Below are 144,179 nucleotides of genomic sequence, written 5' to 3'. Positions count from 1 at the left end.
CCGTGGTTAGCGAGAGGAGCTGCGGAATCAGAGGTCCTTGGTTCAAGTCTTCCCTCAACTGAAAAGTTTAATTTTTTATTTTCAGACAATTATTATCTGTCCGTCCGTCCGATGCGAGGTAACTGCACCGTAGTATGGGGGCGTTGTATGAAAACATTAAAAACATATGTATTGACAGAGCACAGGGAAAACCGTGTGACTATGAAATTGTTGCATTCATTTGTTGCAGTTTATGTGGCAAACTCTTATGTTTTCATCACTTTTTTGGGAGTGATCATCACATCCACAAGAAAACCCAAATCGGACAAGGTAGAAGAATCTTTTTACCCATTCGCCAAGTATACAAGTTAGGTGAGTTGACAACATATTCCTGTCTTTATGTTCCCATTGGAGAGGCACGTCCTTTCGTCGACTAATCGCGGTGCGGTCGCAAAACACAGATACAAAACGTATTACAGTGAACAGAGACGTCAATGAACGGACGGACAGATCATAACTTTGCGAAAATAAAGAAACTAAAATTTTCACTCGACAGAAGGTTTGAACCGAGGACCTCTCTATCCGCAGCTCCTCACGCTAACCACGGGATCACGGCACTCGTGATCTCACATACACCTTAATGTTGCCTATGTAGCGCGTCGACTACTCTGTTTGTATATTTTGCTTATATTTTCAAAGTTCCACACAACTTCCTGTTTTCTCGACTGATCTGTGTTCAGTTTTTCAAGGCCTATCCACTGTGCCAACTTATAACTAAATCTGAGGGGGTGCGATGGGGAGGTTCCCTTGTAAGGAATACGAGTCTAGCAACTGCTTTTCCTACAACCAGGTTTATGTGGTGTTCCATATTAGGCCAGTCTTGATGATTTATAAGATATTTACGGTTTTTAGAATATGAGTGATCTATTGCCAATATTTTAATTGAATAAATAATCGTTTAACATATTTAACACAATTTATGTTGGGGAACTGGTGGTCTCTATTATCAAGTGTCTTGTCACCAGCAGATATACCTTAGTTTAGCACTGTCTTTTTAGTTTTCTGCACAATATTACAGACTGTCCATGAACAGCTTTCTGAGCTTACATTGGTAAGCCACTACATTACAACCATCTGCATGACACATATGGAAGGCAATGATGCAACTCTGTAGGGACAGAGTCGACAAGTTCTTCAAAGGATTCCAGTAGTACGTGGCATCAGATGTCTGCACATAAGAAACACTTCTTCCGTAAATTACTGGCAGGTGGTTATTGGAAACAGAACTAGCTCCCAATTAACGTCCCAGATATGCTCCAAATGGATCAGGTTAGGCGAATTTGGTGGCAAAGACATAAACATTCTTGTGACACTGACAGCTATCCTGCTGCAAGATACCATTGCTGTCATGGAAGACATCATGCACAAAGGGATGCAGGTGGTCCACAATAATATTCACTCAGTCCACAGCTGTTATGGTACCTTAGACTATAAACGAAGGTTCTACAGAAACCCAGGTGAGTGTCCCGCAGCGAATAAAGCCATATCCACAATGGACGCGCACTAACACGGCACAGAACAGAGCAGCATGGATCTAGTCTGCGCACTTGCTTGTCTTCAGTGAGCAACTCATGGCTGCAAAGTCTAAAGACATATATGGAAATAATATCTGACGTGATTTACATATCTGTACGATATCAACAATAAGAATTGCTAATGATGATGCTATCCTCTGAAAGCAAAGACGATTTACAGGACATACTATTGACCACAGAATATGAACTGAGGGCAAATCAAAGAAAGACAACAGTAGTAAGGGGTAGCAGAAATGAGATCAGTGGGAACATAGTATAAAAATTGGGAACCACAACAAAGTGAAAAAATTATGATATTTTGGAAGTAAAATAACATGAACAAGGCAAGGATTGCATGAAAAGCAGACCAGCATAGACAAAGAGGGCAGTCCTGGCCAAAATACGCCTATTAGTATCAAACATGAGCCTTAATTTTGGGAAGAAATTTCTGTGAATATACAGTTGTTGAGCACAGCATTGTAAGGCAGTGAGTCATGGACGGTTGGAAAAGTAGGTGAACTGATAAGAAATGAGGAGGTTCCCTACACAATTGGCTAGGAGAGAGGAAGTGTCGAAAACATTGGCAAGAAGAGACAGGGCGATAGTTTGTGTTAAGACAATAGGGAATCTTCCACAGTACTAGAGGGAGCTGCACTGCTTAACAACTGTAGAGAAAACAGATAATGGAATTTATCCAACAAACAACTGAGGACATTGCAAGCAAGTGTTGCTCAGATTATGAGGTTGGCACAAAAGGTATTTGTGGTGGGCCAGATCAAACTCGTTAGAAGTCAAAAGACTATCAAAAAAAGTGATTAAAAGCTTGAACCTGTTATCACTTGTCATAAGGCTTTCAGCACCTGGTCAAGTTGAATGAACCAACAATAAAGAAACAAGACAATAATTATGGAAATGTAGTAGTAACATTGCCTTTTTTGGTTCTGTTCACAAGTTTGAAGTATCTGTTCAAAGTAGCCAAGCAAAGCATCTCAATGACCGTCCCTGAAGTGCACAGAACCATTAATGATCCACTGGGGGGGGAACCCTCTTTATTTCAAATCTGTGATCAGTACAATTTAGGAGATAAAATTCTTAACAAATTACAGCAAAGAGCCATAATACTGATAGGGAAGGGCATGGTGTCCTCCTTGAAAGAGGCAAAAGGGCTACCTGATGTGGAGAATGTAGAGGTGACTGGCGTTATGAGGATTCAGTATCATACTGAACAGAACTTTGCATAGGAATGCGCTCAGCATTATGTTTTGTTTTGTGTGTTAATCCTAATTTTGTCAGCACAATTCAGATCTATTAGTTTTCTCTTTACTGACTCTACTCTAAACTCATTCTGCACTGAACATCTTTTCATTGTTGGTGGGGACGTTGCTTGATACTGATATCACAAGTTTTTGTTTATGGCGTGCATGATGTTTCGAGTAGCCATGCTCTTGGATGACTGTGCATCAAGACACAGTGTTTGATCTGGTGTAGTAAGCAACTGCTATACATTTACATTGTACCATGATTCAATTCGATGATCCCACGCCCACTGCAATTTTAACTGCCACTGTCATGTGATCAGCATCAGAACACACAGGAGACATCTGCCGGAGCCCCATGTTCAACAATCTACAATTAACAGTGTTTCTTTCACACATGCTGCCTATCTTGCTTTATAGAGCTGGAACCCTCCAACCATTCTGTAATGGTGGGGTCTGGACGACCAACAACAGTGTGTTGAACCCATACACAACCGACCCTTTTTATTTCGAGATCTATCTTTGCAAAGAGATAGCTGGAAGAACACTTTGGGAACCTAGAGCATAACGAAATGAAATACTCGTTCTAGATTTTTTGTATGGCACAGCAAACAACACATGTTGATATATACCAATACTGATACAAATCGCAGTTCAAAAACTACATTCAGTACAGAAAACTTCAAATACAGAAACATAAATCACACGAGTAACTAACACTATTATTTTTTTATATCACTTCCTTAGTAACAGTGAAGGCCTCTTTCTGATCCCTGATCACAGCAGGGCTGTGGCCACAGTGACAACATCGGAGGATTCCAATGATAAAAATGAAATGATCATATGGCATTTATTGGCCGGGATACCCCCTTCGGGGATTGGCTGCCACATTGCAATTCTTTTTAGTTGACGCCATTTCGGTGACTTAAGCGTCTATTATGATGGACACAGAACACCCAATGCCCTGCCGGGAATCGAATCCAGGCCCCCTTGCGTTTTAGGCAGTAACACTACCGCTGTACTACGAATTTTTGAAATTGATACACTAAAATGTATGTAGTCTTTGTGCAATGTAACTCTATGCCCGAACATACATACTTTGGATGACAATCAGCAAAATCCAAATAAATGTGTTTCTAGAGAGAGAGAAAAAAGTCTTACGTTTACTACAAGAAGTGAGTGTGTGTCATCCTGTGGATGTAGGAAACAACAGGGATATGCCTTAGATTCAAAGGTCTGAAATCATGTCTTTAGAAACCACAAATTTAGAACTTAAAAATTTAATAATATTAACTGTGTGTGTGTTCTGTGGCTGTCTAGTTATTTCACCCTAAAGTCTACATTTAATGCAGCATTTCATCTGCAACACAGCCACAACCTGTATTGGAAATTTTAAAGCTACACTATAACCTCAAAAATATATGATCGAAGGTGAAAGTTGGCACAAGCCAATTTTGATGCTTGAAGTTATTGTAGAGCACCTGACTAGTAGGAGGGTAGCTGTCTAATGGTGTTTCCACACCACAAGTGTGGCGATTTTGTTATATGAGTTGGTTTGCAAATGTGTAGTACATGTTTTCACTTTTCAGTGTTCGGAGTATATCTAATTCTAAAATTTGTAACACTTACTGAATGTCAGCCATTACAGTTTAATTGATGTATGTCTGTTTTGCTGAATTTATCTGAAGATCTGCAGAGAATTTTTGTAATACAGTGTTTCTTTCTTCATCTCATATATTAGTGTAAAACTTGTCTGTTTAGCAAGGACATAATGTACGGTACCCATGACATTCTTTTTTGAGATTTATAACTGATTCACACTCAATGGAATAGTTTAAATAGCAGAATGCGCAAAGCTGCCGTGGCACCCATCACGCCAAAAGCTGGGTACGGAGATCGGATGCACTGGGGCCACGTTATTGGCCGATGTCATCGTGTTCCCTTTGGCGACGGCATCTGGCAATCGATGTGCCACTGTGACAGCACCAGAAGACCATAATTGGGATTCCGCTGCAATATGGGACATGGTTTGTTTCGTAACAGCATATGGACATGCTTATGCAAGTATCTCTCAGCATCAGTTGAACGAATCAACGCATCTGCCAAAGTCTGATCTTACTCTGCTGAAAGTGGTCGGTTATTTTTCAGTGTCTGCCCAAGATTTCTACCACACTTTGTTGATAGCATGTCGGCACAACAAAATAACAGCTTATCGAGAAACACTTTCACTTACAAGCAGACACGGTGATTACATGCAAATCAACACCTGAAATGCTAAAAAAAAAAACCGCAAAAAGACCTCTTCAGAAGTAGCTGTCTAAATTATATGGCAAACGAGTTAAATGGACAAACTTTTCTTTGTATCAATAAACAGTAGAGCAAAGCATCTTAATAAATTACATTAACTGCTCTATGAATCAGCAATTAAATATGGCAAAGCAGATTCCAAATAGTAATAGACGAAAAAAAAATTTTGGTCTATAATACTGAACTCCCCTTACGCAAATTAGAAAAACAAATTAGGATGGTTGGGCGGGAAAAGAAACCGAATGAAGTCCAGTGCATTTATCACTGCACAAACTAACGCATACCATTAGGCTCGCGTCGCGCAATTTTTTCGTATGGTTTGGACACCAAACCTGTGGCAGCAAAATTTTAACTTCCGGATTTCGACAAAATGAAACACTGAATTTATAATGACCGAGCAACGTGGTGCAGTTTAAGATATATAGATAAATCTTATTCGACAGGACGACAGCTCATATCCCCGGTTCGCCCATCGAAATTTCTGTTTTCCTTGGTTTTCTTAAATCGCTTAAGGGAAAACCCAGAGAAGTTCGTTTGCGACAGTAAGACCTATTTCCCTCTCCAATCCGAGCCCGTGCTCCGTATCTAATGACCTCGTAGTCGACGGAAAATAAGCCCTAAATTTCTTTCCTTTCCAAATTAATGAAGGTCATGACGATCCACAACTGTTCAGATGCGCCGTAACTAGCCACGAAACAGGATTGTAGGGGAATCTAATTTAAACTATGGGTAATTAAGCTAATGGTGGAATTCCAAACCGAGACCAGGAAATCTAGCCCTTAGATTTAACCCGATGGCGTTGTGCAACACATGTTCTTGCGATAAATTTGTACAGTCCATAAATACTGTACACGGAAGTACTACGCTACGCCTTTAACACGACGTGTACGTCAGGATTTGTGGAACAACAAAAAGAATGCCCAAGTTTTTGCATTCGTCAGACATACTGCGCCCAGTAACTTTATATTCCCGACGCTAAAATAACGTTCTTTTGCGACCATCAACGAGAAAAAAGTACAGACAGGCTACAGCGCTACATCGCAAATTGCAATCCAGAAGCGCTCCGAAGCATGGTGAATGTCCTGGCATAAATGTCTAACATTCCTTGACCAGCACTTGAAGAAATGAAGAAACTTTACGATTTACTACTTTCACCTCACCTCACTTCTTTCTCGTGAAAAATGCGAAGTCGCATCGTAGTTCGGAAGCCTAGCCCTGCAACTGGCTAAGTAACTCAGTTCTCAGGTTGGAAGCAGCAACGCATACCGCCATTACGTGGATAAAGTCTACTAAAACGATTTGTTCAAATCAGCCTTATGACAGATTTACTTTTACTGAATGTTGTTATTACTATGGAACGCGAGCTCTTTCTCCTGGAAGTGCTTCTTACTGTATTCACTGTTTAACTCTTCCTGTCCACTTGAATCTCGTCGCAATTAGTTTTTAATAGCTTTAACAGTATTATTACGTAAATCCTAAGTGCACAAGTGGGCGGAAATGAATTACTGAAACAGGTGTGAAACTAAACTCTTGGCTATTTCACTGTACTCCTGACTTTAGCAAACCGCAGACACTAGATTTTTGTAACTAGCGTATATATCCGTCAGCTGGGTCCAATTACATTTAACAATTACTTATAAGAATTTTGTGCCGAATTCCTTACAACACTTCCGTAAAATAAGCATGAGCAAGTCAGCAGCAAAGTTAACAAGCTCCACTTGATGTAGAGACCATGACGAGCCTCAAGTATCCGCTTCCTCTTTTACACCAATCAACAAAGTTTCTAGGCATGTAGTTATCTGTAAAGAACGAAGGAAGCGAATGAATCTGCTTATACGGTCACGTCACGAATAATTTAAATTTTCGTTATGAGTGCGTCATTAACAAACAATCTTTCTCCAGTCAAACTAGGCAACGTGCCACATACAAACCGCGAAACCTGCTTTTTACAGACATTTAGCTATCCAAATGATGCCTCATACAAAGTGCCAAGCTGTGGACACGGTAAGAGAGCAGGCGTACAAGCATATCATGCTATCCTTGTGCTTCCTTTCGAGGTCCCTGTGATGGCTGCATGACCTACTTCAGTTTTCAAGGATAACTGTCAAACTTCACGATCGATCACGTCGGCGTCATATTCGTACAAAAATACATTACAAGCGTTATCCTCTTATTTCTTTTCACGACGAATGTGCTCACTTAGAGAGAGACAGAGAGAGAGAGAGAGAGAGAGAGAGAGAGAGAGAGAGAGAGTGACTGACTCTTGTCTTTTTCACTAAGACTCTTGTCTTTTTCACTAACATGGGGTCACAAGGCACTAAGTTTAATTCGGGATAGCACTATAAGAAGGCGTGGAAGGCCCAAATGGCGAGAGGAGTTGAAGTGATAGCATCTAACACAAGGAGCAATTTCACTCCCAATATTCTCTAGTAAAGCATAGAAAACATTTATTTTAGTGAGCATTCTCTTCATTTTCTGATAATAGGAGCTGTTGTAGAACAAAAATCCAAACCCTTTTTGCTTGTAAGAGAAAAAACAGAAAAATTTATACACCTGCAAGCTGCCTCCACGAGCAGTGTATGAAACGTTCACAACCGCTGTTAAATAGGATGGTTATTAAAAGATTTAATCTTCACAAAAAAGACCCTCTACAGCTAACGTCGACTTCCAAATTTTATACACCTTGTATGCTTATGGAAACCCTTCACAATCATTTAAAAGAATATCATACTGAACAGCAATCTATGTTAAATTACATCACGGTCTTTTTACATATACACTTTCTCCCGTACAGCTGTACGTCAAATAAAAATAATATCAGCTGAAGGTGTCACGAAATTTGTTAAATATTTCTCACGTGTCTTTTCCCCCCAAAGTAGCACACACAGTTTTTTTTCATATTTCTTCAGCGGAGTTCCTTAAATGTACTAGCTTTTATGAGATTGTGACCTTAACATTGCAATATCGAGACCTTTCACGGATTTTTCATAGCAAATGTTACGCAAGTCATTCGTGCTCTTCAAGATGCTGAATTGTAGTAAAGGTAAGAGCTAGGCTTTAACCACTCAGTGCTCAAAAATATAATAGTCTACTTGGGTAAAAAACGAAAAAAAGTCGGTAACTTTTCTCTGCGAACACTTCTGTGAAATACCACAAACGAGTCCTGAATTGTTACTAAGAAATTGTAAATGGTTTACTGGTCTGTGTGTACCTACACAAGATCGTCAGAATATACACAGCTGATTGCTAGGAATAAGCGGATTGTCATGAAAGACAAAATAACGAGTTAACAGACGGTCGGTAAAAAGTAGGCAGCAATTAGAACTCCTTAACAAACAGACTCATGTAGGCATAAAATTACAAATGCTCATTATCTGTTGGTTTTAGTACTTCACACGTTATTAAAAATCTACAGCAAAACTTTTACACAGTGAGAGTTGCTAAACTAACTAAAAATTAAAAACTACACTAATCTTATTTCACTTATTGTACCACTATTTTCTTGTGCACTCTTCACCGAAACCACAACATATCTTGCAGTTTGTAAGCTGAAGATACCTTAGGATTTAATTTTTTTTTTTTTTATTACGGAACAGAAGCTGCGAGGGAGATGTTATACTGGGACACTGCAAGAACTATACGTAATTCCTTTGTCTTCAAAAATGACGGAGGACGTTATTTTCTCTGTCAGTTACCCAAATCAATAGACGACATTTGTCTCTCACTTAGGTGTGTCAGTTCCATGTAGTCATGTCACGGCTAACTATGTAACCATAGATCGTGCTGATCGTTTATCACCTTCAGCTAGACGACTGAACAAACTACAGCTTGGCACGCTTCCTGCAGACGCACGGAAAGTGCACTCTTTGTTCTACCTCTGTGGCTGCGTGCCGGCTCTGGCCGGCATGGCGCCGTCTGGCTGGCGTCGCTGCAGCTGTCGCTGTGGAGCTCTCGTGTGTGCCGCTCCCTGCTGCTGTGCATGCGAGTCGACTGACCCGGGAGTGGCCTGGAGCCAGACTGTCCCGGCCGACGCGGCCCCGCTCCAGTCAGTTCCCCCGCCACTCGGTGCCTTTACTGTACTACCATTTTAAACTACATGCCTCGCACGTGTGTATGTAGCGTTGTACTAAATCGATAAAAATGATAAAAAAATAATTCAGGCACTCCGACAGTGATAGTTACGCCATTTCTAAATATTATTACATACCACCCACCCATCTTACCGTTCTGATTATCGAAATTAGCTTCAAACTTCGGGGTGCCTATTTAATTTTGTGAAACTTGTTTTCACACAATTCTCACATTACCAAGTACAGTACAACCCATGAAGGGTACCTCATAATTTACGAATATCTTAAAATGCTGATGCAGCAACTCCATCCCATCCAGAAATAATAGTGTGCTGCTACTCTATGATGATAAGCTATTTATTAGTGCACTGATATCACAACCTATGTAGGCAATTTTTGGATGAAAGAAAGTTGTGGACTTCAATGGTGTCTCACAAAAGCACTAATTTTGTAATAACCACTTTTCACACCTTATCTATGCAGTGGATCACAAAGTTCTCTTACTTTCAAGACTGTGTTACTAAACTGCTTATTATGGAGAGGTTTTCTTCTTCACCGCAAATTAGCATTTATTGCAGCAAGTGCATGTATTCATAGGTTTGAAATTTAACTTTTGAGCTCCTCAGGAACTTTACACCGTTCTCACCCCCATGCTGGTGGTAATCAATTACTTGAATTTATACGACGGAGAGATTTCTAAGAGCTACATTTGTTACAGAAACTGAAGCTTGCTATTCTGAATTGTAGGTGGCTTTACAATATGTAATTTTCAATCTCAACTGTAGTGAATTTTCTTGATCATTGGAGTGGTGGGATATTATGAGGCACATGAACTTACCTGAAGCAAAAATTAAGGGACTCCAGTATCTACAACTGTGACAATAACTAATTACCATGTCTGGAATCCAAAAAACACAACTCCTTTTATGATTTATACGTCTTGAATATTTGTCAACAATTTGAAAGCAGTGAACATGGGCTCCTTCTCCATTTATATTTACAACCAACACAGTCTATAAATTAAACAGTACTAACAGTCTACAAGTATAGATAATATAAATAAATTTGGTTTGTCAGCAACATTATTGTAGCATTGTGTTAAATATAGTACCAGACCATGAATTCTCAACTAGAATCCAGTCATTAAGTTTTTCATATGTCTGTTGATCCTCCCATGACCAACAGAAGAAACATGTGTCTTTCATATGGTGCTGCCTTCTGCCACTAGTTTTAGTAACTACTTGAAGCCATGAAGCCAATTTGTGTTGGAAATAGATGATATTTTTTTCCTGAAAAAAGTTGATGAGTCCACTTTTCCTTGATTTCTTATAATTTAAAAAAAGAATGGAATGAAGAGGGAACATTATAACACTGTACACTCGATGAATCAAGAGGTAGTAATACAGCATTATATCATTAGTGCAGTATTTGCCCTAATACTAGCCTGGAAGACAGTGACTGAAGCAATTGGGATGGAAGATGCAGTAAGTCTAAACGCAACTGGGCCTATTGATGACAATATGCTTTGATGGACTAAAATGCTAACATATTTCTCCATTTTACTCCTTATGATAAATTAGTCTATTTTCTTGTCCTTTTGTGATGAACCGAATGTCTATGGAATACAAGAAAGATACAATGGAGATAAGGCATTCAAAATGAGGAGTTTTAACTGGACAATGACACTCAGAGGAAAAGAGGGCACCTACTGCTGCTCACATAGTCTTCACGGTTAAGACAAGCTTTACCCGAGATGACGTCACTGGCCCAGCAGCCCACATCTCCAAGTCACCGCTCTATCAGATCTCATGATGAAGGCAAGTTCAAGAAACTTGCCAAGAATTTGACTGCACTGACAATGTGAAGCTTGCTCTTAGAAGTACAGTTAATACTGACCGTATTTGTAAACTAAGACACACAATAGATGAGTTCATTGCTCATTTGAAGCAATTTTATTTTTCACAAAATGTTACAGATGTTGCTGTGAGCATGGTACCCTAAATAGACCAATCACCCACCAGAAAATTTATGCCTATGAAATTGGAAAAGAATGGCTACTAAAGTTTGTTGTTCAGGTGCTTAATGCTTTGCTTTACATTTGAAGTTCATATAGAAAAAAACTACAGAACAAGAATATTTCAATTTCTCTCTTGGAGGAGAAACTGTATTGAGAATTTTCAAAATTTGAATGAAGTCTCGTAGGCTCACTGGTCTTTATACAGTGGGTACAGTCAGACAAAAATGGGAAAGGACTGTGACATTGTGAAGAGGAAAGACCAATTACAAGAGGCCTTAACTTTCTACATCCTGGGTGAGTGCCTGCCATTCGGACAGTTCTCTTAACTGCTCACAACTTCAAAAACGCCAATCTTAAAAGGAAAATGAGTGATGAAACATTATCTATACCTGGTCTGCATCAGAAACAGAGTACATTCCTGTAATGAAAGCATGGACATGTTCAACCAATGAATAGGAAATTATACCATTCATAGGCACTAAAATTGCTTTAGAGTGAACAGTTACCATCATGAGGCACTGTAATAATGGCAGCCAATGTGACCAACCCTCTTTTAGCCACTGTCTTTTTATGGCCACTAAGTTGAACAAATGATGATTTCTCAACATCTCTCAACAGGAATAAGTGGAGTTTCTGTAAAGTGCAGCTACAAAAGAAACCTTGAAAGTATTTTCGCCCATGAACACATACAAACAAAAATAAAAACTAGTATTACAGGTTGCTATTGAAGTATCATTATGTAGCCACCATTGCTTTGAAAACCTTCATACATCTCGAATTCTAAAGGATTATTCAAACAGGGAACAGGCAGCACTCACAGTCTATGTTGCACTCTATGGCACTGTCCCAGTCGACAGAGTAAAAATGCTCATACTAGACCACACTTGCTGATGGCGAGAGCAGCTGGTCAGCTGAAATTTTCTACAGAGACCTGGAGAGGGATTGCAAGAAATGTCAGAGGGAACCAAAAGATTAATTTATTTGGTGCCGGCAAAATTATTTTGGGGTGATACATACCATACAAAGATATGTCAAAAAAGATGGCAACATGGAGAGATAGGTACAATTCTGAATAAAACAGCTATTGACTGATTCTACATGTTTCTAAATAAATGTGAACTTGTATAATATAAATGACCGAAGGAGTGTTTTGGAAATTATAGTTAAATTGATACAACAATATGCTTGCATGGCCAACAATTCTTATTATTCCTATGCAGGGCTATGCCTGTACACAATGCTGGGAAATCATTTAATGAAATTCTCTGCAGTTTACATGTCCACTTATGTTTTTCTGACTGGATGATTAACAATGGAAGCTACAATTACATGAACTTTCTGATTCAATGAGCTTGTGTAATATTTTGAAATTTTCAAGGGACTTACGAAACAACTGAAGAAATTGTCAAGACCGTAGTTCCTTCGTAACCCTGAAATTCATTGAAGTCTTGTTCACTATCGATATTGTATAACTGCTTTCTTAATTTCCTCAGACAGAGAGAATAAAATCAATAGCTGATTGCCACTGGAATTACAACTAATGTTTACTGCACAGCAACAGGATCACACTCAATGAGCACTATTCAAAAACCAGACTGTTTGACCGTGGATGGAAGTGAGAGGAAACAGCATGTTCTGTGTATTTGAGCCTTAATTAAATGGCAATAATTCCAGTTTCTTTTTTCAGCTCTCACTCCCTTTCTTCATAAAATGGTGTCTTAATGTTTTCTGCCCGTGTTATGTACCACATGAAAAGTTAAAAACTTTAAATAGTAGGGGAAGTTACGAGTATCAGCAGACTCAGGCAGAAACAAGCCAGTCAAATGACAGCAATACAGGATTTTTTTTAAAAGTATTCAGACAGGAAATGGTTGAAACACCCACAGCTCTATCTTTGACACTCTCATTACAAGTATTCTTAAGGCACTCAGGCTCTCAGTTCACCCTCATAGCCATGTGCTTCACATACAAGTAATGGTCCATCAATTGGATGACAGCTTTTGAAAGAAAATGAGAGCGCACACACATTCATACAATCACTCTGACAACTCATGCACACGACAGCCCTCTCCAGCCACTGCTTCTACTGTCTCTAAGAACCAGACGCAAACAAACCACTCCTCGTGCCTCCCTGACCCTAGCGACAAGAATTGGTGGCAGCACTGACTGCAAACTAAGGGGAGTGGTAGAAAGAGTACCGTATCTACTCGAATCTGAGCCGCACGTTTTTTCCTGTTTTTGTAATCCAAAAAACCACCTGCGGCTTAGAATCGAGTGCAAAGTAAGCACAAGTTCTGAAAAATGTTGGTAGGTGCCGCCACAACTACCTTCTGCCGTCTAAATGTCTGCTGGTCAAAACTAATCACAAAATGTCAAATGAGCTGACTAATAAGTTGACAAATGATTCCGAGTCATCTGATGAAGATCCACGTACGAGCTTCTATGAAACCCTAAGCCCTTTCTTTTCCTTTTCTGGTGCTACATAATTTTAAATGAAGAAAGTCAGCATACGAAATGCAGGATGTTAAGTGTTAAGTGAATTACGAACAGAACTTTGTAACTACTAAACTAGTACATGCAAGTGGTTTTCATTCCAATGTAACACAGCAATGTTCAATTAAACCAAAGTAATAAAACTACTGACTACACAGGCTTCCTGTGCAAACTTAAAATTGTGTATATCAGATCACTACGAAATTTGTACTGGCATCCAACTAGTCCATGTGACTGCTGTGGAGTTCATTATTTCCATAATAATTATGAAACCAAAGAATTGAAAAATGAGGTTAATAATTTGGCTACACAGTGGAAAAAATGCACAAATGAGCTTGCCTGAGCCTGCATACATGCGAGTGCCTAGTATTTTTAGGATGATTACTTCAATACATTTTCCTCAAATGAAACACTGTGGCTCTTATGAGGTAAGAATTCAAAACAAATGTGACTAAGCCTTTTGAAGATGTTCATTGTTTATCAGGGTGAGTTAGACCCCAGAAATTTACTTATCAGAATCATTTGACCTCAGATACAATTGGTCTGAGCTTGTAGGGTCATGCAGAATGCACTTCATGAGTGTTTATGCCATTTATCATTACGCCAGTGCCGTAACTCAAAATAATTTGGAACCTATTAGACCCAACAACATGCAGCAGAACATTACGAGACTGTGTGTTTCATCAGTGGAACAATTGTCATGGGGGGGAAAAAAAAAAAAGGTCTCAAGAGTCATAACTTTCTGATCTGTACATGTTGACCCAGTAGAACATGTTTACTAGTCGGCGAGTGCAAACAACTGAGAACAAACTGCCTGTTTAAGATTTTGAACTGGAGTTACCCATAAAAATTTGATTCAATTCACTATTTCATTTGAAGAACAAACACAGTGCCTTAAAACTGTTAAATGGAATCCTGAATTTTGGTGAAGCTCAAATAGATTCAGCAGAAAATTATTTTTTATTCAAGATTCCATGCAACTTTTTCACACTGAAAGCAGTCAAGTTACTGTGCATCCCTTGGTGATTTATACTGTTGACAAAATATGGCACAAAGGCATCTGCGTTGTCAGTAACTACACGAGGCATGTTTTGTGGTAGAACTAGCCAACTTCTTAAAATACTAACTGAACTGCAGGAAATGTAATTTAGTGATGGATCTGCCATTCAGCACAACATTTTTGTACACTTTATCCCTTTGTGCCACACTCACCAAGATTTTGGTAGAATAGCGGCCAAAAGCACTGCACATATGTGAGTTTCTCGGCACACTTTCGACACAACCAAGCCACCATGTGTGAGATGCGTCAAGGAACCGCAAATGCACCGCATTAGATGTCAATGCAGCTGTCCGTGAGATATGAACAGCTTGCGTGTAACTTGGTTTTATATTATGGTACGTTAGGAAACTCAAAAATTTAAAAATGTTGTGATAAAATGATGGTACAAGAGAACACCTCTGCAGAACAATTAAAAGATATGTCTGCAACTGGATTACTCCAGCAATATTGTGCACAACACAGTGCTCTCTGTAAAATTCTGACAGCACTGAAGCTAAGATGTACAAAGAGAGGAAGAAACAAAGTTTCTCTAAAGCAAGGCATTAGGGATGAAATACAAGTTTAGAATCTAATTTTGTCTAAACCTGTTCTACTAACATGGCAATGGCTACATTCCTCAAAAAACCTGATAAAAGTTATGGCTAGCACAGACAGTGAGAACATGTAGCGACTTAAAAGTTCTGCAGATTTTCGTCACTCAGGTTGCCACTTAATTGTTATTCACTTTCGCAATAACACTTGTACGATAACTGAAAATTTGATACATTTTTACAACATTATTATTGACACATGGAAACTTCCAGAGGAAATCTTACAGTACTGACAGTTTTGATGGTAAAGACTGTCTCTTTTAAACGGAAATTACACTGCAGACCAATTGGTTGTCTCTGGAATCAGTTAGATTTAAATGGATAGTGTTATTTGTCAGATGTCCCTTTCACAGTGTGATTTTTTTCCCCAAATGCTTCCACTTTCCCCATCAAATCAAACGCACGCACACACACAAAGAAGCCCAGATCTCCTCACTTTTCCTCAGGTGAAAATACACTTTTCCCATGATAAGCGACAGTGTACTTTCCCTCGGAGCTGTAAAAATGTCAATCCTTTGAATAGGAAAGGTTTTATACACTGGCGAGAACTAAATGAAATTTGGGGCGGTGGGGTTGGGGAGTGGGTGTGTGGAAAGGGAAACGCATTTTGGACGGATCTTTGATGTGCAGCAACATGTATGCTGCATATTTTCATATTATGATATGCTGCATATATGAGAATAAATTCGAATTCCACCAAACACAGCACATTAGTTTCCGAAGCATTGAAACAGATTGCAATGCACTATCTTAAGCCAATCATAGCTCATGTCACTTGATCTCGTCAGCCAATCACAGCAAATATTCAGTGCACAGGACATGTTTATTCGGCCAATAGCAACATCACTTAAATAATGTGACCGCACAAATAGGGAAGTTAATGGTTTAAATTAATGTACATAGTAGAGCTACAAGAACAGCTAAGCTTTCACATTTATGCTGGACTTGACGACTAATAAGCTACAAGAGAAGTGAAGCTTTCACGTGTAACATCGGTCTTTTTAGCATATGTTACACTTTAAGAACATCACACAAATATGCCAGTAAAATTTTAAACAATGGCATTCACACCTGAAATCAAAATTATTGTAAGTGGCTGGTCCTGAAAGTTTTAAGTTTTAAATGCGAGTCAAACACTATGCGATTTCAGAAATTCATTGCACATTCTCACATACATCATTGTACTTATAGTGTAAAAGAAAATTTCCTTTGAAAATAACGCTTTTCAAAGAACCACTCATAATATTTTACCGTAACCTCTTAAGACATGGTTTCATTTCAGCAGCTGCCAGACAGCACAGGAAAACAGGCGTTACTGTGCGTGATACTCCAAGAGCATAGGAATTTTGTAAACCACACTGAAATGCATAATTCAGCTTAAAGGACACATTCTTATGTCCAGATTCAGAATGAAGTAGGCCCCAACCTGATATTAAGCTTTTCAGTGTGCTTTTTGGGCTGCAAATTTTCTTTGAGTACCAGTGCAGTATTGTCTCATGTTTGATTCTTTATTAACAGACAGTGTTCAAGTCTGACGTCGAAGCCAGAGGTCAAATCAAATTGAACAAAATCATTCCAGGCATGCTCCTCAACATAATACACACATTTTATAGTAATACAAAATGTTGCCATAATCTTCATGTAGCTCTATAAAAAGCTGTTTAAACTGATGGTGTAATAATTTATGAAACGTCAGAAAATTTGCCCACTAGTATCATCATGTGCTCCAGACCTGCAAATTTAGCACAAAGTGCAACTTCATATATTAAACATTAATCCCAGTTTGCTCTTACTGACCATTAAATGTTAAACTCTGAACACTGTTCTACAGCAAATACGCTGTGCCACGCAATTATGCGACTGTGTAATTGACATCGGAAACTCTTGACCTTTCGAAAGGAGCTCCATTTATTTTTGAAGGCTTGTGATCATAGGCCATTCAACTGCCTCTTTTTAGGTATATATTCCACTGCCAGTCATGGCAGTTTTCGACTTCCTGTATATCATTACGGAGGGATAAACAGTGCTGACGATATGATTCTACCAAAATAATAATAAATCCTGTAGAAAAAAACATTACACACTAAATGCTGGAATAAAAACTGTCATATCACACTAGTAAATGAAATGTCGCACTGTTTCAAATAATTCCGAGATGGGCCAAGTATTGGCGCAAAGGGTCAACTTCTGACCACACGTATGCAGCATTGTATTCACATGTCTAGTTTTGTCTTCTTTGACTAACCATGGGCTGGAGGATCTGTCAAATGATTGACTACAAGGGCTAGCTTTTAGCATTGCTAGAATACCACACTGTAATGCCATTTGACTCAAACGTTGACTGACTTGCAAAGGATTCAGTGAAATGAGCTTCTGGACACAAAAGTGATGGTCAACTGTTAATAAAATTTTGATTCTGCAGAGAATCAGCCAGAACTCAAAGTTTCAACTTTGCAACCAGATAGGTACATGGTCTGCATCTAAAAGCTGATGGGTTTGTGTCATTTGTGAGTGTGATATCCCCTCAGATACGTAATTCAGCTGACACACACTGTTGCCTTAAAATAGGCAGAAAGACTTAAGAAGTATCATTTCCTTAGAATCACTAGACCAATCACTGGAATTTATGCAATATAGTCTCAAGCCAGAGACATGAAATGCAGTTTGTTATCATGTTTCACACTCCTGCTGCTTTCGATCTGAAGAAATGAAGAACACTAAGTGTGATTTACAGCTAACTTTTTTTATTGGAAATTAATAAATGAATGACCTGCAACTTGTGCCACATAAAACAAACTTGACAAGTCTATTATTTAATGAAGTTGAGAGAGAGAGAGAGAGAGAGAGAGAGAGAGAGAGAGAGAGGATAAAACCATCTACTCACCAAGTGGTCTCCCATTGGGTCTGAAACCTTCGACATTTCCTGAACATATAAACAGGTTTTGTCCTGCCACCAGGTGGCGAGTAGATGTTTTATCTATCCAGTTACATCACATTTTCAAAAAAATATTATTTTCATTGATACAGCAAAGCACGGTACACCGAGGGATGCACAGGAGTAATCAAAAGCGAAATGTTTGGCTGGAAATGTTACATGTACAGAAATGGAAGTCTATAATAACACAGTACTAGGAAAGAATAATGCTTTCCAATATGAATGCAGTGAAAAAATTTTACTTCAATTGTGTTTCTAACATATTATGTAAATTATTACATGTTTTTCCACAAATGTAGTGTATATTGGTAACTGAAATGCTTCACTTCAAATGACCAATTTCTGCTTACTTTTTGATGCATTTTCATAACTGCATGTAACACACACACACACACACACACACACACACACACACACACAAACAAACACAAACACACACACGATATGCAACACTGTTTTACACTTTCAGCTTTTCTTTCTAGGGCACAGTTCGTAACGTCCAACACTGGGCTCGCATCTTCACCTAACAATAATTCCTTAATTGCTGTTCTCGTGTTTGTGGGTATTCCATTCAGCTTCTGCATTCTTTGCTTCATGAAAGGCTTTTTCAGATCATGTCCTAAATCCAACAATAAAAGTCTCCTGTTGTGTGCAAGATCCTCCCAGTGATGCTTTTCTGTCTTCCAAATAACATATGTATTTCTGTTTACATCTATGTCAGAAAGAACAGACACCTTTAATGATCCACAGCCATACAAAGTGATCATCCTTATTTTTTCACGGTGCAATTATTGTTCCACATCTTCAGAGCGAGTTAAGGTGACTGACACTCCAGCACTTGCTCCGTCCTTTTACACCTGCAGACTGTGCCACTGTGCATGTGGTCACAGATACCAAAGGCACCAGAGACATTGATTGGCAGCAAAGAAGTACAACATATGCATGAAATTACACCTATTGTTGCATAGTCGATCCACACGGTGATATGGGTGTATCACTGCGAGCTGCACCATTGCGACGTCTTTGCGAGTTAATTACTGAAAGTGCCAGATTCCAGCACCATTTCCTCAAAGGCATCCAAGGTGGTCAACTTCTTTATGGAGCACATTGGGGGAAACGCATTGGATTCTGCTAGCTTGAAGCTCACAGTATTTTGGAGGTATGTTGAAATTTGTAGTGTGGCCCCATGGTGCAGATAAATTAAAAGAATATTGTAAATCATCTGATCTCCACCCACTGACAAATTCAGTTCACAACAAATAAAAAACGATGGATGCCTTCCATTTTTGGATGTATGACACATAGATGACACTTAGGGACATGCAGTATATTGGAAACCGAACCATACAGATTTATATTTACATGCAAAAAGCTGTCACCATCCTTCGCAGACAACTTTTTTTCTCAGTACTCTGATACAGTGTCACTGCTAACGAAAGCAGTGTGGAGGACTGGCTCCTACACTTAGAAGAGTTTTTGAAGGCAATGGGTATTCTGAACAGCAGATACTATGAATGAAACCCATAGTGGGCACCAGGAATGCTGAAGACACAAAGTTTTAAAACAATGTCTTTTCTGCCATACGTGGGAAGCCCATTGTCAAACAGGCCAGATTCTCAGTAAACACAAAGTGAAAGTGATTTTTCGCCTTCCACCAAAGACAGCAGCACTTCTGGGTTCCGTTAAATATGATTTTCTGCTTAAGAAGCCTGTGGTCTAAAAGATCCCCTGTGAGTGCGGCTGTTCACATACTGGACAGACAATATGTACAGTCCATGAGATATGAACAGAGCACTGCAAGTACATCCAGTTCTTACTACCTAATAAATCAGTGGTGGTATAGCATAGTATTGACTAGGCACTATGTTGTACAATAACTTCAAAATTTTAGTCTGACTTCATCTTTCTGGAATTCAGCAGTGGAAGAAGCAATTTAAATTCGGTTGCAACAAATTTAATTAATACAGATAGCGGCCTCAGCTTGGACAAATCATGGAATCTGGCTCTTTCTGTAATAAACTCACAAAGCTGTCTCAACAATGCCGCTCGCAGTGATACACCAACATCACTGTATGGGTCGACCTTGCAGCCATAGGTTAATTCCACGCATACATTGTACCTCTTCGCCACCGATCAAACATCTCTGGTGCAGCGCCTTCTGTACTTATGACCACATGCACAGTGGCACAGTTTGCAGGTTTAAAAAAGACGGAGCAAGTGCTGGAGTGTCAGTCAGCTCAGCCCACTCTGAAGACAGCTGGACAGTATAAGCCAAAACATAAGAAGTGAAATTTATGTGGCTGCACACCCAAAATTTTATGAAAATAATTAAACAGCATGACATGGATGTCTGGGTCAGTCAAAGGTGCATGCATGAAGAGCCAAAGTGGTTATTGTGACCACTTGCGATAAGCAGAAAATACAGGTTCAAGTCCTGGTCTAGCATAAATCTTCATATGGCACTAATGGATAGCAGATAATATATATTACAGTCAAAGTTAAGGAATTCACGGCCATTTAATTAATTCTGAAGTATGAATTTTTACGGTCAAGAATAGCACAAATGGCAATCGCATGGTAATCCTATTGCATGAACACTCAATTATCATGTCTATTGTATCAACAGAAGCTTTGGTTTTAATGTAGTGTAGAATAACTACTCCATTTCTATGTGGCAATTATCACGATTTCCAGAAATCTGAAGGATTACGATCTTGTTCTTTTCAGACATTTCTGATACTAGGGTTAGATTATTATTGAACGTGACCATGGATGAAAACTGTGCCTTCAATTGCACTATAAATTTAGAAGGGGTACCTGGCTTGCTTTTTTGAAGGAAACCAGTCTAAGTTAGCCCCTCCCCCTTTTTTTCTCCCCCCTCCAAGAGTTCCTGTGTAAGTGGAACACTTGTGGGTCCATGGATCTTAACAAAGAAAGTGGGTGTCTCTCAGTTTTTAGTGCTCCCATTGTTACAATAACACACTACAAAACCAAACATTTCTGTTTTACTTGTTGGGATCAAGTGAAGTTTCTTAGAAGGACGAGTCGCATTCCATAAATTATAAACTGTCTCTGCTTTTTGGTTTTGTGTACTTTACAATTTTGTCTCCTATTTTAGGTGTAATGAAAAACATGGGAATGTCTAATGTAAGACAGTACTTTATGTCACCGTAGGAACACTTTATTTAACAAAATATCTTTTTCTGACGCTTGCTTTGTTGTTTGTACATAGATCATCGTATCATTCCATTTTTTGCTGGTATATGTAGGTTTCTCTGGCATTTGAATCTCTTCAATCACTTCATTGTCCCTTCCTACAATAAAGCCTTCAAATGTGTATTTCTTCCACAGTGCCTTCTATTTCTCAACATACTGACTCCACATCACTGCTTCCTCATTCAATTATTTGAAATACTACTTCTAAATGGTATCCACTGCATACAACATATTTCTTCCAGAACATTAGCTACAAATAAAATAGTTATGCTGGGGTCCTGCAGTACCCTGCTTGGTATGAAGAAGTTTAAGCAAGTCACATTTTTGTATCTTAATCCCTCAGATTTTGGTTGTGGGAATGTGTGGAATCTTTCACATAAGCAAGCCCTATTACAAACACCACACGAATACTTCGTCAATGGCTGCCAGCACATCCATGACCAACCTGGAGTTCTTTTTAGAGAGTGAGAGATTCCCAAAGCTGTACGACAGATGCATGTTTTACTATGAATAGGCACCATACTGAGCAGCACTTAGTTTTGGCTCTAAAGTGCAGGTTGCATGTAACAGCAAGCAGATTATATTAGTAGCTCTACTGTTTCACAGCGATGGAATAATGTGTCCACATTTATTAACTGCGATCTGTAGGTTGTGTGTTAATAGCTAAAAGCTAGCAGTAGAAGAGATGTGTTTCACAGCATCAAGGATACCCAAGTGCTCATAGTTCTAAAGATAAGCATTTTAGAAGCCAAGTTTAGTGGACTGGCTGTTTTTGGTCCATACTACCACCTCTTAAAAATACACAAAACTTTCATGCTCCTGTGTTTCTGATGTTGCACTATGTAAAAACAAAGTCATCTTAGGAATGTCAACTTACCTTCTTGTTAAAATATTACAACTTATGGGTTCCAAAAGAGTCAATGATTTATGACAGGCAAAGAAAGCTCTCCAGAACCAAGTGTTTTAAACAAATGACAATGAATGAATGACCTTCGAAAAAGTAAGAAAATTTAGTGCCGTTCAGGAAGCACTTCAGATTAGAGTTGCAGTAACTTCTGCTCACAGATCTGTGCACATATTTTGTACTGTGGGTTGCTGTACAGAGTCATGTGTCCACATCTTCAAAGTAAGTTGCACTACACAAATCAGAACATAATGTCCCACAAAATCGCCTCAGTGTGTTTGGTATGTGCGCAACTAATTTAATGTTATTAGAAATGAAAGCAGTACACACAAAGGTTACCAGACAAGAACTATTTTTGGGAGGCATTACTACTGCTATGAATCTTCTGCAAAAATTAGAACAAGACGGCATGGATTTCAGAAATTTTTATGTGCTCTCCCAATTTTGAAACTTTTCTGCAGATTGTTGGAGGAAATATTTTGAAAGATTATACTGTATTTATGGGAACCATTCCTGCCGCTGCCAGGCTAGCTTTCACCCTCATGGTTTCTTGCTAGTAGTGAAACTCACCAACTTTACACATACATTTGTAGTTTCAAAACATGTTATATTTTACTTCAATAATGATTTAACACACACACACACACACACACACACACACACACACACACACACACACACACACACACCATTTTATGAGATACATATGAGATACATTTATGTTTATTTTTTAAATTTGTCTAACATTATTTTTACAGTCTGATTATAGGTAATATCTTAACTGGTGGTATTATCTACCCCAAGTAGTGTGGTACTGTGCGCATTTGAATTCGTCATCCTTCCTTGATCCCATGTCTAATTTTAGGAAGACGTCAATTTTTTCACTCAGCTAGCGAAATTGTGATGCAGGTTCTTCCACTGTTTGATTTATTTGCTACTTGCAGTCCGTAACCTGTGAATTCATCTCTACTACAAACCGCTTCTGGAAACTTCCATGCAGTTTTACAATGCAGACAATTACGGCTGTTAGCTGCCGGCATCACTAAATTACTTACAAATACTCCAGCCTACGACTTCAAAAGTTTCAGTTTTGTTGCAAACAAACTTTTTGCCTCATCAAGCCATGCAACATCTTGCTTTGCTCAGTATGCTGCCTCCCTGCTAGAAGCTTTACTTCCCTGCTAGAAGCTTTACTTCTTTCACATAAGTGCCATATGCTTTGATGTTACATTATTGTACGGAGAGAAGGCATCCAATACTATTAAGGCAGACAGGAAACATCCATACAGCTTTTGACACTTTCACAACTGTATCGGCAGCCACTGCTGTTTACTGTCAGTCCTTGGTAGTCTTAAAACTAAAGAAAACATGTTACTTGGAAGTTAACTTGCAAGTTTATTTCTTAATGTGAATAACTTCAGCATATATTGACAAAACAGCAGATGTTGGCTTCTTGAGTACCAAAGAGCATGAATAATTAAGATTGGAGACAAAGGCTCAACATTTCCTTGGCAACTGCAAAAGGTAATGGCTATGGAACTCCAGCTGTCATTTATTTTACTGAAAAGGAACCCACTGAGTGTGAGGTCACAAAAAGTCAATGATGTTTACAGCATTCGGCACCCCACTTATTGTCGACCATGCAACCATAATATTGGCTGCTAATGGCAACAATGGGATGGACTGGAGGTATCCAAAGGCAAACACAGCATAGGGCTACAGAGTGTAGTTGAACTGCTTAGTCGTGAGCAACTCACAACAGTGCTACAGTGCCAGTGATGCTGATACAAAGCAGAGCAATGGCAATAATAAATAAAGCAAACATTTTATTTTATCTACAACAGCAGCTGTCATAGTTAACAGTTAATCAGAAACGAACACAAGTAATTCCACAGAGTGAAAAAGAAGTGGCAGATTAAATATTACCATTTCTGCAAGATGAGTCAGTGGAATGAGTGCTATCATTTACTTTATTCCTTGTCTACAAACAAAAATCTTGCTCCTTTAGAGCCCACTATCCCTCCTGAATAAGTGTGCGACACTGCAGTTCATACTACCTGGAACCGCTGGACAAATTCAACCTCTGGATGTCTGTAAGTAAAACATATTTTCCCGCTATCTGCAAATATGTTTTTGACGTTACCCAGTTTCATGACAGGCTGTTTCAAGTTTCAAGTTCAGTTGCATACCATTACATTCCATCGGTTCTCGTCACCCTGAGATTGTTCTACAGTGAAACACCTATTTTACGTTTTCGCGCAGACCAGACATTAAAAAACAAAACAAAAAGCTGAATTGAAGAACATGTTAACCCCCCCCCCCCCCCCAAATATGAACAAAAATATGTGTGATAGGCATATATGATTAAAATCACAATCCTCTCCAATGCTTTGTACAAATTCTATCTAAGTAAAGGAAATTAAATGTACAATACAAAACAGCAAGTAATAGTTCACCAAGAATTAGAAATTTTTATCTGGGTACAAGGTAATCTACCCATTTCCAGACATGCTATGACCATAAATTATACATTCAAAACACGAGTTTCTCAGAGGTGCTCTCCTCACCCCAATAAAAAGCAAAAATGTTGAATTGAATCAAAAACATTAAACAGCCAAGTGGTTAAACCACAAGCATTATTGCAGACATCTCCTTAATGACATACTTCATCACCATTGCCGTTAATGTTTAATGTTTTTCCTACAAGCCACTAATGTTTTTCCTACAAGCCACAACACTCAACGTTAAAAAAATGAGTTTTCTTCACCAATTGACATTACAAGTTTATTAGAAGTCACCTCAGTGAATTTCTGTGCTCTGTAAAATTTAAATTTGAACGAAAGCTCACTTGCTACAGTTCACTTCATGCCCTCTATAACTGCTGCCAATCTTTGCAATCTACAGTGTGTTGCGTGTGCGGTGCAAAGTATATACATGAGTAGTGTATGTAGTTGTTCCAACTGCATCATGTCAGTTTTGAAAACTAAAATATTTGAAATGTGCTATCGCAAAATCCTTGTTCTGTTTCCATGTGACAGCTCTGTTAGAGCACATCATCTGTACGAAAAGTATATTTTCAGCACTTCACAAAATGCTTTCAGCCCTACCTGCACTCCTGTCACTGAAGGGTCACTCCCCCTCTTCACACATCCAATAGGCGATCTCATTTTGCACGTGTTACTAAGATCAGGATTTACCTTATGGTTTTTTCCACAGGGCCAACGAATTTATGGTGTAGAATAGCAAAAAATGTAAAATTGGAAAATGTAAAATCGAAGTTCCACTGTATATGCATTTTTAAGAGTGGATACCTAGCTGAACGTCCTGTACGACTTCACTCAAGGAATTTGCCCTCGATCTTTATGGTGCGTACCTTTGCGATCACTGTGGCATGCCATTCATTCAGTGCTCACAGTGCAAGTTAGTAGTTTGTACTGATCCTTTCTTAGATGTTGACGATGCCCACTTTGAGCACTGTAATACATATCCCACTGAGTTGATTTATGCACCCACTGGACACACATTTTCTGTCACCCTCCTGATGCGCAGGGAGAATCATTAGCAGCTAATATTTTTCGTGTCATAATTGCTAACCTAACACTTTCAAATAACCCTTACTAGATATTGAAGTTGTGATCTCACACTTAAGGTATTCCTTGTGAGTTGCCAACTACTTATCCTGCATTGGATGACTGCCAGATCAACTGACAAATGATACAGTCAACATTTACAATATAAGTGCAATCTTGGCATGTTTCTAGACAGATAGCACGTCTTTTGTACGTAGCAAATATGAGGGCACCAATTTACGCACTGCATTTGATTATGTGTATAAAATCTAATTGCCTTAATGTGCTTAAAGCGAATAGGAAGGAAGCGGTTTCCTAGAACATTGTTATTATGTTCTCTACATGAAAGGATTACTGCTACCACATAAATATAGCACATTTGCTTAAAATTAGCCTGTGACAACTTTTAGAGAAACTGTGTGACCACGAAGTTTCTTGTAGTGGAAACACTATGCTGTTTAACTAGTCTTAGTGTTAGCTACCCCCACAGATCCCTTAATTATGCTGGATTGGAAACTGTCCCCTGTTTCTTATTTGACAGGAAACATTCTTAATGCCTTCTCACATTCAACCATTCTTGACTAATTTTGAACTTGAATACTGTGTGGTGTTGGTGATATTCACCAGCAATACATACATTGCACACCACGACCTTCTGCCTCACATGTACACCCAAGAATGTAGACAAAAAGGCAAATTTGTGTATATATCTGACCCATTCAGTGGGGACTGCCTCTGAATGGAAAGCTGAAACATCTTCCCAATTAATATTGCAGCATCAAGCATCTGAATTTTACACTGTAGTTTAAAATAATACCTCTTTTGTATGTACATCTCACAAAACAGTTGGCTCAACTGCATACCTTAAGATCACAATCAATTACTATATTCTTGCGAGTTTCTGTAGTGCACCATCAATACTGATCAAATGATAGAGATTTCTTAAGTGACATCTTAAGTCATGTCTCGGCACTGCCAGGACACACAACTGAAAGAGTTCCGTGAATTTTCTATCAAGCTCATTATATGCTGTGATGACACATCATAAAATTTGGCATATTTTTTATCTTTTGGAAAATGCATGGTCTTAACTTATGGGATTCGACGTTAATACAATGTCAAAGTGGGCAATTTTTATTGTACTGACTTCGGAAAGTAGTAAGAGTAAAATGCTTATTCACTTTTTTAATTGTTGTAACACACTGTTACCAAGCTCAAGCATGGTTAAGGTCACAACTTTGTGTTAAAGGTAACACTACATCCTAATATACGTAAGGTTGTGATTTGCTCGATGCACGGGCCATGTATTTTCAAAAACTGGAATCATTACGTATGAGAACAATGTATGCACATCTCGCTACCTGTCCCTTGACTGATGCTGGTTTCTGTTGTCAATTTCTAGAATTATTTCTAAAGAAACATTGGAAAACATAACTGGTGTCACAAATGGCTGGGCCAATAGGATTACACCGACTTAATTTTGTCTGTCTACTTGTTAGGTTTCACATTTTGCTGTATTTTTCGAAAGAGCAAGAAATTTTGGAATCTCAATGGGTGGTATCTAAAGAGGAAGAAATTGCTCAATAATTCACCTTTTTTTTTGAAGGTTAATAATATGAGAATAAATCTTTAATTTTGATTTTTTTTAAAATGTGTTACTCCTTAACATACATACCTTACATTTGTGCCAGTAACGCTTTATATAACTGGCATAAATGTCCAGTTTTCTAGGCCAGATATTTTCCTACACAGCTTGTCTCAAACTGTTAATGCACTGTTTAATTCAACCTTAACCCTGTGGTGCATAGCACAACTATTGTGGGCTGCAGTTAACTGCCACTTCTTTGGAATTTTTAATTGGTCTCGAGGCTGCAAATGCACACAGTACACTGCAATGACCACACCCTCTTGGTGTAGTGCCCTGTATACATTTGCAGCCTTGTGACTGCCTGTAAATGCCAGGGAATTTACCATTAACACTGTCCACTGCAGTGAAAACCATGCACCACAAGATTAATAAATTATTTTGAAAGCAACGTATGCAAAATATGTCCCGAGATTGAGTACCTGGTGCAATATAGTCATCGTTGTTCTCAGCCTGAAGACTATTCATGCAGCTCTCTGCGTTAGTCCACGCGCAAATTTCTTCGCCTCAGCACAACTAATGCTACTCCTATCAATGTATCCCTTCATTGAGTCAAGTTGTGCTGAGAAGCTCTTTTCATCCCAGTTTAATGTAGTATCTCCTCAATCTATCTAATCATTAACCTCCAGATTTCACCTGTATCACTTTATTTCAAGGTCTTCTGCTCTCCTTGCTAGCACTATTCGTCATCCACACACCATTTCCATCCAAGGCTACTATCCAGAAAAATACTTTCCCAACAGTGAAATGAAGGATATCAGACAGTAGTTATTAGGAGCAGCAGGATCGCTCATCCAGCAACCCTTCACACTGCCATTCAATGAAAAGTTTATAACAACAAAACAACTGGTAAATCTATGAAACAATGCCTACAAAATACCCATTTAAACACTGTTGTTATACTTGTGCTTTGAAAGTTGTAAAGCTGGCTTATTTAGTTTAAGTTGCTACAAAATAGGTACAATCATTTCTAACAAACATCACACAGATGTACTAGAGGAATGGGGACAAGAGGGAGATGTCTGTGTACACCAAAAAGGTGGTTGGTACAATGAGAAACTGATGATGCCCATCTTAGCACCTCTCTCAGTACCAAAATTCGTAGCAAGTTCATCTCAATGACACACCCTGAAAGCTTCACTTTCGGCAACAATTTAATGTACGATAAACTGGAGTTTATAATATGTATTTAACTATAACATTTACTGAAATGTTCCTTGTTTGAAGTCTCTGTCTGGCACGCAAGTTTCCCAGAACACACGCACACACCACTGCAGAATGAAAATTTAATTCTGGTACACTATTTTTTAAGGTTAAAAACTGCATTATGCAGTACATAGCTGCATGAGTACATTTCATTAGAGACTGTTCATTTTGGTTTATGATCAGACCATCATCGGGTATACTTTGACGCCATTGGATTAAGTTATCAGATGTATATTGTTCCATCACTACAATTACTTGTAACTGTTATACCAATTATTTAAATAAATAGCTGAGATGTTTTTTGGACCCAATGATGGCCTGATCCTCAACCAAGATAGAATGTCTCACTATTATGAACAGGAAAGTCGCTACTCACCATATAGCAGAGACACTGAGTCGCAGATAGGGGAGGGGGAGGGGGGAAGACTGACAAAGAAGGCTTTCAGTCACACACACACACACACACACACACACACACACACACACACAACTCCGGTCTCAGTTAAATGAATCCACACAGTATAGAATGTCTAATAAAAAGTACTGATACAGCTGTATATTGCATAATGGAGGTTTTGACCTTCATTGAAGCTGTACACCATCTCCTGAAAACAATTTAATAATTCTAAAGCCATTCTACTATCTTAATGTGCCCAGATAATTTATGAACCTATCCTAGGAGATAATTATGCAATAGTCAACAAGTTATCTCTTTACTCAGCCAATCACTACAGACACTTCAATCTGAAAACGAGATGTGTGCCCGAAGGCCTGTTCAACAGTACAGTTTTCAAGAAAAATGTTATGAACTCTAATTTTGCAAAAAACACACACACACACACACACACACACACACACACACACACACACACACACACACAGAGAGAGAGAGAGAGAGAGAGAGAGAGAGAGAGAGAGAGAGAGAGAGAGAGAGAATTCACCAATCTTTAGCATAACCCTTCATGACCTGTTAGAGCTCTGTGCTGGCAGCATAAGTACCTTTCCTGTCACAACTTGCTGATTGATCTCTGGAATATATTTCTGTGGCCTTCACACTCAAGGTGCACTATCAAGGCGCACACAGATTTTTGCATACTGTCTTTGAGTAGTATTTTAATGAAACCACTGTGATATGCTCAGTGATTTTGAATTTGTTTGGCTGCATCAATACATGCACTATGAAGTAAGACATTTCTGCAAAGTCATTATTTTTACACAACTACAGAAAACAGCAACACATTTCTCTCCAGTAAATGGCTTGCAGGCAGCAGGTAACTGATTAGATACTTGAGCATGTGATTCACGATGTTGCAATGAAACAAATGCTATTTAATGTGTTTTTGACAGTAGACCACAATATAGAAATTTTTGTTGGCTGCAGTTTGTTATGTTTTGGAGGACACTAACTTCATTGTCTGGTGTCACAAAGCACAGTTAACTCATCTTGACACACAATGCCAAAAGTTACCTATTAGAGAATTAGCTGTAATAATTCACACCCTAAGCATTTTAGGTGCACATAACTAATTTTTGTATGAATGCTGCATCACTGTTCCAGCAAATACCGGGTGATCAAAAAGCCAGTATAAATTAGAAAACTTAATAAACCATGGAATTATGTAGATAGAGAGGTAAAAATTGACACACATGCTTGGAATGACATGGGGTTTTATTAGAACAAACAAAACAACAAACTATTGCTAGACGCGTGAAATATCTCTTGCGCGCGTCGTTTAGTGATGATCGTGTGCTCAGCCGCCACTCATCATGCTTGGCCTCCCAGGTCCGCACACATCAGTCCGTGAGATTATTGGCTTTGGGGTTACCTGAATTCGCAAGTGTATTGTGATCGACCGACATCTCTAGGGATGCTGAAAGACAACATCCGACGCCAATGCCTCACCATAACTCCGAACATGCTTTACAGTGATTGTCACAACATTATTCCTCGACTACAGCTATTGTTGAATTATGGTGGACATATTGAGCATTTCCTGTAAAGAACATCATCTTTGCTTTGTCTTACTTTGTTATGCTAATTATGGCTATTCTGATCAGATGACGCACCATCTGTCTGACATTTTTTGAACGTTTGTATTTTATTGGTTCTAATACAACCCCATGTCATTCCAAGCATGTGTGTCAATTTGTACCTCTCTATCTACATTATTCCGTGATTTATTCAGTTTTCAAATTTATACTGACTTTTTGATCACCCAGTACTATTACACACACACACACACACACACACTATCCAACCAGGGGACAATATGTATAATAAAGCAAAACTGTCATCAATCTGAAGAGTGTTTTGAACATCATAATCGTTTACTTGGCATCATCCTGTTTATGGTACACCACTGCCTCCACTAATCTTTGAACCAACTTACCCAGCCAGTCACAAGTGGGCCTACAGTTTAATGTGGATTCCAAATCATGGTGTAACTCGGCCCTTTTCCGTATCAACTTATGAAGTGATAAGCAACATTAAAATGCTACGATTGACAGGGGATCAAACTGGATATCTCTGGATCTGTATTCTACCACTTTACTACTGATCCACTTGAGCTTTATATGTATATAAGCTTGCGAAGATGTGTGTCTGTATACTGACTAATAAGAAAGCCAAATTCAAAAACAATTGAAGACCACAGGGTCCATAAGATTAACTGTAAGCTATAACTGCACTTTTGCCATCAGCTGCGCAAATTTTTCTACCAGTTTTGCTCATAGCAACCATCGTCACACAAAGAAGAAAACCTGTAGATTAAATGGCTATGTAATCAATTTTCCATTGGATAAACTGAAAACCACAAGTCAGAAACCAGATTTAATAAGCCAAGATATCAATGACAGCACAAAATTGACAGAACTATGAACCCACCAAATTCGTAAACAATGTGGCAACAGTTCACATGGAGGAAAAGTTGAGCTCTATATAAATCAAGTGAACAGCTTTGTTTTCTCCTATAAAGATCATCACTACAATCAAAACCACCAGAAAATAAATAACTTGTTCAGCTGAGAGCAGACAGTTCTTCAAATTTGTGATGCCTATTCACCTCATTAAACTTAACTATAACACACTCTACACATACGTACTATACAAATAATTGCCATAAAAATTTAAACACCTCTGTACATGGTTGAATTAATGCTAGAAGCATTTTTCAGACTCTGGATGTTTACTTCATACACATGCTTTTGGAAAACTTTAAAGGTGCCTTGAGGTGATTGAAATTGCAGTCCAAATATTTCCTTGTTGAAATAATGGAATAAATAAAATAAATGCACACAATGAGAAGTTTATCAACATTTTTCTCTGTCAATTGTTTGGTGTGATGTGAGACAGCTGATATTTTTATGATAATGAATGCTGTTATATTTCCAGTTTTCCTTGATTTCATCAATAATGTGGACAACTTTGTTCATCATTCACCATAAACTGTTAAACTGTTTTTGGATTCTCTAAAGCAGTGACTGTGGCTTGTCCAGTGAAAGCAAACAAATGAGCAATCATTTTCTTCAAATGTTTCACAACCACATTTGTTAGCCGAGTACTAAAACAGTTGGTTGCAATTTAGTTCTTGTACTGCTTTGAGCATTGGTTACATGAACTTTAAGAACAAAACGGTCTTAACACATCTCTGTCAACAGCAAGAGTTCCCTGAAGGCTGCTTTAAGGCTGCCACAGGCTGAAGACACTCTATACTGTATGTAGGAGAACAATTACCTCAATTCCACACCAATGATGAGGATACTTTCAGTCTGAGCACTCAATGATTATGTCAACAAACTTATCACCAAAACTGGTGGTTTAAAAAAATTCCACTGCTTTATTGCAAGCAAAAAGCTGTAGTTATTTTCTAAAGCCTGACAAGAGGAGACATTAGTTCAAGCACTGGAGATGGGGCTTAGTTTGCAAGCCACCTGTAGACTAGCCTTATACTGTAAACATCCTTTACAGTTGTATGAAATCTCTGTAAAATGGCAGCCCAAGTTGTTAGAGATAGCAATAGTGTCCACAATGACATCACCTGCTACTGTCAGGCCGTAAATTGGGGAATAGATCTTGGTCCCTGAGAGCCACCGGAGGTTGGACCACACTACAGAAGAGAGTGAAACTGTTAAAAAGAACTAGTGAATGAAACGCAGCTAGCTTTTTTGCCATCCTTAAGATCGTGACGACACTGTGCACGCATCAGTTTATAATGAATGCAGTTTGCCATCATAGGACGACTGTTAAAAAACGCAGAGCACGTCTCTGACCGCAAATTGCGTCGCAGCAGGCCTCAGTCCACCGAGGGAGCAGGACATGGGGTGGTGAAGAGGAAGTGTGAGGAATGGAACGTTCTGTGGCAATAAATATAATGTTTGTAACATATTCCACCTGGTCATCAAAATGGGGAAATGTTGTTCGTCGAAGGTCACCAGGGAGGAGTACAGCTCCCAGTTGGCCTTAATAAGCTACCATCTGTATGTGCATGTAGGTGGGGTAGGAGTCGGCAAATGGTTGCTTGAGTACGTCTCTGAGTGAATGGGCCACTTGAGACGATGGGCAAGCTGGTCAGTGCTGAAGGATAGGTCCAAATGGGAATAGGCATGCGTGGAGTCTGAAAGGAATATGGGTGGCTCCTGTGTTAAGGCAGAAGAGGTTAAGTTGATTACGGTAAGCCAAGGACAGGGTCTGGGAGCACCCTATAGGGGATGGTACACATTAAAGTCATTGAGCAGCAGAAAATGGTGATTTAGCTGCCCAGTAAGCTGAAGGAAGTCCGCTCTCGTTACATCTAATGACAGAGGGATGTAAACAGTAGAAGGCCAAAATGGACTGGAAAGAACTGCAAGAGCTCAACGTGATCGTGAAGACGCAATTTTCTTTTCTGAAGACAGAAGAAGTGGATGCTGCGATTCTAAGAGCAGTCGTAACTCCTCTTTGCTGGATCGAAGACTGCAATTGTTCCTTTGGAGGATAGTCATGACGAGGAAAACACGAAGGGGTGTCACCTTGGCAGCTGTTGAATGCCGGCCTATGAAGACTCACTGCTACAGGGCAGATGCAGTAGGATCCTGCTTCATGTTGACAGAAGTGTGTGAATTTTTCTGCTGTCAGCCTGCAGAGTCCAGGGCAAAAAAATGGTTGGTGGTGTGCACTGGCAACATGGAGGTCGGCCAGGCGAGGATGTCACATGGTGACACCATGAAAGAGTATCTTTGAGTCAGCGAAGGAGAAGACCGTTTGCCTTTCTTCGACTTTGAGCCTTTCCGGTTAGCAGAGGACAACTCATATGTGGATTGGTTGGGGGGGGGGGGGGGGGGGGGGCGGGGGGGGATGTATGAAGTCTCCATGGGAGTATTCCTTCTGTCCCTTCCAACCTGCCAGTTGTGTACCTGGCAACTTTGCCCCATGAGGCAAAAGTTCGGTGGCATGTTGCACATGCTGGAGGAGGAGACGGGACACTATCATGATGCTGGGCAGTTTCACAACCGCTGTGGTAAATCTGAGATCGCATGTCTGTGTGGCCAATGTCCTTTGTGGAGTGAAATGAAGCAAGAACAGACGGTAGAAAGCAGGGTTTCTAACTAGTCAACAACTTGCAAGCTACCAGGTAAGGCACTTTTTCCTTCATCCAGATCTCCTGGACAGCCTGCTCATCAAAATACACAGGACAATAGCAGGAGGAGGCGGTGGCGGCAGCATGGCCACCACTGCAGTTTATGCAGTGGGGAGAAGACGAAAAATTGCCCTCGTGAACAACCCTACCACAGGTTACACATTCACCTGGGTGTCAACAAGAGTCTCTAGTGTGGTTGTAATGATGACACTGGTAGTCTGACATAACTTCATAACCAGCTTTGATCTGGTGAAAGAACCACTATCAAAAGTGAGAAAGAGTGTCTGTGGGCAGTGAGGAGGGATCTACTTTTTTCCATCACCTGAAGGGACGGCAATGACAACCTGATCAGAGAGGTACGTTTGGATTTCCGTCTTGGTCAGGCTGTCGAGGAGGTCCAGTGTTAAGTAACACTACGGGAAGAATTCAGAGTTCGATGGACATCGACATGAACATGATAGCCATGGAGGAGCGAAGCTGCAAGCAATAGTTGTGCTTGAGAATCTGAAGTAGTCTCCAAAAGCAAAGGGCATTGTATAAACAAGAACAGAATTTCAGAGGTCCAGCAATTGCATCAATACCTTTCTGAACAATAAACTGATTTACTGCAGCGAAGGACTGACTGTCTTCAGTACATGAAACCACAATGAACCTTGGAGCGGCTGGGATGGTCTTTGAATCTTTTGCCGCATTCCATTTACATTTTGTAGCCACTGCCTGTGAAGATGATTGGCTGATTGCAAGGAAACTCCCATAATTACCAGTGTGTCTGATGGCGCACTCCTCCCAACTGGGGCCCTTTCAGAAAAGGGGCGCACCCATCTTAGGTGACTGTTCATACTTCACTCACATCACACTTGACGAAGGGACCAACTGGCAAGTTGGGAAGGTAGCAGCTCAGGCAATCACTCCTCCCTGGGCCTCGCCCGTACAACGGGGTACGTGCAAACCCTACTTGTCAAACCGGAGCGCTGGGAGTTACGCGTTACCCAGTCAGCTGTTATGTGTCAGACATGTGAGCCAGTCTTCAGGAGTGCACAGGGAGGAATAAGAGGAGAAGGACCGTCAAACACCGAATGGAGGAATTTTAGCCTTTGCAGCATAGTTTCCTTCTTTGCTGCATGTCTATCCTCTCGCTGTTCTATTTCCCCTCCCTTGGAGAACATTTCTGGGTTGTTTTGAGAAATATATTCTGCATTTTCAGTAGTCAGTATCGGAATACTCTCCACAGCTTTTCGTTTATATATGTATCTCAGATGATGTGACTTACCAAACGAAAGCACTGGCAGGTCGACAGACACACGAACATACACACATAATTCAAGCTTTCGCAACCAACAGTTGCTTCATCAGGAAAGAGGGAAGAAGAGGGAAAGACGAAAGGATGTGGGTTTTAAGGGAGAGGGTAAGGAGTCATTGCAATCCCGGGAGCGGAGACTTACCTTAGGGGGAAAAAAGGACGGGTATACACTCGCGCGCGCGCGCACACACACACACACACACACACACACACACACACACACACACACACACACACATCCATCCACACATATACAGACACATTTAAAGACAAAGAGTTTGGGCAGAGATGTCAGTCGAGGCGGAAGTGCAGAGGCAAAGATGTTGTTGAACGACAGGTGAGGTATGAGTGGCAGCAACTTGAAATTAGCGGAGATTGAGGCCTGGTGGGTAACGGGAAGAGAGGATATATTGAAGAGCAAGTTCCCATCTCCGGAGTTCGGATAGGTTGGTGTTGGTGGGAAGTATCCAGATAACCCGGACGGTGTAACACTGTGCCAAGATGTGCTGGCCGTGCACCAAGGCATGTTTAGCCACAGGGTGATCCTCATTACCAACAAACACTGTCTGCCTGTGTCCATTCATGCGAATGGACAGTTTGTTGCTGGTCATTCCCACATAGAAAGCTTCACAGTGTAGGCAGGTCAGTTGGTAAATCACGTGGGTGCTTTCACACGTGGCTCTGCCTTTGATTGTGTACACCTTCCTGGTTACAGGACTGGAGTAGGTGGTGACGGGAGGGTGCATGGGACAGGTTTTACACCGGGGGCAGTTACAAGGGTAGGAGCCAGAGGGTAGGGAGGTTGGTTTGGGGATTTCATGGGGATGAACTAAGAGGTTACGAAGGTTAGGTGGACGGTGGAAAGACACTCTTGGTGGAGTAGGGAGGATTTCATGAAGGATGGATCTCATTTCAGGGCAGGATTGAGGAAGTCGTATCCTTGCTGGAGAGCCACATTCAGAGTCTGATCCAGTCCCGGAAAGTATCCGGTCACAAGTGGGGCACTGTTGGGGTTCTTCTGTGGGAGGTTCTGGGTTTGAGGGATGAGGAAGTGGCTCTGGTTATTTGCTTCTGTACCAGGTCGGGAGGGTAGTTGCGGGATGTGATAGCTGTTTTGAGGTTGTTGGTGTAATGGTTCAGGGATTCCGGACTGGAGCAGATTCGTTTGCCACAAAGACCTAGGCTGTAGGGAAGGGACCGTTTGATGTGGAATGGGTGGCAGCTGTCATAATGGAGGTACTGTTGCTTGTTGGTGGGTTTGATGTGGACGGATGTGTGAAGCTGGCCATTGGACAGATGGAGGTCAAGGTCAAGGAAAGTGGCATGGGATTTGGAGTAAGACCAGGTGAATCTGATGGAACCAAAGGAGTTGAGGTTGGAGAGGAAATTCTGGAGTCTGTGGTAGCCAAGCACAAACCCATCAAGAGCAGTGAACAACCTGGGGGACTGCTATCATATTGTAAGCTTGTGTTATGACACCTTCACAATTCAGAAATAATCTTCGCTCATCACTGGAACAGTCCTCTGCTGTCTAGTCTACTTATGCCTGTTTGATTCTACACCATGACTCTGAAGTATTTAAACATCTGTGTTGCCTAAGACTTTTTCTTCATGAAAATACGTTCTTTTCTTCAAAAATCAACAAGCTTATGAAAATAATTATCTCCACCAATAGATGCTGTCTCCAATGGTCCACACAAACCAAAATGTGCTAAGTTGAAGGTGTTTGTAGAATAACTTTCACTACTTTCAAATGGACTATGTGACTGTTTTCCCATGATGCGCAACTGACAGTGATATTTGACCATAGTATCATTCTTCAAACCCGTTGAATCCTTTGCCAACTTCACCACACTTTAGAAATTCTTATATCCCAGCTTCTTAAACCATAGGAATCTACTACCTTTTGTTAGTAGCAGTGTTTCATTTCACTTACTCAAATAATTAGGGTGTATAACAGGAACAAGGAAGAAAATGTCTGGATATCCAGGTCAAAAAATGCCATTTTTCTTGCGTGAAAAAACCCTTTTTCAGTGTTGGGTTGACAGTATTCTCTCCCACGGGAATCCAAAACTTATCAATCCTTTAAAAGGTTAATGTTTTATACACTGGCATTGATCTTCCCGTCACCACTTTAGAAAACGAAACTCAGAAAAAAAAAACTGCTGGGAAGATCTCCAATGTGCAGCAACATGTACACTGCATATTTTCGTATTACAATATGCTGCATATTTTTGTAACTACGGAAGTATAACTTCGAACTCCACCAAAAACAGCACATTAGTTTCCACAGCATCGAAATCAAGAGTGTGATGCCCTTTTGTAAGCCAATCACAGCCCATGTCACATGATCTCGCCAGCCAATGACAGCAGATACTCTGTGCACAGGGCACGTAATGTCAGCCAATAGTGACATCACTGTTAAGTGGGATGAACACACAAATAGGAAAAGTTAACGTTTTAAATTAATATAAATAGTGTAGCTACAAGAAAAGTTATGCTTTCACATCTGATACTGATCTCTAAGATTAATAAGTTACATGAGAAGCTAAGCTTTCACATGTAATATCAGTTCCTTTTGCGTGTCTTACACATGTACAAGTAAAATTTAAAGTAATTACAAAAATTTCTATGGTCTTCTGGGCTCAAAATTCTTGTAAGTGGCCGGTCGGTCCTCGAAGTGTTAAGTTTTAAATGAGAGTCAAACTCTCTATGTCAGAAATTCATTGCACATTCTCACACGCAACGTAATTCATCTTGCGTTAAAAGGATATTTACTTTGAAAGTAACTATTTCCAAATCAACATTTGGAATATTTTCCCCCGAGACATGTAAGAAACAGGTTCATTTAAGTAGTTGGCAGAGAGTGCCAGAGAACAGACATTACTGCACATGTGCAGCTAGTATTGCGCAGGAAGCCTGTTACGTTTGTACATATAAAGCATTAAGATATCTTACATTACGTCATGAAAGAAACAGGACTTCAGAGTATGGTCCCAGAGCATCGGAATTTCGTAAACTGTACTAAAATGTGCAATTTAGCTCTAAGTTTATGTTTGTATGTCCATATTCACAATAAAGTAGGCCCCAAACTGATATTAAGCTTTCCAGGTGGTTTTAGGGGTGTAAATTTCTTAGTGTACCAGAAGTCTTACTATCTCACATTTGGTTCTTTATTATGGCAAAATGCTGTATGTGTTAAAATTAAAACATGCACTTGAAATTCAGTGACTAGCCTATATTGTGGAATGAAATGTTTTGTTTTAAATACGTTGCCTGCTTCAGCGGACAATATTAATGAAAGCCAAATTTCTTTAGCAAACCGACAAAAATAGCTTCCAAAATTTGGAAATAAAATAAAATCAGAAAACTGAAACTAATAATATATTCAGCCTTCTGTTATGTGAATGTATTTTAATTTGCTTGATAGCTACCAGCCACAGAAATCCTTTTTGATTTCATTTGACGTGGGAGCTGTAAACTAAGAGGAAACAGCAAAATTGCTAAATGTAAAACATGAGATCACATAACCCTTCCCCATTAAACTGAGACCGCTCTACATATGGCCGAATCTGCAGCTTGGCCATGCCAGTAATATTTTTCCGGCTACCATCTGGCTTCAAGTAACCACAAGTCGGAGAAGGTACTGCTCAGATGCGACTAAACTGTGCATGCAGCATGCACATGAACCCTCTGGCAACTGCTCAAACAAACATAATGTAAACAGTTGTAACTTCACACTCAATGTAAGCAGTTTGTTGTTACTAAGTATTGCACAGTCTTCGTCCCTAGGCCATTGATGCATTTTGCCGTTGGCAGACTGCTTGTGGGTGCACGGTGTTCAGTTGTTGGAACGGGCACATTTCCTTTGCATCTAAAGTTTTATTAATTTTTTCTTTCGTCTTATGTTTCATTGCTGCAGTATTATTTTGCATAAATGGGATACAGTAATATTCTTTGTTAGAGTATCAGTTTTCACCAGTCAAAATTAACTGAAATCTGAAAGCTTCCTGAAATTCCGAAAAATTCAAGAGTTTCTCAGTTTTTCTCCTGGATGAAAAAATTCCCAGGCTTTTCCCAGACTTCCGGTCGTCCTGTGGTGTGTACACCCTGAATAACAGAAACCATTCTTAAATTATGATATGGCTATTAGTTCACCTTCTGCACTGTAAGCAAATCCAAATTTTTTTACCGAACTTTATGCCCTTTGCTTACAACTTTACTGAGAGCAAATTCACGGCCGAGTTTGCAATGTGAATGATGCTTGACACTACTACTTCTGTTGCTTTATTGCCAGTAGAGGTGGTCAGATCAATTCTTCCAGATCTCTTTTCTACTTATCACACCTGCATTGACCACTCTACTATTATGTGGCTTGGCACTGCGAAACTTTGCTCGAATGTTAATGATGTGAGATGAGGCACAAGAATTGAAATCCAAACATCTACCTTCAGTGAGTGCGTTTAGAACCTGTGGCAAGAAAGGCTTCCTTGTATCCTGACTGATTTCTAGTTATATTTCCTTTGCCATGTTTTTAAGAGTTTTCTCCTTGCTGACTTGCTAGAATAATACCAATACAGTGCTGTCTGTTGTACCTGTAGCCTTTAATAATGTGTTTGGTATGACTGTTTATATGTAACACTGGGTCTTCACTTCCATTTGAGACTTCATGTTTGACATCTTGTTGTAGCTTTACTTTAACCCTCCAGAGGGAATATGATTTTTAAACATACGAGCAGGCGCGCAATGTACTTTGTACACGTGTAAAGAACAGCTATCTTTAAGGTCCCAAGATAAAAATGTATAAGCAAAATCACAGTCCAATCTTAATTTAATTCAACAAGAATAAAATGAACCTACATTATATGAGGTAAAGCACTGCTTAATTAAACAATAACAAAATATACTTTCATCACACTGTTGCTGCATGAAAGTGTTAGAAACACACTAATGACAAATCTAAGCATTACACAGTGCAGTTGTACCAGATTAAGCTTATATTTGTTTCCTAGTTATCTCTTAGACAACTGCCTCATCATGGGACTGTACTAGCTCATATTATGGATCATTTTCTTGTGTGGATTGTAATATTTTTCCTCGTGTAGCTCACATTATTATTTCTATTACTGCTGCTCTCTTCGACATATGACAATACAACATATCACAGTGTTAGCTGAAGCAGTAATGAAGGAATGGGATCACAATTGTAAAATAAAAATAAAATGGTGCAAGACTATTATTTGCGGTTGGCACTTTATACATGGGCGTGCCCACTCTAGGGTTGACAATGACACTCTGGTGATATATGTGCCATAATCTTAAGTAGATAATGATTAGGTACTCCAAGTAGGAGTGACATTCTTATCCTCTCTTCACTCTTTGGAATATCATTTCATTTAACTTAAATGTAGTCGATAAGATTTGACCTTAATAGTCACTTGCAGACCTGTATTTATCTAATTTGGTTGTCACTGTTCTAAGCAAGCCCACTATGTGTGAATACAGTCTTCTAATGCTTTTTCCAGGGCCTTTGAAGCTTTTTCTACTGTGTGACGTACCACAGTGTCATGGACCTGATAGCAATTTCCACTAACATTTTTCTTTCCCAATCAACTTTTCAACTGCTGGGACACCAGATAAGGCTGTACCACTGATTTTTAGGCTGGGTGTATGAACAGTAGTCTACAATGCTAATGATCAACTGATGGTGGGGGTGGGGAGGTGGAGGGCGAAAGATGACGACGACGATGATTGGTGCACATTGTCACTTTATCAAACCAGCCACCAATTTCCGTGCACAACTTCTAAATGTTACTTTCACAGTCCTGGGCAACGCATTTTCCATAATGTGCATTACCAAAACGGGGGAAGGAGGTTTCTTTAAGAAAGTCATTACTTGTTGTCAACTTATATTAAAAAATATACTTTGCGAAGAGACACTGGTGTACAGGTCAGTTCCAGAACCTGAAAATATCTTTCAGTACACACTTATCAAAATCAATGTAGTTTCAATAATATGTACTACCTATGGCTAATTGTTGATGAACTAACTCATAACTTGTTAAGTAAGGTCCTGCACTCGAAAATATTGAATACGACACTCACTGGGTAAGTTACATCTACTACTACCACTTAAATTCTTTGTTTAACCAAAAAATTCAAAACATTTATGGAATCTGGTACACTATTAAATTAAAAACAAAAAAATATTTTTCAAAATTTTAGAATATGAACCAAGTGACTAGGTTTCAATATTTTCAAAAGGTGGGCCCAAAGTATCCCTGTCCTCCCCCTGGTACTACAAGGCTTAAATGAAAATCAGTGTGTGCACTATAATTACACACACATGAATGCCAGACAACAACACAGTAATAACAGCAAGGAGCAAACAGGAAAGTGTCAATAACAACAAAATGGATTTAGATGAACTATACAATGAATGTTCAAGAGAAAACTAAGATAACTTCTGGAGACATCAATGCTACAATACGAAAAGAAGGTAAATAAGTGTCTTGTATTGTAATACAGTCAGCACGGTAACAGATGACAATGGAATCAGACTCATGCCCTTGCTTCCTTGAGAGGTATGGCAGTACCTAGTAAACCTTGTAAGAAGAAAAAAATGCACACAAAATGACATGGAAATACTTTTAACGAAATCAACTACTCTTAATAAATGCAAGACATCTGTCTGACCCCAAGGTATGTCAAGCTATGTGTGCTAATGTTGACTGACCATTACCTAGTAATAGCAACAATCAGAAACAGAATCTCTCACCCAAGGGAAGTATGAGGCTTTCACGTAAAATGATTCCATATATTGGGCTCAAGGAACCCAAGAAAAAGCTTTCTGACACACTTTATGAAAACCTGGCATACTTGCCAGACAGTGGAAAAATGGAACAACCTGAAAGACAGATGCGCAAAACTATAGACCTATATCTCTTACGTCGATCTCTTGTAGAATTTTAGAACATGTTTTTTGCTCGCGTATCATGTCATTTCTGGAAACCCAGAATCTACTATGTAGGAATCAACATGGATTCCGGAAACAGCGATCGTGTGAGACCCAACTCGCCTTATTTGTTCATGAGACCCAGAAAATATTAGATACAGGCTCCCAGGTAGATGCTATTTTTCTTGACTTCCGGAAGGCGTTCGATACAGTTCCGCACTGTCGCCTGATAAACAAAGTAAGAGCCTACGGAATATCAGACCAGCTGTGTGGCTGGATTGAAGAGTTTTTAGCAAACAGAACACAGCATGTTGTTATCAATGGAGAGACGTCTACAGACGTTAAAGTAACCTCTGGCGTGCCACAGGGGAGTGTTATGGGACCATTGCTTTTCACAATATACATAAATGACTTAGTAGATAGTGTCGGAAGTTCCATGCGGCTTTTCGCGGATGATGCTGTAGTATACAGAGAAGTTGCTGCATTAGAAAATTGTAGCGAAATACAGGAAGATCTGCAGCGGATAGGCACTTGGTGCAGGGAGTGGCAATTGACCCTTAACATAGACAAATGTAATGTATTGCGAATACATAGAAAGAAGGATCCTTTATTGTATGATTATATGATAGCGGAACAAACACTGGTAGCAGTTACTTCTGTAAAATATCTGGGAGTATGCGTACGGAACGATTTGAAGTGGAATGATCATATAAAATTAATTGTTGGTAAGGCGGGTACCAGGTTGAGATTCATTGGGAGAGTGCTTAGAAAATGTAGTCCATCAACAAAGGAGGTGGCTTACAAAACACTCGTTCGACCTATACTTGAGTATTGCTCATCAGTGTGGGATCCGTACCAGGTCGGGTTGACGGAGGAGATAGAGAAGATCCAAAGAAGAGCGGCGCGTTTCGTCACTGGTTTATTTGGTAACCGTGATAGCGTTACGGAGATGTTTAATAAACTCAAGTGGCAGACTCTGCAAGAGAGGCGCTCTGCATCGCGGTGTAGCTTGCTCGCCAGGTTTCGAGAGGGTGCGTTTCTGGATGAGGTATCGAATATATTGCTTCCCCCTACTTATACTTCCCGAGGAGATCACGAATGTAAAATTAGAGAGATTAGAGCGCGCACGGAGGCTTTCAGACAGTCGTTCTTCCCGCGAACCATACGCGACTGGAACAGGAAAGGGAGGTAATGACAGTGGCACGTAAAGTGCCCTCCGCCACACACCGTTGGGTGGCTTGCGGAGTATCAATGTAGATGTAGATGTAGAATACAAAAGCTGCTGACTAACATCTCTGAAAAGTAGATCAACCCATACACAATTGCTCGTTTGACAAGTGTGCACAAGCAAAACAGTTAAAAATGAGGTCTTTGCGAGAATGCAACAAGTAAATAATACCTGGCGATTATATAATAGCAAAATGAGTAGAAAGACGTCGAACAGATAAAACACATCACAGGAAATAACAAAGAAATGGAACTGGGTCACAGGAAGTGTCCAATTCCAAATGTCAGCTCTGCCACGAGACAACTTGTGTGACATCATTGAGGCACAAAGCGTTTCAAATAGACTGTGCCTGCAGAGGGTGTGTTTGAGTAAGCGGTGGCCCACTCTAGCGTGTTTATGTTTCTGAATTGTAAGTAATGTTACCACACCATTGGGCTTTGTAGTTCACTTTACTCAATATTGTTTTGTTGCCTTGATTATGAGTTATTTTCATGCCGATAGTTACTGGCTGCTGGAATTTTTATTCATTATGTAGTTAATGGTTTGAGATTTTTTACTGTTTTTGTCTGGTACCATGTATGGATCTGCTGTGGATGACAATATGGCACATACAATTAAATTTCTTCAGAATATGTAAAGTTTCAGCAGGGCACAGAATTTATGAAATTGAGCAAAGCCTACACTTCTCACACCTGGAACTTGTGTATGTGGCAGCGATTTCAGTAATGGTTATACTGTGTTCAGATATGTGCGTTTAGCGGACTTTGGGTGGTAAGTAAGTTTTCATATATTTTTGGTGTTCAAGTATAACATGTTTGAGTTCTTAAATTTCTTTTATATGTGGGAATCTACATCTAGGAAGAAGTTTTGTTTGTGCTGGTAAATTAAGTTCATATTTAGTAGTTTATAGCTGTAGGTACTGTGGAGTGTGTTATTTTGGCCTTGTCGGGTTTTCATAATAGTTCTGATACTTCATTAACAGACAGTAAGTTGTGAGCTCACCATGACTTAACTTCTATATTTGATATTATTAATTAATAATATTCCACCACCACTCACAAATTTTTATTTTTTTAAATTGCTGTCCAACATGATTCAGAGCTGCAACTCCACTTTCAGGGACTGTATGGCTGTAATGCACATTACGTCTGTTTCAGTTTGTTGCCTAGCAGTAACGGAACATCTCAGCTGTTAAATTTAATGAGAAACTATAACACATGCAGGATTATTGAGAAAATGCTAGAGAAATGTGGGAAATTAAGTCTACCTGCAGTTTCCATTGTTGGAAATAAAGACTAGCAACACTATACTTGTGTTAAACAACATAACTTTCGATTTCAGCATTGGAGAAAAACTTCTACATTTGCATTTATATTTTTAAACTTTTAGTCTATGATAGTATTACGTGAATAAAATGCTATCTATACAGCTTATGTAACAGCGATGAGTTCTGTATTTAATGTTATGTAAATGGCAATAACTGTACATTTAATCTAGCATTTTCTCATTGATACTGCCAGAGGTATAGTTTACTTAGCTAAATCTAACAAATGATGTTCTGTTAATGTTGTGTAACTGATGGGGAAAAAATGTTTCCAGTGGGCTCAAACGTGGGCTGACTGTCACACCACCACTTAACCGACAAATACAATTCATTATATGAGGCTATTTCTGCTTCACATAATTCATTACACCCTTTTTCATAAAATTGGCAGGTTTTCACTCTTAAAGAAAAAAAGATAGCAACTGCTTCCAAGATTGCAAGGAATGGAAGATATAATGAGCTGATAATTAGTCTGCAAAAAAGACTACTACAGATTAGCACCTTTAATTGCAGGTCTATCCGTAACTCATTTTCAAAACAGCAAGTACACATCATGATGATGCCACAAATGAGTCTGATGTAAAGAAGCTTATGTCCTCAATATTGTATATTTTGGAAAAGGGGGCATCCACCATCTTGACGGTACCGTAAGTCAAAACAGCCAAAAAGGATTTCCTGCCTTGTCCAAATTTATGTAAGAACGCAGATGGAACAATTTTGAGTTGTGATTAAGAAATATGTACAAGATGAGCTCAACACTTCAAACAGCTGACAGGGTTTAACTGAGAACTAATGACTTACACCATATAAACACAACTTGCTCGGAAATGGAGGAACCAGCACTTACTACCATGGGAGTCGAGACAGATCTTAATATGCTGAACAATAAGGCACCAAGAATAAATCTATTAGGCTAAATCAAAACACAGAATGAGCAAGGGAAGAGACGATGCAAATTTTTAGAAAATACTGTAAAACAACAAATTATGACGAACCTCCACTTGCAGAAATTTACGCACAATGTATGAATGAAACAGTTGTTCTTAAACAATATTTAGTTTTACAATTTTTTTGGAGAAGAAGGCGTATCACATGGTTAAGTTTTACGCAATTACCCTCGAGTTTGAGACCTTTGGAAAAAACGTACTTTAAAGTAAAAAGTACATTACACTGACGTAAAAAAACTATGGCACTAGTTCTCAAAAGCTCAGGTCATAAAGGGTTATTTCTCTCTTCAATGTGAATTACTGTACTTATAACTTATGAAATGAAAAAATTGACATACGTCACTTGCCTGAAAGAACCTCTGTAAAGGCTATCATCGGAATCCAAACGTCTCCGTTTCACATCTCTATCATACGAATCAGACCGAGAACGAGATCTCGAACGAGAATGGTTTCGCCTTCTTCCACGCGGCATCTGTAGAAAAATGATTACTCATCCAGTAAATGCCAGAACAATATGTTACAAATGCACAAATACTGCTAAAATGGCACACTGTAATTCATGAAAAACAATCAACTTAATGCACACAATAGGCCAATCATTTGAAGCACTTTTTAACAAGCGAGCATTACCACTAACTGTAGGAAAAATTAAACTACAGTTGCACGTACTCTTCTAATAATGAGATCTTAATAATCGCGGAACAAACATTACATGTTAAAGAGAAGATTGAACGCCATTTTGATGCGCCTTATGTTCATAGCTGTTAAGACACCATGTATGAAAGTTTAGATAAGTGGTTTTATACTTTACTTGAATCAACATATCAACTGACGTCCAATCTTACGCATACTTACATTTACAGCAGGGACTTTATGGATTTTACTCCACAAAAAATTAGCAATGGTCTTCAGACGACTCCTCACCAAGGTTCCACTACGTAACAGCGAACAGAACATCGGATCGATGCTATTGGACACAAGCTGCAGTACGTCAGACGTAGCCAACAAGATGGCTGCACTGCTGTGCCATCTAGGTTACAGAGTTCCGAAACCAAACGGTTTATGAGGACTACCCTTCCAACAAATATTATTGTTAGAAATAGGGTTGGAACTGTTATAGTTTACACCAGTAAGGTACTGCAACACTAGACAGCGGTGATTTGTGATGCGGCACTCCAGATATAAACGGCACGCCGAAGAAATATATCTGCAATGCACTTTCCCGCCACGTTTTTGACCTTTGCTCTCCCGCTAAATACGAGAATTTAACATGTGACAGTGAAATTCATTAACACAGGGATTTCACGCTGTACGTTTTTAAAAAGACTTTATCATTATTCCGAAAACCTTTACGTGTGATGCCACAGCTAATGATTTTTCAAATGGGTTCACGTAACCTTGACTATTGTAATCTTAATTTTGATATCAAAGAATGGAAATTGGAAATTAACGTCCAGTTGACGAAAAGATAACTAGAGACAGAATATAATCTCGGAATGGGGTACGGAAGTTGGCCATGCCCTTTCAAAGGAAACATTCCGGGAGCAGATTTAACCCTGAACTGTGCTGGAGTCTGTGAAAGTGAAATCCCTCCACTCTTTTGTTTTGTAATATTTCTGGAGTTATACGTCAGATGTCGTTGTGGCTTTCCGTAATCATGGTATTTATTGTCAGGTAACTGTTGCAGGAAGCACTGTGCATTATTGGTGTTGACAGGTGTATATCACATTTTTTATTCGCTTGGACTCCACCATTTATGAATGTGCATGATTTTGTTCTCTGTTACTACGAAAGTTAATCTTTCAAAAACTTAACTTTAGTTTGCAAATCGGCTCACATAAAAGTGTTGGCTAGTTACTAATCAGATTTGATAATCTAACGGGAAGTCATGTTTTCTTTTTCAGCACGGTGATTTCGCAAAAGCCACCAGCAGGTCTGTAATAGAAGCAAAAGTAGGCCAATTCACACTGGCCGTCAAGGCATCGTCACATCAGGATGTATTCATACTGTCCGACAAATCACGTCAAGTCACGTGATGTGCACTCGCATGGCTGTCCTCTACTGGCTTCAGTCTAACAAATAACCAAATAACAAAGAACTAGTAATAAATAGCGAATAACAAAGACGTAGAATAGCAACCGCTAGTAATCACTTAACAAACTCACGACGAAATAAAGTATGGAGGATAGCACGGCTACACGAAATGACATTAGGGATACGGGGTGGGGGAGCAGATGGCATGTGAACAACAACGGACAATGGCGTCAGCCATCAAAACTCCGTTCCCAAGCGAGATTCCTTGACGGTGACGTGATTTGACGTAACGTGACATCGCGGCCAATGTGAATGCCCCTATTTGAAGGAAACTGTGGATTTTGACGTGCCATGACGTGATGTGAGGCCCAGTGTAAATTAGCCAATAGAGATCATAGTCAATGATCCACATTTTTTCGGTTCAAACGGTGAAAGTGATGCTGGTTAAAGTCAGTTTATCACAAATGAGTGCGATTCAGTCTGAAGCGTCCTCGAATGGATATATTGAGACCAAAGATGATGAACACCCAAATGCAACAGTGGTAAAAGCCCTAATTGCCTGAAACATGTAAACGACATACTCGAACTCAAGCTGAAAATATTATTGTCCACCTGTTAGGACTGAAAGATCCGGCAAGGAATATTGAGCCTAGAAAAGGATTACTATCCTGATACTTATTTGTTTCTGATCTCATGCTAGCTATTATTTTAGTATATATAAATTACTAAGTAAGAACAAGAGAAGTCCAAAGAACCACACCCATCATACACAAAAGATTTAGCTTTGATGGAACTAAAAGATTCTGTTGGTTTGTTACATTTACCACGATGTATGAAGTCAGGACATGAAGATGTGACATTATTGGCATCAGATGGTACTGACATGGACATGCTCTGGATAACCATGAGTGTGGTACAGTTTTTGTTCATGCTCTCTTATCTCCAACTAGATGCCCATTGCACCAGAGCAGAAAGCAAACTTTACGATAAACTACCAGCTGTTACTGAAATATGGAATCTTTTTTATCTAAATGCAAGTCTTGCTCCACAGCACATGAAAATGTCACTATTAACGAATTATTGGTTCCAATTTGTGGACAATGCGATTTCAAAACTTATATGCCTGAAAATCGGAAAAATATGACATGAAAATAATGTGTGTGTGTGGCTCTCGAACTCATATTTTGTGTAACGCTTTAGTAGGAACAACGAAATGATACACTGTTTCCATAAACGATTTACCAAAGCTTATTACTCCTATCCAAGGCTAAAATCAGAATATTGTAGCTGATAATTGGTTTAAGTCAGTGGAATCATATGAAAAACTAACAGAAAATCATCTGGTTGTATTAGGTACTCTAAAAGTGAATAAGCTGCAGCTGCCTTCAGATTTTCACCCTAATTGGGAACCTCAAGTAGGTACCATATTTTTGGTCATAATGATAACATGACAGTTTATTCATTTGTTCCCAAAAAGAATGGTACATTTTTGTTGTTTGTGGAGTTGACAGCCTGGATCTAGACGAACCAGGAAATGGCCAGTGATCATACTTTTTTACATTATGAAGCTGTATGGTGTAAACAAGGTAAATGTTTTAGTCTGTTGAAAATTCCAAGGAAACATCTACATTTACATCCATACTCCGCAAGCCACCTGACGAAGTGTGGCGGAGGGTACTTGGAGTACCTCTATCGGTTCTCCCTTCTATTCCAGTATCATATTGTTCGTGGAAAGGAAGATTGTCAGTATGCCTCTGTGTGGGCTCTACTCTCTCTGATTTTATCCTCATGGTGTCTTCACGAGATATACGTAGAAGGGAGCAATATATTGCTTGACTCCTTCGTGAAAGTATGTTCTCGAAACTTCAACAAAAGCCCGTACCGAGCTACTGAGTCTCTCTCCTGCAGAGTCTTCCACTGGAGTCTATCTATAATCTCCGTAACGCTTTTGCGATTTCTAAATGATCCTGTAACGAAGCATGCTGCTCTCCGGTGGATCTTCTCTTTCTCTTCTATCAACCCTATCTGGTACGGGTCCCACACTGGTGAGCCATATCCAAGCAATGGGCGAACAAGTGTACTGTGACCTACTTCCTTTGTTTTCGGATTGCATTTCCTTAGGATTCTTCCAATGAATCTCAGTCTGGCATCTGCTTTACCGACAATCAACTTTATATGATCATTCCACTTTAAATCACTCCTAATGCCTACTCCCAGATAATTTATGGAATTAACTGCTTCCAGTTGCTGACCTGCTATATTGTAGCTAAATGATAAAGGATCTTTCTTTCTATGTATTCACAGAACATTACACTTGTCTACATTGAGATTTAATTGCCATTCCCTGCACCATGCGTCAATTCGTTGCAGATCCTCCTGCATTTCCGTACATTTTTCCATTGTTACAACCTCTCGATATACCACAGCATCATCCGCAAAAAGCCTCAGTGAACTTCCGATGTTATCCACAAGGTCATTTATGTATACTGTGAATAGCAACGGTCCTAAGACACTCCCCTGTGGCACACCTGAAATCACTCTTACTTCGGAAGACTGCTCTCCATTGAGAATGACATGCTGCGTTCTGTTACCTAGGAACTCTTCAATCCAATCACACAATTGATCTGATAGTCCATATGCTCTTACTTTGTTCATTAGACGATTGTGGGGAACTGTATCGAACACCTTGCAGAAGTCAAGAAACACAGCATCTACACGGGAACCCATGTCTATGGCTCTCTGAGTCTCGTGGACGAATAGTGCGAGCTGGGTTTCACACGATTGTCTTTTTCAAAAGCCATGCTGATGCCTACAGGGTAGATTTCTAGTCTCCAGAAAAGTCATTATACTTGAACATAATAAATGTTCCAAAATTCTACAACTGGTCGACGTTAGAGATATATGTCTATAGTTCTGCACATCTGTTCGATGTCCCTTCTTGAATACGGGGATGACCTGTGCCCTTTTCCAATCTTTTGGAACGCTAAGCTCTTCTAGAGACCTACGGTACACCGCTGCAAGAAGGGGGGAAAGTTCCTTCACGCACACTGTGTAAAATCGAACTGGAATCCCAGCAAGTCCATCGGCCTTTCCTCTTTTGAGCGATTTTAATTGTTTCTCTATCCCTCTGTCGTCTATTTCGATATCTACCATTTTGTCATCTGTGTGACAATCTAGAGAAGGAACTACAGTGCAGTGTTCCTCTGTGAAACAGCTTTGGAAAATGACATTTAGTATTTCGGCCTTTAGTCTGTCATCCTCTGTTTCAGTACCATTTTGGTCACAGAGTGTCTGGATATTTTGTTTTGATCCACCTCCCGCTTTGACATAAGACCAAAATTTCTTAGGATTTTTTGCCAAGTCAGTACAAAGAACTTTATTTTCGAATTCATTGAACGCCTCTTGCATATCCCTCCTCTCACTACATTTGGCTCCGTGTAATTTTTGTTTGTCTGCAAGGTTTCGGCTATGTTTCTGTTTGCTGTGAAGTTCCCTTTGCTTCCGCGCTAAGGCAGATAAGGAAACCTCTAATTTTCTCACACATGGAATTCAGGGATTTGAAGTATGTTCCTCGAGATCTGCAAGCCGTCATACACTATCTCTTAGGGATACATACCCTCTGTGAAAAGCTACCCTGAAAATCCAGATGTGAGCTATGTCAAAGACATGCAAACAGAAGAACTGAAAATCGGTATTAAAATTGTGTTACATTCATTTGTGGGAAACATACCCATTTTGTATCGAAAACCTGGTAATAACTTTTTCAAGTTTTGAGGGAGAGACAGACAACAGCCTCAGTTAGTTATATACGACAGGTATATGTTAATAACTTTGTTTCGCCAGATATGGCATTGTATTTTCTGTATATTTTTTGTTTATATACAAAATTCATTGTATTTGATTACAGACAGACAGAAAAATTGGAAGTTGGCGTGAAAAGGGTATTATTTATATTTCTAGTTTATTTGCATATTTAGTATGTGAAAATTGTTAATAACCTTATATCACCAAGAGCTATGTTGTATTTTTTTCATAATACTACAGTTTATAAACAACATTTGTTGTAATTTACACTTCCAACATTTTTTTTATTTACCTTATGTAAAATCCTATCAGGATATTAGTGCAACAGGAAAACACTAGTATAGTTAAGGCTTGAGGAAATCATGGAAAACTTAAACATGAATGTCCAAATGAGGATCTGAACTGCCTTCCTTTGAAACACGAATGGAATATATGAACACATGAGTAACATACAAGTGACATAATCCTTTATGAAACTGCAGTTTGATCTGAGATAATAGAATTCCATGTTCTACATTACCATTTTTTTCTTCTTGAAATAAAAAGGTTCTACCCACCAAAGTTACAAATACATCGTATTAACAAGTGACTTATTGTAAAATAACAGATAGACCAGGGGGGAATTCAGGGGGAGATGTTTTTGATACGTTTGTAATTTAATAATACTAAAGTGTGAGGATTGTGTGACGTGTTTCTACTCTTTTGTACACTTTCTCATTCTCTCTCCAAACACACACACAATTCCTATATCGTCACCTTACTATAACAACTATATAACTTTGAATGGGCGTTACTGAAAAAAAAATGAAAAATTCTGCGAAATTTAGAGCTTCATTATACACAAAGTGTTTGAAACAATTCTGATGTGATGAGCTTATTTAGTCTGAAAAAAGGTGGTACTTGTAGGTTTGTCTTGATTTTCCTTTCAAAACTGATTTCTTTTTACTAAAAATGGAAATGTCTACTTGTTGCTCTGGTCTAAATGGCGAGTTAACTACTTGTGAGTTCCAAAATAAATCAACTGCTGACTATGATCTTTATTTCTAAATAAATACTTAGTGATGTGAAAATATGCAAGAATGGTTTTAATCATACGCAACAATGTCGATTCTTCTGAAATACACTGTTATTCATTCTTTTTTCACCTTCAACAATACCACAATTTGTCATTGTATGTAGTCTTCAGTTGATGAATCACATCCTTTTGAATATCCTTGACATGGTGGGTTTTCATAAAATGGCCCATATTCCGATTCCAGTGTATGAAGCACTGACTTTGCAAGCACATAAAATCATTGTACTTTCCCCTTGTTATGGACATGGTGGACGTGTACCAAGATCTGGTGTCAGACAATGAGATCCCATTGAATTTTCTAAGTTTTTTCTTTAAGTCCAAAGCCCTGAACTTCTGGTTAAAGCCTTTGTTCTTGCCCGTTGAGGTGAATCAGTTATATGTCTATTCTTTGAGACACGTCTGAAAAAACAGACATCATACAGAATCCACAGCTGCGATACATATTATGTAAATTGAAGGTAGAGAAGGAGGGAGAAAGGTAACGAATGCAGGAACTATGTATTCATGTCAAATGCATCATGACTTTATGCAGAATCAGACAAGTGAAAATTTGTGCCGGAGGGGGAATCGACCCTGGGATCTGCTGCTTACTAGGCAGGTATGTTAACCACTGCACCACCCGGGCATAATGTTTATCGTAATTGTGCGGGCTATATTGGGTGACCCTCATTCCCACCTAGTGGTACCTATCCACAGTCCTCGTCCATATCCTCCATGCTTGCTACTTTGAGATTCTGGCAGGAGTTTGAACATAATTGTGCATCTGTACTCAAGGTGCATGTAGATGTAGATGTAGAAGGTTGTGGACTCGTTTCATATCAAGGTGAATCAGTTATATGAATGTGTGGTGTCTGTTCTTTTGGACATGTCCAAAAGAACAGATATCATGCATTCAGATAATTGATGCACCTCAATGGGCAATGAACCCACCACCTTCAGTGCACAATTAAGTTCGTCATTTGGAATACATGTGCTATGACATTAGAGATGAAGGATGTTTATGCACATTTAGGCCTGTCTGCTGACCCACTTGATGAGTTTCTCTCAGCTGTCTTTCACTCAGAGGGGTATGGTCACTGTGTCTCCTAAGTCTGAGTCTCTCCACATGTGTCTTTGTTTAAACAAACTCTGGGAGTGGCAGATCTTCTGGACGCACTTCCCCCCTCAACTTACTCCCCTACGTTAAAGTCCAAACTGTGTTCTATTTAGCAGGAACACCTGAGTTTTAGTTTTACCAGTAACTTCCAGGGAGCACTCCCTTTCCACAGCCAAGACGTCTGCCATTATGCACCACTGCCACACCCATAAAGTAGGGCAAAGCTGTCAACTACTGAGGTTGCCTAAGACATAAGAGTTCCACCAGGTGGTAGTCAGTCCACCATCTGTCAGTGACAGCTCCAGGCAGAGGAGGATGTCACAAGCATACTACTGATTTGATAACATAACACTACAGTGAACTTTTGTGTGGTGGATCTGAAGCCAAAAAAGTAATATGTTAAGATTGTAAAATTCACCTCAAAAATAAAATGTGTGTGGAATGGATAGTGGCTACTTACCGACAATAACATAACCATCGTCAAGAGTCGTTTTTTCTTTATTGTTATTTCATCTCCCCTTATCCCAAGTGGGCTGTGGGGTGGGGTGGGGGGGGGGCGTGGGGTGGCTGACAGTGGTATGAACAAGCCACCCTTGAGCCAGTAGAAACTGTCTCTAACTTAGTTTCTAAAACAAAAAAAAAAGACAAGCAGATATATGTAATATGAGTTCCAAATTATTTTAAGAGACGACGGTAATGGGACAGTACAAACAATACAATACTGTCTTCATGAATTGTTTAAAAACAGCGATAAAATGTGGACAGACAGCACAGCTAGAAACACTGGAGAAACACCTGAAGAAAGCTATACACAGCAGAAGGTACACTGACCATTAAATACAGAGCACCATACACTTTCACTAAAACGGGAGAAGAACTAGCTCTGGGATGGCGTATTGTAGTTGAAAAGAACGGTGAATGTGGAGGGAAATAGGAGAGTGGTGGTGATGAGGCACTGGTGCCTGTGGGGAACAAGGTGAAATTGCAAGCCGTTGATGTGAGAGGAAAAGGGGATAGGGCATGACAGGGATGGGAAAAAGGAGAAGGTGTGGTATGGACAGAGGTGCAAGAGAGAGCCCTTGAGGGGGAGATTAGGATGAGATGGATTCAGAGTTGGTAGGACAGGCATATGTTGGGCAGAGTTTGTGGTCTGGTAGAGAAAGATAGTTAAAATTTCTTTGGAAGAGGACATGGATGGTGTGCAGGTGGATGGTTGGTGGGATGTGTACATAGAGGTGCACCAGCACACAAGAATTGGAAAGCAGAAGGGGCACAATAGGATTCCTGGAGTCGAGTTTAAGGATCGTGCAGGTTATTCAGAGGTGCTCAAAGAAAGTGAAGAGAGATGGGAATTTTGAGTTGGTGGAGGATCTTTATGTGGGAAGGTAAGTGGAAAGCGAGCCAAAAACCATGGCATTTGAGAACCTGGAGGGACTTATAGAACTTGGGAGGGGCAGATATCCATGCAACATTTGTAGAGCAAAGAATGGGGCAGATGAGGGACTTGTATGTGTGGAGGGGTGTAGTCCCCATGTTCAACCAGTTAGTACTTTTTGTCTATTGTGGGAATTCTATTGGATGGTTAGTAAGCGATTTTTCCAGGTTAGTTGAAGGTCAGAGATTAGTCTAAGTACTTTAATGTGTTAGTTAGCTGGATAGAATGATGATAAATGGTAAGGTAGAACCCATGGAGACAAAGGTGTGGGTGGCGCATTCTATATTTATTGCCTAGGTTTTGGAGGGTTAATTTTAACGAGTTATTGGTTACATTGGGATGTAAAGTGGTTGCGGTGGATTTGGAAGGATCGTTGAGATTTCTAAGTGTGGGCCAGTGGGGGAGGAAAGTGGTGTCATCAGCATATTGAAGGAGGTGGATTGGAGGAGGTAGTTTGATATATTGGCAGGATATTAGAGGTAAGGGAGACAGGGAGAACAAAACTTTTGGGAAGGGGTGGAAGGTATGGGAATAGATGTTGTCAACAATGACATAGATTTGGTGACTGGAGAGGGAAGGTGCAATAAGGGGACATAGTTGTTTGAAAGTTCAAAGGTCTAGAGTTTGAAAAGGAGAACAGAATATCATATGGAGTCGTATGCTTTTTCCAGGTCAAGGGAGACAAAGATGTTGGACTGATAGTTCTTGAGCTGTTGTGATAGATCTGTGAGGTTCTGGAGTTGATCGTCAGCAGAGATGGAGGGACAGAAGCCACATTGGGTAATAGGAAGCAGATGGTGTTGGTGCAGATGGCAGTGGTTGTGTTGGGAAAGAATGGATTCAAAGACCTTGCCAAATCCTAAGGTGAGGTGGATGGGGTGGTACAAGGAGATATCAGTGGAATAATAATTAAATCGACACCCTAGGTGCAAACAGGCTTTGATGTACATCATTGGGGACATGCTATGCCCCAATTCATACGGGATTTGGTAGATTAATCTGCCACAAGGAATGAGTGTGATGGACAAACATCTATTAGGCGCATTATGAATGTAGTGGTGAGGACATGTTGGGAATGTGGGTCCCACGGGGAGCATGCGAGGGAAAAGTCTCTGCAGGCGCACTACCCTCTGTGTCCTTGGTGGCTGAAATGGATAGAGCCTCTGCCATGTAAGCAGGAGATCCTGTGTTCGAGTCCCGGTCGGGGCATACATTTTCAACATGTCGCAAATGATGTATATCAACGCCTGTTTGCAGCTAGGGTGTCAATTTAATTATCATTTCATTCTAAAGAAGCTGAACAGTCATAAATGTGTAGAGGACAAGGGGTTTTTAGGAAATATGGTGCGAAATTGTGATTTAGTCTGTTTCAGTTTCAGAATTCATATCATGATACCATTAACATGTAAGGATTGTAAATTTGAATGTTACACCTTGCATACGTATCCAGTGAAGTGGGACATTTTGCAGGAATTCGTACAATTAACCATATGGGAAATACTGTTAGTGGCACGCAACACACAAGCTCATGCGCTCCTCACTGCACAAGACTTGCTGCGTTGTCGAACAGTTCGAGTTACCATCTGCCCCGCGAAATTGTTACACACTGTTCCCAAATCTTGTGAGTATTCTCTATTCCGCTCTCAAGAACCAGTCGCAGAGTGCCCTAAGGAAATTATAGCAGGCACGTTGCAGTTCTTTCAGCAAGTGGGTCCACATTGGGTATTTTCAGTAATGGAAAACACAGTCGTTATTTGCGTTTGTTACGAGCAGGGTAAGCAAGGGAGTACGCAAAGAATAGAATTGCAGGGGCAGGGACTGTTAATTAACGGCACATAGTCTGACATTTCAGGGCCAACTTTCCGTTTACCAGCCGTGATTACTGGAGCTACAATCATGAACATAACACGCACATTGATCTATGTACCTGATCAACCGGTGCAATTCATCACGAAAGAAAATCTCACTCTTTTGAATAGCACATTAGACCCGACTGCGCTCGCCTCTTTGCACCAGATGCTAGCAGCTCAGGATGGATGTATAACTATGGAACATCTTTTTCAACGAGTGCATGAGTACCGTAATTAGCATAAGCAACACTTACTAGTTATTGGATCATCAACCACCTCCAACTATATTTTTATCTTTGTCGTAGGATTAGTGTACTATTGGCTCAAGAGGAAGGTAGCTCAAATCGCGCCCCTTCCAACCTTTCACCTAAGGGTCCAAACAAAATCACTGAACAGTTGTGAGGCACTGCAGCAGAACACTGAGTAATGTTTATGAACAAAGATTAGACTGAGGATAGAAGTGAATGAACACAGTGTAAATAGTGAATCAATCGCATTTTGTGGTGTTTGTGAAGTGAACTGTATTTGTTTTGACTTTTTGGTTGAATTTGGGGACGAATTCTTTCCGTACGAGGGAGGAATTGTAGAGGCAAGGGATGATTTTTAGGAAATATGGTGCGAAATTGTGATTTAGTGTGTTTCAGTGAGTGATGCGCCAGCCTCAGGGCAGACAGCGGACGAAGGCTGGCTGGCGCGTTACGCAGGTGACACAGTTTGGCAATGAGCGTCGGTATGTGTGTACGTGCGCTGCAGCCATCAACAGCCAGAACGCAGCATTAGCAGAATTACGCAGGCGTGGGCCTCGTGTGGCGCAGTTGCATTAGCAACCTCATCGAGAACATTCTAATAAACACTGCACTGCATAACTGGCGGATTCAACAGCGGTCTGCACTATTTAAGGGCATCAGAGGTGGGCGTCGGCGTCGGTTCGACCGATTGGTCGTTAGGTCGCTGTTACTTCATCGTCGTCACTGACGCTGTCCCGAAGGACCGGCCGGCGGAGGGCATTGCCCGCTGCTGCACCGGCGACTCCCGGCGTTGTCACGAGCCGCAGCATCTGCAGGAGGCGATCTGGGCCGGGCCTCATGCTGCTAACCTCCTACCACATGCGCAGCTGCTGACTGAGCACGGCGTCACGTTCCCTGGGATGGCGCGCATCAGCACGTCTCCACCACGACCTGTGCGGTGGGGCTGAGCTACTGGAAAATATATTGGAAGAACCAACAATCAAGAGGAAGATTGCTGAAAACGGCCACCTTCTTCTACCCAGCCACACCCTACAACCCTGACCACGTCACCCGCTCCAGTCATCCCATTACAAATGGTATGTGTTCTTCATATTTGTAGATATCAGTGGGGTGTTTGGTTTGAGGAAAAGTAATATTTTGGAGGATTCTCACAGGTCGAGATGGTAACCTTTGGTAGAGGCTAGTGGTATACAGAGTGATGTGAAAGGAGGTGTGGTATTCTTTGAGGGGCTGATAGATAAATAGGTTATGTCTAAGGGATGTGTTGCGTTTTCTGTGAAGTGCTTATTCTATACCCTGTGTTGTGATTGGGGTGTCTAATTCTATTTTTGGTATGTTGTTCGAGTGTCAGAACGACAGAGCAATTTTTTTTTCTTTATTGTTATTTCATTCCCCGCCCCGTATGGGCAGGGGAGGGCTGTCAGCGGCACAATCCGCAGCTTTTCATCCGAAAGATAGCACATTAATGAAGAAAGATGACACAAAACACATAATAAGGCCATAAAAGAAGAATATCAGAACATAATGAGGGGGGAGAGAATGGTGGTTAAAAATATGCATACATTGAGATGTTCATTGTGGCACACAGCTTAAAAAAGTTCCAGAGAAAGATAAAAATACAGTTGACAATGTGTGTAGCACTTAAAACACGGTGGAGTCACAAGCACAAGATTAAAAGTAGGCCAAGGTATTAAAACCCATATGACAGCACTTCAAAAACACTGCACTAGATACAGAACACATGACAAATATTAAAAAACTTGGAAAAAAAACGGGAGGGGTCTGCTGATGGAGGGGCGGCCTAAGAGGTGGGATGAGAAGGGAGGGGAGGGGGCAGCGTGGGAGGAAGGTTGGAGAGGATGGGACAAAAAATAGGGCAGGAGACGTGTGGGGTGAGAGACTAAAAGCAATCCAGGAGGCTGTGCAAAGACTCAGGAGTTCGATGGCGGGGGAGGTAGTGTAGAGGGAAGAAAAACCGCTCAGGGAAAGTGAAAGAAGGGGAGAGGGAACCCGAGGGTGGGGGGGGGGGGGGGAAACGGTGCGGCTGGAGCTGGTAGAGAGGTAGATGTCAGGGTAAAGCTCATCATCGAGAAGGGGTACGCAATGGAAGTTGCACTGGTAAAGGAGGTGAAGGATGTGGAGACAAGGAGAGAGTGGGATGCAATGGTAAAGGCGCAGCAACAGGTGGCAGGTAGGGAGGATAGGAGACATGAGGAGGCGAGGTGGATCAAGCATGCAGACAATGTACAGGGTTCAGAGATGTTCAAGGAAAAGGAGAAGATGGAGGAAGGGGATGAGGTCATGAAGGATCCTTGTGGGGGGTCAGGAGGCGAATATAGAAAGCGAGGTGGAGTGCATGGCATTTGAGGATTTGGTGGGCTTTATTGAATCTGTGTGGGGTAGAAATACAGGCAACATTGGCATAAAAAAGGATGGGGTGGATCAAGGGTCTGCAGGTATGAACGATAGTGGAAGGAAGCAGTCCCCATGTCCAACCGGACAGGAGTATCAGGAGGTGAAGTCTACTGTGGTATTTGTGTTGGATTGTAAGGAGGTGGGGATTCCAGATGAGGCGACGGTCGAGGGTGAGGCCAAGGTATTTCAGGATATGAGTGAGTTGGATAGGATGACCATAAGTGATAAGATAAAAATCGTGGAACCAGAAAGAGGGGGTGGTACATCCTATGATGATGGTCTGTCTCTCGGATGGGTCGATGTGAAGGAGCCACTGGTTGCACCAAGTGGTGAACTGGTCAAGGTCGGTTTGAAGGGTATGTTGAGACTATTGATGGGTGGGACAGAGGGACAGTAAGGTGGTGTCATTAGCAAATTGGAGGAGGTGAACAGGTGGGGAGGGGGTTTGGGTATATCATGTATGAGAGTTGGTATTGTGCTCCATGGTGGTGACTGTGATGCAGTGGGTGGTGACATGAGTGGGGGAAGCAGAGATGGTCATAGTAGGCCAAGTGGGGAGTGGTGGAAAGTCGTGGTGGTAGTGGCAGGAGTGGGGGCAGAAGCATGAGTGTGAACAGATGGAAGAACAGTAGCAAGGGCAGTATACAGGTGGGAATACAGGGGAGGGGAGAGTATGGAAGGGGGGGAGACTTTGAGGAGGGCAGGTGGAGCAAAGGGGGAAGCCCAGAGGAGGCACTCCAGGAGGTAATGGTGGGGTCAGGGGAAAAGGAGGTGAAGGACATGATTGTGGTTGTGGTGTCATCGAGGTAGGGAAAGAGAAAGAAGATGGGGTCAATGAGGAGGTGGAGGGTGGCAGGCAGCAGCAGCACAGGTAGTGAATGGTGGGCAGCGGCAGTGGTGGTGGTGGTGGTGGTGGGCACCCGTGGCTGGTGGCAATGGGAGGTGGTGACGTGCAACGGCAATGGGCAGATAGACAGACGGGATACAGCAGCCGTCAACCGATGGTAGCAGATGGCGACAGGATGTGCTTCAAAGTGTTGATTTCGTCCATAGGTAGCCTGGGCAGTGAAAATCTTCTGGTTTGGAAGTTGTGAGACTCCAACACACATGATGGCACACAGCGATTTGTTTTCCTTTATTGTCATGCCCATGGGTGCAGGAATGGGCTGGTAGCAGCACAATTCGCCACTCATCAGCTAGGAGATTACATAAAATACCATTTGAGAACATTACATATATAAAATATGGGGATAAAACCTGAAATATACACCTGAGATGGAGGAAGCAATTGGTGCTAAAATATATGAAAAAGAGGTAGTTGGATGAGACATGTTTGCACAGAATCCATGTTAGTTAAAATTGCACTAAATGAAGATGTAGCATGTAAACACTAGTGGCATGTATAGAACAATTAAAAACAGTGTACACAGTATGGGATGGCGACACTGAACACACACTGCACTGATGTTACATACCAAGTGAGGATAGGACAGAGAGGAGAGGAGAGGAAGGAGATGGGGAGGGTTGATGGAGGAGAGGGGCAGGAAGTGGGAAAGCACACCAAGGGGCAGGAGATGGGGGAGGGAGAGGAAAGACTGGAAAAGTAAGGATCAAACAGCAGAGGGGGAGGGGAAGGAGAGGGAGCCCAAGGGAGGAGGGGACTGGAAGAGATCAGAGTTCGAAGGAAGGATAAATATCTTCTTTGGCAGAAGACGTGGAGGGTGTGGAGATGGGCAGAGGTGGGAACTCATCAGTAAAGGTGCAGCAGTAGGTAGGGAGGGGAGAGGAATGGGGACACCAGGGGACGAGGGGGATTGGGGTGACGGTTTACAGGAAAAAGATGTGTCCAAGGTAAAGGAGGAGATGTGGGGAGGGGATGGAGTCAGGGTATAACAAAGGATGGGATGGATCAAGATTTGTAGATATGAAGAATGGTGGAGGGTTGCAATACTCACACCCAGCTGGACATGAGTTTCAGGAGGTGGAATCTACCATGGGTCTTCCACTGAATCATAAGGTGATGGTGAGTCCAGGTGAGGTGATGGTCAAGAGTGAGGCCAAGATATTTCAAGTTGGATAGAGTGGTCATAGATGATGAGGTAGAAATCATGGAGCCAGAAGAAGGGGTTGGTGGGTCCCATATTGATTGCCTGGGTTTTGGAAGGATGAAGGAGCCACGGAGGGAAGGATAGCATATTGAAGGAAAACGATGGGTGGGGTGGTTTGGGCATATCAGAGGTACAGGAGATAGAGGAGAGGAGAAAGGATAGAGCCCTGGGCACACTTGTAGTAGGGTAGGTGGTACAGGGATTGGTGTTATGAATGGGGACATAGGAAAGACAGAGGGAGAGGAAGGAGGCAGTGAGATGGATAAAGTTGATAGGAAGTGCGTAGGTCAGGAGCTTGAAAAGTAGTTTGGAATGCCATACACAGCCATAGGATATCTGATGGTCAAGGGAGCGATGGGAGCTAAGTTGGAGGGAGAGGAGATGAGTGTGATTAAAGAGCTGGACATTGGCAGAGAAGGAGGGCCAGAAACCACAATGGGTGAGAAGGAGGAAGTGGTGTTGAGTTAGATGGTGATGGTTACTTCAGGAGAGGATAGACTCAAAGACCTTACTGAACACAGAGGTGAGGCGGATCAGATGATAGAAGGAGGTGTCAGAAGGGGTTTCGTTAGGTTTAAGGAACAACAGGTTGCAGGAAGTCTTCCACAGGTCAGGGTAAAAGCCAGTGGAGAGGACAGTGTTGTACAGGTTGGCAAGGGCGACAAAGAAGGAGACTGGGAATTCCTTGAGGTGACAGTAGGTAATGCAATAGTGACTGGGGGTAATGTTGTGTTTGGAGTGGAAGATGAGTTTAATGTCATGTGCTGTGATAGGAGGGTTTAATTCCGAGGGCAGTAACTGGTCAAAGTACTGGAAGCTGGGAACAAGTGGTGGTACAGTGGTATTGGTGCAGTCAAGGATATCAGGGAAGAGGGAGTAATCAAAGTGAGGGTCATCAGGTATGGAGAAGATTTCAGAGAGATGGGAAGGAAAATGGTAAGCTTTACTGAGGTTGTCTGGGAAGGGGTGGTTGTCATAGAGTGGGTAGTAGGGGACTAGATGGCTACCAGGAAGGCAGACCAGTACTTGGATGAGTTGACAGGGAGGGTGGCCTTGAATTGTGTGCATGTATTGGGCCAGTCCCGGCGTTTCTTTGTTGTCAGGAGCTTTTGACCCTGTCTTTGTAATTGCTGGTCTTGGAGGAGGGTGTCCCAGTCACAAGTGTGGAGGGAGGAATGGTACAGCTGGCAGTATTCACAGAGAAGGAGTACAGTCAGTGGAGGAAGAGGAGGAAGGGGAGGATGGTGGGGGTGGATAAGTTGGTGGGAATGTGGGCCACCACAGCGCCAGGGACGGTCTTCTGGTGGAAGGATGAGGCGTGAGCAATTTCATCAAGATGATGGAAGGGGAAAGGGTGGCTTCTGACCTAGGTATTGATGGATTACCATTAGACATTCCAGTCTGCATTGTGATAGTCATGAACGACTTTGGAAGGGCGACAGGGTGGGGAGCTCAGGTAGGCCAAGGGGCAAAGGAGGTGGTGAGAAGGATGGGGAGGTGGTCACTGCAAGTGGGATCTAGGACTTCTGCAATTATACACCCAAGGAGTTTGGGGGAAGCAAGGATTTCATCAGGGGTAGTGTTACTTACGGGATGGGTATGCTGAGGGAGGAGGACAAGATCGTCATGGAGTGTGGGAAGGAACTGACACAACTGCTGGAGTGTAGCAGGGTCGCAGCTATGAATGTTAAGGTTGGCAGCAATCACGAGGGTGGAGAAGGTGTTGTCAATATGGGAGAGAAAGTCATCATGGTTGGGAGCAGCAGGATGGACATGGATTGCGGCACAGGTGATAGTGAGGGTAGAGAAAAAGCTGCGGAGGATCAGGTGCTCAGTAGGATCATTGAGGAGGGGTTGTGGCTGGATGGGGATATGCTTAAGGTGGCCAACATGCCACCCCACCTCACACTAAGGGTCGGGGATTATCAGTACAGTGAAGGACATAGGGAGAGGTGAAGGCAATATTGGAAGATAGAGGAAGGTTTCATTGAGGATGAAGGCGTCAGCCAGGTGCTGGAACAAGGTATGCATGAACAGGAGCTCGCTAGCGGGGAAGGAGTGAATGTTTTGATAAAGGAGGGGGTATTGTTGTCGCTCCAGGATGGAGGTAGGGTAGTCAAGGTAGGTTTAAATGAGGGTGTTGAGGTGGGTAAAGATGAAGAGGGCTTGGTTATGGGTGTAGACAGTATAGATTTTCAGGTGGAAAATGGAACGGCTGGCGAGGGAGACCTGCTGGAGCATGTGTGGGCGTTGGAAGGTGTGGATGTTTTGAAGGATGATGGTGAGGAATTGGATGATGTCTTCAGCTGTGGGGGTGGACGGAGGGAATCGATCAGATTGAGGGGTTGATCAATGCGACAAACGGGGATGGTAAGTTGTGGTTTGGTTGGGGGAGGGTATTGCCTTACAATTAGAGGAACGGGTGGGGTGAGCTTTATTACATGTATTGCAGGAAGAAGGGGAGGCAATGGGACACTATTTGAGGAAATGAGACGTTTTTCCATGGGGGCAAATGGGAGGATTTTTACAGGTTGTTATAGACCAGGCACTTTTGGCGCTGGTAGGACTGGGGAGGGGAGCAGGAAGGGTTAACAGGGTGGTGGCGGCTATAAATAAGGGCTCACTGGATGAGGAGGTGGTCCATGGTGGAGGGGGTTCGGTGAAGAAATGCCTAAGGAAGATAGGTGCAGAGTCATTGTAGATATGGTGGGCAGTACGTATTTCCAGGGCAGGGTGTGCATTCAGTCCCGCCAACACCTCCACTTCCATGACCATGGGGCTGAGGTTTGTGGTCATGGCAGTGAGGGTTGGCAGGCGGTGAGGGGTTTGGTGTTGGCATGGAGAGGACAGGGTAAGGAAGGGTGTAAGTGTGGCATGAGGACCAAGGGTGAGACAGGAGATCTTTTTGAGGAGGTCAGTGTGGAGGGAGGAATTGGGGGACTTGATAAGGATGGAGTCCTTCTAGGGAATGAGTTGGGAAATAGGAAAGATTTTGGTGATTCCCACAATCAGACAGCAGGCATAAAGGAACTTGGGGTTGGGGTGGAAGAGGACAAAAGTGTGCATGCTGGGGGTGGGGATGTGGGAAAAGGGGTGGTATCAATGGAGAGTCAGAAGGGGTGGGAGTTGGTAGTGTTTTATTTGGTGGAGGGGGCAGGCATAGGTCAACTCTAGACCGTTTAGACGTTTTTTCGATGAAGGTGACCTGGGAAGAAGGGTGAGGGATAGGCTGGAGAGGGAGGCGATGGGAGGCAGGCCCTGACTGGGGTAAGGAGGTGCCAACAAAAGGTGGTGTCAGCACATAATCTGGGATGGCGACTGTTGCCTGCCAGGCTGTGGCCTAGTGGATTGGGGCCCGGGCAGATGCAAGAGGTGCTGGGGGCAACAGAGGAGGGGGGGGGGGTACATGAGGAAGTGGGAGAGGGATGATAAATGTGGGGATACTAGATGGGGGAGGTGAAGGAGGGGGATGAAACAGTAATAAGGGCAGGCTGGGCATAAGGACGGGGACTGTAGGAGGTACTCCATGAAGTGAAGATGGGGGCAGGTGAGGGGGAGAAGTAGATGATGGTTGTGGTTGGGGTGTCCATGTTGAGATGGGGATGAGCCTACTGGCGATAGGTGTCGCCTAGATAGGGAAGCTAGGACTGGTAAGATGACACAGGACAGGTGAAGGTGATAATGATGACGCTGATACTCGCACTGATGGTGATTGGCGGCAGGCTTCCAAGGCTTTGATTTTGTCCTTGAGTGTGACTCAAGCAGCAGAAATCTTCCGATTTGGGAGTTGTAGTACCCCTTCCAAATCGGAAGTTGTGGTACCCCCTTTTTTTCCTATATTGTATTTCAATTCTCCACCCAAGGTGGGCTGGTAGCAGCACAGGCGCTGCTCTACAGCCAAGAGACGTTACAAGTATATAGGAAGACATTTAAAACAATACAAAGGAGAAAGTACTGCCGAACATAGAAATAAAAAGGGGGTGACTATAAAATGGAGATAAAAATCTAAAAAACTATTTTACACAAAAGAATAGCACACTGTAAGAATTAAAAGACAAGAGGTGAAGTATGGCTGGAGCATAAAAAGCTGCAGAAAGATGAAACCAGCCATGCAATGACAGCATAGCACAGAACAATAAGGGGCAGCAAAACTAAGTATATACAAGTCGAGCACATGATTAAAACCACATCACTTGATGACACTGTAAAATTGTCCGATCACAACATTGATGCAGCACACTTAATGATGAAGAAAAAGCTGGCAGGATATGCCAGGGGTATGGATACAATGGAGAAGGGGAAAAGGGGCGAAGGGCAGTGCTAGAAGGGGGGAGAGAAGGGGAGATAGGGCGGGGGGCGCACCGAAGGAGGCCGGGGAGGGAAGGATGGGAGTGGGAAACAGCCAAGGAGGGCAGAGACTCAGGGGAGAAGGAGGTTCAAATGGTTCAAATGACTCTGAGCACTATGGGACTCAACTTCTGAGGTCATCAGTCCCCTAGAACTTAGAACTACTTAAACCTAACTAACCTAAGGACAACACACACATCCATGCCCGAGGCAGGATTCGAACCTGCAACTGTAGCGGTCTCACGTTTCCAGTCTGTAGCGCCTAGAACCGCACGACCACTCCGGCCGGTGGAGATGGAGGAAAAATCACTTTGGGGGAAGAAGGGGAGGGAAAAGCAAGGCCCTGGGGAGGGGGAGGAAACAAGGAAGGGCCACATTTGGTAGGAAGGGTAGACATAATAGCGAAGCTCATCACCTGGGAGGGGGAGATGGGGAGAGGATTTGGAGGATTCAGTGGGTGGTGGAAGTGAAAAATGAGGGTACCCCAGGTGAAAAGGTGGTAGATGGTGGGGACAGACTCCAAAAAGACCCACATGTGGTAAGTGGGACCAGAGGGATTGTGGATAGGGGGAGCAGAGCGGATTTCAAGGTCAGGGTGAGAATTTAGTCCAGCCAGCACCTCAGCCTCCATGATCACTGGGCTGGGTTTAGTGATCACGGCGGTGTAGGTCGGGGACAACAGGGAGGCTGGGGCTTGTGAGGAGAGGGTATCAGGGATGCCAAACATGATAGACGGGATTTTACAGAGGAGGATTTGATAAGGATTGAGTCCTTGCAGGGAATCAGTTGGGTGATGGAACATCTGGGAGATACTTTCGTATCTCCATGGTGTGTGTACAGGTGTCGAAGAACTTGGGGTCCAGGGTCGAAAGGACAAAGGTGTGGAGGGTAGAGGTTGTGGTATGGGTGACAGTAGGAAGGATGGTATCCATGAAGATTATGGCGGGAGGTGGAGGGGGTGGTCATTTTTTGTTGGAAGTGGTGGAGGCACATTCAGTATTGAGATGCTTCTGGGGTTTATTGGTGAAGTTAGCCTGGGAGGAAGGGAGAGGGACAGGGAGGAGAGGGAGGTGGCACATGCAAATCCTTCAGGTGTGGTGCAGATGCCAGGAGGTGCTGAGGGTTCTGTGGTGATAACAGTGGCCTGGCACGATGTGATGGGGGGAGCAGAAAGATGAAGTGATTGGGAGGGGGGCGAGAGAAGGGGAAGCTGACCACCTGAGGGGTTGCAGCTGTGGTGGCAGCTGAGGCATATGTGAGGTCAGAGGCCAGAGTGGGAGCCATTGCAGGTGTGGAGGGTGGGGGAGGGGAGTAGAGGTGTGGGTTGGCAGCAGGGTAGGAGATGGGGGAATGAATGGGTGAGTGGGGGGAGGGAAGGCTATAGGTAAGGGGGGAGAGGAAAGAGGCACTTCAGGAAATGATAGTGAAAGTGGGGGAGGGGGAGGTGTAGGTGAAAGTGGAGGTGGCTACAGACAGTGGGCGGCAATGGATGGATGGACAGACGGACAGTGGGTGGCGGTGGTGGCGAGCACTAGGCAGTGATGGCGATGATCACCGGATGGTGGTTGTGGCGTCGATCATCAGGTGGCGGCGACGAGCTGCGGGTGGCAGCAGCGAGCACTGGCTGGCAGTGGCGGCGGCGGCGGCGGCGGCGGCGGCGGCGGCGGCGTGGACGGCGTGGGCGGCGGTGGCGAGCACCTTCTCCACAGTGCGGGGCGCTCTTACCGATGCGGGATCAGTGAAATCAGCGGTGACCAGCTACTGAATGAGACCAGTGCATTGAACCCGGCAGCTCTGAGGAGTCCTTGATCTAGGGGTGAGGTCGGTGTGCGAGCTGCAGTTACTTCCCCCTGTATGTCAAAGGAGCAGGTCCGAGGCTAGAGACATGGTTCCCAGTTTCTTCGCTTTTTAACTGTTCATGATGGCTGTAGCAGAGACAAGTGACTCTGGTGCACTGGTGGGGGTTTCTCTGCTAGCTGATCCCTCACCACAAGATGGTCTGGGTCAGGCGATGGAAGGTGACATAATGAAATAGAAGAAACAGGCAAAATTAGTCAGGCTGCAGTCCAGGCAGTTAGAAATGAACTGACTGGGAGGGCAATTGCCAATGCGAAGCTTGAAGTCTGCATTAAAGAATTAGAGAAACAAAATTATAGGTTATGAAAGCAACCTGTGAAACATGGGCTGGCGTGGCCACACAAGTGGCACCAACGGCCCAAACAACTAAAGAAACGATAGCTAAGGATTCCAAACGACCGGACATGGCGGTCTTTCTTAGACCCATGCCTGGCCAAGACATTAAAAAGGTTCAGGAAAATATTACGACCACAGTCAAACAGGCAACAGAAAATATTGTAATTAACAGAGTCAATGCAACTAAGGATGTGGTAATAGTTGATGTTGCCACTGAAGATGAGAAGAACAAATTATTAAGTAAACAAAAGATGTGTAAGGCTATTAAACGTCGACCCCCTAAGAAGTGTAACCAATTAATTATCTTGTATGATGTCCCAACGTCCTTAAAGGAGGAGGATTTATATGAGACTTTGTATCACCAGAACTTAGACGATATGGACTTAGACACTTTCAAGAACGACATTAAGTTAAGGTTTAGAACAGAACCTAGGGATCGAGATGTTGTCCATCATGTTGCCGAGGTTTCGGTGCTTTATGGAAAAAATTAACAACTATGAGCAAGGTATATATTGGCTCTTGTGCCATAAATGTAAAAAATTACCTTATGGTACCTCGTTGGTACAACTGTTGGGCCACAGATCACGTTCATAAGCACTGCAGCAGGAAGCCGGCAAGCTCTAAGTGCTGCGCTGATCACAGAAGAATGGATTGCAAGAAGTCAAATGTTTGCATTCCATGTACACGCAGAGGCAAAACGACCTGTGGTGCTCGAAGAGCAACAATGGTAGACGCTTGCATTCAGACCAAGCCAGTGGCTCAAGCTCCTCCAAGCGTCTCCTTCTCCCACAACCAGATAGAGGAAGCCAAGAGACATGTGGGGCGACCAGTGATAGTTGGCTGGCCAGTGGTAATTCAGGGCAGCGAAATTTTAGACAACCGTTTGCGAGCAGGTAGAGTCAACAGCACTCTACCTGTGTTCATGGAACAGTCACACCAACTAATTCAAGATAGCACTGTAACCAGCCTGATGCCAATACTGGAAGTACCGCAAATGAGAGCTTTGGGTAAGAAGCGTATACCCCAATTTAGAGAACGCTATGCAGTTGTCGCGCCTGGAGCAGCTGCTGTCCTGACAACTGCCCTAAGACATGTCGTTCACGCAGGACATAAGTACAGAAGAAAAGCCACGTCCTCAACATGGAGGCTGTGGACAAAATACAGTTAAAGTCGATGAATCTCCCAACTGACTTCAGAGCCCTGCATGACCTTGTTAAAACAGTTTTTGAAAGAAGAGACGAAAGGTTCGACTTCGACGAAATTTATATACAGTCCATATTAGCCAATAGGCACATTGCGCTCGACTGGAAAAAGACTTGGCCTGAATGTAAGGTACACACTTATTTCCCATAATGTAGCCTGAAATAAACATTGGACAAATAAATACACATAACAGTCGTTTGGTGATGCCGGAGCTGCGAAGGGTGGTGCAGGAACCATACTCCCAAGCTGGGAAAATTTCCTTTATGGCTGCCACTTGGCACGTAATCAGCATCAAGGATCAGCCAAAAGCAGCTCTAACTGTAGCTAATAAGGCATTACATGACACAGTCCTGTCATAACTGTCAGATAGCCACTGCAACGTTGTGGAGTTTCAGTCACCTGTCGGACTCGTTTACATGGTAAATATGTACATCCAATATGGAGGTAATTCTGAAGATAATTTAGATCACCTCACATGGGTCACAATGGCGTTAAGGTTATTATGACATCTGACATCAAGGCTACATCCCCCCTATGATTCAGCTGCACTCGAGATGCAAATTGTGAGAGAGCTGAAGAACTAATAATGGCCTCACAACTAGTTGTTGCAAATAGACCTGGGAATAACCCCACTTATAGGGGTGAAGGTGGAGCTGAAACGAATGTAGATGTTACTTTATCGATGCCCAGTGTCACTGGCAATATTCGGAATTGGAGAATCCTTGATCAGGTCACAACAAGTGACCACAACCTGATTGTGTTAACCCTAGGTGACAAGGAGTGCTGCTGGGACATGGAGTGGGAGGTTGAGTTCAACTTTAACAAAACCAATTTGGAACACCTAACTCTGGAGGGTGATGTTCCTCCATTGCCAGAAGGTGACAAAAATATGGATAGATACGACGAGGAGCTGGTAGGATCAATAGTTAGAGAGGTGAGTGTTGCCATACTAACTGGGAGGAGAGCCGTTGCGGCATCCCCATCTCCATGGACTGCCAACCTTGGACGTATGTGTCAGTCTGTAAGAAGGGCGAGGAGGTACTACCAGCGAAGTGTCGTCTGGCACGAAAAGCAGTTTTGGCTACAAAGGTATCGCGACGCCAAAGACTTCTTCCAGAAGGAACTAAAGGAGGTAAGAATCAGGAGCTGGGAAAAATATGGGCTGCATCAGTTACCTACTGACCCCTTGGGAGTCCCCTACAAGCTGGTCAGGAAAAAATAAGATCTCCTACGGTTCTGTCGACCATCAGGGACAGTGGCCAGGTGACAAAGTCCTGGCAGGAGACTGCTGAGATCCTCCTTTGGACTCTGCTGCCAGATGATGACGAGAATGAGGACACAGAAACGCAGCATCAGATCCGCAGGGATGATCTTGCAGAGTACACCAAAAACACTGTGGCGTACCCCTTCTCTGAGGAAGAAGCGGTGGCATATGTAAAATCCATGAAAAGGGGGAAGGCTCCAGGGACAGACGGTATGGTAGCAGAGATGGTGCAGTTCCTCATCCCTCAGCTTATTGCACCTCTTACTAGGCTTAATAACAAATGCCTGAGACTTGGCAAATTTTCAAAAACATGGAAGAAGGCAAATGTTGCCATCACAAAGAAGGGAAAAGACAAAGATGCAATGGAAGCCAAGTCATATTAGCCAATATGTCTTCTAGAAGTTTTGGGGAAAATATGAGAGGCTATTGGCTGGCAGACTGGCGGCACATGGGATGCTGTGCAGGATGAGCGGTAGGCAGTTTGGCTTTCAACTGGGGCCATCAGTATCTGACACAATTGCCCTGGTGTCCAAGGTCTGCAGCTCAGCCACAGATAAGTATGTGCTGGGCATCATGGTGGATATCAGTGGTGCCTTTCACAAACTGTGGTGGCCTTCGCTCTTCTACTCCTTGCGGGAGAAGGAGTGTCCAGGGCCACTCTATGGCTTTCTGAGCAGCTATTGTGAGGAGAGGGAGGTCTGGTTATCATCGTCTAGTGGAAAAATAAGTAAAACGATCACCAAGGGGTGTCGACAGGACTCTGTGCTGAGGCTACTATTTTGGGATATATATATATATATATATATATATATATATATATATATATATATATATGGAGCCCTTGCTGGAAAAGCTACACCTTAGTGACGATGTACTAGACGTGATAGCCTATGCAGACGACCATCTTCTGTTGGTCGGTGGCCACAGCCATGAGGACTTGAACCTAAGGTGGAATGGGCTATGACATCATTCGCTGATTGGTGTCACAAATCCAAAATGAAGATCGTACCAAATAAGTAACGTATTTACTCCTTAAAGGTAGTCTAATCAGGTATCCCACTGTGAGGATAGAGGTAACACCAGCTCTCCGGCACCGCGAGGCTCGATACTTAGGACTAATCACAGATGAAAAATGGAACTATACAGCCCAATAGATGCAGTAGCCCAACGTTATTTGGAAGTCTTAAATAATCTAATTAACACTGGGCACAAAATATTCCATTTGACACCCAACTTAATCAAACGTCACAACAATATATTAACCTCAATATTAAGATACGGGGAGGGAGTTTGGGCGCAGGCTCACAAGGGTGGTGCTGTTATGGCTGTGAGGAGAGTGCAGCGGAATATTGTGTTACGCTCTGTAGGGGCGTAGAGAACAACTCCTGGGGGAGGGGGGGGGGGAGCTTTGCTGATGTTGATGGGGCTATGTCCTCTAGGCATTAGAATCATCGAACGGGGAGCATGGTATTGGGTAACCAAAGGAAAAATCGAAAAGACCAGGGGATTATGGGGGTACAGCTAGGTGATAAATTTGCAGTCAGAAGAAGAGGGGAGGAATTGTGGCAAGCGTCATGGGAAAATGAGGCAATATAGCGGAGGGTCTTTCAACTGTTGCCTGACGTTAGGGAAAGTTTACAAATGGATTATTTTAAGCCAAGTAAGGGTTTGCTGCACTTCCTCACAGGGCATGGACCATATCCGACATATTTATGTCGTTTTGCGAAACGGGCTACACTTATTTGTGACTGTGGCACTGAAGAAGGCACTCCTGATCACGTTATCTATGAGTATCAGATATACAATGACGTGGCAACCCGATTACCAAAACAACTACCTAACCATAATACCTTTTCCTTGATAAGACATGATGATACATTTTAGATTCTCAACACCATGGCAAACGATGTGACGCAGAAGAACTTGAATTAATTTATAAGTGACCATAATGGTCGTTGAATGAAAATAACCGATAAGACTGAGATGCACCTGCCCAGTAACGCCAGACACGGAATGGCCAATCGCCGTAACGACCTTGATCCACCTTGCTCCAGGATCAGGGAGGCAGGTGTGTCAACAACATCAGCCTGAAAACAGCACTTACTTTTTAGTTATTATGTACTAGTAGCTTAGAAACGAATGTAGATACCAACTAACGAGTACTAACACGATAGGGACTGCAGCGAGTTCAAGTACTTTGGGCCAGCCCAGCGCCAGAGTCACGCCCACTGGGATTAGCTCGGTGGGCAGGCCAGCAACTATAGGTTTATAAGATTTTCTGGCACACCTGTAACGCTGCAGAAAATACGAATTTTTGTATCCTTGTAGAGTAGAATAGTAAACACTAATCTTGTCCATAGTAATAGCCATTAATGAATGTATGAAGCTGAAATTGTTGTTGTATTAATTATAAGGCCCACTAATTACAATACAATACAATACAATCTTAATCATACAACATTCTCACTACATAAACTAATTAGTGGACCTTATAATTAATACAACAAGCAATTGTAGCTTCATACTTTAATTAGTGGCTGTTGCTATAGCTATTGACAAGGTAATTGGAATCTACTATTTTACTCTACAAAGTACAAGGTCTAATTCTGCAGCGTTACTGGTGTGCCAGAAGTTTTACAAACCTACTTTTGCTGGCCTGCCCACCGAGCTAATCCCAGTGGGTGCGCCCCTGGCACTGCGCTGGCCCAGAATTACTTGAAATTGCTGCAGTCCCTGTCATGTCAGTTAGTATCTACAGTATATTATAAACTGCTAATACCTAATAGCTGAAATAGAAGTGCTGTTTCGGGTTGATGTTGTTGACAGACCTGCCTCCCTGATCCTGGAGCAGGGCGTCCATTCCGCGCTCGGCGGTACTGGGCAGGTGCATCTCAGTCTTAGTCATTTTTCATTCAATGACCATTATGTTCCCTTATGAACTCCCTCAGGTCCTTCTGCGATACCTCGTTTGCCAAGGTATTGAGGATCAGATGGATATTGGCTCGTCTTAACAGGGAATAGGTTTAGCGATTCCGTAGCTGGTGTCGTAGTTCGGTTGCCATGTCATTGTATATTGGACACTCGTAACTAACGTGTTCAGGTGTACCATCTTCAGCGCCACATTCACACGTGGGTGTAGACCGTTTCCAAAATCGACATAAATATGTTAGATATGGTCCACGCCCTGTATGGAAGTGCAACAGACCCCTACTCGGCTTAAAATAACCCATCTGTAAATCTAATACCAGGCAACAGTTGAATGACCCTCGGCCCAGTTTCCTCATTCTCCCATGGCTCCTGCCATAATTCCTCCCCCTTCTTCTAATTGCAAATTTATCACCTACCTGTATCCCAATGATCTCCATGGTCTTTTCGATTTTCCCTTTGGTTACCCAATACCATGCTGCCTTTTCACGGATTCTGATGTCTGGAGGAGACAGCCCTATTAACACCAGTAAAGCCCCCCCCCCCCCCCCCCCCCCGTGCCCAGGAGTTGTTCTGTATGCCCCACCAGAGTGTAACACCGTATTCCGCTGCACACTTCTTATAGTCATGGAAGGCATCACCTTCGTGAGCCTGTGTGCTCAGACTCCCGCCCCATATCCGACTATTGACGTTAATATACTGTTATGATATAGTTTAAGTAGATTGGGTGGCAAATGGAACCTTTTGTGTCCAATGTTAATTAGATTATTTAAGACTTTGAGAGTTAGTTGAGCTATGTGGGCTTTTTATTTCCATTTTTCATCTATTGTGACTCCTAGATATCGAGCATTGAGGCGATGAAGAACTGGTGTTCCCTCAATCTTCACAGTAGAATTCCTAATTAGGCTACCTTTAAGCAGTAGGTACGTTGACTTCTTTGGTGCGGTCTTCATTTTCGATTTGTGCCACCATTCAGTGAGTGATGTCATGGCCCATTCCACTTTTGGTTCTAAGTCTTCGCAGCTGTGGCCGCTGACCAGCAGGAGGAGGTCATCTGCGTAGGCTATCACGTCTAGCATGTCCTCACTGAGCTGTAGTTTTTCTAGTAATGGTTCCATGTTTATATCCGAAAAGAGTGGCCCCAGGACAGAGCCCTGTGGGCACACTTTCGTATTTGTTTTACTTATTTTCCGCGAGGCGATGATAACCATACCTCCATGTTCTCACACAAGCTCCTCGCACAGCCCTAGAGGGCCCTGGGCACTCCTTCTCATGCAAGTGGGAGAAGATCAAGGCCCACCACAGGTTATCAAAGGCGCCACTGATATCCACCATGATGCCCACCACATATATGTGTGGGGCTGAGCTGCAGACCTCAACTGCCAGGGCAATTGTGTCAGATACTGATCACCCCAGGCAGCAACCAAACTGCCTGTCGCTCATCCAGTGCAATATCCTGTGTGCCATCAGTCTGTAAGCCAATAGCTTCTCAAATATTTTCCCCAAGATATAAGACATATTGGGCTGTAGGACTTGGCTTCCATTGGATCTTCATCTCTTCCCTTTTTTATAATAACAATAGTAGTCATCTTCCATGTTTCTGAAAATTTACCAAGCCTTAGGCAAACGTTGTAAAGCCTAGTGAGAGGTGCAGTTACCTGAGGGGCGAGGAACTGCACCACTTCTGTTACTATGTTATCTGGCCCTGGAGCCTTCCCCCTTTTTATAGATTTAACATGTGCCACCAGTTCTTCCTCAGTGTTGTTAGTGTGCTCAACAAGATCATCCCTGTGGATCTGGCACTGCATTTCTGTGTCCTCGTTCTCTTAATCATCTGGCAGCAGAGTTCAAAGGAGGACCACAGTAGTCTCCTGCCAGGACTCTGTCATTCAGTTGCCGTCCCTGATGGTCGAATGAACCATGGGAGATCTTATTTTTTTCCCTGGCCACCTTGGAGGGGAATCTTCAAGGGTCAGTGGATAGCTGATGCAGCACATGTCTTTCCCAACTCTTTACCGTTACCTTCTTTTAGTTCCTTCTGAAATACTTGTTTATCTTCGTGATATCTTTGTAGTCAGAACTGTTTTTCCTGCCAGGCGACACTTCGCTGGTAGTACCTTCTCGCCCTCCTTACAGAGTGACACATATGTCGAAGGTCAGCAGTCCATGGAGATGGGGAGGCCACAATGGCTCTCCTTCTGGTTGGTACAGCAGCTTTCACTGCTCTAACTATTGACCCTACCAGCTCTTCGGCATATCTATCCACATCTTCGTCACCTTCTGGCAATGGAGGGACATCACACTCCTGAGCTAGGCGTTCCCAGTCGGTTCTGTTGAAGTTAAATTGAACCTACCACCTCATGTCCAAATGGCGCTCCCCATCACTTGGCGTGAAAACAATCAGATTGTGGTCACTTTTCGTGTCTTGATGTAGGACTCTCCAGTTCCAAATGTTGTCAATGACACTAGGCGAAGACAGGGTAACATCTAAATTGGTTTCAATTCCGCCTCCACCTCTATAGGTGGAGGGATTCCCCTGTCTATTTGCAACAACTAGCTGTGAGGCCATTATTAGCTCTTCAGCTCTCTCAGCATTTGCATCTCAACTGCTGCTAAACCATAGTGGGCATTTAGCATTCACATTAGAAGTTATAATGATTTTGCGCCCCCACAATGCTGTGGTGACTTGTGTAAGGTGATCCAAGTAATCTTAAAAGTTACCTCCATATTGGAAGTACATATTGATGATGTAAACAAGCCCTGCAGGTGACTGTAGTTCCATGACGTTGCAGCGGCTATCTGACGGTCGTGATAGGGTTGTGACCTGTAGAGCCTTGTTAACTACAATTAGAGCTGCTTTTGGCTCTTACCTAGTGCTACTAATTAGCTTAGTTGGTGGGCGACTACCAGGCGACGACGAGCACCCGGCAGTGGCGGCAGGCACGGGTTGACAGCAGTGGCGGCGGACGCAGCGGCAGCGGCGGCGGTGAGCACCGGTCGGCGGCGGCGGTGGGGGCGGCGGTGGCGGCGGCGAGCACCGGACGGCGGTGGCAGTGGCGGCGGTGGCGAGCACCAGGCGGCGGCGATGAGCACCAGACGTCGATGGCGAACACTGGGCGGAGGAGGCGGTGGTGGTGGGCACCGGTCGTCGTCGGCGGTGGCGGTGGGGGCGCTAGCGGCGGTGGCGGTGCCGGTAACAGTGGCGGTGGTGAGCATCGAGCGGTGCCAGCGGGGGCGAACATCGGGCGGCGGTGGTGGTGGTAGCATGAAACACTGAGCAGCTTTAGCAGTGAGCGGGAGTAAGTGGCAAAGGTGTTGAGGTGAAAGACAGAGCGGATGGCGAAGGAGATCTGTTGGAGGGGTGTGGGCACTGGAAAGGGGTGGATTTTTGGGGGACTATGGTTAAGAAACGGATGATATCTTCAGCTGTGGGAGGCAGACGGAGGGCATTGTTTAGGCGGATGGGGGGGGGGGGGATTGATGGGATAGACGGAGACAGTAAGCTCGGGGATGGCTGGAGGGAGTTTAGCCTTACTTTTGTGGGAGTAGGTGGGATGCGGTCGATTGCAGATGGTTCTGGACGGAGGTGTGGCGAGGTTGGGATAGTTTTTTTAGAAAATGGGAGGCCTTGCAATGGGAACAGGTGGAGGGTTTTTACAGTTGGGGGTCCGGTGATCATTACACATTAGGCACCATTGGCAACTTTAGGTTTGGGGAGAGGATTTGGAGGATTTAGGTGAGAGGCATGGTGAAAAAATCAGGGCTCTCTGGATGAGGAAGTGATCGATTTAGGAGGTGGACTCTGAAAAGGCTTACATGAGGTAAGTGCGACTGGAGGCATTGTGGATACAGTGGGCAGAGCAGATGTCAAGGTCAGCCCACACCTCATTTCCCATTATCACTGGGCTGAGCTTAGTGATCATGGTGATGTAGGTCAGGGGGCAATGGGGTGGCTGGGGATGGTGAGGAGAGGAAGAAGAGAGGAATGGTGTCAGGAACATGTGGGGGCCAAACATGATATGCGGGATTTTACAGAGGATGTCTTTATGAAAGGAGGAGGAGGGGGATTAGATAAGGGAGTCCCTATGGAGAATCAGTTTTGAGATGGGAGCATCTGGGAGATACTTCCATATCTCAATGGTGAGGGTACGGGTGTCGAGGAACTTGGAGTCCGGGGTCGAAAAGTCAAAGGAGTGGAGGGTGGAAGCCGGAGTATGGGTGACAGGAGGAGGGGTGATGTCCATGTAGATGATGGTGGGAGGGTGAGGGGGTGGTGACTTTTTGTTGGAAGTGGCAGTAGCAGATTCGGTATTGAGGTGCTACTGGGTTTTTTTGGTGAGAGTATCCTGGGAGGAAGGGAGAGGGACAGAGACGAGAGGGAGGTGTTGGGCAGTAGATCCTTTAGGTGTGGTGGAGATGCCAGGAGGCGCTGAATGTTCCGTTCTGACAATAGTGGCCCGACATGATGTGATGGAAGGAGATGGAAGATGAAATGATTGGGGTGTGAGGGGGGGGGGGGGGGGAGCCGACCACCTGAGGGGTTGCAGCAAAGGTGGCAGCTGAAGCATACATGGGGATGGGGTAGGAGTGTGTTATGGGTGTGGAGGGTGGAGGAAGGGAGTAGAGGTGTGGGTAGACAGCAGCAGAGGAGATGGAGGAATGGGTGAATGGAGGTGAGGTGTATGAGTGGAGGCCAGGGGCGGCACACCAGAAGCGTTAGTGGAGGGGGTGGGGGAGAGGGAGGTGGGATGTGTGGCGGCAGCTGGAGACACGGATGGCGTGGGACTCTTCCACAAACGTCGATTGCACCCTGAGAGTAGCCCAGGCGGCGTCATCCTCCGATTTGCAAGTTGAGGGGATCCAACCCTCGAGATGCCTGGTACTCCTCAGACACGCGAAGTTGTATGTACTTGGCGTGTAGTAACCACATTTGAGAAAGAAACACGTTTACACTTCTTGAAAAATCGAATTGTATGCATTAAAAAGTGTGAAATGCGTATGAAGGGAACATATGATCTTTTCTACCAAAGTATTGGTCAATACATTACTTGTATATGACATATCAAGACGAACAATTGAACTACCTTCACAACAAAGTGCAGCGCCAATTGACGACAGATGACAGTAGCGTCGTCCAGCGACACAGCAGAGATCGCCACACCCATCTACTGAAAGGAGTATGAACGTTATACCTCAAGAGTGCGGCCAGAGGCGAAGAGGTTGACGTGCGGAGGCTCTAGGCACCGTATAACGTTGCGTACGATTCACGCACGCCAACACTGCTGTTTGAACTGCGTCTCTCCAGGTGGAGAGCAGTTGCTGCCGTGAGCGGGCGCGCGACTCTGATCAGGATTCACCACTCCATAAACGTTTGCAGAATATACATAGTCGCTTCTCTAAGGCTTCCATCAGACGTTTCCTTGGATTTTTAAGTCTGACGTTGAAAAACCGCGAGCACAGCAGTGTCGTTTCTACAGAAGTCAGGAAACGTATGACATTTACTGTTAGTTCTTGAAAAATGAGTATGGCTGTTGAACAGCGTATCGGTATACATTGTAGCCACTATTCTGTGTTACACAAGAAGAGAATGTTGCTGATGGCATTGATACGTTTCAAATTTGTCACTCAAGACATAGGATCCATTCTTTACTGTGTTTTATTTTACAATAAGAGCTATAGTCCACGATATCATACCACTGTCCCACAGTAACTGTGAAAGGTTTCCGTGATCGTAATCATTTGATAGGAAGTGGGATGTCTGTTTGATGGCAGGGTATATTTTGAAAGTGTTATATGGCAGACGCAATGTAAAACTCTCAGGATCATTTGACGAGCATGCAAAATCCTAAATTCATCTCTCCGTTCGGACATGATTATGCAAGAGAGTAGCGCGTCACTTCCGCCAATTACAAAGTAATTTAGAGACGTGTGGATGTTCATTTTGCGAAACATTAATTTAAATTTTACAAAACATACTGAGAAAAAAAAGCGGCGAGTTCAGTATAATGCGATTTTAAAAGCAGAGTTTAGAATTGATCATACTACCGTCTTCTAAGTCATTCCCTTTATAATACACAACGGCGTCTCACCTCACATCAGCTGGGAAGAGATGGAAACAAGTTTTGGGGTGTGTTTACGGCCCTTCTTTTCGCGTGACGTTATTGAGAAGAACAGATGTGCTACTGATATAATGTCTTGTTAAAGTTTCCAAGAAATCTAAGTCTTCCATCCGCTTGTCCTTTAGACCCTCTCTCTCTCTCTGAGAGGTCCAGAAGTCGTACACTAGGCGTTTGGAATGTAGCGCCGTTAACACTACAGTGTAGGAAATCTATTTCAGCGCCTGATATACCGGGTGATCAAAAAGTAAGTATAAATTTGAAAACTTAATAAACCACGGAATAATGTAGGTAGAGAGGTAAAAATTGACACACATGCTTGGAATGACATGGGGTTTTATTAGAACAAAAAAAACCAACGAATTGTTAGACTCGTGAAATATCTCTTGCGCGCGTCGTTTGGTGATGATCATGTGCTCAGCCGCCACTTTCTTCATGCTTGGCCTCCCAGGTCCCCAGACCTCAGTCTGTGCGATTATTGGTTTTGGGGTTACTCGAAGTCGCAAGTGTATCGTGATCGACCGACATCTCTAGGGATGCTGAAAGACAACATCCGGCGCCAATGCCTCACCATAACCCAGGATTAGCAGACATCGCAGCAGACTCGCTCGCCGCCAATGCTGACCACATCAGTGGGCCATCGTCGTGATCGTGGGGGGCCGAGGCCCTGTGCATCCGCCGTCACAACTGGGTGAGCCGACGATGCTGGGGGACTGCAGCCCGTTCCGCCTATCCACCATGGACGAGCCACCAGGAGGAGCAGGGAAGAAGACTGGGTGGGATAGAGTACACTCCGCACTACGAGAACGCTTCTCGTGCCGACAGAGCCGGGACTCCAATCCGGAGCCTCTTGCTGTCTGCAGCCGACCGGCTAGCCGAGCGCCACCAGCCATGCGGGGCCGAAGTACGAAGTAAGGACATTCATCCGCTACGCCACAGCACGCGGCGCTGCGCTAGCAAGACTGTGCGGCCCGGATCTGGTGTCATCGCTACGAGTCAGCGAGGACTCGGGGAAGGTCGTTGATATCACCAAGCCACATTGTAATCGGCAGGAATATAGGTGTTATGAATTAATAATGTTTCTTTGGCGTTTCTGACGCTTCTACAGCCATTTCCTAGCATCCTGACAACTGGAGAGGTCACCGCTCGGCCATCCAGTCCACTGTAGGCGACCGGGACCACAGGGGCGCCTACAGTTCTGATCAGATGAAGCTTCATCTGTTGGACATTTTTTGAACTTTTGTATTTTTTTGATTCTAATAAAACCCCATGTCATTCCAAGCATGTGTGTCAATTTGTACCTCTCTATCTACATTGTTCCGTGATTTATTCAGTTTTCAAATTTATACTGACTTTTTGATCACCCAGTGCATTCAGCAGCCAAGTTCCATGTACTACGGTCGCAAACTTTAGACAGGCGTTAGAAAGAATCACATCTCACGCAAGAACCTCGAAGATAGGAGAAATCACAACTGCTACAGAGCCGTACAACCGTTTTGCCATTGTTAAACTTTCATTACTTGATAGCTTGATATTTTTTTTAATGGAAAGTGTAGCAATACAACAATGTCAGACACCAACCACACAGTGAAACCGCATTTACACGTTCCTCAGCTCTACGTTTTTCGCTCTTGTACGTTGTATACTGTGCACTTTTTCGATTTTGCCTGCAAAGTTACCCCACTTTCACGTTTTCCGTTCATACGTTTCCGCACTTTTCGCCTGTTATTTTTATTCCTTCACAGTCATTTTTGTCACACTTATACGTTATAAAGACTAAGAAATCGTCTCGAAACGTTTCGTATATGGTGTGACAAGTGATTGTTGGTTTGCTGTGTGCATGCAAAGTCGCAGTTAGCTACAGTGCACATAGCGATGCTGTTGTGGCCTTATGGCAATCGGTGTCGGATTTTATAACTTGGCGGACACACGACGCCACTCTAGGTTGCTGTCGACCGGCCAAGCAGCGGGTAGCCTCTAATGAACAGTCGGAACGAGACGTCAGCGAAAACAGCAGTAGTAGTGGCAGCATCTAAGTTGCTCACAGCAATAGCTGCACCTGTGGTCAGTGGCGGCACGACGCGCCGTATGTAGAGTAGCGCTTCTCGATGGCGTCGCGTAATGAGGTCCTAAGGAGGGGGAATGCAGCCCGCGGGCCAACAATCACACAAGACATACCAGTGGCACTTGAAGGTAGTGTAAGCAGTTGCGGAGCACAGTGAGTGAACCTAGGAGTGTTTCTGCAACGAGCGAAATCAGTTTTCTTAGTGTAGTTTCCAGTTTTCGTGTATGGGAAAATGATGAGTTCGTCACAAAATAAAAGAAAATGTCTTTCCATGCAAAGCAGTCCTAGTGAAAAAGCGTCTCGAAATCCCGTATGCTACTTTAAATACCATATTGGCCAATGAAACGCAGATAAGCTCTAGCGCTCCGAAAGTCGCGCTAGGCGGTGAGAAACGCATGCGTATTCAGGGTGGAAAGTTTGCAGACATGGAAAAATACCTACAGACTTAGTTTCAGCAACAGCGTGCCTATTTCAGGCGCAATAACGAAATGAAAGGCTTTAGAACTCGCAAAAAAGTTAATGTTGAAAACTTTCATGCTTCTTCTGGTTAGTTACATCGCTTCAAAGTAAGATGTGGCATTACTGGCCGCAGAGTTTATGGGGAGGCCAACAGTGTGGATAATGTCACGGACTTTTTTTAACTGTTGCCGGACAAAACACCGGCATTTAAGAGCGATCCCTGCTTTGGCGGAAACAGAAGCAAACAGACAGTGACGGTACTCCTTACCGTAAACGCAGGTGGCTATGATAAACTCCACCTACTAGTGATTGGTAACTCAGCGATGACTCGATGTTGCAAGGGCGTAAAGTCGTATCCAACCAAGTGTGAGGCAAACAAGAAGCCGTGGGTGACTGCGAACCTCTTCAAGAGTCACCTCGATAAGCTAAACGCACGCATGGGTCGTGAGAAGAGGAAAATAGTTTTGCTTCTAGACAATTTTTCAGCTCATTTTCCGGCACTGTAGTTCTTGCAACAAGGAACTGGCATTTTTTCCAGTAAATTGCATGAGCCATATTCAGCCTCTGGACTTTGGTATCATTGCTTCCACAAAAGTAAAGTACAGGGAAATGCTGGTTCATCATATCATTGCACATTTTGACCCTCGAAAGAAAGATCCTAAACTGGACGTGTTTCAGGTAAATCAAATAATTGCAGTGTAGGTTAGGATACTCTTTACACATGCAGTATGTATGAAAAGCACCTCTTGTTCCTTGGGCTGCTCCACAAGCCCACTGAGTGACTTGTGCCGTCTACCTGCGGAGACCAGCAGTCTATTGTTTGCATGCACCACTCCAACCACTCACTTCCATGAACCACTCCAACCATCTGCTGTGGGCTGTGTAAACCTCAGGAGACACACGCACGCAGCAACTTCCTTTGTATCCATCGGCAGTCTCCAGAACTGCTGGCAAACAGTGAAGCATTTCCTGTCAAATCGTTACGCATTGTGTGTATGTGGTCCTACAGATGTGAAAAATAGCAAAATACATGCCCGAGGACATGCCCAGCCAAAAAGTGTCCTAGCCTGCAGACCTGGGTTTTGCCAAGGCCCGATTTTGTGAGCAGTTTGCTTTGTGACTGGCTGCTCATAAGGCCCTCTTAAGTGCCACTGACAAAGAGCGAAAGGATTCCTGCCACACCTGCACATGTAAGTTACACTGACCTTTAGAATTGGTGGGAACTGTGGCATTTCCTATCAGAGCACCTGCAAACCATTAAAGCTTGCTCTGTGCCAGGGCTGCTCCAAAGCCTGTTTTGTGTAACCCCCAGGGGGCTTGTGATTCCTGGAACGCCTTCACACTTGAACGACACCGACAAAAAGTGAAGGGATTCCTGGAACACATGCACACACTTGGAAGATGCCAACAAAGGGCAATGTGATTCCTGGAACTTCTGGCACTTGAGGGACACCGACAAAGAGCGAAACGATTTCTGGAAGGACGGTGACCACCTGAACTCTTGAAAAACACTGACAAAGAACAAAGTGATTCCTGGAACACCTGTCCACTTGAAAGACGCTGACAAAGCGGAAAGGGATTCCTGGAAGGACTTTTAAACATGTGTTTCGAAAAAGATCGAAGGACGCTCTCAAAAATGCCTGAGCCTGCAGACCTGGTCTTTCCCAAGGATGCAGATTCCTATTGGTTCCAACAAGATTACAGGCCAGAGCTTGAGTATATGTAAACCTTCACAAGCCCTCGCTCATTCTGCTCTAGTCTGCAGTCACACTTGTTGGTAGTGCATCAGGTCTGTCTCTAGCAGACTGAAGATGAAGCACTCAGCAGCAGCAGCAAACACCAGCAGTCCAAGTGGCAGTGGAAAATGTTCCTACCAATCTGGAGACGTGGTTTTTACCCAGGGTACAATATTGCTATTGGTTCCCGCCAAATTACTGGGCAGAGCTTGAGTATACAGAGTGAAGCGAAATTCGCGCAGTCGGGCTTCACAGTGCGATTTCTCACATTCCAGTGACAAAAAAATATCTGTCATAAAATTTCGTCCAGCGAGTACATCCGGCAGGAAAAAAGACGTTAAAGTCTTGCAACACTGTAACCAAATGCATGGTAACTACCTCTGCCAGCAGATGTTGCTTCTGCTGTACAGTTGGTGCAGAGGATAGAGTTTTGCTTTAGCATGAAGGGGGTCGAGGGATCGATCCCGGGTTGAGGTATATGTTTTTTATTTGGTAAATGTAGTCAGGGTGGTACAGTACCTGGCATCTTAATCGTCAACAGCGATTGCAGCAGGTCCTCTAGGAAACATTTGCACTTACATACTACAATTGTAGAAATGGAAGATTGGTCAGCTATGAAAGAAGCCCTTTCACACCACTTCATCTCCTAGATGCGAAACCTTTTTTCTTTGTACCCTTCTCCAGTGGTTCTGTAGATTAGTACTAACTATTATTCTTGCCTCCTTGACGTCCATTACATTTCATTAGGGCCAGTAGGACTAGCAACATGCTTTGGAAATAATGTCCAAACTCAGTTACTATTTATATGTGTTATCACTATGATCCAATTAATTATGCTTTTCAACATTGAGTCTGGTAACCACATGCTCTTCAGTATATATGCCAATGCATTATTACTATTATTATTATTATTATTATCTATGGTATTGTGGAAACATCATATCTATTACCGTTAGGGAAACAGTGTAATTCGAAACTGAACATTTCACAATTAGTGGTGTCGGGATGAATCATGCAGAACAATATCTGTCAGAGGGGTAATGCATGCTAGGAGCAACAGCGTGCAGGACTGATGACGTGTTTATACTGCATGCACTGTCCACCAGGCAGGGAGTAGTTGCGAGTGGAATCACGCGCCTGTGACAGGCTCCAATGTACATGGGTACACATATAGAATTTTCTCATTGTATACTCTAAATCAGTGTGGCAGACATATGGCATGCACAAGCGATGAATATGTGGATATGTTTCTGTCCATTGGTCCATCTGATAATCGGGCTGGTGTTCCAACTAGCGAATATGCTGCTGGATATCCTCGTCGACGCCATCCACATAAACATGTGTTTCGTCATCTGGAGCTACACCTTCATTAGTCAGGTTCTCTTCTTCCGTCGGCCAGAGTGGCCGTGCGGTTCTAGGCGCTGCAGTCTGGAACCGAGCGACCGCTACGGTCGCAGGTTCGGATCCTGCCTCGGGCATGGATGTGTGTGATGTCCTTAGGTTAGTTAGGTTTAATTAGTTCTAAGTTCTAGGCGACTGATGACCTCAGTCGTTAAGTCGCATAGTGCTCAGAGCCATTTGAACCATTTCTCTTCTTCCACAATCGCATGACAGAGGTCTTCCACAGACTCGCCGTACTCCAGCTTCTGGGGAAGCTATTCTGGAGTTCATACACCAAGAACCTTAGCGAAGCACATGTAGTGTAGCAAGACAGCTGTGTTTCTTACAACGCAAGGTCGTTAATGTGGTGCACTACCATGGGCTGCACCCTTATCATTATGCTTTCATGCAACACCTGCTTTCTGCAGACCGCCATCAGCGGATGCAATTCTGTGAATGGTTCCAACAGCAACAGGAAGCCAACGATGACTTCGTGAACACTGTAAATACGGTCAGATGAAGCAGCATTCTCTCATGAGGGTGTCTTCAATATGCACAATGCCCTCCATTGATGTGAGGTTAACCCGCACGTCACCCACGACCGTCGCTTTGGTATGAACGTCTGGGCCAGAATACTGGGCGACAGGTGTTTGGGCCGCTACATGTTGCCTGACCAGTTAACTGCACGAGAGTATCATGCATTTCTCTCAAACTGTCTGCCTGATGTGCTGGTAGATGTTCCACTAGATGTTTGGCAGAGGATATGGTTCCGACATGATGGTGCACCTCCATACTCTGGAATTAATGTGTGACAGTATTTGGACACAACATTTCTAGGGAAATGGCTCGGGTGTGGAGGTCCAATTGTATGGCCGCCTCTTTCACTTGACCTAAATCCCCTGGATTTCTTCCTGTGGAGACACCTGAAGGAGCACATGTACTCTGTTCCACCGGCGAATGTGGAAGAATTGGTAACATATATTCATGCTGCTCTTGTTATTGTGGATGCAGCTTTGCTGCGAAGGGTCCAGAGCTGTGTGATCTGGCGGGTTGCGCAATGTTTGGTCGTGCAGGGAGGCCACTTTGAGCATCTATTGTTCTGAGGACAAAGTATTCTGTTTTGAAGGTCACGCGGTCATTAATGTGGACATTATTATTGTCACTGGTTGCTAATGTGCGACGTCTGAGCGCTCATATTACATGTAGTAGAAATGACAACTAGATGTTGTGTTATTGCACTGTGCTATCATCTTCAGCATCTCGAAAATGATAATGTTTTTGTAGTTATTCTGTCCTATGACAGGTCATTTGTTTCCACTGTCTCTTTCTTAACTGCCTAACCACGTATTTCTAATGTTCAGCGTTACAAAATGTTGTAAATTTAGGATACAAGTGAACTAAGAAACGGTGTATATTACAGTATGAAACGCCAGAAAGAAATTGGCAAATAAAAAAGTGCGCGCCAACCCACGATCCAACCTTCGATCTCCTGCATGCTAACCGAAAGCTCTATCCACTGCACCAACTGTACAACAGAAGTGGTGTAAGGTGACACGGGTAGTTACTATTCATGTGGTTATAGTGTTGCCAGAGTGACACTCTTTAAGGTCCTTTTTCTGCCGGATGTACTCGCTGGACGAAATTTTGTGACAGGCATATTTTTATCGCTGGCATGTGAGGAGCCGCGTTGAGAAGCTCAAGTGCGGGAATTTCGCTTCACGCTGTATATAAACCCAACCATCACACGCCCTCCCTCATTCAGCTCTAGTCTGCTGTCATATTTGTTGGTAGTGAATCAGCCCTGTCTCTGGCTGACTGAAGATGAAGTGGTCAGCAGTAGCAACAAACACCAGCAACGCCAGTGGCAGGTGTCCTGACCAGTCTGGCTGCTTGGAGGAATTGCCACGTAAGTACATATTAAAAAAATTTGTAGTGAGTGTTTTTATCAGTATGTTCAAATTTCGTAGTACTGAATGTGTGTTAGTAGTATACAATAATTCTTATTGTTGTGATTGTTTCTGCAGCATATACACCTTAAAATCTGGAGGAGATGGACCAACAGCAGGAGGCTGAAAGGCAGCAAGCCAATGAGCCTGGTGTGGCTCTGTCAAACCCCCAGATATCATGAATCAGCTGCCAGCAATGGATCATTTACCATTTCTGCTGTAAGTACCTATTCTCAATTTTAAAAAAATGTATAGTGCTGTAATTTATGTGTGTGTATGCCTATGGAGTATAGGGCTTTAAATCAATAGCTTTAAATCAATATGTTGTTACTGCATCGGTAGGTCACTGTGGGGATTTGGACTGCTGACTCTATGCCAACTCTAATGCAGAGATGCCAGAGAGGGTGAAGGGGGAGGAAAATGAAATGAAATGATCATGTGACTTTGTTGGCCAGGACGCACTATCCAGAGAAGTTTGGCCACTGTGTTGCAAATCTTATTTCAAGTGACGCCATACTGAGCGATTTGTGCATCAGTGATGATGAGATGATGATGAGGACAACACAACACCCAGTCCACAAATGGAGAAAATCTCCAACCTGGCTGGGAATCGAATCTGGGCCTGCTGCATGAGAGGCAAACAGGCTAGCACTCAGCTAAGCAGGCAGACATGGAGTGGGAGCTGTGGCTCCATGAGTCTGAAAACTTAGAGTCTGAAATGATGGAGTAGGTGGAGGTGATCTCTGACGACCTAGGGGATATAGCTTCATCTTGGAGGCAGAGCGATATCAGTAATTTATATGCTAATCCCTACTGTTCTTTATTTTTGTAGTACATATAACCAGTATTCTTTCTTTGGAGCAGGTGAGTGTAATAAATGTCTTGAACAATGTACTTATTTTCATTATTCTTTTTCTCCACAGCTGGTAAGCCGACAGTGCCTAGGACAGGCTGACAGCGTGACCTACTCCACCACCACTACCCTACAGTACTCATTGGTCGAAGTGCTCTACCAGTGAAGATGCCGTCGAATTGCAGCCCTGCAAGACATTCTTCATCCACAAGGATGATGCTTGTTGGTGCACAGGCAGCTGCCTCAGCTGCTTCCACCTCCATCCCTGCTGTGTTCGCCTCTGTCGCCTCCACTTCCACCCCTGCTACCTCTGGCACTGCTGTCCCAGCTGCGCCATCAGTCTGGTGACGTGAGTGGTAAATGACCTGCAAACGTCCACCCTTCAGGCTATGCACCTCCCATCCATTAGAATAGAGCCACCAACTAGGTCAAGGCTACAAGTTGCTGGTACTGCATTCGACATACCTCATCGTCTCACATGGGGTGCACCTTGGCAGCCTGGATGCTCCTTCTGGCCTGATGCATTGGGTCAGGCGACTGCTCCACATCCCCCACCAAGCAAGCAGCAGCACACTACACCACAACCATCAACATCACCATTCTCTAGTTTTAGTGAATCTGTAGCTAGCAGCAGTTTTCTCTCCTATCCTGTAAGTAATGGACGCTACAATTAAACTACAATGTGACTGCACATCCATTTGAGGAGCGAATCTTGTTTACTTAGATAGAGAACCCAGGAGGGCATAGAGTTCCAACCGACTTTCTAAAAGTATGCCTTCCTCTTCTGCAAACGGAGCTCCTCAAAACTGTTAACAGTCCGCTGTATCCAACTATAAAGTGTAGCACAGTGGTAAGTTGTGAGCTATTGCACCCTCCAAAACAGGTCTCTGCTACTGAGGAGACAAGCACTGTATATATTTGGGGAAGAAATGGCATGTTATCATGAAAACCTCAATCACTAAGTGGCTTCATGAATTAATCTCGAGTGTTATACAGGCCAAGTTTTCCGAGATGGAAGCTAGAGGGCCTGGTAAAGCACTCAGACAAGTACTACTCCTCGATATAGACTCACATGTGTTTCATCCACTAAATGAGGGAGAAGGGTGAAGTTGACCCTACTGCCTCACAGAAAACAAATACTATATGCGGCACTATACCAAGTTGTATGTTAGTATGATTCGAATCTTAATCACCATAAATCATTTGTCAGGGATAATCCTGTAATTTGACTGCTCACTGAGCTCGAAAAAATTTTCACTAGAGATTGATAAGTTTTACAGCAGCAATGTTACTGTGACTAAGTTAAAGGAGAATATTGTTTGTGCAATTATGTGTCTGATTGCCACATTTTTGGACTGCCATTGGATAGAACATTGGAAACTCCTTGTAGGATCCACTGTCCCACAGTGCTGCTCATAACGCTTGCAACCTGAAGTGTAAATTACCGTGTTACGTACCCATCTTTTTTCACAGCTTAAGTGGGTAGGATGCTCACTTTCTTGCTGAGCACCTGGCTGATTTTGGTATGGAGTAGGATCAGGTCAGTATCCTGCACAAGAATGTAGAAAAATATATTTTTTTTCTCCAAATGTGCAGAATTACCTTCTGCTTCTTAGACTCGCTATGTTTTATGCAGTCACGACTCCATAAACTTGAAACTCTGCCTGAGGAGGACATGTACATCATTTCAGGTGCATATCCCAGTGATGAGAAGTTTCAGCTTGCGACTATGAAGAGGGTTTTCCCATATAAGTATCTGGATTATAAGGAAAAAATCGATGAAACAGACGCAGAATGTCAGACAAAGCTGAATTCACCAGCAGCCTTACAGGCAATACCACTTCAGATGCAGAGTATGAGTGTGCTATGAATGTTTGGCAGAGGGGTTCAATATCCTAAATTTACTGGGAGTATGCATAACTTGATGTGGACATGGATGTGCATTAGCATGCTGATGTTTTTGAAAAATTCCAGCGTTTATGCATGACCACATATACTTTGGATCCTGCTCTTATTACACAGCACCTAGGTTGTCAAGGGATGCTTTGCTCAAGAAAGCGAAAGTCAACATCGAGCTATTGACTGGTGTTGATATGCTTCTTTCCTTTGAGTGAGAGATCCATAGTGGATTATACCAATGTGTCCATGGACACTGCAAGCCAAATAACCCATGGATGGGTGAAAGGTTCAATGCATATGATCATATATCTTGATATCAGTAACTTACACAGGTACCATGCAACAATTGCTGCTGATTGGAGAGTTTTGAAGGCTATCTGAAGACAAATGCATTCAATTAGGAGAAAATATATATACATTACTCTGTACGATGCGCACAGCGAATTGCTTCTATGTCTAGAGCAACTAATTCCACGAAGAGACTCCATCCCCATTGATGAAAATGCTGGAGAACAAGCAGAGATACGTTCTTCAATATCATAATCTCCAGCGGTGTCTCAGTTTAGGAATGGAGCTGGCTGGAATCAAGTGTGCTATCTCCTTCGAGCAATCACCCTGGTTGAAGGAGTATATTGATTCAAGTATCGAAAAGAGGGCTTCCAAGAGAATAATTTTGAAAATGATTTTTTAAATTTATGAATAGCAAAATTTTCGTCGAGACCATGGGGAATTTAAGAAAAAACTGTGAAATTCATAGTGGAATGAAATGAGATGGGCATTATGGCTTAAGGAAATGTATTGCCAGAGCAAATTTCGAATGGATCACAATCTTCTAAAAGAACTTTGTTGCTGTGGACATGGTAAAGGATGCAGTAGAGTTCACAAAGCCTGTCCATGTGGGGATGTCCATATTACACCTGTCCAAACTCCACACATACCAATTTCATTATGAGTTTGCAAAAATAAATTTCACTGATCCAAAGTTACTTTACATAGATACAGATAGCTTCATCTATTGAGTGAAGGGCTGCAATCCATGTGAACTAGTGAGGTGCCACACTACTGCACTCGAAATGTCTTCCTACACAGCCGATAAGCCTTACAGTATTGTTTTCCAGAGCAAGGAGGTTATTGGTTTTATGGAAGATGAGGCCAATGGGTTGCTGTTTGCAAAGTGTATCGATCTCAGATCAAAGATATATGTGTATTGCACATTGGGAATATCACCCAGATGCAGGCGAAATGTGTGCATGATGTGGTATCAAGGGCTCTCACGGTACAAGTCTACTTGCAGTGCCTGTACAGCAGCGTTCACAGCGCTCCACTGCAGCCACACTACATGTTCAGCAAACTAGTATTCCCCCATGAACCATGGACCTTGCCGTTGGTGGGGAGGCTTGCGAGCCTCAACGATACAGATGCAACCACAACGGAGGGGTATCTGTTGAGAGGCCAGACAAACGTGTGGTTCCTGAAGAGGGGCAGCAGCCTTTTCAGTAGTTACAGGGGCAACAGTCTGGATGATTGACTGATCTGGCCCTGTAATACTAACCAAAACGGCCTTGCTGTTTTGGTACTGCGAACGGCTGAAAGCAAGGGGAAACTACAGCCGTAATTTTTCCCGAGGACATGCAAATTTACTGCATGATTAAATGAAGATGGCGTCCTCTTCGGTAAAATATTCCGGAGGTAAAAATGTCCCCCATTCGGATCTCCGGGCGGGGACTACTCAAAAAGACATCGTTATTAGGAGAAAGAAAACGCATTCTATGGATCGGAGTGTGGAATGTCAGATCCATTAATCGGGCAGACAGGTTAGAAAATTTAAAAAGGCAAATGGATAGGTTAAAGTTAGATATAGTGGGAATTAGTGAAGTTCGGTGGCAGGAGGAACAAGACTTTTGGTCAGGTGATAAAAATACAAATAAATACAAAATCAAATAGGGGTAATGCAGGAGTAGGTTTACTAATGAATAAAAAAAATAGGAATGCGGGTAAGCTACTACAAACAGCATAGTGAACGCATTGTTGTGGCCAAGATAGACACGAAGCCCGCGCCTATTACAGTAGTACAAGTTTATATGCCAACTAGCTCTGCAGATGATGAAGAAATTGATGAAATGTATGATGAGATAAAAGAAATTATCCAGGTAGTGAAGAGAGACGAAAATGTAACAGTCATGAGTGACTGGAATTCGACAGTAGGAAAATGAAGAGAAGGAAACGTAGTAGGTGACTATGGACTGGGGCTAAGAAACGAAAGAGGAAGCCGCCTGGTAGAATTTTGCACAGAGCATAACTTAATCGTAGCTAACACTCGGTTCAGGAATCATAAAAGAAGGTTGTATACATGGAAGAACCCTGGGGATACTAAAAGGTTTCAGATAGATTATATAATGGTAAGACAGAGATTTAGGAACCAGATCTTAAATTGTAAGACATTTCCAGTGGCAGATGCGGACTCTGACCACAATCTATTGGTTATGAACTGTAGATTAAAACTGAAGAAAGTGTAAAAAGGTGGGACTTTAAGGAGATGGGACCTGGATAAACTGAAAGAACCAGAGATTGTACAGAGTTTCAGGGAGAGGATAAGGGAACAATTGACAGGAATGGGGGAAAGAAATACGGCAGAAGAAGAATGGGTAGCTTTGAGGAATGAAATAGTGAACGGAACAGAGAATCAAGTAGGTAAAAAGACGAGGGCTAGTAGAAATCCTTGGGTAACAGAAGAGATACTGAATTTAATTGATGAAGGGAGAAAATACAAAACTGCAGCAAGTGAAGCAGGCAAAAAGAAATACAAATGTCTCAAAAATGAGATCGACAGGAAGTGCAAAATGGCTAAGCAGGGATGGCTAGAGGACAAATGTAAGGATGGAGAGGCTTATCTCACGAGGGGTAAGATAAATACTGCCTACAGGAAAATTAAAGAGACCTTTGGAGAAAAGAGAACCACTTGCATGAATATCAAGAGCTCAGATGGAAACCCAGTTCTAAGCAAAGAAGGGAAGGCAGAAAGGTGGAAGGAGTATATAGAGGGTCTAGACAGGGGCGATGTTCTTGATGACAATATTGTGGAAATGGAAGAGGAGGTAGATGAAGATGAAATGGGAGATATGATACTGCGTGACGAGTTTGACAGAGCACTGAAAGACCTAAGGCGAAACAAGGCCCCTGGAGTAGACAACATTCCAGTAGAACTACTGACAGCCTTGGGAGAGCCAGTCCTGACAAAACTCTACCATCTGGTGAGCAAGATGTATGAGACAGGCGAGATTCCCTCAGACTTCAAGAAGAATATAATAATTCCAGTCCCAAAGAAAGCAGGTGTTGACAGATGTGAAAATTACCGAACTATAAGTTTAATAAGTCACAGCTGCAAAATACTAACGCGAATTCCTTACAGACGAATGGAAAAACTGGTAGAAGCCGACCTCGGGGAAGATCAGTTTGGATTCCGTAGAAATGTTGGAACACGTGAGGCAATACTGACCCTACGACTTATCTTAGAAGAAAGATTAAGGAAAGGGAAATCTACGTTTCTAGCATTTGTAGACTTAGAGAAAGCTTTTGACAATGTTGACTGGAATACTCTCTTTCAAATTCTGAAGGTGGCACGGGTAAAATACAGGGAGCGAAAGGCTTTTTACAATTTGTACAGAAACCAGAGGGCAGTTATTAGAGTCGAGGGACATGAGAGGGAAGCAGTGGTTGGGAAGGGAGTGAGACAGGGTTGTAGCCTCTCCCCGATGTTATTCAATCTGTATATTGAGCAAGCAGTGAAGGAAACAAAAGAAAAATTCGGAGTAGGTATTAAAATCCATGGAGAAGAAATAAAAACTTTGAGGTTCGCCGATGACATTGTAATTCTGTCAGAGACAGCAAAGGTCTTGGAAGAGCAGTTGAACGGAATGGACAGTGTCTTGAAAGGAGGGCATAAGATGAACATCAACAAAAGCAAAACGAGGATAATGGAATGTAGTCGAATTAAATCGGGTGATGCTGAGGGAATTAGATTAGGAAATGAGACACTTAAAGTAGTAAAGGAGTTTTGCTATTTGGGGTGCAAAATAACTGATGATGGTCAAAGTAGAGAGGATATAAAATGTTGACTGGCAATGGCAAGGAAATCTTTTCTGAAGAAGAGAAACTTGTTAACATCGAGTATAGATTTAAGTGTCAGGATGTCGTTTCTGGAAGTATTTGTGTGGAGTGTAGCCATGTATGGAAGTGAAACATGGACGATAAATAGTTTGGACAAGAAGAGAATAGTAGCTTTCGAAATGTGGTGCTACAGAAGAATGCTGAAGATTAGATGGGTAGATCACATAACTAATGAGGAGGTATTGAATAGAATTGGGGAGATGAGTAGTTTGTGGCACAACTTGACTAGCAGAAGGGATCGGTTGGTAGGACATGTTCTGAGACATCAAGGGATCACCAATTTAGTACTGGAGGGCAGCGTGGAGGGTAAAAATCGTAGAGGGAGACCAAGAGATGAATACACAAAGCAGATTCAGAAGGATGTAGGCTGCAGGATAGAGGAACATGGAGAGCTGCATCAAACCAGTCTCAGGACTGAAGATCGCAACAACAACAAACTAGTATTCAATCACATTTGAACGAGGTGTACGTTGTGATGCATTCGAAAATCACCTCATGTCCATTTGTGAGGATAGAACAGAACTTGTCCATAGATTATTCATTTGATGAAGGTGGTGAGACTGAGAGAGAGTGACAGTGGGTGTAAATGTTGTATCTATGTAAAATAGTATAACGTGTTTATAATAGTGTAAAAATTCTTTTTATTAAATTGCACACTGTTTGTGCTGACATAATGTGTATCATATACATCTGTAAATAAATATGCACACAATATACGCTGACAAAATGTGTACCATGTAAATACATATCCACACGATTTGTGCTGATGAAAATGTGTACAAAGTACACTTGTAAATGTATTCAAACGAAAAATGTCACACGCCGTGTATATCGTGTACACTTGTAAATATATACCTTGTACGTCATGTGTGCAGACGAATACCTATGCCGTGTACACTTGTTAATAGAACCTGCTGCTACAGCTCGCGTCACGCAAGACGACGCTTCCGTGCATAGCGGCGGAGCATTGAAGGGATGAGAACTCCGCATGCATGGCAGCAGAGAGCGGGCAAAGTCCCCGTTGCCGAACTGCATTCCTCCGGGACAACAGTTAGGGTCATTAGGGGAATGGTGAATACGAAAACCAATTTCGATCAGTCGTCGTAAGAGAAATACACTCCTGGAAATGGAAAAAAGAACACATTGACATCGGTGTGTCAGACCCACCATACTTGCTCCGGACACTGCGAGAGGGCTGTACAAGCAATGATCACACGCACGGCACAGCGGACACACCAGGAACCGCGGTGTTGGCCGTCGAATGGCGCTAGCTGCGCAGCATTTGTGCACCGCTGCCGTCAGTGTCAGCCAGTTTGCCGTGGCATACGGAGCTCCATCGCAGTCTTTAACACTGGTAGCATGCCGCGACAGCGTGGACGTGAACCGTATGTGCAGTTGACGGACTTTGAGCGTGGGCGTATAGTGGGCATGCGGGAGGCCGGGTGGACGTACCGCCGAATTGCTCAACACGTGGGGCGTGAGGTCTCCACAGTACATCGATGTTGTCGCCAGTGGTCGGCGGAAGGTGCACATGCCCGTCGACCAGGGACCGGACCGCAGCGACGCACGGATGCACGCCAAGACCGTAGGATCCTACGCAGTGCCGTAGGGGACCGCACCGCCACTTCCCAGCAAATTAGGGACACTGTTGCTCCTGGGGTATCGGCGAGGACCATTCGCAACCGTCTCCATGAAGCTGGGCTACGGTCCCGCACACCGTTAGGCCGTCTTCCGCTCACGCCCCAACATCGTGCAGCCCGCCTCCAGTGGTGTCGCGACAGGCGTGAATGGAGGGACGAATGGAGACGTGTCGTCTTCAGCGATGAGAGTCGCTTCTGCCTTGGTGCCAATGATGGTCGTATGCGTGTTTGGCGCCGTGCAGGTGAGCGCCACAATCAGGACTGCATACGACCGAGGCACACAGGGCCAACACCCGGCATCATGGTGTGGGGAGCGATCTCCTACACTGGCCGTACACCACTGGTGTTCGTCGAGGGGACACTGAATAGTGCACGGTACATCCAAACCGTCATCGAACCCATCGTTCTACCATTCCTAGACCGGCAAGGGAACTTGCTGTTCCAACAGGACAATGCACGTCCGCATGTATCCCGTGCCACCCAACGTGCTCTAGAAGGTGTAAGACAACTACCCTGGCCAGCAACATCTCCGGATCTGTCCCCCATCGAGCATGTTTGGGACTGGATGAAGCGTCGTCTCACGCGGTCTGCACGTCCAGCACGAACGCTGGTCCAACTGAGGCGCCAGGTGGAAATGGCATGGCAAGCCGTTCCACAGGACTACATCCAGCATCTCTACGATCGTCTCCATGGGAGAATAGCAGCCTGCATTGCTGCGAAAGGTGGATATACACTGTACTAGTGCCGACATTGTGCATGCTCTGTTGCCTGTGTCTATGTGCCTGTGGTTCTGTCAGTGTGATCATGTGATGTATCTGACCCCAGGAATGTGTCAATAAAGTTTCCCCTTCCTGGGACAATGAATTCACGGTGTTCTTATTTCAATTTCCAGGAGTGTATTAATTCACGTTTGCTCCACAGATTTAAACCACGTGACATCGGCAGACGGGAACAGCTGATACAACTCGTGAAGACGTGAAGTACAATTTTCCTCAAAATGACAACTGTCTAACGACAAGATCATAGAAACTGCTTGCAGTAATTATCATTTACTGCGATTTAAACTGTATTATAAGTAAAAATTTAATACACAACAAAATTAACTTCCAGCACAAACCGAAATCCTTACATTTGCTTGACAACTGCGTCTACTCAACAGAATTTTTAAAAATGCGTATAAGATGTGTGTGTTGATGTGTTTGACTGTAGTTAAGTGTAATCGCTGCGCATAAAAAGGAATTAGTGGTAGAAAAGACTAATGAAAAGACTATCGTAAAAATGGTCAGTAAGTTGTCATATTTTTAGCGGTTAACGGGAATTACGAGTGTAAACTAACTCGTTCGACATTACAGTGAGAGACCGCATTTATAATCCATTGAACAAGCAAACACTTAACAATCATCTGCGAATATTTCCAGGGAATGATGACGAACATCGAAAACTACCGAAATCTCGACAAGTGACAGTTACTGTCATTTTAGGACCTTATCCAGTTCATGCCTTGAAAATGACATGTGGAAATATTGGACTTTCGACGAATTTATCCAGCTGCATTCTCGAGTGTTATTAGAGATTACAACATGATGGCAGAAGTTTATCTTCTGCTTGAGCAATATGTTGAATATCATAGTCCGCATAATTCAAAGGATACAAAGTCCTCATCAAAAAGGCTAGGAAGTTTTCATTATTATGCACGCAACTGATATGTTGACAAATACGTTTTTTAAACCACGAGTCTTTGAAACTAAGAAATATTATTGCTTTGTTTCAGAGACTGCATCACAATACCACTGTCACTTCCACGTGAATCTGTTTCCGAACAATCTGATTGTAAATTTAGGATTATAGGTTCAAGGTTTGTATCTATCATCACTTCCCTGTCAAGCTATTCTTTAGGTGGGATATTGTCTGCTGCCTCATGCATAAGTGATTCAGTGAATGTTGTCTTGAATGTTTTTTTTTTCTTCCACATAACCTTATTCTCTGGCTAAATTAATTCCATAGGGCTTCAACGACAGTGACATATGGGTAAACGCAAAACTGTGTGACCCCATTCACGTGCAAATCAGTCAAGTTTTTACGTTCTGTCACGTGATTTGTACAAATTAAAGAGCTGCAGGAGATCGGCACGAGTCTGGTTTTTACAAGTACTTAATATTTTTGTTTTTAAGCCAGTGAAAAATATCCGCTTTTCTGGTGTTTATACTTGGTGTTTTCTCAGTAACAGTTGAATTATAACTAGCAATGACCGACTTCAGAGGAAGGTATGACAAGAATTGTGAGTCACGCCACGAAACTGACAGCATTCGTTCCCGAATGGTAGTCACTGCTGCTTTTCTTACACGTAAACACAAGTTTACTCTCAGCAACAAAACGAAGAGTCAGCATGCAGAATAATTATCCGAGAACCTATTCCTAAAAAAATTTTAAAACCGCCATTACCAATCACTCATTTTACAGCAGTTCTTCCTAGAATGATTCTAATTGACCCATGTTTCATCAAGGTAATACACTGTTGAACTACACTGCTGACCACCGTAAATGCAACACCAAGAAAGACAAGAGGTAGCACAACAAAATTTATTTTGTAGATAACATGTTGACCAAGTATCAAATGATTACGTTTACAGATGTCTGTGACATGTGGTTCCTGCCAGAATCAGTAGCCAGAGTAGCCGCCATTGTTGGAGATCACCACTGCCACACGTCTCGGCATTGAGTCAAAGAGACGTTGGATGTGTACCTGGGGTACAGCAGCCCAAGCAGCTTCCGCACGTTGCCAAAGATCATCTGGTGTGGCAGCTGGGGATGTAATCTGGGTCACTCGTTGAGCAACCATGGACCACATGTTTTCTATTGGCGAAAGATCCGGAGAGCGAGCCGGCCAGGGAAGCAATTCAATCTGGTTATTGACGAAGAACCTTTGGACAATGCGTGCCACGTGTGGTCGCGCATTATCCTGTTGAAATATGGCTGTGGCCGAGCCCCGAAGGTAAGGAAGGACAACTGGCTCCAGCACCTCGGATATGTAGTGCCGGCTATTTAAAGTACCGGCAATGCGTACTAGAGGCGTGCGAGAGTAATATCCAATACCGCCCCATACCATAATACCCGGTGCAAGACCAGTGTGGCGGTGCATAATGCAGCTGTCCAGTATCCTCTCTCCACGGTGTCTCCACACTCGAATCCGACCATCGTGGTGCTGCAGACAGAAGCGTGCCTCGTCAGTAAAGACAACGTCATTCCATTCTGCCGTCCACATCCGTCTGTCATCACACCATTGGCGACGGAGACGTCTGTGGTTCTGCGTCAATGGTAGACGAAGCAATGGACGTCTTGCGGACAGACCACTCTGCTGTAAACGGCGTCGAATGGTACGCGCAGACACTGGATGACGCGTTACAAACGCAATGTGCTGTGCTATGGTTCGGGATGTCACTGAGCGATACGTCACTGCCATGCGCACAATTTGCCTATCAGCACGTGCAGTGGTGCACCGAGGTGAATGCGATCGACCACGTCGGTCCGTCGTACCCTCCTGCATCCAACTGTCACATATCCGCATTACAGTTGTTTGGTTTCGTCCAACACGACTAGCGATTTCTCTGTATGATAATCCACAATCTCGGTAAGCCACTATCCTTCCTCTGTCGAACTCGGATTCTTGATCAAACGATGTTCGCTGTTGTCTACGAGGCATAACTGATCGTCTTGTGAAACAACCACAAGGTAAACACACGTGCCGAACGTACACTCGTCGAAATCGCCAAGCCTTAAATGGCGTTATGAGGTGGCGCCACAGGCGCGCGTGATGTGCGTCTGCGCTGAAATTCTAATCAGTTGCATATCTCATCGCTGCAAACCCATGGTGTAAATTTCACTTGATTCGGATGCTTCCTTCAGGGTGTTGCATTTACGGTGGCCAGCAGTGTACATCCTTCTCTTGTATCGTGAATCTTTATATGGGATGTAGTTCGAGCTGCACCTATCTCACTTCTTTGAACTAAAAACTATCTTCTTAACATATCAGGAACCAACGTCTTTTAAAATTCTTTACATTTACGAAGCGCTTACTATTGAAGCAAATTTTCTCCTGCATAACTGTAACATATTTTTGTGATATTGGGCATTCATCATCCATGTAGAGCACTTTAAAACATCGTTGTTAAAACCATCCATTTGTGTTACAGGTTCCTTGCGATTTCGATGCTTTCTAGGAGACACGAAATCAACTTTTTCTACGGTTCCTACAGCTCTGACACATTCGTTTACAGTTCCATGTACAGTTCTCCTGTCGACACCACATGGTTCTGGAGTCCGTTCTTGTGTCTTCAAAAGTCAACAGCAGGAGACCAGCTTTCAAATTCACGTTTGAAAAAGTGAAAAAGTTACAAATGCGGTAATAATCCTCCTAGCCTGCTTGGGAAGCACTTCACGTTTATTGCTGCCACCTTGCTTTTTTTAATTGCATTTAAACATTTACATATAAACATTCACACTTAAACTGCTGCAAGAAAAAAAATAATAAAAAAAACTGACCGCTGAACGAATAATTCGGCTGTCGCGAGGTACGGCAAAAGTGCAGCATGTAGGAGCGATGTTCTCGCTGTCTAGCTGTAACTGGCTGCTAGCCGCCCGGAAAGAGAATGAATATTATTGGGTGCCAGTGGCTAGTGGAGGGGGACGAGCTGAGCGACTGAAAATTGGGCCGCCTTCAAACATGACACGACTTTAGCTATCTAAGTCTGATTAATTTTTAGTGTAGATATACGTGTAGTTCCCTCTTGTAACCAATCCATCGAAATTGTAAATACTTTTAACCTCGACTTGATGCAACCAGTGCTACTGTTGGGTGGACTGTGTGTTTTCAATGTTATAGTTCTCAGTAGTAATAGTGTAAAAAAGTATCTGCATTGAAAAATATTATGTGAATTTTTTTAAGAACCAATCGGTATGTATCATCTTATTTATCTACGCCTAAAAGAGATGTGAAATTTTTTTAAAGAATCAAGAACTGAAAGAGTCAAGAACTTAAATGTCTATCATTTACACTGAAGCGCCAAAAAACTGTTACAGGCATGCATATTCAAATACAGAGATACATAAACAGACAGAATACGGCGCTGCGGTCGGTAACGCCTATATAAAACAACAAGTGTCTAGCGCAGTTGTTAGGTAGGCTACTGCTGCTACAATGGTGGATTATCAAGTTTTAAGTGAGTTTGAACGTGGTTTTATAGTCGGCTCACTAGCAATGGGACACAACATCTGCGAGGTAGCGTTGAAGCGGGGATTTCCCTGAATGACCATTTCACGAGTGTACTGTGAATATCAGGAATCTGATAAAACATCAAGTCTCCAACAATGCTGCGACTGGAAAAAGATCCTGCAAGGAGTGGACCAACGACGACTGAAGAGAATCATTCAACGTGACAGAAGTGCAACACTTCCACAGATTAAGGCAGGTTTCAATGGTGGGCCGTCAACAAGTGTCAGGGTGCGAATCATTCAACGAAATATCATCTACATGGGGTTTCAGACCCAAAGGCCCACTCATGTAGATGAATGCACGACACCAAAGCTTTACACCTCACCTGGGCCCGTCAACACCGACATTGGACTGTTGATGACTGGAAACATGTTGCCTGGTCAGACGAGTCTCATTTCAAATTTGTATCAAGCAGACAGACTTGTACAGGTATGGAGACAACCTCATGAATCCATGGACCCTGCATGCCAGCAGGGAATTGATCAAGCTGGTGGAGGCACTATAATGGTGTGGGGTGTGTGCAGTTGGAGTGATATGGGACCGCAGATACATCTAGATACGACTCTGACAAGTGACACGTATGCAAGCATCCTGTCTGATCACGTGCATCCATTCATGTCCATTGTGCATTCTGACGGCAATGCCAGCAGGACAATGTGACACCCCACACGTCCAGAACTGCTACAGAGTAGCTCCAAGAACACTCTTCTGAGTTTAAACACTTCCGCTGACCTTCAAACTACCCAGACTTGAACTTTATTGAGCATATCTGGGATGCCTTGCAAAGTACTGTTCAGAAGAGACCTCCGTCCCCTGATACTCTTACGAATTTATGGGCAGTACTGCAGGATTCATGGTATTAATTCCCTCCAGAACTACTTCAGACATTAGTCAGGTCCATGTCACAACGTGTTGTGGCACTTCTGCATGCTTACACAGTATTAGGCAGATGTTCCAGTTTCTTTGGCTCTTCAGTGTATATGCATCTGGGTCTAATAGAATTGTATACTCGAATGCGTTACCACACATCTTTGTTATTGTTATTTACCAAAAAACCTATTGCACTGTATGTATAAAGGGTGTGAAAGACACACATATTAGTTTTGAACATGAGTGCTATTAATAGGTGAAGTTGAAGATGGAGAATAACAAAATATATGGAATGGATGCATGAGATTTTGGCTATAATGTTGCACATATTGGATTAATTGAGCAGGTGTCATGTGACCATGTCCGCTTCCAACAATGTATAGCAAACATGTCTAAAATTATATCACCTGTGCTTGAAGAAAACCATAGACATAGGATCTGGACGAAGCTGCATACTATATAGCTATAAATGTATCGAAATGGGAGCAAGGTAAAATTATACACTTTCAGAAAAATTCATTTATATTCCATCCACCTTAAAAGTAATTTTACATTTTCAGATGCAGGAACAACACTATGTTGTTAATATCCATACATCTTCTTGAGCTGGTGGAGGGCAGGACAGCTGTAGAATTCCAGCTCTTAAATAGCTGCATACTTGTAGATTCCCCACATCCGTGTGATCTCCTCCTCTCCTTTGACATAGATGATTGTATCCGTGTAGTCAAGTAATCGAAGCAACGCCACTATATCTTGATAGGGTATACCACGATCATCCCAGAGAATTCCATGGAAGAAATAAGTTAACCAAATCGCACTCCTCCTTGAAAGGCTTCAGCAATGCGATGCTTACTGAGAATGTCTCTATTAAATTGGCATTCTCATGCATGTTATGAATACATTGTCTCTGTATATGAATTGTCTGCGCTCATCATGATAGAAACCTTAATTGTCTGCAATGATTTCACGGTCTGAGATACCATTGTGAAATGCTCTGGGTATGACGCAACATCTGTTCATTTATACAGCTTGCTGTATGACACCAGTGATCAGACAATAGTTAAGCACATGGTTGTGTAGAACTGGAGCATATCTTTCAGTGGATTCTAGGAAATTTTCTGATGATTCGAATTCAATTTGTGTATCTATAGGTCGTGATTTAATTACCTCGTTCTGTTTTGAGCAGTCTATTTGATGATTGGTGCTAACTCCTTGAACTTCTGCGAACTTAGTAGCCATCCTTGCTCTTAGCACCTTCATAGTAAGAAGAACAGAACCAGCAAGTTTATCAAATGCTAGACAGTATACATATTCTTCCTATTGCAGCAGTAAATTGTCATGTAAACAGAGTTTAGAATTCAAGTTGACCTGCCATTAGTTAATTTGCCATTTTCAAATGCAGTGGAATCATTTGCTATATTCCCCTTCTACTGGTCTGAAATGGAAATATAATGAGTCTGGATGTCTCTAGTTGAACAGAGGTGTTAATAGCCTCCGGTTGTCTGGTTGCCATTGACAGCACTGGGTATTCAAAACTCTCCCATGAATAGAAAGTTAATGGGAGATATGCACCAGTATTGGGAACTATTGAAAGCTTCAAATGCTCCTCGTCCATTATGGTGATGTGGGACGTTTTCCATATTATTTTATTAATGATGATCTCGTTCTCCCTTTGGGCTTCTTGAATGTATGAGATGTTATCCATCACACCTTGTACCAGAACGAGTTCCTATTTAGTGTTCATAATAATTCACCTCAAAGTAGCCAATAAGCATTATTAGAGGTATGCACACAGTAAGTCGCTTGTAATCTTCCACTGTTGTATCCACTGGCCCATCAGTGAGCCATCCTGCATTTTCTAAACTTTTCAAATTCGAGAAAGATGTAGAACCATACGTTTTAGGGGTTGATGCTGTGCCTGCATTGCATGGAAGGTCAATCTCAACCCCATTAAGTTGATGTCGTAACTTCTGAGAGAGGAATGCTAAAGCATTGCGTAGAAGCTTCGATCCCACTGTAGCAATACCATCCTCTTGCCTAAATGCTCCACCCAGATATATGAAACTGTTGTATGGGGCCACATGGTGTATCCATATGGTATGAGGTGTCTTGTCACGGTTCATGTACCTCCCCCCGTTGGAGGTGCGAGTCCTCCCTCAGGCATGGGTGTGTGTGTTGTCCTTAGTGTAAGTTAGTTACAGTTAGATTAAGTAGTCTAGGGACCGATGACGTCAGCCGTTTGGCCCTATAGTCCTTACCATAAATTTCCAAAAATTACTTCTATAGGAGAGTTAAAGTATCTTGCTGCTGGATGACAATCCTGATTTACCTAGTGTACAATTCGCTCATCATATTCTACTGGGACAGGTATACTGAGCAGCATCATTGCACGATTCTGCCCTACTGATTTGAGAAACTCATAGTTCGCACGTGGTATCACCTTGCAGTTCTGCTTTGAAGTACTATGCTGTTGTCTGTGTGTGCTGATTCTATATCTTACGCCCATCCTGTCTCAGATGTAGTCGTACAATGATTTTCCCACCATGAAAGTCAACAAGTTGATTAGTCTGGTGCACAATACGCAGCTCCAGATAGCCCAATGTGTGAACTGTCACTGCACACTATACAGCCTTGGTGGGAGTCTCAACAATCTTATACTACAGTCCAACATACAGCAAGAATCCATAAATTATATGAATCAATTTATCGTTGTTGCAATGTTAGACTCAAAACAGAGTGTGCTGATGGGGAGTATATCCACCGCCTGGTCAGATTTGTAAAAGTTATTAGAATCCATCTTCAAAATCTAACCTTTCTGGTTGAAGTCAGTCCTTGCTTGCATTCACCATCCTTGTTTCAGATTTAAGTGTATTAATGTTTGCGTGCACCACAATCGCATCTCCAGACTGTTTTAAAACATCGTTTAAATAGTTAGTGCCATATGCAACAGGTTCTCTTTCCACAATTTCTTTTTTACTGTTAATTTCCAGATGCAGTTTATTGGTAGTCTCTGTGATATTTTTTATACTGCCATATGTCTCCAGCCCAATCAGTGCAATACTCCAAGCTCCTATGCTTAAATCAATGAGTGGGGAGTAGTTCGCAAGTAATACTGACGATCATTCTTTTAAGCCAGCTTATACCACAATGCGTCTGAAACTAAACTGGTGAATTGATGCTTTATGCACCTCCTTATATATTCTTCTTCGTAAATGTCAGGATGAACATGAAGCATAGATGACCACACAGGTAAGTATTAATATCTTGATAGCGTTCCAAATTGTAGAACACATGTATTCCGCTGGTGAAATATCGTTGTAATTTTTCCAGAGGTTGCAGATCACTAATGAGTCGAAATAGTAAACATTATTTATGTTTTGTTTAACATCAGCCATCCAGTGGGTTCCAGGTCCTCCTGTAACGTCTAAATTCACAATTCCACATTCTCGGGATTTCCACATAGCCTTCGGTCATGTATCCCACATAAACACAGCGCAGACTCTGGGAATGTTGAATTTTTTCTAACAAACTTTAGCAGACCTGTATTTTTAAGCAATCTATCTGGTAGAATGGCTAAGGGTTTGTTTCATTTATGAAGAGACATATCTACATCTACATCTACATACATACTCCGCAATCCACCATACGATGCGTGGTGGAGGTTACCTCGTACCACAACTAGCAGCTTCTCTCCCTGTTCCACTCCCAAACAGAACGAGGGAAAAATGACTGCCTATATCCCTCTGTACGAGCGCTAATCTCTCATATCTTATCTTCGTGGTCTTTCCGCGAAATATAAGTTGGCGGCAGTAAAATTGTACTGCAGTCAGCCTCAAATGCTGGTTCTCTAAATTTCCTCAGTAGCGATTCACGAAAAGAACGCCTCCTTTCCTCCAGAAACTCCCACCCGAGTTCCTGAAGCATTTGCGTAACACTCGCGTGATGGTCAAACCTACTAGTAAAAAATCTAGCAGCCTGCCTCTGAATTGCTTCTATATCCTCCCTCAATCCGACCTTATAGGGATTCCAAACGCTCGAGCAGTACTCAAGAATGGGTCTCCTTTACAGATGAACCACATCTTCCCAAAATTCTACCAATGAACCGAAGACGACTATCCGCCTTCCCCACAACTGTCATTACATGCTTGTCCCACTTCATATCACTCTGTAATGTTACGCCCAAATATTTAATCGACGAGAATTTCCCAAGAGATTCTCTTGGTTTTTGCTGTGGCTCCAAATGTCCTAACCTTAGTAACCATAATTTCTCTTGAACAGCCTTGAGTACCTTGGCGACAATACACTTAGTTGGCATACACTAATCAGAGTTATCAGCTAATCAGTGTTCTGTGTAGGGTACACATTGTATACATTGTTGTCCACCTTTCTTCAATTACATCAACGTTTACTATTAAGTCATTTAGTATCTTTTCAATTAGATTTATCATGTCATTGAACGTGCTGATTGATATCGAAAGAACCCAATAATACATCTCTAATTCCCTGTGTACGCCTAAAACGTTGTGTTTGAGAGTCTGGATTTTTGCATCCACGTACAAGCAAATGTTCTGTCTGTGAACACCCATCCCCTCATGTTTACTGGTCGACATGCATGCGAATTTGTACATGGCGTGATATGTACTGATGTACTCACCTCTTTTCATAGTTATAAATACAGAAACTCTTGGAAGTTTGGCTTGTATCTACCATCATTCAATTTTCTTGTTTTATCAATAACAAGAAACCCATGTGTGTGTTATTCCAGCAATCACCACATATCTTTACAAAATCATGGAATGACATATCAGTTCCTACATGCTCTTGGTATATGTGGTTTAAATGCAAATTGTCTTGTTTAAAGGCTGCAACGAAGTTTGCATTATTACTCAACAACTGTTTTAGGTTTCTGGAACATATCTGACTCAAACAAAATACCTCATCACCCATTTGGCGACCCAAACAGAAATATCTTCGAATTTGAGCTTGCTTTTCACAGAAATATCATGAAATAAGAATTTGATATTTGGTTTTACTTTTCCCAGTGGAGGAATATTCTTCACTGAATGTCGTGCTTATTACACCATCGACACCTTCTATTATTTGCTATACTAGTTATTATTTGGGCGGAAACAGTGTTTTTGAAATTATAGTCACATACTCAAAGTGGACTCCATGTGCGTGTGTTGTCAGCGACATGAAACATTTGTCTTGCCACAGCTGCATGGATACACAATTATCGCTTGTATATTACCAGCAAGGAGTATACCATTCTTTTTCTTCTTCTTCTTCTTCTTCGTCTGGTGATCTATGACATTGCAGGACCAGCCGCTTACAACCAGGTGCTTGTGATGCAAATGCTGCACCCACTCTGCCATGATACCGACTACATCAGGTACGGCCCTCCAATGGACTTTTATAGAAACAAACGCTTGCATGGTAATATGTATAGCCACCATAGTGCAAACATTAACTAGCACCTTACCAACTGAGCTACAATGGCTACAAACTTGTACACCGTAATGACAGGTTTATGAAGTAAGAAAAACACAACAATGGCAATAAAATATTATTTCTTATTTACATTTCAGCAATGGTACATAGCATGCAGTACATCAGCAAAATCCACTGGTTCATTTTTTTCACAGAAGTGTAGTATTTCCAGGATAGCTGTTTCTTGTATGCACTGAATTCTGCTCATATTTCCCTTAAATAGATAAGAACATCACAAAATTTGGGTATTCCATCTGTAAATTTAGTGCAGATGGACTCAATGCTTACTGGAGCATTAGTAGATGACTTTGGCACTGCACTGATATTTGAACTGAGGCATTGTTCTAAATCACCCATAGGTATATTATACACACGAAGGTAGTTCACAGCATCATTGAAGACATCTTGAATACATGGTAGCTAACAGTCTAGTTTCTCTGGCTCAAGAGATAGCACCATTTCTAATCCAAATAAGTTCATAACAGCTGTGTTCTAAATAAATGGATAGGTCTCCATATTTCACTCTAAGTGGTGCGCCTTTGCACATTGATATGATGCATAGCGTCAGACCAGTACAATAAATGTCTGGGGAATAAAGAGATCTGTTATACTCTGCAGTCATCTGAGCATTGATGTACTGCATTGCATGACATACCTCATTCCATTTTGTTTCAGCAAACTGCACTTTCATACCCTTCATCACTTTCTTAATTTCCATTTACCATCTGCTTCTATACCTATATTCAGACGCTTTGATACACTAGCAGTGAAATTATATGTTTAAGTGAATAGCAGTTGTGCACTGGTAGTGATTGGCATTTCATCCGGTACATCCTCATTGTGTCCTTGCAATATCACTGGAACACTGCACACTTAAATGAATTGTGCATATGTTGGAGTCCAGTGCCGACAATGCCATGCTGTTTGGGACCCCCAGTGCCTTCTGCAAGTCATAGACAGGTATAGCCATGCTCTGATCTTACTGTTTTCATCAAACAAATTGCTGAGTGGCACAGACAATAGCAGATCCTTGTCCTGCTACAATATGCTGTCCAATTCTGCTACAGGATCCCAAGCGGCGGAGGCCTCTGTCGCTGCTGCAGGTCCTGACAAGCAGAGCTGCTGTGCTCCTACAGGCCTCGATAACCTGAAGGTCACCTCCACTGCAGGTCCTGGTTGTGCTGCTCAACAAAGAAGAAGAACAAGAACCATTATATGTAACAGTAATAATAATACTACTACTAATAATAATAATAAACCACTAATAGGGCTAACCCCCCTTTTAGTGTGATTGGTTGGTTCAGGACAGAACTAATGAAGCCTCGGACAAGCGCTGTCATGATCGAGGACGATGCTTGAACCCTACGCTCGTCCACAATGGTAACGACACTGCTAGACACACAAAAAATGATTTAAATCCAAATAGAGGTGTTTTGCAGGATATGCTTCCTGCAACCACTCTAGAAGGAAAACAAAGACAGAGGATGAGATGGTCAGATGAAGTTAACTGACACCTCATGTTCTGTTATTACCAAGCAACAAACTTAGGAACCAACACAACTGGATACAGATCACAAGTATACACAACATTTATCACCAGATACCCAGAATTAAAATTTTTAACAGAACAACGACTAGCTGATCAGGTCCACGTAATAATCAAAAATAACAGGATACCCCAGTCAGAATTGGAAAACATCAAACAACAAGTACAACAAATACTGGAACAAAATAATGTGCAATCAGAAGAAGAAGAAAATTCAGTAATGGACTCAAACATCCCAGAGCAAACAAAAAGAGAACAACATGCATCAATTAAACAATCAGAGGTAAACGAAATCTTAAGACAGCCACCAGAAAAAGCACAAATAGAACACGAAGTGACACACATGTTAGATATAGAAGAAAAATTTCAGCTGACATATATAGAATACGAAGACACAAATACAGATATTAGACCATTCTTGCATAGACCACCAAATAACCCACAATTCGAAACAACAATAACAACTATCAACACAATCAATCACAACAAAATAAATGAAAATGCAACTATGGAAGAGTTACAACTACTGGTTTATATAGGAGCACTCACTACACTAAATATACACACTAGGCAGAGATCAGAACCAACCAACACACAGAAGAAACCCACAAAACCAGCATGGCAACGCAGGCTACAGATCAGAATAGAAAAACTGAGAAAAGACATCGAACAGCTAACACAATTTATAAGAAATGAAATATCAGACAAAAAACGAAAAAGGTTAGGTAAAATCTCACAACAAGAAGCGATAGAGCAATTAGATGAAAAGAAGCAGAAATTACAAGCATTGGTCAAACGAACTAGAAGATACAAAAAAGTGAAAATAGAAGGAAACAAAACCAAACATTCAACACAAACCAAAAGAAATTTTACCAGACAATAGATAACATACACATTAAAATAGGCAATCCACCAAACGTAATAGACATGGAACACTTCTGAAGCAACATATGGTCAAACCTGGCACAACATAACAGGCATGCATGGTAGATACAAACAGAAACAGACACATATATGATGATACCACAAATGCCTGAAGTGATAATTTTGCAACATGAAGTCACCCGAGCAATTGATTCTACTCACCATTGGAAAGCCCCTGGAAAAGATAAAATAGCAAATTTCTGGCTAAAGAAGTTCACCTCACCACATTCACATCTAACTAAATTATTTAGCAGTTACATTGCAGACCCATACACAGTCCCTGATACACTTACACATGGAATAACTTATCTGAAACCTAAAGATCAAGCACACACAGTAAAACCAGCTAAATTCGTCCCATGATATGCCTACCCACAATATACAAAATATAAACTTCAGTCATTACACAGAAATTAATGACACATACAACACAGAACAAAATTATAAATGAAGAACAAAGAGGCTGCTGCAAAGGAGCATGAGGATGTAAAGAGCAACTGATAATAGATGTAGAGGGGACGTATCAAGCTAAAACTAAACAAAGGTCGCTACACTACGCATACATTGATTACCAAAAAGCTTTTGATAGTGTACCCCACTCATGGTTACTACAGATATTGGAAATATACAAAGTAGACCCTAAATTGATACAATTCCTAAACATAGTAATGAAAAATTGGAAAACCACACTTAATATCCAAACAAATTCAAATAATATCACATCACAGCCAATACAGATTAAGCCTGGAATATACCAAGGAGACTCATTAAGTCCTTTCTGGTTCTGCCTTGCTCTGAACCCACTATCCAACATGCTAAATAATACAAATTATGCATATAATATTACTGGAACATACCAACACAAAATCACACATTTACTGTACATGGATGATTTAAAACTACTGGCAGCAACAAATCAACAACTCAACCAATTACTAAAGATAACAGAAGTATTCAGCAATGACATAAATACGGCTTTTGGAACAGACAAATGTAAGAAAAATAGCATAGTCAAGGGAAAACACACTAATCAAGAAGATTACGTATTGGATAACCACAGCGACTGCATAGAAGCGACGGAAAAAGACAGATGCCTATAAATATCTAGGATACAGGCAAAAAATAGGAATAGATAATACAAATATTAAAGAAGAACTAAAAGAAAAATATAGATGAAGACCAACAAAAATACTGAAAACAGAATTGACAGCAAGAAACAAGACAAAAGCTATAAATACTTATGCTATATCAATATTGACCTATTCATTTGGAGTAGTGAAATGGAGTAACACAGAACTAGAAGCACTCAATACACTTACATGATCACAATTGCACAAATATAGAATACATAACATACATTCAGCAACAGAAAGATTCACATTAAGCAGAAAGGAAGGAGGAAGGGGATTTATCGACATAAAAAACCTACATTTTGGACAGGTAGACAATTTAAGAAAATTCTTTATAGAACGAGCAGAAACTAGCAAAATACACAAAGCAATCACTCATATAAATACATCGGCTACACCATTGCAATTTCATAACCACTTCTACAACCCTTTAGATCACATAACATCAACAGATACAAAGAAAGTAAATTTGAAAAAGAAAACACTATATGGCAAGCATCCGTATCATCTAACACAGCCACACATCGATCAAGATGCGTCCAACACATGGCTAAGAAAAGGCAATATATACAGTGAGACAGAAGGATTAATGATTGCAATACAGGATCAAACAATAAATACCTGATATTACAGCAAGCATATTATTAAAGATCCCAATACCACAACAGACAAATGCAGACTTTGCAAACAACAAATAGAAACAGTAGATCACATCAAAAGCGGATGTACAATACTAGCAAACACAGAATACCCCAGAAGACATGACAATGTAGCAAAAATAATACATCAACAACTTGCCATAGAATATAAACTAATAAAACAACACGTTCCCACATACAAGTATGCACCACAAAATGTACTGGAGAATGATGAATACAAATTATACTGGAACAGAACCATTATAACAGATAAAACAACACCACATAACAAACCTGACATCATACTCACCAATAAAAAGAAGAAATTAACACAGCTAATCGAAATATCCATACCCAATACAACAAATATACAGAAGAAAACGAGAGAAAAAATTGAAAAATACATCCAACTGGCAGAGGAAGCCACTGACATATGGCATCAGGATGAAGTTGACATTATACCAATTATCAACTACAGGAGTCATACCACACAATATCCACCAGTACATCAACGCAATACAGCTACATCCAAACGTATATATACAACTACAGAAATCTGTAATTATTGATACATGTTCAATTGTCCAAAAGTTCCTAAATGCAATGTAACATATACCGTACAGTTAAAAGGAAGTCACACTTGATCAAGGTCCGCATCACTTTCTATTTTTAACCAGACATAACGTCTGAGAAAGGAAAGAAATAATAATAATAGCAACTGTAGACAGATATGTAATGTTATGAAGCAGGGGGTACTTGCTCTTCAGTTCTTCCTATTCTGATGGGAGGTGTTGGACAATCTCGACTACAGCTGTTGATGCTCCATGTTCCTCCCACCGACTGACTGCAGCTGAGACCAGTGAGTTACTGTGGCTGCCTTATATCCTCAGCATCGCCCTTCCCCCCTCGCTGATGGTGATTCAGCTGGGGCTGGGGAAGAGGATGCGATCGCCTCTTCCCCTGTGGGAGACGCATATTGACTATCCATTTCGAAAGTGGTTGACAGTTTCAGCATAGCCAATCGTCTTTATTAGTTGCACAAAGCATCTTCAAGCCATCTCACTGCATCACCGTTGTTTGTTCTACATCTACATTTATACTCCGCAAGCCACCAAACGGTGTGTGGGGGAGGGCACTTTACGTGCCACTGTCATTACCTCCTTTTCCTGTTCGATCCACGTATGGTTGGCGGGAAGAACGACTGCCGGAAAGCCTCCGTGAGCGCTCGAATCTCTCTAATTTTACATTCGTGATATCCTCGGGAGGTATAAGTAGGGGGAAGCAATATATTCGATACCTCATCCAAAAACGCACCCTCTCGAAACCTGGACAGCAAGCTACACCGCGATGCAGAGCGCCTCTCTTGCAGAGTCTGCCACTTGAGTTTGCTAAACATCTCCGTAACGCTATCACTCTTAACAAATAAACGTGTGACGAAACGCGCCGCTCTTCTTTGGGTCTTCTCTATCTCCTCTGTCAACCCGATCTGGTACCCGCCTTACCAACAATTAATTTTATATGATCATTCCATTTCATATCGTTCCACACGCATACTCCCAGATATTTTACAGAAGTAACTGCTACCAGTGTTTGTTCCGCTATCATATAATCATACAATAAAGGATCCTTCTTTCTATGTATTCGCAATGCATTACATTTGCCTATGTTAAGGGTCAGTTGGCACTCCCTGCACCAAGTGCCTATCCGCTGCAGATCTTCCTGCATTTCGCTACAATTTTCCAATGCTGCAACTTCTCTGTATACTACAGCATCATCCGTGAAAAGCCGCATGGAACTTTCGACACTATCTACCAGGTCCTTTATATATACTGTGAAAAGCAATGGTCCCATAACACTCCCCTGTGGCACGCCAGAGGTTACTTTAACGTCTGTAGACGTCTCTACATTGAGAACAACATGCTGTGTTCTGTTTTCTAAAAACTCTTCAATCCAGCCACACAGCTGGTCTGATATTCCGTAGGCTCTTACTTTGTTTATCAGGTGACAGTGGGGAACTGTATTCTTCTTACACTCCTCCAGTATGATTTCTTTTCCGTCCTCATGTAGGAGGCTATGATCACTGTCCTCTTCATGCTCACAGGCAATACTGTTATTAAAGTCCTCTCTGTCCAGCAATAACATCACATCAATTGGAAAAATTGTACACACACAACTGCTTCCACTTAGACTGACAAGCGACTGAGCTTCTCCTGCCTATTCCCGAAGTAGGGATTGGGGGGTGGTATTTGAAATATATGGTTGTAAGATAAAGAGGGTCCTGAGCTGTTTCGTTTGTGGGGGTTGCATACACTCAGGGACAACCATATATTCAGGGGCTAGCATACATTCAGGGACAAACCCATTAATTGATTAATGGACACTTTGAGATTGATTTATGACCTCCTCAGAGCTCTCTGTCTTTCTGAGAAACGCCCCCAATCCTTCCCTTTCCTTTCCTCCTCCTTCTCCTCTCTGGGAAATCCCCAACACTCCCCCAACTTCACTGATTCAAATTAATTGAAAAAATAATTAAATTGATCAGGTAGTTACCCAAGCTTCCTCTGGGAAATCCTTAGCCCTCTCCTCCCCCAACCCCCATCCTCCCCCCCCCCCCACCATCTGGAAACTGGTTGGAAAAAGATTGTCTGTGCTGTAGAAGAAGGATATCACAATATTAAATTGAAATTAGTGTCAATTACATAGCAGAGGATATATTTTTTATTAATAAAATTCAATTTGCAGGGGCTGGATCTCTTTATTTCATGGGAAAAGCTCACATCCAGCAACTACATGACCTAATTAGGTCAGATTGGAGGTGTTTTCTTGCTGGAAAATTGTTGTGCATATGCTCATCTTAACGTGCGGGGATCAATTGTGGAAAGTGCACAATGCCACCACCAGAGGATGTCCAACAACCCCACTCCTCACCCGGTCCCTCCCCGCCCCTCCCACAAAAAATTGGCGAAAACTCGCTCAACCTGTGTTGAGCTGGTAGATTGGATCCCACGATACGAAATTCAGTTACATTGGAGAGGGCACAATAATATATTGTATACTTATAAAGTTCAGTTTGTATACCAAGTCAAAGGGTTGAAGCTCTTTATTCGGGGAGAAAAGCTCATCGTTATCTGCTGTTCATTTAATTTTGGAAGACGCAGGTCTTGTAAAATACATCAAGAAGGACTAATTAAATACATAAATAAATTGCTTTTTCCGATGGCGCAAGGAATACTGTCATGAAACCAATGTCAATGTAGAGCTCTCACCACATGTAATCGCACCATTACAGATCGAGCTAAACATATCAGGCAAAAGACATACCGATCACGTCTTTGCGCATGCTGCATCACACTGTACACACTGGACCACTGGCAACCCTTTATTAATTGGTCAAACTGATACACTCTGTGTGGGACAGTTTTTCCTTGGCAGGAAATTTTATGGCTATACATAATTTGATCCCACGACTGCCCAGTTTCCAAACCCTGCTCTTCTCCCTTTTGGATGCTAATTTCCTCCTATTCGTGGATACTGGCAGTTAGGTCGTTTGGCAGGAAATCCATTACGTTGGAGGTCGCTAAAAATGGAAGTGAGAATTTCAAATTTCAGTTCAGTTGTGCTATATCTGTAAACAATTTCCAGGAGACAGGGCAGGGGTTTGAATGGACTTTGCTTGCAATACGAGTATCGGAAACGATAAACTGATCTATCAGGAATTTGAAATTATGGTCGGAAGTGGTGCTCTATAAAATGATACTTGTAATTTCAAATTTTGGTGGGGATTTATAGTGTCATGGTTGTGTAATTCTCAACCACCTAGAGTTCTGCTAAGTATATTTGTAAAGCACTATAGAATTCCCAAGTTGGTTCTCTGTTCTACACCAGGAAGAAGAAGGATGGGAAATGGTCTACTGCATGATAGGACAGTAACAACAACAAAGCATTTGTTTAAACAAATACCACTCCACCTTCCGATGCAAGACAGAGTCCACTGGGATGTATCGAGAAGCACTCAACGCTACACACAGCAGCCATCACCACATGGACAGGGCACTTCGTAAACACATACACCTAAACTATGATCTATTCCATAGTAGTTGTCACGTTTAGGTGTAGAAGATCTCAGGAACTTCTGTAGGCCATCTTTGTACATACATCTTCTGCATCCATAATCCAGTCGTAGCAGCAGCTAAGAGGCCAGGTAGACTGCAATTGTGACCGCCAAGCCATCAACGAGTTAATTTACACTGAGTGGGAAATAATCGCCAGCGCAAACAGTCGCCATATTGAATCTTCTCAAATTTCCACATAAAAATTGGAGGATACTAGCATCACACGCAATCACGAAGGCTGTCCAACACCTACTGAGTATTATTCGCTATTCACCGTCCCAGAGGGTGACATGGTTTGGTCAACTGCTCATTCATAACCCACCTGCTGTGGCTCGAGCCTTGAGCTACAAATGTCTATTTATCTGGACGTCAGATACCTCTGCCACATGTCCGTACGCCAAGCAATGCCGTTAGGAAACCAGCCACATATTTGTGACTGTAATTAGAATTAAATATTACGATCACAGTTCCAATCTGGTGACATTCGACAGAGAGCGGAGTATCAAAAATACCTCTTCCTGACGATTGTGGCTCTTGAAATGTTGGCTTCCCACGTAATTCTATGTCCTCCTTATGACTGGAAATAATTTTCCACATAAAATCGTTCACAGTCCTTACGGCTATCGATGCAGTGAAATTGCAGTTTTTCATGTCAGATCCATACCACCCTTATGGATGGACATAGTCCCACCCACATCACTTTCTTTACGTGTGACAGAACAAACCGCAGTAACTTCACATTCCTACAAAAACACATTTTGGACAAGCAATACAATTAACGTTTATGTGTACAGCGTCCGAAAAAATTAGGACATGTCCAGAATCACACCGGCTAGGTGTTTCACATGGTCTACTATAGTTTCCCAGTAACAAAACTCTCCCATCACATCACCATTATCACATATTCATCGAGGAGTAAGGGGCATAATTACCATTAAAACGCCCTTGCGTATTCTATTTATGTTATGTACGTTCTTGCACAATAGTTGGCGTTTGTCAGAGTAGGAAGAACTGATACCCACAGCCAAGTCACAGCCCCTGGTGATTTTCTCGAAATCCCATCACGTCCAAATTTCAGTGTTCCATAGTTAGGAGGCTGTCTAGTCGTCCATCCACCACTGACTAGAAATAAAGCTATTACAATGAGAAAAATAGCACACTAAATTACAGGAGGAAATTGACAACCATGCAGTGTACATGTGGTCTGCACAAAGAAATTAAGAAGCACAACCCTTACTATTCATCGATATCAAATGACAGTCTATTAATATCCCCCTGTACATATGCTAATCTGCTTTATCATATCTCTATGATTACCATTCTGGAAATACGACAATGTAATGGTTTCAGAGACTTCACTGACAGCATAATCTTCCTCTCTCTCTGTGTGTCTTTTGCTTTCTCCCTCTCTCTCCTTGTTAATTTTGTAACACTAATGTTACATGGTAGAGAAATCAAAAAGATCTTAACGTATGTCTTTCTTCTGATATATTGGAAACAAGTACTATCTGTGTGTTGACGTTGACTGTAAGTGTGGATCTAATTGAATATACAAGTATTGGTCCACTAGAGCAAGCAGCCAGTGATCGAAGTCGTTTCCATGGACCTATGTACAGTTTTGTTGTCTGTACTGGAGGAAGACCATATCCCGCAGACTATCAATCACAATAGAGAGTTCTTCTGTTGTCATTTCATAAGCAGTTTGATACATTGTTTTTGCTGTAACACATCAAAGCAATGTATGTCTGCAGTTGTGTACATAGCCATACATTTTGTTTTTCTATCATGACTTCGAGATCTGCAGGTACTAAACTGACATTAATACATTTCAATCCATTGACTCTCACAGAAAACTGAATATTGCATTTTGTAAACTATGCTGCTCCCACAACACACAGGATGGTGGAAATAAAGGAAAGAGGTTGTGTTTCTTATCGACAAAAATATCAAAGACCTCTCAACATATAGAAACTGTAAGAGTTTGTGGCGTTGTGGAGCATTTGCAAAAAGCCATCAGAAGGTGATGATCTCTACATCTAATCTCATCTTCCACAGTGATGGGGTCAAGTGCTAGGACTCAAACGTTTGCCGGTGGGCCAGAACTTGTGTTGTGGTGCAGCGTGCACAAAGACACGATGGAGAGATTTCTTGCCTGATATGTTTAGTGTCATCTGTAACAGTGTAATTATTGGCAGTGAGTGTTTTAAGTTGACATTGACTGCGGGATGGTATTCCTCACACAATCGCAAAAAAGCAATCTATTTATGTATTTAACTTGTTCTTTTTGATGTAAGCTTCAAGTTCACATCTTCCATAATTAAATAAATGGAGTTGAATGATGAGATTTTCGCACCAAATAAAGAGATCCAACCCCTGCAAATTGGTATGGAAATTGAATTTTACAAATAAACACTATATTATTATACTCTATACAAGGTAGCTGAATTTCCTTTTGTAGGAACCTTCCAGTTCACCACAGACTGAGCGATTTTTCCCGAAAATGTTTTCATGGGAGTGTTGGAGAGGGAGGTTGTGAGGGGTGGGGGTAGGAAGCCCTATGATGGTGGCTCAGTCGATCCCTGCACATCAAGGCGAGCACACACATGAAAACTTTCCAACAGGACAACACTTCTAGTCTGCAGCCATGCAATTACCTAATCAGAATGTGTAGCTGCTGTATGTGAACTTTTCCTGCCAAATAAAGAGACCGAACCCCTGAAAATTGAATTTTATAAGTAAATGGCATATACCGTGCTATGTAATTGATGTTAATTTCAATTTCATATTCAGACATCCTTCCTCTCCAGCACAGATTGAGTCTTTTTCCCATCAATTTACTGGTGGAGGAGGGGAGGGGCAGAGCGGGTGAGGTGAGGGAGAGCTGGAGGAGTTCCCAGGAGCAGGAAAGATTGCTCAGAACTGATCAACTACCTGTTTTTGCAGAGGAGCGGGGAGAGGAGCGGAAGGCTGGAGGTTTCTTAGAAGGGCTGGTTATCTCCAGGAGTCATAAATCAACCCTGAGGGGTTGTAAACCATTTGGCAGAACAATAAGCTAAGGGGAGGGGACAGGGTATAATTTTCCCCTGAATGTATGCTTGTCCCTGAATAAATGCAACGCACAAAAACAAAATGCACCAGAACAGACATTACCCTACTACTCACCATTATTCTGTGGAACACCTTGCCCCACTGTGCAAAAGGTCTACGAGTTAATGAACTCTGACAGACCAAGGACTGTGTCATGATGGCAGGAAATCTACTGAGAATCTATCAATGGTAACTTAGCTGCCACTCAACTTAAGACCACTCCACAATGAAAATGTGACACTCTGTCAGTGCATAAACAACATGTCCACTGCTTTTGCACTCTTGCATGAGCACTACAAGGACACTGCTCAGTTAACAGAAATGACATAGCTTCAGGCTGTGTTTTAAATTATTTTATTTGCATTATTAGTTTCAGACTGCCCATTATATATCACTTTCATGTTTATGATCTGTTTTTATATTTTTTAATATAGTGTATTTATGTTTTTTTAGGTGCACTTGAAAATGGATATTGTATGATACTAGTAGCGTAAGTAAAGTAATTTAAAACACAGCCTGGTGGAAATACGTTATTTGTGATATTTACCAAGACTGAGGGAAAGAAAATAAACGTTGCACACGTCCGCCACAGAGCTGATGATGGGGAACGAGTGCAGCCATGCCCACTCCACCCAGTGCCAACCCACTATTATCAGTGCACCTGGCATCCACACAGTCAATGGTCCCTGATATGCTTCATGGTTCGCATGGCGCACCTCACCAAGTAATATGTCGAAATAGGCACTGCCTCCCTAGCAAATATCCTGCTAACCAAGGCGCAACTAGTTCTATAATCTAACTTCGTGTGGTGCTCCGCAGTATTGGAGTATGTGGTAGCACTTTGTGATATTTCTGCCTTCGGAGGCGTAAAATTTCTCCCAATATTCACTCCACAGTCTAGGTGAGATTACAGTAGATGAGGCATGATGTAAGAAATGGAGACAATAGATCCTATTGTATCACTTCTGTGGAAATAGCACCAGTACAATGAGAGCATAATCTTATTGATTGCTGTCACAGGAGCCAGCGCATCACATTTGTTAGATTCGTTTATAAACATTTGATAAAGTATAATAAAAGCTATTCTGGGCGTGGTGTCAGACAGTGTGTGTCACTGATGACATCAATGACGTCATCGATGATTCATGGGATTTCCCCAGCCCACCCCTGCCCCTCTGACAAAGTCCAATTGTCCTACATATAAAACTGAAGGAAAATCAAATTCTGGTGGGAAATTAAGAAAAAATAGCCCAGTTGCTCCAGTGTGTTCCCTATGGAAGTAGGCTGTTGTCCTGAGTATATATTGGTAGGAAATGCATTCTGGTTTACCTGGAATACTGAGACAGTTCAATTACCGAACGTGCAGCAAGATGGTACAGTAGTTAACACACTGGGCTCGCATTCGGGAGGACGACAGTTAGAACCCACATCCGGCCATCCTGATTTAATTTTTCTGTGATTTCCCTAAATCGCTTTAGGCAAATGCCTGAAAGCGCGTGGCAGATTTTCTTCCCCATCCTTTCCTAATCCGAGCCTGTGCTCAGTCTCTAATGATCTCATTGTCGATGGGACGTTAAACACTAACCTCCTCCTGCTCCTCCTCCTCCACAGGCTCTATGACGGCACAGTCCATTTCAGATCTCTTGGGCTATTCATAACAATGTGGAATTCTGGATTTCAAATGCTGGTGCAACTTTCCTATGACATCAGAATCTGAGTGGGATACATAGAACACAAGAAGGCGATCGAACACGGCGACTGGGGTATACTGGGATAGGCTGAACGATGTCAGAAGCCGAGTTTTGGAGTACTGGCCCTGGTTCTACGACCTTACAGACAAAGGATATTTGTGCAGATCCAGACCAGTCTGGTGGACAGTGGACGCCCTAGTTGCCATGTTTTCGCAAGTTACTATTCACTCAGAGGTATATGGTCACTTCATACTCCTTCTTATAAATCTAAGTTTTAATCTCTCCACTAATGTCTTTATTTAAACAAGCACTGGGGGAGGGAAAGGTCCCCTATGCTGTCACACCGATTTATCCCCGTAAGTTAAAGTTCATACTGTGTGGTGCGTAGGAGGAACACTTCCATCTTTATTAAAACCAACACCACACAGGGGAGGGTCTCTTCTACACACTCTATGTCGTCAGTCGGCCGGTCGGCCAGGCAGAGCTGTCTCACCACATCTGTTACCACCACTACCGCAGACTGCATCATGCCTTGTGACACTCCAAGGCTGTATTCCAAATGATGTCAAATTCTAGCGGCTGAACCCTGCAGATTGAACGATGCACCTCTATGGCTGATACTAGTCCCACCACAACCGGTGTGCCCTGTGGGATGACACAGATTTCACACATATTCTTTAGATCATTCGACTTTACACTTAAACAGATCCTAATTTAGAAAAAGATTACGTCCGGTTGTGTTAGAGGTAGGCAATGGAACAACTCTGACATTACATAGCAGGAGTACTTGACATGCTACTATAGACTACCTATTCGGAGGATGATGTCACACTGTGGCGGTTTTTGTGTATCATCAACATAAACAAGTGCAATGAATATGGATGATACGATGCTCTATGGTATTCTGCGGTTTGAATTTACATTTTTTTTTTTTTTTTTTTTGCAGTTGCATTGGTTTGATTTTGTGAACGATACTGACAATATTATACACATGTATAACGCACCATTCAAACTACAACTTCTCCCAGATAATAATTTTGTTCAAATTGCACAAGAATTCCACCTGATGTAGTGTAATAATGTTGACTGTAAGCTGTGTTCATATCACTAAAATTACAGATCGTACATTAGAGCTTTTATAATTTTTTTGTTTTCGATGGATTTAATTATTCTTAGCAAATTGTTCATGAAAAGGGACCACAGAATACCACCCGCACACAACACTGACGTATGCTACCAGGAATATTTTTCTCCATGATTCGTGCATAGTTTAATTTTGGCCACATACGTCAGCAATGAAATCTTGTTCAACGATAAATACCATCAGCACTGTTCTTAGACAATGCAGTCTGATTCGATTAATTTGTTTTCTTTTATAAACGGGGTTCAGTACCACCAGTGCACATTTATTTCTTACACATCGGAATATTGAAAGTTTGCAGTTTCAAGTTATTTAAATTTGCCGCTGTGATAAAAGTTAAGATGGCGGCCAACAAAAGATAGAGGATTTCTTTTTTAATTGAGATTTTCCTTTTCCCAATAAATAATTTAAATCATTTAAATTGATGCCAACAATAAAAAAAATATTAAATTGTTTTGAAAATTAGTTTAACACATACCCATGCTATTTTCAACTAGAAGTACAGACGGAGTTGCTATATAATCACAACTAACAATGGCTGCGCTTCTTGCAGCTATGATATAACAATTAATACAAAATTATAATTAAATGAGGAAGTGAATTTTCAATAATTAATCATAAGTAGTTTTAACGCATTTGGCTGTATTTGTTTTACCAGCAAATGAACATAAAAGTACAATAACTTTACATTAAATGTTTTTCATTTAACAGACCTCAAATCGATTCGCTTCTTGCGTCGGCGATGTACATCAGACGACAAAAGGGTAGAAAACAAAAGAAAAGAATGACATAGATTAACAAAGAATGTGAGACAAATATTTTCTCTGTTTTACATAATTATCATCTTTTTAAGAAATAATTAAATAATTGAATGAATATTATCCACACGTTCATATTCCACTCGTAATATATATATCCGACACCCTCATACAGTTCGAATGGAAGCATATGCTCACCTGCTGTACGATAAGGGCTGTTTCCCCCACCACAATCGGGACGCTCTATAGTAGGAAATCTATTTCCAGCGCCTGACACACATTCACCTACCAAGTTTCTCTTGTACAGATCTCCAAACACAGTAGTCGCAAACTTTAAGCTCAACAACAGACTGTTTTGCATTCAGTTGGATGCCATCACACTCCATCAGTTCTTTAAGAGTGGATACCTAACTGAACATCCGGCATGGTGTGTAACTCACAAGGAGTTCGCCTTCGATCTTGATGGTGCGTACCTTTGTGATCACTGCGGCGCGCCATTTTTCGTCCGGTGTTCACAGTGCAAGTTAGTGGTTTGTCTTGAACATTTCTTGAATGTCGACGATGTCAGTTTTGTGAAGTTTAATATACACATCCCATAGAAGGTTCATTTCTGCACCCCCTGGACACTCAGGGGTTCTTTAAGAGGCCTTGCTGTACTTGTCAGTAAAACAGAATATCGTCAGGTGAAGCTTACATTTAGTGTGCAGCGTGTGGATGGAGTTTAAGGAATTCGAAAACCATCACATATTAAACAATTTACGTCTTTAGTCCGGGGATATTTAACTAATGGAACACAATACGTTATACTGCATGGTCAACATCACACACCTCAGTATAAAAAAAAGTTAGCTAATTGGATCAAATAGCACTAAAATATTGTTGTCTGACAATGCTATTGTCATATTTTGCAAAATTTTATTGTGTTTCCTCTGTAATTCCAGTGTTACGAGTGTCAAGAGATCTAATGTGGAACGGTCGCTCAAGTGCACTCGGAGAAATTCCTCAACGCTGTGCAAGTATACAAGATGTGATAGGGAAACGGTATAGTTAACCCCCCCCCCCCCCCCCCATTCGTTTCCTCGTTTGGCAGACCCTAGCTGTAATACGGAGAGCAATTTGATTTTTCAATTTTGTGTTCAAAATCAGGGAATTTAACACGGAACAAGACTTTCTAACTGTTTGCTTTAGACGAGGTAGAATCACAATCAATATACTCGCTTTTCTAAGGGCACTGTTTATAGCTTAGTAGAAGCAGCGTGAAAGTCTCATACTTCCGCGGTGCAAATAGCTCTAGTCGTGACAGAGCAGACGTTTTTACTGGTGAAACTCTTGCCTTGATGTATACAAGATGAACAGAGATAACTGCTACAGGCTTGCAATTGGAGAAAGTATACAAATTGGTGACATATATCCATCGGGATGTTTATATCTCTTGGAAACATTAGAAGATGCATATCAGGGTGCAAAGTTATCCCATACTACTGAATGGGGACGTCTTTTCTGGAAGACGCATCCACATTATAGACACGAGAGCGGATGTCATGCGCGCCAGTAGAATTTAATCTTACGTGGGTAAATCTTACATAAGTCTGAAAGAAATCTTTCGGTGTGATCTTCAACACCCAGTCCCTTTTGTACAGTGCATGCAAAGAGTTAGAGGTATTCTGTAACATCCTATTCGAAACACTCTGTCTTTACCAGAGGGACAATTACATAATAGAACACAGTATGTTATAACAGTGACTACAGTCAATATCTTCTCTGGGGTGTATTTTCACATCAACAGTTAGGCACATACTCGATCCTCCAACATTCGTTCGTCTGTTGTCGTTGATAATGTGTAATATCAGAACCAACATACTTGAACGAGGGCAAAATAGGAACCAAACGGCTCAAATTTACTAACAGCGTATAGAGGTATCGTATGCAGTTCTATGGTAACATACATAGTTCCTGAGGCTCATAAATGAGAAGAATAATTACAAATCTGAAATCAACACAGCAATGCAGCGACAGCAGGACGCAGAATTGGTTGGTGACAGGATTTTTTTCCAAACTTTGGTCTGACGAAGCATACTATTTCTAGTGTACACTCCCCTATATCGTTACACGTAGTGACCAACATGGACATGTGTAAACCATAAGCACATTCCATTTGCTGTTTATGGCTGCCTGCTGCCACCCCAGTAGTGTTTCAAGTGTACAGATAGGTTTTTCAGTCACCTCGAACGTAACACAATCAGCCACGTAGCAGGGTAATGCTATTTCTATGACATTACACTACAGGTACTAACCTGCGACGGACCTGTCTTATGGTAATGACAGCACAAGTCAGTCGCCGACAAGTGCACTTTATCTTGTAAGCTACATCAGTCGTACTCTCAAGTGCATCTTGTAATGTTATAGAACAAGTATTTAGGTATTTCGGTAAATAATGCTCGAAACCGCCACAATATATGTATTGTCATGAAACGTAAGTTCTAATTAGATTTTCAGGTGCAGCTTCTCGCAGTTTCTTCCAACATATGACCATTACCAGGTATCTTCCTTTCATATCCCAGCAGTGGTGGTAGGCATACTCTGCGACATGTTCGACTGTATTGAGCGACGAGACGCGAAAAGATTTTTGAAATCCTAAGAAAAATAAGCTTGGGCTATAAGGGAAAGTGTTGAAATAAACGTTTAGGAGAAACTCATTGTAATTTAAGTTCCAGACCGAGACAAAGTTATAATCCTGCTAACCTACAGGTAGTCGTTTACTCGTACCTGATAGAAGAACGGAGAGCTACAGCGATGTTGCAGGTAGTTGATCCATCAGAATACAATTTTAAATACAGCCAAATCCAATTTATTCGGTATGATCGCAGCTCTTCTACATGCTTTCTTAATGATTTTAGCTTGTATTCCTCCTGCTGCTACACAGTCATCCCCATGTAAGAGAATTCATTTCCAGCCTTGACACTATGTCTCAGGTGATGAAATTGACGAATTTACCAAGTAGATAGCTGTTGAATGTACCACATGCATCTCAAGAGCGTTCGTCATTTGGACTCATCATTCTATCAAGAAGGTGAATGCTGCCTGTACCATGTGAATTGATGGTTCACAGTCATGAATAACTAGAATTATATGTATTGAACAGGAGAACAACACAAGGTGTTTGTGGCAGGGAGGGAGATACTGCTCCTCGTGAGCAACATTTTTACTTACAGATGGCGCAGCACATTAGCCAGACGGTAAAGTATAGAGCTGTACCTGAACGTGGTTTTGGATCGGGTGGTAGAGCACGTTAGCCAGACGGTAGAGAACATTTCTGTACCCGAACGCAGTTTCAGACAGGGTGCTGCAACGACTTTGATGAATGGTATACTGCTGTCCCCAAACATGGTTCGGATGGGTGGTAGAGCACGTTAGACGGACAGTATACAATAGTGCTGTATCCAGAGGTGATTGCAGGATTATACAGTCTGGGGTAGGGTGACACTTGTGAGGGACAAGTATGTTAGTTCTCATATTATGCGTCATTAACGAGAACAGACGAACTGACATTTGCAGGATCAAGTGTGTGCCTAACTGGTGATATGCAATTACGCTCCTGAGAAGAGGTCAACTGTTACAAATTACTGTATTCTATTAGTTAAATGTTCCTCGACATGGAGTGCTTCGAATAAGATCGTTCACAATGACTGGTGCTCAAATGAACTTGATTTCCACTCTATCGCGTTGGGAGTTACATCAGGGAGTGTATCTGCAAGCCAGCTTGATATCTGTTGCTCATCTACAATATGGAGCTCTTGAACTACGGGATGAATAAAAGAATACCATGAAAAACACATACATACACATACAGGTACACACATGACGAATAATAAACCCTGAGTGAGAGAGAGAGAAATGGTTTAATACTTCAATCGATTGTGTGAGACAATTACTTCTGTGTGGGGGTGGTAGACCTCTTATGACGCTTCATGTTGATTATCAACCTTTCACTGTGGAGAGCAGAGCACGCCGGCCGTTGTGGCCGAGGGGTTCTAGGCGCTTCAGTCCGGAACCGCGCGACTGATAGGGTCGCAGGTTCGAATCCTGCCTCGGGCATGGAAATGTGTGATGTCCTTAGGTTAGTTAGGTGGTAAGTAGTTCTAAGTTCTAGGGGACTGATGACCTCAGTTGTCAAGTCCAATAGTGCTCAGAGCCATCTGATCCATTTGAGAACAGAGCACAAGTGGTGGGTCCACTTGATGACAAACAAGCCTGGACATTGAAGATGAGTGGCAGGGTGGCAGATGACCGCATTGCCACAGGAACTGGAACATCTATTTTGGACTGTGATCATATGCACAGGTCACCCATCTTGGATTCGGACATAATCGAAGACGTTATGGATTCTAAACTTAGAACCATGCAGGTTAGTCCCTGTAGGTCAATAGAAATACCGTTACCATGCTCATTTGTTTACTTTGCTGGAATGTCACTTGTGCATAACATGCTAGAAATTCATAGCAGAGACTTCTTCTGAAAGGTTCTGTCGGATGAGCTCCGTAATGTTTCTCCAGACAATTCCATAAAATATGTACATGTAAAGATATCACACACTCGGTGGTTTTGCTGACATACATGAGATTTCTGGAAATGAGTGCAGCCTGTGGTATTATCGTTGTTGATGTATATTTTCGCTGTTCTTGGGTGGGTTTCATCTTCATTGGTATCAAATTTCCGTCACACCAAGGTGTTAGTTAAAATATAATCTGTCAACCATCAAAAGCAAAAGAATGCGTGGGTCACTGCTGTACGCATGACTGAGAACCCTTATCAGCTAATTGTGATCCTATTGCATTCTGAATTCGCCTGAGACCTACTGTTGGCATCTACTGAATCTACTACCAGTGCTACTATTACTAATACTTGCTCTATTGTTGAGCCACAGTGATAAACACGTCTGTATGAACTATTATAGGACCTTCCCTCTACAAGCAGCCTTGCAGTTCATCGGAAATTTGAGGTATGCTGTATGTTGAGTGCAGCCACTGTGTTTGTGTAGTGTGTGGTGTGTACAGTATGTCGTCTGAGATGTATTGTGCAGTGTTTTCTGTGCTGTGTGTGATGTTGTATGGTGTGTGGTGAGGTATGGTGTGGTGCGATTGTGTGGGGTATGGTGGGTGTTGTGTGTGGTGCTTGAGTTATGTGTGTGGTGTGTATGGTACAAGGCATGAGTTGTATGCGATGTGTATGTTGTGTGTACTGTGTGCGTTGTACTGGATGTACGATGTGTGGTTTCTCGTGTGTGTTGTGTGTCGTTTGTTGTCTGTGGTGTGTTGTGTGGTGAGTGATGAGATCTGTGGTGTGTTGTCTGTGGCGGGCTGTGGTGTTTGGTGAGTGGTGTTTGTATGTGCATGGCGTGTGGTCGGGTATGGTATCATCTGTTTTGTGCCTTATGGTGTGTTATGGTGCGTCTGTGTGGTGTTAAAGACTTTGAAGCTGCTTATACTAAGAGTCACACCTTAGAAAAGCGACGGTTTGTATTCTGCAGACCTTCATATAACAAACTGTTGTGTATATCTTATATCACTTATAATCGTTCCCTTTCCTACTGGCAATGCGAGAAAAATATTGTGCCTCCATACAAACTGCTCTTTGATAATGTTGTAAGTACGTGTTAGAACATAAGGTTAGCAATCCTGACTTCTGGTCGTATTAAATACAGTCCTGAGATGTCATTGCATGAGCAAAATATGGAATATCTCGTCGGATTTCAGGTCTGACAATCAGGGACACCAGTATTCGTCAGAATTTGTGTGGAGCTCCTTGTTTCCTAGTTTTTGTGGCTTTGAATCCGTGCCGGAAATGGGAAAACCTTAATGTGATATAGCAATGGATAGTCCTGCCGCATGTTATTCAATGTACATACAACCATTTTCTGTATACATGTCAGCTATCTCCGTTTACAAATTTTGTGGGAATGTCTAATCTCATGTATACAATGTGGAGATGTAGTGTAACCGTGTTCTGCGGCATGTCCACTGGGTTATAAGAAGACAACGTTGTACGTCTAGGAGCTAAGAAGCAGTTTGCAGAGTTCTTAAAACTGATGCAGTAACTGCATTTAACAACAGTTATATAGGCTCCAACACTATTTGTGACTCAGTAATCAAGTTACCAAATTTATAAAGAGCCTAAAAGAGATATGATAAATTGACTACCGGTTCAAAAATTTCTAGTAAGTAGGCACCTCAATTTTCAAGAACTCTCACCTAGTTAATGCACATAACTAAAGGTCTATATCGTTATGCCAGGTCGACTTCCAATATTGGTGACAAATTCGGAACATACCAACAGCATTCACGTCTTGGGGAAGACAGAACTGACAGTAGAATGTGTACCGATATGTCATTCAGCAGCTATTCCCATTTTTCAAGAACTGACAGTAAAGTTCCTGTTTTCTGATTTCTATAGAAGTGGTACCATTTTACTTGCGATATCTTGACGTCTGACTTAGAAATCCAATGGAGATGTCTGATATCATTAAACTTTCTGTAAAACACACCAAACTATGAAGTAACGATACTTTACTGAGGTGTCTGTGTGAGATGTGAATCTTTCCTCTCCCTGTCTCAACTGTGGGTTCTGTAAAGCTTAGCAATAACGTTTCGCAAAATGAAGCCCACACACCTCTGAACTGCTTTGTAATTGACGGAGTCGAACAGCTACATCCTCGCATAGTCGTGTCCGAACAGTAAGGCGGAGTTAGGATCTTACCTACTCGTCAAACGACCCTGAAAATTTTTCATATGCGCCTGCCCTTCCAAAATATACTCTGCCATCAAACAGAAGATTCACCTCCCGTCAAATAATTATGATAACGGAAACTTTTAGCATTTACAGTGACACAGTCATTTGATTTCGTAAAGTATAGCTCCTATTGTAAAATAATACGCAATAAAGGATGGATTATACATTTTGCGTGACAAAATCGAAATCTGTCGATGCCATCAGCAAGATTCTTTTCTCGTGTAACACAGAATCGAGGCTGTAATAATACCGATATGCTATTCAACAGCCATTTTCATTTTTCAATAATTGACAGTAACTCGTATATGTTTTCTGATTCTTGTAGTAACGATACCACTTTGCTCGCGGTAGTTCGACGTCTGACTTAGAAATCCAGAGGAAACAATTGATGGAAGCCTTAGAAAAGCAACTACTGTATGTATACTCTGCAAGCCTTTATGCGCTCCAGTGCTGACTGATGGAGTCATGAAGGAGGTGTAGTGCTCCAGGCAAGAGCGTGCGACATCGCGTGAATCATACGCCTGTAACGTACTGTATTTATAGACGCAAGCAGCTTTCCCTCCCGCACCGCTAGCATGATGGAACCGTTACACAGCTTGCGCTGGAAGCTCTTGACTCCATATTACGTGCAGTGAATGGCGCTAGGCTCTGCTGGCGAAACTAGTTCAGTTTTTTGTCTTGAAATATGGGGTGCAAGTGCAGTATTTAACCACTGCTCTAGTAGAAAATAATATACTTTCCCCTCATAGATATTTGTCATGTTTTTATGACTATGATTCAGTTTGTAAATAAATATAAGCACGTTTCATTCAGAATGCTCTTACTACATGTCTGGTACATAGAGAGTTCGACGGCTCTGCAAACTTCGTTATGTTACTGTCGATGAATTAGCCAGCGTCCATCCCACACACAAATTTTGTTGTGAAACTTACAAGCGTAGTACCTTATATACTTCTTTTCGGTTACAGAGCCACCATCAGAAGAATGAATGTGCATCTCTTGTTTTTTTTTCAATTTGGGTTATAGGTTATTTTCTTGCTTCCTGCATGTTTCATGTTTGCCACTATTCTAATTGAGATCATACGGACTGTAGTGGCAGTGCTACCACGCTTCATTTCCCATTAGGTTATCGAATCGCAAGAATGCGTGTGGAACTAAGTTGGCTACCAGCTGTCGGACCCTTTATGCCTTAGGAGATACGGCGACCCGCGTGGCTGACAGGTCTGCCCAAACTTTTGGGAACGGCAGTGGGCAGTGGTGTGCAGTGACTTGACAGCAGGAATGGAGCTCTCACTGAAAATGTAGTTGTTTAAATAAAGTCGCAAGTGTTCTATGCCTACAGTATATACTTTGGGCTTCAACTTACATGAATAAGTTGGCACAGTGGAACACGGGCGTGTCTACAAGGCCCTTTGCCTCCCAGTGTTTGTTTATATAAAGACGCTAGTGGAGAGACCCAAACTTATAGTTACGAGAAGGAGTGACAATACACCTCTGAGTCAACATGAGCTTTGGGTAGCACGTCAAGTAGGGCAGTCTGTCCAGCAGACATGACTGGACCTGCACAAACATCCTCTGTCTCAACTTCATAGAACTACAGCCAGTATTCCAGAACTCGGATTCTGACAACATGCAGCCTGTCCCAGTATGAACTTGTCACCTTGTTCGATCACCAGTAGTATTCCAGGTCACCAATCTCAGACTCTGATGTCTATCTATACCAGTATATCAAGTCTGGGTCACTAAACCCAACAGGTCTGAGCTGGACTGCACCGGCGCAGAACCGGTGCCAGTAATCTAAGTCTTCGATTCTGACGACATACGGCTGCTTCAATAAGCCCAGATCAGCCATTTTGGATTCTGATGTCATACTAAGGCTGCGCCAGTACTCCAAGTGTCAGACTGTGACGTTATAGAGTCAGGGTCTGTGTTCCAGTTCAGCCAATATGACAATACACCATCTTGCATTTCCCGCTAATTCATACTTAGGACAATAGCCCTGCTTGCATAGTGCAACTGGGCTATTTTTTGAATACCCAGTATTTAGAATTTTCTGTCAAAATTTGAATATCCCTTCATTTTATACATAGGGCAACAGACCATTGCCAGAGGGCGAGGGGTGGAGGTGGGAAAATCCCATGATTCATTAATGACATCATCAGTGACATCATTGGTGACACTGTGCTCTAGAACCCACTCTGTATACTTATTTAGGTCCGGAAGTTAGTACATGACTGGAAGTACTGTGTCGGGGTTCGGAGCCAAAGATTCACGCAGCTTGTGCGTGTATGAAGTGTATCACAAATTACAAAGGAAAAAGACAAGTACGAGGCAAGTAAAAAGAAAGAAGCATATGGCACCGCGGATGTGGTATCCAAGCGTTGACAGCAGGCAGCAGTGCGTACAAGTATAACAGCGCAGACATCGGCATCAGCTCCAGAATCTGAGGCGGTGGCAGCAACTTTGAAGCCCCCTACGGCTACAGCAGCTGAATGACGGGCACGTTATGTACTGACATCGATAGAGAAATCACGTGTGACTTGCAGGGCCGACGTCCAAATTTGGGGATTGTAGTGATTAAGCATTGGCGGCCGAAGACTTCCGGCATAAGAAGTCAGCCTCATTCTGCCAACGGCCCTGTCAAAGAGGGCGGAGGAGCGGGCAGAGGTTCAGGGCACTCTCTTGTCCTAGGGGTGGGAGACTGCCCGCGAAGGCGGAAGAATCAACGAAGGTCAACGGCCTGAGGATGCAATGGAAACCACTGCATTAAAGACACGTAACGTGCATCCACAGGACATGTGGCCTATAACTGAAGAAGTATCATGATGATCTCTCCTTTAGCAAAAGATTCTGGAATAGTCCCCCATTCGGATCTCCGGGAGGAGACTGCCAAGGGGGAGGTTCCCATGAGAAAGAGATCGAATAATCAACAAATAAAAACATTCCACGAGTCGGGGCGTGGAATGTCAGAAGCTTGAACGTGCTAGGGAAACCAGAAAATCTGAAAAGGGAAATGCAAAGGCTCAATCTAGGGATCAGAGAAGTGAAGTGGAAAGAAGACAAGAATTTCTGGTCAGATGAGTGTAGGGTAATATCAACAGCAGCAGAAAGTAGTATAACGGGAGTAGGATACGTTATGAATAGCAAGGTAGGGCAGATAATGTTACTGTGAGCAGTACAGTGATAGGGTTATTCTTATCAGAATCGACAGCAAACCATCGCCGACAACGATAGTTCAGGTATACATGCCGACGTCGCAAGCTGAAGATGAAGAGATGGAGGAAGTCTATGAGGATACTGAAAGGGAGATGAAAATCTAATAGTCATAGGGGACTGGAATGCAGTTGTTGGGAAAGGAGTAGAAGAAAAGGTTACAGGAGAATATGGGTTAGGGACAAGGAGTGAGAGAGGAGAAAGATTAACTGAGTTCTGTAATAAATTTCAATTAGTAATAGAAAATACTCTGTTTGGGAATCACAAGAGGAGGAGGTATACTTGGAAAAGGCCGGGTGACACTGGAAGATTTCAGTTAGATTACATCATGGTCAGACAGAAACTCCGAAGTCAGGTACTGGATTGTAAGGCGTTCCCAGGAGCAGATATAGACTTAGATCACAACATAACAGTGATGAAGAGTAGGCTTAAGTTTAAGACGTTAGTCAGGAAGAATCAATACGCAACGAAGTGGGATACGAAAGTACTACAGAATGACGAGATACGGTTGAAGTTCTCCAAGGTTATAGATACAACAATAGGGAATAGCTCAGTAGGCATTAGACTTGAAGAGGAAGGGACATCTGTAAAAAGGGCGATAACAGAAGTTGGAAAGGAAAACATAGGTACAAAGAAAGTAACTGCGAAGAAAGAAACCATGGGTAACAAAAGAAATACTTCAATTGATTGATGAAAGGAGGGAGTACAAAAATGTTCCAGGAAACTCAAGAATACAGAAATACCAGTCGCTGAGGAATGAAATAAAGAGGAAGTGCAGGAAAGCTAAGACGAAGCGGCTGAAGGAAAAATGTGAAGACACTGAAAAAGAAATAATTATCGGAAGGGCAGACTCAGCATACAGGAAAGTCAAAACAACCTTCGGTGACATTAAAATCAAGCGTGACAACATTAAGAGTGCAACGGAAATTCCAATGTTAAATGCAGAGGAAAGAACGGAGGTGAACAGAATACATCGAAAGCCACTATGGGGGACAGATTAGTCTGATGTGATAGAAGAAGAAACAGGAGTCGATTTAGAAGAGATAGGGGATCCAGTATTAGAATCAGAATTAAAAAAAAAAAAAAGCTTTGGAGGAACTAAGATCAAACAAGGCAGAAGGCATCGATAACATTCCATCAGAATTTCTAAAATCACTGGGGGAAGTGGCAACAAAAATACTATTCACTTTCGTGTGTAGAATGTATGAGTATGGCGACATACTATCTGACTTTCGGAGCCGGCCGGGGTGGCCGAGCGGTTCTAGGCGCTACAGTCTGGAACAGCACGACCAGTACGGTCGCAGGTTCTAATCCTGCCTCGGGCATGGATGTATGTGATGTCCTTAGGTTGGTTGGGTTTAAGTAGTTCTAAGTTTTAGGGGACTGATGACCTCAGAAGTCCCATAGTGCTCAGAGCCATTTGAGCCATTTTTTGACTTTCGGAAAAACATCATCCACATAATTCCGAAGACGGCAAGACCTGACAATTGCGAGAATTGTCGGACACTCATCTTAACAGCTCATTCATCCAAGATGCGACAAGAATAATATATGGAACAATGGAAAAGAAATTAGAGGATGCGCTAGATGACGATCAGTTTGGCATCAGGAAAGGTAAATGCGCGAGAGAGGCAATTCTGACATTGCGGTTAATAATGGGAGCAAGACTAAAGAAAAATCAAGACACGTTCATGGGATTTGACGGCCTGGAAAAAATGCTCGACAAATGCAAAATGGTGCAAGATTTCGAAATTCTGAGAAAAGTAGGTGTAAGCAATTTTTTTTAAATGACGGATCATATACAATATGTACAACACTAAGACGGAATAATAAGAGTGGACGAACAAGAACGAAGTGCTCGTATTAAAGAGGGTGTAAGAGAAGGATGTAGCCTTTTACCCCTACTGTTCAATCTGTACATCGAGGAAGCAATGATGGAAATAAAAGAAAGGTTCAGGAGCGGAAATAAAATTCAAGGATATCAATGATACGATTCGCTGATGACATTGCTATCCTGAGTGAAAGTGAAGAAGAATTACATGAATGGAATGAACAGTCTAATGAATACAAAGTATGGATTGAGAGTAAATCGAAGAAAGACGAAGGTAACGAGAAGTAGTAGCAATGAGAACAGCGAGAAACTTAACATCAGGATCGATTGTCAAGAAGTAGATGAAGTTAAGGAATTCTTCTACCTAGGCAGTAAAATAACGAGTGATGGACGGAGCAAGGAGGACATCAAAAGCAGACTAGCACCGGCGAAAAGGGCATTCCTGGCCAAGAGAAGTCTACTAACATCAAATATCGGTCTTAATTTGTGGAAGAAATTTCTGGAGTACAACGTTATATGGTAGTGGAACATGAACTGTGGGAAAACCGGAACAGAAGAGAATCGAAGCATTTGAGATATAGTGCAACAGACGAATGTTGAAAATCAGGTGGACTGAGAGGAAAGGAAATGTGGAAATAAGGAGAAGGGACATGGCGATAGGGCATCTGTTAAGACATGAGGGAATGACTTCTATGGTACTAGAGAGAGCTGTAGAAGACAAAAAGTGTAAAGGAAGACAGAGGTTGGGATACATCCAGCAAATGATAGAGGACGTAGGTTACAAGTGCTACTCTGAGATGAAGAGGTTAGCACGGGAGAGGAATTCGTGACGGGCTGCATCGAACCAGTCAGAAGACTGATGACCCAAAAAAAAGTGATTAAGCGATCACTGAGCTTGTGTGGCTCAGAGAAACCAAGTGAGCAAGAAAGTTCCAAATCTCACAGAGAAAGCGTAATTGAGGAAACACTGTGTCATGGTTGAACCAAGCATTAAACTCTATTCTTTCAAATGTAATAACAGAAATGAATAACAAGTGTAAGAACGAATAAGTATGATTGCATCAATGATGTCGAAGTGGTGCTAACGAAGGAACAGTCTGAATTAAAAGACGATACAGAAAAGCTTAGACTGGAGATGGAGGATGCAATGGAGAAAAACCTAACTGATGTACAAATGCAAATCCTAAAACTTTCAGATGAAATGGGCACCGTACTGAGTTAAGTGAAATCAGTAGATGGTTCAGTAGATATGAGAATAAGAAAATTACTGAATGATTGGGTGACAGCATGGGGTAATGCTTGCAAAAGTAGAACGAGCTTGAGGTTACGACTGGCAATGCTTTCAACAACTGACCTAAGAGAATTACCGAATGTAAAAACACCAACGCTCAAAGCATCAAAGCGAAGGTGAAGAAGAACGAACAACAGAGAGATGGCTGCAAAATTGTATGCGATGGCAAGTAAAGTTGCAAAAACAGGGTGTTTGCGAATTCCCGTTACAAACTTCTAGGATTTGTACATATTCTGAATAGGAACCTGTATCCCGGTGCTACAGCCGTTTGAAAACATAACAGGATAGTTACGGTGGGCAGTCGCTACGTCGGATCAGCTGATGTCATTTGGCATTTGTCACACCTCCGTGACGTGTTTGTGAGTGTTAGAGCAATATGGTTGAATTCGCGTTTGCAGAATACACCGACATGATCCTTCTGAATGGTAAAGCTCACGGTAATGGAAGAACTGCTCGTCGCCTTTATGAAGACCGTTCTCCACAACGTCCGACTCCACCGCAGACCCTTTTTGCCACAATGACGCAACGGCTTCGAGAAAGCGTACCTTCATTGTCAGCAAGCGCGACTGCGGTACTCCACGGAGACGCCGCACACCACAATTGCAAGGGGCCGCACTGCATGACGTTGAAGAGACCCATCAACTAATGCGCGACCAATTTCTTTGCCTGTTAATGAGTAGAACTGTAAAACAATCGATGTACTGAGTCACACATAGACAATTACTTACGAAAGTGGTCGCGCTTCCAACATGTTTTCAAATGGCTGTACCACGGAAACGGTACGTTTCCGGACATGGGTTCCAATTCAAAATATTATCTCCTCACTCCCCTTTACAAGTGTTTGAATAATAAATGTACAATCGGGCGGTGTTTCCAAAAGATGGTGAATATCATTCAGCGAACATTACTGCTGCGTGTAAGGATGGATTTATGCCGGTTATGTTGGATGAGGTAAAGATTAAAATAGTGTAAAAGGTTCTTAGAACGGGAAGCGCAGTCCTGGGCGAACTTTTGAGTAGTACTTTTGAGTAGCACTTGAGGCGTGTGAAAAGGCATTCTTAAGTAAATTATGTAATAAGGACAGATAAAATCGATCACTGAACAAATTCTTGAATGGGCCGATTTGTCGAAGTGGACATATATTCTTCGGGAATTTTGCGTGCGAGAACTGGCAGAACTAGTTCACGTAAGCAGGCAGTTAGGTACCTTAACAGAGATAACTACTCTTAAGAGGACGTTACCACAATACTTGCAATAGGATCTGGTACATAGTCCGACACAATCGATCGACGACTTTTTAGATTTTGTTGGAAATCTGGAGCTGGTACTAAAATACAGGCCGCAACAAAATTCCAGTAATTGGCAGGGAGGTGGATAAGAAGGGGAGGTGCTGCGTGGCGATTATCATGGAAAGAACCTGAATAATAGTAATTTTAATAGGCAGATAATTTTCGAAGGGGAAACTTCCAAGGTGGAAACGTGCGAAACCACGTAAGACAGCGGAGAGTTGAGGGGGCGAATCAACACAGACCACAAATTCGGAAGATAAATTCGAAAAAACTACATACCGCCTCGCCTCAGATCTACAGATGGGGGTCTCACTGAACAAGGAAAAAAAAAAAATACACGAGGCTACAAAAATCAACGGAGGTGCGAGAGAAGGGGAAACGGTGCTCGAATCATGCAGCTGAGCTTAATTAAAAGTATAAATAAGGAGTTGAATAATAGAAAGCAATACAGAAGGAAAGGAGGAAGGATTAAAAGTAACAAGGTGATCTATATAGGTCATATGGCGCTAAATAATGCATTTAATACAGAAGAGAAAGTTGATTTTAACGGAAATAATTTAGGAAAAGATGGGAAACCGAAGAGGATATCAAGAGTGAGAAATTGAAAATTTTTCCAGCGACGAGAGAGAAAAAACAAAACTGCCACAGGCGGGCTCAGCAAGCCAATGAAACACGAGATGCTCTTAGAATTTAGGTGTAGGAACAGTAAGTGTAACATGACATGTTTCATTGTAAATGGATTGACGAAAGATGTAATTTCAGACACAGATTTTCTTTGTAAATATAAGTCGTCGCTAAACTGCCAGGAAAAGTGTTTAGAGTTTATTTTGGAGGATAAAAGGCATAGAATAATGGTCCAGGATATGCTCACTGGCGACGAACAAGTTCCAGAATGGACTAATGGAGTGAAGCAGGACCTATGACAGAACAAATCAGAGATTAGATGGATCTGATAGTAAGCATCATGAGTGGGGAGAAAGACGAACTTTGCAAGTTACTTGGGCGGTACGAGATTGTCTTCTTCAACAAACATGGCAGAATTGCTGATTTTGAATACACCATCAAAGTAAAACAGCACGATCTGAAACGTGTAAAGCTGTACTGTTTAAGGTGGTACTTTTCGGACTTACCATATCTGTAGCAGTATTTGTGAAGGCATTAAGTCATATGTTGGGTGCAGAACTGATGATCAAACTGGTAGCGTATGTTGACGCAACTAATTCTTGGTGCGAGCGCTGTGAAGTAATGGAAAAGGTAATGATAGCTTTAAGACGAGGTGGAATGATTTTGAAACTAGGGAAATGTGAGATTGTGAGAGCTGAAATACAATTCTTGGAGCATAAATTGACATTTGAAGGAAGCCATCCAAGTAGTGAGGAACTTGGGCGACAGCTGACTGCAAGCGACATACCTCGAAAAAGCGGCTTAAGTCATATGTAGGACTATGCAGGTTCTATAGGAAATGTGTCGAAGTTTTTATTTTTTTATGTAACATAAGATTTGTATCATAGGTAAAGTTCTTCTCATCTTATCGAAGATCACACTGGTCACGCACCACTGAAGAGGAGCTGCAGTATTGATCAGAAGTTATTTCATACTTTTTGATATTGCACTGCCTGTGCTGTTAACACTTCGCCGTCCGCACGTTTCATACAAATTTATTCGCTTGGCGCCGGCAGCGCTAATTCGGATTACTTGGCTTGTGGCCGGCCGCTTGTCACCTTCCCGTTGATGACAAGCTTCAGACACATTGACTTTTGCGCGCTTTAATTTTTCCGGAAATACTCTATTTTGCCGTATCGTTCAACAAACTCGAATTTTCTTTTCAGGTAATTTCTCTGGAAGTTCTACACTGTTATAATAATTATCCATGTAGAGGTGATGCCACTTTCCATTAGAACTATTGAGTTCCATCACTGTTTTTGCTAAAGGTTGTCCAGCGCCGGAATGTATTTTGAATGAGGAAATGTATCCCGTACTCGAATCACACAGCATCCGAATGAGTATGCCACATTTCGTAATTTTCGATGGATTGTAAACTTTAAAATTTAACTTTCCACTCCGCGGTATCATTCCTTCATCAGTTGAGATGTTTTAACTTAGATTAAACGTTTCTTTAAACATTTTGGAAAAATAATTACGAATTTCACTTTGAAAAGCCGGTCGACATTATCCGGTTTATTGTCATTGTCGGAAAAATGTAAAAATGATAATATTTATCTGAATCGGTTGCGGGACATCGACTTACGAAATATCGGTGTGTCTCTCAACGGAATCGTTGACCAGTAGTCATCGATCCTTGCTTTTTTTACAATTCTCGTAAGGATAGCTAGCCCAAACCATTTTCTAAGTTCGGATCCCGTAATGTCGACAGATTTGGATTTTTTTTATCCAGTTTCCTTCTATTGCAATTTTGACTGTAAGACTTGTTGGTTTCGTTGCTAATATATTCAAACAGATCTTTCCCATTATATAATTCTACGATACCCACGACGCTCTGTATGTCTTTGTGAAATATGTGTGGACCCGGAGATGCTCCAAATTTATTATTGGTCCTCAGTAAATCGTAGTCTGTCCGTCTGATTCATCCGATCAGTTGGCAACCGTAGCGATCGCCGGATTCTTCTTGGACGTATTTCACTATCTTCCGACGATTCTGCTTCACTTTCATTTTTTTGATATCCAATGTCTTCTCCCCAATCGGCCAAGTCGTCCGAAAGGTTAGACAAGACGTCCGCGCATTCAACGTAAATAAAAGTAGCGTCTCTTTCGTCTGCCATGATGAAAGTGCACAAGTACTTATAAAAACAAAAAACTTGTTGACATGTGTAACTTATTGTTACCTAAACGAAACACCAACAGAATGAAAAAGACACTAAAGTGCTGTCACCGGCCACTGCGCGTTACTACGCTCGCGACACCACTGTGGTGTCGCCGACCGCTGAGCGATACTATGCACACGACACCACTGTGCTGTCGCCAGCTGTTGACCGTTATTTCGCGCATACCACTGTAGTGTCGCCGGACGGAAAAGTGTTAAAAGGAACGATGCAATGTTCCTTCGGATACGCGTGCATTATTGTGAGAACAGCAGTTATGGAATACATGAAATGTATTCGCAGTTGCGAATACGAACAAAATTCAGCTGTCTAAGGGAATGACAACAATAAAAATTTGTGCTTGACCGCAACTGGAACCTGGATTTTCAGCTTTACGCGAGCGATCGCCTTGGGATAGCCGCGAACGACTCACGGCTAGACTCACTTCCGTAACGTCATCGTTAATGCAGCACAATATGTACGCGTACACACTTTACGTAAATCCTGAACAGGTGGGGATATTGTAATTGAAAGTCGCTGCCCAGTATCGGCGGATAAATACGGTATTGCAGTGTTTGGGTTGTTGATCGGTCGTATTTATCCGCCGATATCGGGCAGAGACTTTCAATTAAAATATCCTCGCCTGTACATAATATGTGTACAAGTTGTGACGCAGGAACGAAGACGCGACGAACCGAAGATTGGATGTCGACGTGAGTCGTGCGCGGATAGCCAAATGTAAATCAACCGCTGGCGATAAGCCGGAAATACGAGTCCCAATCCGCCACATATTTTCATTGTCGTCATTCCATTCTACAGCTGATCGTTGTCTACATTCGCAACTGAGATCACATTTAATGCATTTCGTAAAGGCTGTAGTCGGCGCAGTGCATGTTCTACTGGACATGCATGCATGTCCAGAGGAAATTTGGATCGTAATTCAGAATAACACAGGCACTGCAATATTATTACTTTTCCGCTGCAGCGGCGACGGTCTGGCCACCAGCTCGAGCGGCACCGACGAATTCCTAATCCATCGGCGGTTAGCTAGCTGATGCAAAGGACTAGTCAGCACAGATACAATGCGGGAAATTCCATGATCATTACCAGGTGTAGAAGTATGAAAACCGGAATTTCCCTACGGATGTTGCTAGCCGTCAGTGTCGGGCCCATGAGGCCGCGTCTGCAGTGCCATCTGCTTCCTGTAACGGCTGACAAATGTCAACACACAGTAACCCAAGTTCCATATATCGATATCTGTTTCAAACCCGTAAACATGTCGAGTTCTGTGCCTACGAATTACGAATTGTGGACAGCACTGGTTTTCTTTTATTATTTGAAAAAAATTGCTGCAGAATCGCATCGAATGCTTGTCAAAGTCTTCGGCGAACATGCTCTTCGGAAAACATTATTTCGAGTGGTTCAAAAAATTCAAAAGTGGTGATTTTGGCGCGAGAAACGACGAGCGCGGGAAACCACCGAAAAAGTTTGCAGACAAGAAATCGCAGGCCTCATTGGATGAAAATGATACTCAAACTCAAGAGAAACTCGTGAAACAACTGAATGTGGCGCTGAAAGCCGTTTCTCTTAAGTTGAAAGCTATGGGAAAGGTTCAGAAAGTAGGAAAATGGGTTCCACATGAACTGAATGAAAGACAGCAAGCAAATTGAAAGACCACTTGTCAAATGCTGCTCGCCAGATACAAAAGAAAGTCGTTTCTTCATCGAATTGTGACAGGTGATGAAAAATTGATATATTTTGAGAATCCCAAGCGTCGTAAATCATAGATGAATCTAGGCACACGATCGACATCCACTGCAAGACCAAATCGCTTTGGAAAGAAGACTGTGCTGTGTCTGGTGGGATCACAAGGGTGTCATCTATTTTCAACTGCTAAAACCTGGTGAAACCGTTAACACTGATCGCTACCTAATGAGAATGATCGATTTAAATCGAGACTTACGTGAAAAACGACCGGAAAATGGAAAAAAGGCAATACAACGTCATATTGCTCCATGATAACGGTCCATCATACACAGGAAAACGGGTCACGGAAATGATCGAGGCGTTCAGTTGGGAAATACAAGTACTAGGGCATGCGGCGTATTCTCCAGACTTGGTTCCGTCCGATTATCATCTGTTTGCAACGCTGGGACACTCTCTCATTGAACAACGTTTCAATTCGTTTGAAAATGTAGGGAACTGAATCGCTGACTAGTCCGCTTAAAAAGACGAACTGTTTTTTTGGCATGGTATTCATAGCCTGCCGGACAGTGGGAGAAATGTATAAATAGCAAAGGAGATTATTTTGAATAAAATATTTTTTATCAGTTTCAAACAACAGACGTGTAATTATTGCAACAAAATTCCGGTTTCAACTTCTATCCCAGGTAAGGGAACAGCGAGGAACAGGATTCTTGGTCAGAGATAAGACTTCAGACTCCTGTTACTTTAAAAGTGAACCCATATCAAAATATTGAAGGCTATAGTAGGAGAGCTATTAGGGAAGCAATGACCGATCGGTCACGAAACGAAAACCACTGGGAAAATGAAATAGGTTCAATTTGAAACAGTTAACTACACCTTCCAGCTACTTCTCTACATAGTCGCCGCTCCGAATTAACATTTATCGCAGTGTTGTACTATCTTTTCAATGAAGCCTGTGCTTTCCGCCAACTCTCTACGTTGGTTTGCAGCTTGTTGTCTGTGGCCTATCTCAGACACCTTGATTGCCCCTGCAGAGTGCGGCCGAGAATTGTGATAAAGAAGGAAACGCATGCCAGTTATGTTACATGGGCTGCGTGACATCAGGCGCAATCTTTCACCAGGCTCTCATACTTCGCGGTAGACACTTATTTATCCAGGCATCCTTACATTCTCACCGTGCCCTCAGAACAGGAACAACATTGTATCTTGGGGAGATGATAAATTAGGTAATTATCTACACTACATGTATACAATTAATGTTCTTTCTTTCTTTACAGTAGTAGCAGCCGAGTTTATAACATGTGTACCTATAGTCCTCTCCTCGCAGCCTCGTTAGGCGTGCCTTGCAATGCAGCTGTAGGTGTCTCTGCCCTTCCCTCTGTCCTTCCCCTCCCGCCCCCACCGCCGCTCTCACCACCCCCACTGCTGGCACCCCCATGGTCCTGCTCTGGCATCCATGACAGGCACCACACCACCACCACCGCAGCAATAGCCGTCTGGAGCAGCTGTACCCCACCTTCCAGACTCACCTTAACCCAGGTGACTCTTCTGGGCAGTGCAGTCACGGCAGCAGCCAGGTGGAGCATTGTCCTGCATGACCCCAGCCCGGATGCTTGGTGGGGCAACAAAGACAGGCAGCAGTGTCCTGCCCAATCATTCCATAACTGTAGTGTTTCTGTGAGTGACAGCATTATTCTCCCCCACTCTAATAACAATCAGCACCAGGTTGGTAACGTCATCCCAGACTTAAACTACTTGGTGGTGGTGGCTCTGAGCGCTATGGAACTTAACATCTGAGGTCATCAGTCCCCTAGAACTTAGAACTACTTAAACCTAACTAACCTCAAGACATCACACACATCCATGCCCGAGGCAGGATTCGAACCTGCGACCATAACAGTCGTGCGGTTCCAGACTGAAGCGCCTAGAACCGCTCGGCCACACCGGCCGGCAACTACTTGGTGATTGACGATGCTTTCGATGAGCGAATCGCATTTTCACGAATTGAGAAGCCAGCAGAGGGGTATAAAGAGCCGTTATGGTTTATAAGAGCATGCTTTTCCTACTCGCTAAAGAAGTCACTCAGCTTCTCTAACATCTGCGGTACTCCTTCATTAAATGCAGAGCAGTGTTGTGCTC

This window comes from Schistocerca americana, chromosome 1, assembly GCF_021461395.2.
Source record: "Schistocerca americana isolate TAMUIC-IGC-003095 chromosome 1, iqSchAmer2.1, whole genome shotgun sequence".
In the NCBI taxonomy this organism is placed as follows: domain Eukaryota; kingdom Metazoa; phylum Arthropoda; class Insecta; order Orthoptera; family Acrididae; genus Schistocerca; species Schistocerca americana.
Note: the sequence above shows the minus strand (reverse complement) of the source record.